Source organism: Scyliorhinus canicula, chromosome 9, assembly GCF_902713615.1.
Source record: "Scyliorhinus canicula chromosome 9, sScyCan1.1, whole genome shotgun sequence".
NCBI classification, from domain to species: Eukaryota; Metazoa; Chordata; class Chondrichthyes; order Carcharhiniformes; family Scyliorhinidae; genus Scyliorhinus; species Scyliorhinus canicula.
Window position 1 is genome coordinate 34,478,840 of NC_052154.1, and position 122,779 is coordinate 34,601,618.

The 122,779-nt window shown below is 46.6% G+C and overlaps 2 protein-coding genes across 3 annotated transcripts in view; both read left to right on the forward strand.

Annotated features, from left to right (window-relative positions):
* The first annotated feature begins 1,380 nt into the window (after window positions 1-1,380).
* Window positions 1,381-93,672, forward strand: spire2 (spire-type actin nucleation factor 2). 2 transcript variants are annotated; one of them, XM_038806503.1, is made up of 15 exons: window positions 1,381-1,787; window positions 8,662-8,705; window positions 28,971-29,324; window positions 53,969-54,052; window positions 59,642-59,806; window positions 64,109-64,195; window positions 68,560-68,686; window positions 74,686-74,861; window positions 77,087-77,300; window positions 81,095-81,231; window positions 83,256-83,393; window positions 84,484-84,551; window positions 85,191-85,218; window positions 87,614-87,729; window positions 93,078-93,672. In XM_038806503.1, exons 1-15 carry the CDS (start codon window positions 1,502-1,504, stop codon window positions 93,280-93,282), a joined length of 2,229 nt encoding a protein of 742 aa, XP_038662431.1. In that variant the 5' UTR covers window positions 1,381-1,501; the 3' UTR covers window positions 93,283-93,672. The 2 variants fall into 2 exon arrangements, with proteins under 2 accessions (XP_038662431.1, XP_038662432.1); XM_038806504.1 differs by having other exon boundaries at window positions 81,098-81,231.
* A 25,843-nt stretch (window positions 93,673-119,515) lies between these two features.
* Window positions 119,516-122,779, forward strand: part of tcf25 (transcription factor 25 (basic helix-loop-helix)) — a 59,806-nt gene continuing 56,542 nt past the window's right edge. Inside the window, 2 exon segments of the mRNA XM_038805986.1 lie at window positions 119,516-119,702; window positions 122,529-122,617. Coding sequence (XP_038661914.1) covers window positions 119,516-119,702; window positions 122,529-122,617 — 276 coding nt within the window.

The following is a 122,779-nucleotide window of genomic DNA, read 5'->3' on the forward strand; positions in this document are numbered from 1 at the left end:
CAGCCCAGCCCAGTGCACCCAGTCCAGTCCAGTCAAGTCCAGCCCAGCCCAGTGCACCCAGTCCAGTCCAGCCCAGTCTGCCCAGCCCAGCCCAGTGCACCCAGTCCAGTCCAGTCAAGTCCAGCCCAGCCCAGTGCACCCAGCTCAGCCCAGTCCACCCAGCCCAGCCCAGTCCACCCAGCCCAGCCCAGTGCACCCAGTCCAGCCCAGTCTGCCCAGCCAAGTCCAGCCCAGCCCAGTGCACCCAGCTCAGTCTAGTCCACCCAGCCAAGTCCAGCCCAGCCCAGTGCACCCAGTCCAGTCCAGTCTGCCCAGCCAAGTCCAGCCCAGCCCAGCCCGCCCAGCCCAGTGCACCCAGCTCAGCCCAGTCTGCCCAGCCAAGTCCAGCCCAGCCTAGTGCACCCAGCCCAGTCTAGTCCACCCAGCCAAGTCCAGTCCAGTCCGCCCAGCCAAGTCCAGCCCAGTGCACCCAGTCCAGTCCATCCAGCCCAGTCTGCCCAGCCTAGTCCAGCCCGCCCAGCCCAGTGCACCCAGCTCAGCCCAGTCTGCCCAGCCAAGTCCAGCCCAGCCTAGTGCACCCAGCCCAGTCTAGTCCACCCAGCCAAGTCCAGTCCAGTCCGCCCAGCCAAGTCCAGCCCAGCCTAGTGCACCCAGCCCAGTCTAGTCCACCCAGCCAAGTCCAGTCCAGTCTGCCCAGCCAAGTCCAGCCCAGCCTAGTGCACCCAGCCCAGTCTAGTCCACCCAGCCAAGTCCAGTCCAGTCTGCCCAGCCAAGTCCAGTCCAGCCTAGTGCACCCAGCCCAGTCTAGTCCACCCAGCCAAGTCCAGTCCAGTCCGCCCAGCCAAGTCCAGCCCAGTGATCCCAGTCCAGTCCATCCAGCCCAGTCAAGTCCAGTCCGCCCAGCCAGTGCACCCAGCCCAGTCTAGTCCAGCCCAGTCCGCCGAGTCCAGTGCACCCAGCCCAGTCCAGTCCGCCCAGCCAACTCCAGTCCAATCCACCCAGTCCACCCAGCCCAGTCCGCCCAGCCCAGTGCACCCAGCTCAGCCCAGTCTGTCCAGCCAAGTGCACCCAGCCCAGTCTAGTCCACCCAGCCAAGTCCAGTCTAGTGCACCCAGTCCAGTCCATCCAGCCCAGTCTGCCCAGCCAAGTCCAGTCCGCCCAGCCAGTGCACCCAGCCCAGTCTAGTCCAGCCCAGTCTAGTCCAGCCCAGTCCGCCGAGTCCAGTGCACCCAGCCCAGCACCAACACGGGGGGTTATGTTTTGAGGGGAGAGCTGCACTGTACTGAAAGCTGAGGCCCCTGCCCTGGCTTTTATGTGTTGTTAGTGCTTTGACCACCTCTCTCTCTGCTCCTGTTTGGCTGTGTGTTACAGGAGGCTGTCCTCAGGCAGGGTGATCACATGGTGCCGGCTGATTGACACAGCGAGCTGCAGGACTCGGGGATTCGCTGTTATGGAAACCTGGAGGAAGGTTGGGCAGTAAAATGAGAAAGCGGCGGGGGAGATGGCCAGGTCGGGCAGTGACGGGGAGCCGCAGCAGCCAGTAGCCGGCTCGGCCGATGGGCTGGAGCCGCAGGTTTTGTCCCTGGACGAGGTGCTGAGAGCCTACGAGCAGCCGATCAATGAGGAGCAAGCCTGGGCGGTGTGTTACCAATGCTGCCGCTCCTTACACCGAGACTGGCCCCGGGAGCAGCAGCGCATTGGCCGCGTCAGGGAGCTGGATGCCATCCGACTGCACCGGGATGGCACCGTGTCCCTGTGCGGCCAGGAGAAGAGGGCATCGCTGGCAGGTAAGGCAGAGGCAGTCCCCTCCCTCCCCCTACCACTTCCAGCACCAGGGCAAACATCACCCACAAGTTTCCAGTCTTATCACTTTCTTGTCGCCTTGCCCCCATTCCATACCATAATTATAGTTAGCCAACTCCCAGCAACACCGAGAAGGGGGTCACCTCAAGTTTCATTAGCCAGTTGTAATTGCTGACTTATACACACCACCACAATTGGATTAAAGTCAATGCAGCTACTATATAAACCCGACATTCTTCACCATCACAATGTATACTCGCCTTGAACACAATGCAATCCATGGATATACAAATAACTAAGAAAACTTTCAATTGTAAATCTCCCATATTTTTATAGACATCGATGCAAACCTCGAGTCATTAAAATATAACTGACTTCAGGATATCTCAATTCAAATAGACTTTCTAATATGTGCAGCCCACTTTTCTACCTGTTCAGATGTTGCTTGATTTAAAATGTTTCTGCTTTTGAAACTCTAGATTCTTTAAATTTCAGGCAGGGAACTGTTTATTTAAATTTAGAGTACCCGATTTTTTTTTTGCAATTGAGGGGTAATTTAGCATGGCTAATCCACCTACCCTGCACATTTTTGTGGTATGGGGGTGGGACCCACACAGACACTGGAAACTCCACATGGACAGTGACCCAGGACCGGATGGAACCAGGTCCTGGACGCCACGAATCAGCAGTGCTAGCCATTGTGCTACCCCAGGCAGGGAATTTAAAAAAAACATGAACCATTTCCTCAATTAGCCAGCAATAAAAAGTCAGAACCTGAATGTTTGAAATCAAATTGTTTTCCTCTCATCAGTTAATGTAACTTATTGCTTTCATGTTTTGAGTGATGCTTTTTAGAATATCCCTTTAGCCAGATGTGATCCAGACAATAACGTGCTACAAGAGGTGTCTTGCAGGGAAGTGTGAGGCAATTACCCAGTCATAGGGTCCTCGCAATATTTTTGAATGTAATTGGAGCTACTTCAATGTATTGCACTTACTTTCACTTACTCATTAATCTTGATTAAGCATAGCTTTGGACTCTAGGGTGAGCATGAACTAATGGGTCTTCCACTTACATGAATCCAGCTAGACTCTACATTTTAGCAGGAGAATTCGGTGCTGCCCAATGCAGTTTGTAAACTTAATTGTCAATAATAAAAATATAAAATACATCAGGTGCTGGAAATCTGAAGTAAAAACAGAAAATGCTGAAAAGTTAGCATGCAGGTGACCAAGCAATTAGAAAGGCAATTCCCTTCATTGCGAGAGGAGGTGGAGTACAAGAAAAAAGGTTTGCTACAATTTCTCAGGGTTTTGGTGAGACCACATTTGGAACATTATGTGCTGTTCTGGGCTCCATAATTAAGAAAGATACACTTGTGTTGGAGGTTGTCTAAATAGGACAATCTCCTCTTCCCAGGGATCAATGATGAGAGGCTAAATAAATTAGGTTTATATTCTCTGGCATATGGAAGAGTGCAAGGCGACCTCATTGAAACCTACCAAATTCTGAAGGTGAAGATAGGGTAGATGCTGAGAGATTGTTTCCCCACTGGCCGAGGAATCTAAAACATGGGATCCTGGTCTCAGGATAAGGGGTTGATCACTCATTCAAAGGGTTGTCAACCTTTGGATTTTGCTACCCCAGAGGAAGCTCCATCAGTGAATACATGGAAGGCAGGGATGAACAGATTTTTGGTGTCTCGTGGGATTAATGAATATGGGAGGTCACAGTGGTTAGCACTGCTGTTTCACAGCACTAGGGACCCGGTTTCAATTCCAGCCTTGGGTGACTGTGTGGAGTTTGCATTTTCTTCCCATGTCTGCAGTAGCGGCCCTAGGGTTGCTGGCACCCCGGGCAAGCTGAACTTCGGCGCCCTCACAAGTGCCAATTTTAAAGGCCTCCAGCGCTGCGCTCCATCACCTTTCCCCGCTGCGGATAGCCTTTTCCTGTTCCCCTCAGCGGCCCTCCTCCCGCCGAGGACCCTCCGTGCAGCCACTGCCTCACACAGACACTGAGCAGCTGCCAGCGGCTGAACCAGACCGGCAGGCGGCCGCACAGGGGGCGGGGCCGGGGCTGAAGGAGCACCCCACGTGACTCCGGGCTGCGCGTGGGCAGCTACTGAGCATGCGTAGCTGCCATCAAGCGGAAGCAACATGTTGCAAATGCGCAGATCTTCCTTAGAATCTTACAACCTTTCGGCCACTGAATGGCGCCCCCTAGCACATGGCGCCCCAGGCGACTGCCCGAGTTGCAGGTACCTTGAGCCGGCCCTGCATGTCTGTGTGGTGTCCTCCAGGTGCTCTGTTTTCCTGCCACAGTCCAAAACAGGCTATGTGGATTGGCCATGCTAAATTTCCCCTTTGTGTCCAGGGATATGCAGGTTAGGCTGGGTTACGGGGATAGGTCAGGGGAGTGGGCGTATGTAGGGTGCTCTTTCAGAAGGTCAGTGCAGACCCGATAGGCTGAATGGCCTCCCTCTGCCCAGTAGAGATTCTATAGGAGCAAGGCAGGGATGTGGAGTTGAAGCCCAAGATCAGTCACAATCATCTTGAATGGCTCAACGAGCCACATGGTCTACTCCTACTTCTATTTCTTACGTTCTTCTGTATACCCAGCAGGTCAAGCAGCACCTGATGAAAGGACATCCCTAAAATGTTAACTGTGCTTCTCACTGCTGGTGCTGTCTGACCTGATTATTTCCAGCATTTTCTTGCCTATCCGCTGAGTTCTTAATCTCCACTGTGCTGCCGGCCAACTAGAAACAACTCGGGGGTGTGAAGAAAATCCCTGGCACGCTGCCATTCTTGCAGCCAGTTCAGGTGTTAATGGCAGATAACTGTTGGGTTCTTGTTTACAATAGCTGGTGCATTAGTTTGAAGGTGTGGGAGGAAAATGAGTAATTTATAGCCTTGCAATTTTACAAATCAAAATGTAATTATATTGGCTAGAACTCTAAATCTAATTTATATAACACTCACCCTACCCTGACAAACCCTACCCTGAAAAATGCTGCATAGGTTTGCACCGTTAGGAGCACTTTTTGTTCCAATAGCCTCCTGATAATGACTTTAAAACAAAATAAACTTGTATCATTTATCAAGTGGTGCACAGCAAAATACTGATGCAACATCCATTACACGGGTGGGCTCCGTATTAGTTGGAATTAGCTTTACCATGGAGAGTTTAGTACTTAAAAGGATTCTCAAAATTCTGCCCAGTCATTTTTAGGGAGAAGAAGAGAAAGTTAATTTACAATGGAACAATGTTATGATGTGTGTGGTATATAATTTGTGTTTTATAAATTGGTATTTTCCTGTTAAAGTCAAATTTCGGACATGCAAAAAGGTTCTGTGAAATTATCAATATTGCAGTTTAAACATTGAAGGATTTTTTATGACACACGAGTGACCAAACTCGTTTACCCACAATTCTTTCATCTACATCCTCTTTCGAAACGGATACTGCAGCCAATCAGTTTCTTGTTTTTCTTCTCTCGGTCAGAGTTCACTGTCCACCCATAAATTCCCCATGAGGTGTTAATAATTAGGAGAAACTCTGAATTTATACACCACCTGTCACTGTCAATTGTTTGTAAATCACACAAAAATATCTGACATTGGTAGACACCCACCACCATAAAATTAAATAGGGTGCACAGTATTTTATATTGTATTAAAGTAATATTTGCATATTGAACAGAGCTGTCTATTAATTACATAAAAAGAACTATCTGCAAGCACGGGGTACTTTCACAGTACTTTATTGCAGTGTTAATGTACGTCTACTTGTGACACTAATAAAGATTATTATTATAAGAAATTAGTGGAGACGGAGAGGATGCTAAAATTTCATCTTAGTGTCCAACGGTGTGCAAGTTAGATGGGGATATGGGGATAGGGTGGGGGAGTGGACCAAGGTCAGGTGCTCTTTCAGCGGATTGGTGCAGACTCAATGGGCTGAATGGCCTTCTTCTGCACTGTAGGAATTCTCTGGACTATCAGGCTTTAAGCTATTTTGTCAGCATAAGCAGGGCTTAACTATTGTATGCAATTATGAAAATTTTGCTGGGAACAGAAAAATTACCTCAAGAAGGTCTCGAATACTGGCAGTCCACTGTATATGTGTAGATTCATTGACAATCGGCCAAATGTTTGCATTTGGATATCCACAGTAAGGTTAGAATTTTGGCATGCAGAATTAATAAACCAGCAGCAGTTGCTTAGCAACTGGGGCCTTGCAAAGTAGAGAAGCTTTTACGTTTTAGTTTGGCAAATTTGATTGCAGTTGAAGATAGGTAGTAAGAAGGAAGGCAGTTCTATTAGAAGCAGTTGGTTTAGAAGGCTAGAAAGGGAACACCCCTCTTCACTTTTCGAGAAGAAAAGCCATACCGTGGAGTAATGGTTAAGAAAACAAGTGCAGAGATCTGCAGAGCAGATTGTTAAGAAACTAGAGAAATGAAGAGAAGTTTCCAAGAAATCTGTGTTGAAGGTACTCGACCAGAGAACTGTTCAGTAAAGACAGACTGGGCTGAGACACCAGAAAGATATCAGAATAGATATTCAGGTTTGTACCATTTTACTGCGGCCCCTGGAGCGTGAGTTGAAATAACTGTGGAAATCGGTGGCTAGATGTAGGAGTTTGTGTAAAAGCAGGAAAGATAAAGGAAACCTGAAAGTAGAGGTGTAAAATCGAGGCCAAAAGAGAAAATGCTGGAAAATCTCAGCAGGTCTGGCAGCATCTGCAGGGAGAGAAAAGAGCTAACGTTTCGAGTACAGATTACCCTTTGTAAAATCGAGGATTGGATCCACTGTTAAACGTAGACCTGGTCAGTATTTCAGAATGAAAATGGCTGAGGGAAAACAGGAGAGCGGTTTGGAAACTCTCACGTGGCAATCATTTGGGGGGTGGGGATTCTGAGAAGACATCCACAAACATTCACTTGGGGTTCAGAGTGGAGAGTGTATTTGCCCACAGTCATCTTGTGTACTTAAAAGGGACTTTGTGTGAATGAGACCATTGTGGATTAAGATGTACTTTGTAATCCGTGTTAATCCTAAAATCAGTGTGTAATTGATTAGAGAGGAGTAAAGACATTGTTTAATAAATGTTTTTTTCCTGTTGTTGAAACTAGTTAGCAGTCCTGTGACTGTTCCTTCACATTTTATAAAGAAAGTAAAAGTTACAGTCTTTTGAGCACTGTTCCATTTTGGAATCTCACATATCACATATCCTTCTGAACAGTGGCTATCAGTTAATTTAGGAGCATCTATGATTCATGTGTGAAAGCAACAATGTTTGGACTTTAGAACAACTTTTAAAAGATGCTGAATTACTTTGTTGTACTTGTAATTTAAATTAACATTTAAAAAAAAATTATTTCGAACAAAATTATTAGGGCAATCCTTTTATAAAAATGACAAGAAAAGTTTATTCCATTTGTGTTACTCATTACTGTTACCCCCTCAGCCGAGATAGCTTTCTCATGTATAAACTCTGTCCCATGCTTGAATACTAGTTATGCTTCAGTTTAGGTTTGTTTATATGGACCTGCTGCAAACAGCAACTTTACATTCCATCCCAATATTGTGAAAACAAATCTTTGCTTGGACTAAGTTAGTAATCTTGGATTGATGAGCACTTTGAACAGTTAGTGTAATGTGAACCAGCAACTTTGCTTTTAGTTCCGGCAAAACCTGTTTTCTACAATACGTCACACGCTCCTAGGAACATTATTTTACACTAGGAAACATTGTGATGTTTATTCATTGAATAGTAACTATTGGTCCTGTGCCATTTGCAATATTTTGCAACCCCCCCCACCCCCCCCCCTCCAGACAATTTTTAAATCCTTAACTCAAATCTTGCATGTGATTGGGCGAATGTGCTGTGCTCAAAGTCGGCGAATATATGTCATTGTGCATTTTTGAGTTGGGACAATTAATAAGATACTCTGGGAATAAGCCCTTTTAACCAGCCTGATCCTCAACTATTTCTGCATAAGGAAAATATGAAGAGGGACTGCAAAACTTAATTTATATTCTCCAACCAGACTGCTCAGATGATAAGAAAGAAAAGTTCTCCATTTTGTATTATCAGAGTATGAAGTTAAATGCAAATCACATTCCATAGTCTTTATATGATCTTTATATTCATACTACAAAAGACTAAAAATTAAATGTTGATTGAAATTTAGGGGTCACATTGATAAGTTGAAAACTGTGCCTGTTGATTTAAATTGATTTTTAAAATTGCCACCTGTAAAACCTTGAAATATTTGATCTATTCCACCTGACGCATTGAGAAAGGCCCCAAGTGTAATCTGACTAAGAACTGATGTACACCGTTCTGGCTAGAATTTTGATAATTTGCTCCTAATCATTGCAAATGCAAGAGGTTTGCTTGAGCATTTGTATATATTTTGTGCTTTTAATGCTAATTTTTCACAAAGGCTTGTCATACAATTTTTAAAAAACTTTTACTTTATTACCACAGGTTCTTAATTAAAAGTTGGCATTTTCTGGCTTTTCTGCATAATTTGGACAAAAGCTTTCCTCAAATGCTCCTACTTGACCAGGACACATACTCTAAGCAGGGAATGCTTGACAGCATTAAGATGTTTTAAGAAAAGGAAGGCAATAGGCTAGAGAGAATATGATTGCCACGGATTTGAGAATGTTCTGTGTCCTAGAATTAAACAGGACACCTTGCCTGCTCAAGGTAAAGATATAGAACTAGCAAAGGTGGTAGTTGACAGAAAATTAATAAAAACATTAAAAGTATAATTTCATTTGACTTGTGGTTAAAACTATCCTCTGGAAATTGTCGGTCTTGGTAACTTTATTTTCTCATTTTAGACTCGAAGACAAAGATGCCCCCTCGACTATGTACAGAAGGACAGGTATGTGTCTGCCAATTAAAATAATTCAGATGATTCATATTGCATTTTTTTCATTTGATAAAAATTCAGTTTTATGGCTCAGTCATTTAGAACAGTGGTTACAAACGTGTGGTCCAGTCCATGAGTATCCTCCAGATGTCTGTGAGCTGGTCCAAAATGCAAGTAACCCCAAAGTTGGTATTCAATGAGATTGCCTAATTCAGTTGGTGAGAAACGTTTGACACAGACCTGTAGCTCCATGGATGGTCTGATAGTCCAAGTATTGTGGACTAATCGACTCAGCTCTGAAGCCGCTGCTAGCATCCCAACAACATAAACTGCAATTGGATTTTCAACGTTGTGTGGGGCTGGAAACAGAAGAGAAACCGGCTGAATGTGGAACCCAATATGACCACTGTCGTTCCCAGCCCCATTGAGGGATGTTTTCTGAGGGAGGGGGGTCATGTGACCTGCTCGACAAATCAGGGACGGGAGTCGGGAATTCACTGGGATGTTTTAGGACTTAACCCAGCAGTTGGATCCAAGAACTGAATAACCATTGAACAATATAGTTTGATAAAAGCAAAATAGTGTGGATGCTGGAAATCCGAAATAAAAACAGAGAATGTTGGATAAACCCAGCTGGTCTGGCTGCATCTGTGTGGTTTGATAACTGCTCCATTACTGATGATGATAACTGCTCTGTGACTGATGAGCAATTTAAGATATATTTATTAGATATGTCATTGCAAGTGGAATAGATGTCTTAAAAGTCTGTAGAGCCTTCAGCGGCTTGGGAAATCTCACTCTTGTATTTGTTTGCTCTATACTTATCCCCTGAAATTACTGACTCCACGTGAATACTGTGGACACTGGGCAGTCTCTAACAGCGTTCACGTGAGAGTCCAAATAATTAATTTTTAAACAATTATTCCTTTGTGTGGATGAAGGCATTGTGTCGCAGGCCGATTCTATATTCTCCTGATATCCACATAAATGCATTTTCATAGAAGCATAGAATTTACAGTGCAGAAGATGTTTTACAACATAGATTACTGGATAATGAATTGCGACACCCCTACTACCAATCTAGCTGAGATCACCTTATCAGAACCCCAAACCTAGTATATATGGATCAGAACTAGTTGCACTAATTTCTGTCTATTGATATAAGCCCGTTCAAGCTGTCGGCCTTGGTTCAACCCTCTTGCCTCTGAGTCAGTAGGTGTTGAGTTTAAGCCAGAGATTTAAACCCACTATTTAAATTGAGAGCGAACATGTCACTGTCAGTAATGACATCTTTTGGATAAGACACGAAAACAAGGGCCCAGCTGCCCTTTCAGTTTAGGATCCCATTCAAAGAAAAACGTGAGCATCCTACTTAGCCCGTGGGCTACACTCACCCCTTAATCAAAATGATCCTGAACAGCTCTCCAGTTCATTTATCTTATTGTGCGATCAGGCAGTGTGCAAACTGACCCCCATGTTTACCAACGTGACAGAAAGAGGTGTTTCTTGGCATAAAGTGCTTCGGAATGTCTTACAAATCAGGACATAAATTAATTCATTCTTTCAGTTGAAAACTGAAATAAAATCTTGCCGGTGCGGTAATGTGTCTCAGTTTCCATGGTTTGGCTCATTTGCATAAATATCCAATGCTGCAGGTGAAACTGAAAGGGATGTTGGAGAATAGGGAAACAATTCTTAACAACCATTGGAAAGATCCAGAATTATTCCATCCAACTTGCAGACTTTGTAAGGCTGCAGGGGAGAGAGGCCCAGAAGTGACGAGCAGCTATGAAGGGTGAGGGAATCCTAATGTGTAACCATGAGTCTGCAGACAATTGCATCATGATGGCTGCTGATGTGACTGTGATGCTGCTTGAGTTGGTAGAGAGGAGGGTGTCTCTTTTTTCTTCATTACCATCATGCTCCTTCCCTGATTGTGAGCCGCACTGATTTCTGCATTTGCGCAACATTTAAAATTCGTGACGTGTATGAAATCCGATAAAAGAAATCCGTGAAACAGCTGATAAATATCAGCCTCAGAACAGCCAAAACCCAACATCATTATACGATATCTGGAGAGAACAATACAAGTTAGCGTTGAAGTTTAAAAAGAGGCCAGTTATGAATAGCAAGCAGACAGCTTGCAAATCTTTTTGACAAAGTCCTTGTTTGCCCATTTGTTTTCTCAGCATTGGAGTTGGTATCTTGAACTGTGCCGAGCCACTGGGTTCTAACTGTTGGACAGTGCACTGGTTGAATATTCCACTGTGCTAAAGTCCCTAATGCTGGGAATTTAATACTGCACACTCTCCGATGCAGATCAGAAAAGCAGGAATGCTATTCAAAGATTTATACATTTTTGTTCTCTCCAGAAGTTCCCAGTTAGCTTAGGTACAGCATTAAGTTTGCAATAAACTCACTGTGTCATTTCAATTTCCAATGCCTGTTTCAGTGTTGTGAATACTGACATGGCATATTTAGACAAGGTGTGCCAAATTAACTCTTCATTTATAGTGCCCTAAAAACATTTATTGATAGGTGAAGTATAATTCAAGGTTATTCTGAAATAACAATTTGTCTCCACATAATAGTTGGAAAATAGTTCACAAATATATGAATGCTTGTAATCCTAGTAGTGCACAAATAATGATCGAGTCGCAATTGGAAGGCAATGGTTATGAGTAATAATCTCTTGATGATAATTGGCCAAAATGCTTCTCATGAAGTGACTTGCCATTATGGATTGGAATGATATTGCAGCATTGAGGAATTCTGCAACCTCCACACATGGCACATTGATCTGATTTCCTACATTGCTTGTTGGAGCAGAGAGCTTTGTACTTATTTTTGCTCTGATTATGAAGTACGCCCCATTACTGTTTGTTGTCACGCCTACTGTCCACACAAAGGGAACATAATTGATTGTTGAATTCCCCTCTCTCAGTCAACAGGCTTGGTTGTGAATGCACAAAATGAAACAGATTGTTTTTTTTATAAATGTTTTTTATTCAGTTTTCATGTTTTATATTGAACAAATTACAAATTGTTAGAGAGTGAAAAAAAAAAACACGCAAAAATTAACATATATATTTACAGGTGAGCATCTTCGTAGTAATAACTGTGGCCTCCCCCTCTTTGCCGGCATACATATTTTACATTCCCCAACATGTTTATTGGCATTTATTTAGTTTGGTTTTGGGCCTTAGCTAGCCATCAAACCCCCGTAACGAGCCCGTAGCCCCCCCCCCTCCCCGCCGGCTACCTTCCCCCGACTATTCTTCCTCTTGTACGTTGGCCACAAACAGGTCCCGGAACAATTGCATGAATTGCATGGCTCCCACGTTCTGTGGAAGCCGTCGTCCGACCCTCGGATGGCGAATTTGATTTTCTCCATTTGGAGAGAATCCGAGAGGTCGGACAGCCAGTCTGCAGCTCTGGGCGGTGCTGCTGACCGCCAGCCAAACAGGATTCTACGGCGGGCGATCAGGGAGGCAAAGGCAAGGGCGTCCGCCCTCCTGAAACAGATTGTTTACTCGTAATGTGTTAAGATGCTCAGCTTACAGGGATTTACTTTTTCCAAGAATATAAAAGTACATTAATGTTGACAAAGTACAAAACAACTCTATTTCTCCCAGTACTGTATGCTACTTATACATTTAAAATTATAGTCAATATTTAGAATTTTCATTACATGTCAGTATACAGATTAAGGGTTTTGTTCTGTTTCCAGCTCCTCTTGTACTGTGGCTGAGGGGTCTTAGACAGTGTTCCTTCCCCATTGTGCCCTTGTGGAGGCTGCCCAAGCCTTCGTGTATCCTTCAGCATGTAGTCCTGGACCTTGGAATGTGACAGTCTGCAACTCTTTCTACTGGAAGACCAACAAGTTCTGGACAGACCAAAGAGTGTATTTCCACAGAGTTGCTAGTTCTCCAGGATATTTGCCTTGGTGTGCATCCCTGGGAACAGTCCATTGCGCACAGAGTCCTGCATCTTGGAGCGGCTTGAGTTGGACCTCAACAAAAACCACTCCATCTTTTTCTAGACCTGCTTTGTAAAGGCACCTTCCAGAAGGAAGTGGACAGCAGTCCCTCCCCCATCACAGCCACTTCCAAGGTGTGGACGGATGAGACTCGTACAGAGAGAACCCTTCTCACAACCAGCCAAGCTACATCTTGGTGCTTGTTTGAAAGTTCTGGCGATGAAGCATTCTTTGACGGTCTGCTCTGAGAACTAGCTGACAGCATCCACAATCTTCTTTTCCCACAGGGCAGAGCCTTGAGGATATGCTGACCACTTCCCGATGATGGACTTTGTGGTCAAAAGTGTTTTTGTGCATAAATTTCACCATGAGGGGTTAGTGATACAGCACGGTCCAAGTGAATGGATCTTTCTGTGACAACTTGGCCAGGCCCATTCTTTGCAACACCAGCTAGTGTAACCACCATAGCCTGTCATATCTCAATGCTAAAGATATGATCAGTGGTGTTCGACCTTTTTGATCAGTAAAATACATTCTGATGATTCAAAGTACTGAGTGGGCCACATCAGATTAACTTTATTTTAATTCAGGCAGGAACATGATTTGAAAATTACATCCAACCCTGAAGATAGTTTGTGATTCTAGAATCCTTCGACCATGTCTTAATTTTTTTTTTGTCCCTCTCTCTGTTCCTTGATCTCATTGTTTGGATCAAAATGCTGGCACCAGTGACTGGCTGTTCCTGTCGCTTTCATGCAAAATATCTAAGGACATTGAAAAAGAAAGATTTTCTGTTTGAACCCTGTTGAGAAAATCATTGTTGTGTTGGTCTTGTGATAATCCGGTCTGGATTTGTTTCAAATTTTTCAAACGGCTCAGTTTAAAAAAAAAGATCCCCCCCTTCATGTCAAAAAGTTACTCTTTGCCCTTCCTTTTTTCAATTTTCTTATCTCTAATACTTAATGAACTGAGACAAGTAGCGTCCTCCAAGCCCATTGTTGCTTTGTAAACAGCTTGGAGAACTAGACAGGATTAGCTCTGGGTGATTTGCCTGACCTGTTGCCTTCCATAGAGATACACAGCCTTGCACTTGAACTTGTCACTTTGGAACAAACATAAACTCTGCTGCTATTTTCCATAGTATATTGATGGACCAAAATGTTATGCATGCAGACAGTCTCTTTCTAAATGACGAGCAACAATCAGAAGTGAGAGGATTTGAAAATTAAGAGAACAGTGAGCCAGATATAGATGCAGCTTTTGTTCTTTTGTCATGTAAATTGGTCAAGAACAGGGTATATTTTGACTGTGTACTGATTAAAGCTTCAGGAATTGTTCCATATTCCACTTAACAGTCTGGTCCTAAAGCCCTTGGATAGCCAATTAAACTCTCGGCTGGTCACCACATTTTGGGTGTGCTCGTAACATTGTCTTTCACTCTTTGAACCAGGATTTCTTTATCACTTGTCTTGTTATTGTTTTAGTATTCTGTGAACTATTTTCTAAAATTAGAGCAAGCCATTATACCTGACTAAAGTGTCAATCCAGCTGCCTTCCAGATTGCAGTGACTATTGATTTTTCTGAAAAATGAGCCCATTATTCCCATGGATCCTATTTTTCTGGAATGTTGGAAGGAAACGTTGCCTGTTGAGATTACTGCGATCATTTGTGACTGTTCCAGAATCGGATCAAAATGATTGCCTGTCACTGTGAGTGTTGAATACTTAACCAGATAAATTGATTGATAAATGTTTCCTGCACTTCATTCTTTAGTCAGGGAGAGGGTTTATAAATGGTGAGAGCAGCCATTGTGATATTAACCGGTTCTCTGGTCAGAATGTAAAGCCAGTCCAAGTAAGTAAAACCGCAATAAAGCATAATATTCCAAGTGGTCATTCCCATTCCTGCACAGAATTCATGGTTCAACTTAGTCATTGTCCAGAGCCAACCGCAGAAAACAAATTAATATTTGATCTAGAATTAAACACCACCGTCCTTTTTGAAGTGATCGCAATGAACAATATGACCATTCCAGAAAGGCATCGGCTTTTTGAAATTTACTTCATTTTAACCATTTTTAAGAGGCTAATAACAGTGGGTAGGTGAGTGGTTTGCAAATTCAGTACTCGCCCTGCTGACCAGTATGTGACCAGTCCTGTGTACTAATCCCAAAGCAGCACTTTGTGTGGCCATGTGCCAGAACTATGTATGACATGAATCGTAATGTAATCAGATGACTGATTATTTCCGTTGGTCTGGTCAAACTTTATTAAAAAGGTTTTAAGAATGCATTGCAAAAGTTTCTATTGGATAGCAAAGATTAACAGAAAAAATATTGAATGATAGAAAATCTGAAATAAAACCAAAAAATGTCAGAAAGGCAGCCGCTGCCTATGTCACCTGCCAAGAGAAAGTGGAGGCCATCATTTCCAGTGGGAATTAGTGAAAGGGGCTACCTATTTCCAGAGATTGACTGCCTATTGTGGACATGTTTTGTGATGATTGGTACTTAGACATCTTGTACAGCAGCTATCAAGATATGATAGAATGTGAGTTGCAGTTATACTGGAGACGCTCATCTGAGCTCAACCTCCGGTCTGTATAAGAGTGGCACGGTGGTGCAGTGGTCAGCACTGCTGCCTCAAGGCACCGAGGACCTGGGTTTGATCCAGGCCCCGAGTCACTGCCCGTGTGGAGTTTGCATATTCTCCCCGTGACTGCGTAGGTCTCACCCCCACAGCCCAAAAAGATGGACAGGTTAGATGAATTAGCCATGCTAAATTGCTATTTAATTGGGAACAAAGAAGAATTGGGTACTCTAAATTTATTTTTAAAAAAAGAAAAGAAACTACCAACTGGAGTTGTACTGTAAACTGACCAACGTCAAGACGCAATGACACTATTTCTGAAATTATAACTGTTTTAACGGGCAGTCAGTTTAAAATGTGAGGTGAGGTGGCGGACGATCATGTTCCAACACTAGAAACAATATAAAATATTTAACGTTCTGAGAACTGGGTGCATGGGCTGTCAAAGCATCTTAAAAATGTGGCTTTTAACCAAATTGAAGTTGTACTTCCATGTGGTGAAGACCTGTGGTGCTCTGAGGTACCCATTTGTCGGGAGATTTCATAGCACTTGAACCAAGAGCTCAACACCGACAATCAATGTTTGCATTAATTAGAATTCAGAATTGTCTCTTTCATTAACTCACATGTTGGGTAAAAACAGCACCCTCAAAACCTCATGAAAACTATCCAACTTAACATGCCTGGCAAACGTCTTTTTTTAAATGAGAACAGGTTTGTATTCTTAAGCCTGAAGAGAAAATCAGCCCCTTTTTTGTGTAATTTATTTTGTTGACCATTTTAACCATTTCTCTTCTCCTCTCTCTCTCTCTCTCTCTCTCTCTCTCTCTCTCTCTCTCTCTCTCTCTCTCTCTCTCTCTCTCTCTCTCTCTCTCTCTCTCTCTCTCTTCCCCCCCCCCACCCCCACCACCACCACCACCGCTTCCTATTAAACTGTGCAATCTTCGAAAGGAACAGAAGCTATGTGCTATTGATAAATAGAAAGCAGATCAAATACCACTCCATCAGCACTTGCACTGAAGGTTTCCTTTCAGTAAGTGGAGATAAACCCATCCCCCTTCATTTAGCTCTTTGCCTTTGCATATAGACAATCCTTTACAGGTTGCAAGGAACCAGAGAGTTGAATCAATGACGTTGGCACTAATAAAAGCTACTGCATGTTGTCCTATTTTTGTTATCAGAACATTGCTACAGTCTCCTGTAAGCAGCCTCACACAAGGTGCATAGTATTATCAACTCTAGATATTGATGAAAATTTGTAATATTTTAGCATTTTTCATCTGGGATCTTTGATGTGTGAAAGAAGTGAATAAAACATTCATTGTAAGGTTGAAAATATAACTAGAGGTGGAATTTAAAACCCTTTGTGCTGTTAACCTAGAGTGGTTGGCATTGGCCAATTCCTGAGGAGTAATAAAGGCACTGATCAACTGCTACAAGTACTGGTATTGTGAGCAGGTATGTCAGACCCAGACCTATATTATTTGTATTGGAGATCCTAGATGGAAGCACCAAAATCCAAAATAGTGAGACAGGAAAGAATAGGAGTCAATATAAACAGATGAGGAATCCCACGTTGATTTGAAGAACTTTTGTGGTGGTGTAATGACACCCTGGGCTAGTGTGTGGTCAATTCCAGCCCGACTTGACACCGAGTCACAACACAATTGAAATTAACAAATAATTCTTAGAAATTACCCAAAGACTGGTCTACGGCTGCCCAATAACTACAGTCACCAGGTCTGTAAATTTTAACACATTTTTATTAATGACAGTAACAAATTAAATATGCAGCAAATACAACTGGCTAACTATTGTCTAATTCCTAACTCGCTCTCTCTATCCCGCCCCACCCTCTATACACACACACAAGACAGGCAAACACAAAGAGGGGAAAGAGGGATGTAAAATAATGATGAAAGTAAAAGGATAAGAGTATTTGTTTCTGTTGTCTCCCAGTACACCTTTCTTCAGTCTCGACTTTCAGTTTGAGGTTTTTGCTTTCAGTGTGTAATAGTTTTCACTGTAGATTCAACCAGGTCTCAAAAACGTCTCAACAGGTTCAGAAATAGCAGACAGGCAGTATTTCTGGAGAGCCAGAGAGAAAGAAAGACGGACACTCACGGATGCCCCTCTCAGCAACCAGGATCCAACTGACACTTCCTGCGTCCTCTGAAAACCATCCCAATCACCGCCTGTCGCCAGGCGCAATATGACCTTTGGCCAATTGATTGGCCACCAGCCAGCCAATCAAACCGAATCCCTATGATCTCTTGGGTGCCAAAAAGTGTTTCTGTTCAGAAGCTAAACCTCCATAGCACAGAGGACCATTTTACCTCCTTTGAGTTCCTCACTTCCTCTGCTCGACTTAAAGATATATGTCCATTAAAGATCCATGGATCAAAATGACAACCAAAATGTAAAAGAAATGGGAAATACAGGAATCAACAGGAAGGGCTCTTCCTGTGGGGAACTGAGAGAGAAATGAAGCAGTTTGTTAATTCCATCTTCAATAGTAGTGTAGTGACTGGTGTAGAGAAATCTAGTACAGAACCAAGATTTGGGTCATCAGATTCTGACTAAAAGAGCACATTAATGGAAGGTGGCTTCAATTCTCATTTGGAAACTGTGAAATTTGTAAATCATTCTTTGGAATCATTTGTTGTATTTATTTTTTTGCCTACCCTACTGTCCGTTAGATCGTCAGTTTCCAGCAGAGAGGGAATCTCTGTCGAGTTCAAATCACTTGAGCGATAGGAAATTAAAGACACTTTTAAAACATTAGAGAATGGGAACCTTATTCAGTGTCCACTAATCATCTGGCCCACAAGACTTTTCCTAGATAAATGTGGTCTAAAATAATGCTAGTTGTGAGATTTGTTGCCCCATCTGAGAGAGAGTTGCCTTCAACAGAGTGTGGAAGGTGACACATCTTTCAGGGATTCCAGTTCCGTGAATTTTAACAATCTGATCCCATTCTCTGGTCTGAATCTACTATTAACTTTTCCTATTGTTTTATTGCTGGGGGTGTGAAGAATGTGATGGGGATGGAAATGTTTATTGTACCATGTTTATGTTGCTGTTATTGTTGTTATTATTATGAAAATTACAAATACCCTAATAAAAATATTTTTAAAACAAATTTTCTTCAAACTAATTTGTGTTAATTTTCATTTTTTTTGCTTCAAGTAATTGAAGCAAACTGTTTTTAAGCTGACATTTAAGAGCCATTGATGTGCTGTGTATTTGTGAAATATCCTTGTGTTTTAATTTACTTAAGTTTCAGCTAATGCCATGTCAGTACTCTTAATCGACCGTTGTACGGCAGACTCGCTTATCACATAGCAAGCACTGGGGCCTTGTCATGTCAATTACACAGCTCTTAACGAGTGAAATCGCAATCAGCTCCTATATAGTGTTCAGTTGAATTAAGATCTGTTGACATTGTCTTCTGAGGAGTGTGGAGTGGAGAGTTTAATAATTGCTCCAAATACCTCAGTCAAAATGTAATCTCATCACTTCACTGTTGCAACGTTATTAGTTGGCGCACATCTGACCTCCTGCCACTCAAATGACAATATTTCCTTTTTAAAGTCAGTATCAAACAGATCTGACTGATATTCCTATTTTAGTGCGGATAATTAAGAAGAAAAAGTCAGTTAGGAAGTGCATGATTCTAATACAGAACAGTCCATTGAAAGTCTCAGCCTCACGTCATTTAAGCTGGCTTGGCTGCGGTTCTGCTTAAGGATGCAGCAGAATTTCCTTGGGGATTTTTCAGCTCCGCCACTGCAACATTGGCCAAGGTTAAAACAAAAACAAATGGGGTTTCCACTGAAGTTACAGCAGCAAAGCAAGTAAAGCCCTGAGTGCAAAGCACAAGGCTAGTGTAATATATTGCTCAACTGAAAGCTGTCCCGTTAGGTAAGGTTCTGAGGTGCGGCCATGCAATCTGGTGGAAGAGTGCTCTGCACAAGAATGCTGTTTGATAGATGGTGTGTCTGTGCAGTAGTCGGCATCGCTGTGATGTCAGGTTGTGTGTCCAACAACACTGCGTCATCAAGCAGTATATTGCACCTTTTTCTTCTGCAGCTTTCTGCATGGAAATTTCCAGAGCCTGGCTGTGCTGTCTGCGAGAATACTGCGCAGCGAATGTTGAGGGCAAGCAAAGTCCTTTTCACCCACTCTCTTCTTCCACATTGCCACTGTATATATATATATATATATATGTGTGTGTGCCTCTCTTAGGGGATGTACAATAGTACCGGCTATTACAGGTTTGTCGGTAAGCCCCTGCATAGTTTGTCGGTAAGCCCCTGCCGGCTAGCTCCGCCCACAGGAGCAGTATAAATATCCATGAGGTATCCTGAGCTGCCATTTTACAGCTCCACTTGAGGGAATAACATCTCACGGTAATAAAGCCTCTTTTGTACCGTTTCGTGTTTCTGTGTGCAATTGTTAGCGCAACACACATCTCAAGTAGCTGGTTCTAAAGGGTTAACTGCTAACTGCAAGTGTTTGATTTATTCATAAAGAGCTAGGAACCACTTATTATGAAGGTGTACATCTGGGGTGCCACATTTACTGCTGTACTACAGTCAGGTCTCAAGCAACAATGTTTCCATTCACCAGCCATATGGAGAATTGCAAGAAATATACTTGCTGGAAATCCGGCAATTTGAGTCTGAAAGTGAAATTATTTCAAACATCTGTGAATTGGAAGACGTTTCAGTAAACAGGCCACATGCTGCCCTGTTTGCCAGATAATTGTGCACGGGTGGAACAGTGGTTAGCACTGCTGCCTCACAGAACCAGGGACCTGGGGTCGATTCTGGCTTTGGGTGACTGTCTGTGTGGACTTTGCACTTTCTCCCCATGGGTTTCCTCCAGGTGCTCTGGTTTCCTCCCACAGTCCGAAGATATGCAGGTTAGGTGGATTGACCATGATCCTCGGGCGGGTTATGGTTTCAGGGCGTGGTAGTGGGCCTAGATAAGGTGCTCTTTCGGAGGGTCGGTGCAGACCCGATGGGCCAATGGCCTCCTTGGGATTCTATGGATCTTTGCATGAAGAGGAGAAAATAAATCGACACAGAATACATTTTATTACAGAAGAAGATTGAATTAGGATGACGTGTTAAACTATTAGCTGAACTTTGAGTTTTGATAATGGCTCATAATTCAGTTTCACAATTATTGCCCATTGAAATGAGAAGCCACAGTAAACTATGAATTGAAGCAGGAGGGTAGACAGGGACATAGACAGATTAGGTAATTCAGGATAATTGTGGCAGGTGGGCTTCATTGTGCAAAAATCTGAGATTTTGGATAAAAGAGAGTCAAATATTTTCTTAATGGGAAGAATGGGAGGGGAGGCAGTGGGGTTGTGGTATTGTTGCTGGACTAGTAATCCAGAGACCCAGAGTAATGCTCTGGATTGATCCGGATTGATCCTTAAATCCCCTCCTGGAATGGGGTGGCAAGTCACTCCGTTCTATCACAATCGCTTTACTGATTCCAGAAGGCAGCTCACCACCAGCCTCTCTTTTTTAAATGTTTGCAATTAAGGGACAATTTAGCGTGGCCAATCCACCTACCCTGCACATCTTTGGGTTGTGGAGGGGAAAGCCACACAGACACTGGGAGAATGTGCAAACTCCACAAGTACAGTGACCCGGGATCAAACCCGGGTCCTCGGTGGCATGAGGCAGCAATGCTGACCACTCTGCCACCCCTACCACCACCTTCTTAAGGACAGTTGGGGATGGGCAATAAATTGTGGCTCAGCCACTGACACCCGTATCAAGCCAGAAACTGTGGAGGAGCTATGGGACTTGGGTCTTGCACAAGCATCGCAAAAAATTAGTACATCTATACAAAGGGCGGAATTCTCTAGCAATCCAATAATCCTGTCCACCACCTGCGGCGTGTTTTCCTGCAGCGGAGGAAGCTTGCCATCAACTGAAGTGGGATATTCAACTTTTGCCGAAGTTATTAGTGATTGATATTGCTTGCCGGTGCCGCCGTCGAGGAACCCACGGTGGGGGTCGTAATTGGTGAGACCGGAAGTTCCAGTTGATGTGAAGGGCTGGAGAATTCTGCCTGAAATGTAATTGTGGTGAATGTATTATACTAATAATCCACCAGTGTATTTGTATCTGTGCTGTCGCACTTGTATTTGTATATTTGTATCTGCTATACTGTTGCCCTTGTGGGTTTCGCCTATGGGCCATTGTATGGCATTATCCATAGGGGAACATGTTGGGGCCTGTAAGGGCTCCGCCTATGGCTCCTCCCCTTGAAGGGATGTATAAAGAGCAGTCGACCTGCAGGCAGTTATCGGCATTGGTTCAGTCGCAGGCAGGCACTATTCTAAGTTGATTAAAGTGACTGTTTACCTCTACTCATGTCTCGAGTGAATTGTTGGTCACATCAGTAATCAAAGCGGCTAATAGGGCTGGATTACAGTTGTATTCAGTGCATCAGTCGTACAGAGCCATGGCTGGGCCACATTTGATGTGCTTCATTCAACACCATATTGGCCTTGGAGGGGGTGCAGTCCAGATTCAACATAAATTTATCAAGAGTTAAATTTCATCATCAATTGAACAGGTTGCATTTTCTTGAGTGTAGAAAGCTGAGAGATGATCTCAGGTAGGTATATTTAAGAGCTGAGCATTTTGTTATACTGCCCCCTCTGTTGGGGAAGTGTAAATGAAGTTCACTAATGGCTACCTACAGTTGAACATGGTAGTCTTATTCAGTGCAATAAACAACAGAAAGATGATGTCCAGGATCAAATAGAATTTTATATTATTTTTAATTTGAGATATAAAGAACTGAAGAACATTGTGATACATTTTTGGAACTCTTGAAGTTGATTTTGAGGAAGTTGAGCAGTTTGAAGGTTTTCTCTGTGTGCACATTGTGCTCAGATACAGATCAGTGAATCAGCAGTTTGTCATTGAAAAATGGCACTGAAAATATACTTGGGGACAATGGGGAAATTAAATCCTAACAAAAACAATAAGGTACAATTATGAACAAAGGTTGCAGATTTGTCTGAAAGTGAATAAATTAGGAGGTAAAGTAGATGTTTTCCTCACCTTGATGGGGCCAGGTACTTTTTAGGTGGTGTCTCGTCAATGTTGCGCATGAGATACCAGTATTATGAAGCTGTTCTGAATTTAATCAGGGAGTCTGGCCTTTTATTCTGGCATGGCTAAGAATGAGATGGCACAGAGGCTCGTTTCCACAAAATGAAGCAGTTGCCAGATGAGACTGCTGCAGGTTACTTTCTAGAATTAAAGAAACTCTTTCATTACTGGGTTTGGCGTAAATGTAGAAATCGACCGTCGAGACAGGAGGCCTGAAGAACAATAAAATCAAGGCCAAGCTTTTGAGCAAAGCTGCCATGGAAGGAAGCTTTAGATGAAGCCACAGCTTGGAAATGGCAGTAAGAAATAGTTGTAAATTTCAAGGGCATTAATTTCTTGAGCTGGCAGTGATGGTCCACCGGGATTCCGGCCACGGCAGCCAAATTCACAGACTGAGTCTGAAATTTAGATTCTACCATTAACATGGTAGCCACTAACCATTTTTGCCCCCATTTCCAGTTAAAGTGCCATTCCTATAGGAAGGTCAGTTATATTCCAGCACATGCAAGAGTGAAGGAAATGTAAAGCTCCGGGCCGTGGTAGTTCTAAAGCTATTTATTGAGTCTTGAAATCCTTGAATGCGCACATGATAATGTAGAACAGAAGTTGATGTTATTGAGCAGCAAGATCAAGAGTCATAGAGCAAGAAAAACAGGACATGGAAGACGAGAGTAATACAGCTGAAAATATAATTCCAGCACCTACTGTAAAAATTAAAGTAGGAGATTCATAACTTACTTTCAACTTTGATACAACTTCAGTCATGTCTGTCATCACAGGAGGAGAGTACAAGAAGTCTCTAAGTCCCATTCCCTCATGCAAAACTGGTGTGAAACTGATGAGTTATTCCAATAACAGTACTCCAGTGTTAAATCAGGTTATTCCAGTGTTCGTCAGGTTACTGTTAGTGTGAAATATGATCATGCATCCTATTATTTGTCATTGGTAGATGTAGAAAGAAACAAAGTCCCCCTAATAGGAAAGAATTGTCTGAAGACACAATTAAACTGGTCCGAGTTATTTACAGTAGGGATCAGTAAGAGTACATTTGATATTTTGAAAAGCACTAAGAGAGTATAATATAATCTTTAAACAAGGAGGATCAATTGAAAAAAATAGGCATTACAAGGCTGAAGTCAAAAGAAAGGAAATTATACAGCTGATGTTTTGCTAGGCTAGGACGCTGCCATTTATACAGTTAGATGCATGACTGTAAAGAGCTGGATAGAGATATTGAAGAGTTGATTAAATTTTTTGAAGTGTGTCTCAGAATGAGAAATAATTCAGGTGCCATTTATTCCATGATCAAACACAAAAACCACGGGAACGAATACCTGTCACTTTCTTTCAAGTGAAAGGGGAACAGTACATTGTTTTGGTCAATATCTACCGTAGTATTTTTAAAGGATAGGTTTGCAGACCACGAAGGTACAAACAAGCTTTATTGGAAAGGTGTTTTCTCACAGGCTGCGAGGCTAGACTGCCTGTTAGCTCGCCCAAACTGTCGATGTCATTAGTATGCCAAACTCTGAAAGTGACCTTGTTCCAACTAGGAATAAACACTTTCCTCTTTTTACATCGAGGTTTCTGCAATAAAACACAGAATAATACAAACCATCAGAATTTACAATTTGAACAATTAACAAACACAACAGTCAATAAGTTAAACATTTCGGAGGACATCGATTCCTGGATGGTTTTCGGTGAACCTTGGTTGTCTGCTTTTTCATGTTGATTGCAACCTCTGGTGTTTTTGGTTGAGTTTGAGCGGTTTCTGTAGCTGCATCAACTGGAGTTGACATATGATTTGGAGGTTGACACGGTGTTGAAATGTCTTCCACAGTTGTTTCCAGTATTGTCAGGCTCTCAGGTATGTACAGATCTTCACTTGGCACAGTTTGCTGCAAACTGTCGGTTGACTGGACGCAATTTAATAGGGAAAAAAAACAGTCCTGTTTTGGCCATGTTTAGTGGGCTGTTTCTCGACACCTGCAGCGCTGAAAACAACCCCACAATTAAACGGGACTATTTTGAGGCCTTAGCAAGGAAAGTCGAAGCTTTGCTTACATTCAATTCCTGCACTGACGAGCTCAACTCAGTCAGTACAGGAAGAAATTGTGATGCCATTTTTAAATGCCACCCCGATCACTTGACCCTCCCCCACTGGGGCCGATGGAAACCCTCGGTGCCCAACTTACTGATTTAGGGGGTCCTCAAGCCTCCCTCATCCCACCTCAGAAGGGCAGGGGACCACTGAGCCTGGTCCCTGGCATGAGCAACCTGCCACCCGGGCACCTTGGCATTCCCAGCCTGCACCCTGATGATGCCCCTGCCAGGCTGGGAAGTGCCACCACCCTGGTGGAGCCACGGTCTTTGGTTAAGATAAATCAATCAATGTCAGCCCCAACCATAAATAGAGTTGATTGTCAGAGGTCAGATTTGACAGAGATGTTGAGAGCCCTAAGTCAAGCTAATGGAAGTGGGAGGCGATCCCCTGGCAGAATTGGGAGGCGATCCCCTGGCAGAAGTGGGAGGCGATCCCCTGGCAGAAGTGGGAGGCGATCCCCTGGCCGGAGTGGGAGGCGATCCCCCGGCAGAAGTGGGAGGCGATCCCCTGGCAGAAGTGGGAGGCGATCCCCTGGCCGGAGTGGGAGGCGATCCCCTGGCCGGAGTGGGAGGCGATCCCCCGGCCGAAATTGGAGGCGATCCCCCGGCCGAAATTGAAGGCGATACTCTGGCAGAAATGGGAGGCGATACCCTGGCAGAAATTGAAGGCGATCCCCTGGCAGAAGTGGGAGGCGATCCCCTGGCAGAAGTGGGAGGCGATCCCCTGGCAGAAGTGGGAGGCGATCCCCTGGCAGAAGTGGGAGGCGATCCCCTGGCAGAAATGGGGGGCGATTCCCCCGGCCGAAGTGGGGGGCGATCCCCCGGCCGAAGTGGGGGGCGATCCCCCGGCCGAAGTGGGAGGCGATCCCCCGGCCGAAGTGGGAGGCGATCCCCCGGCCGAAGTGGGAGGCGATCCCCCGGCCGAAGTGGGAGGCGATCCCCCGGCCGAAGTGGGAGGCGATCCCCCGGCCGAAGTGGGAGGCGATCCCCCGGCCGAAGTGGGAGGCGATCCCCCGGCCGAAGTGGGAGGCGATCCCCCGGCCGAAGTGGGAGGCGATCCCCCGGCCGAAGTGGGAGGCGATCCCCCGGCCGAAGTGGGAGGCGATCCCCCGGCCGAAGTGGGAGGCGATCCCCCGGCCGAAGTGGGAGGCGATCCCCCGGCCGAAGTGGGAGGCGATCCCCCGGCCGAAGTGGGAGGCGATCCCCCGGCCGAAGTGGGAGGCGATCCCCCGGCCGAAGTGGGAGGCGATCCCCCGGCCGAAGTGGGAGGCGATCCCCTGGCCGAAGTGGGAAGGAGCTTTAAGGGTGCAGAAAAGGCTCTTTACACTATTGTCAAATTATGATACTTTTTGTTAAACACATGTTGGTGTTTTAACACGTAAATTACTTTGACAGGATCAGTCATATATGTTTTTGGTTGTGATTACAGTAAAAACAAGTATGCAACACAACCTGTCAAGTTTTCAGGTGTATTTGATGCTGGTTTAATCTAGTGCAATGAGAGTGTGGTATTTTGTAAGTGGTGAGCATGTTATACTGTCCTCTCTGCTGCCTTCTCCACTGGGAGGGTGTAAATAAAGATGTTTAATAATGGCTGCCTGCAGTTGAGCATTCCAATTAAAGTGTTTTAAATGATAAAGGAGTTTAATAAGGTAGATGCAGTGGACCTATTACCTCTGGTGTAGAAATCCAATATAATAATGAAATGAAAATCGCTTATTGTCACGAGTAGGCTTCAATGAAGTTACTGTGAAAAGCCCCTCATCGCCACATTCCGGCGCCTGTCCGGGGAGGCTGGTACGGGAATCGAACCGTGCTGCTGGCCTGCTTGGTCTGCTTTAAAAGCCAGCGATTTAACCTGGTGAGCTAGAGCGAGAAGAATGAAATCAAGAGAAACATTACCTTTGCGTGAAAATGGTGGAAATCTGTATTTCTGTTCTCCAAAAGGCTATAGATTCTGGACCAATTGAAATTTCAGGACTAAGATCGATATTTTTGTTATTTAGGTACGGCTACCAAGAGATATTGGTGCAGAACTCCAAAGTCCAAAGTTGTGCAGGTTAGGTAGATTGGCCGTGCTAAATTACCCCTTAGTGTCCAAAGATGTGCAGGTTAGGTTGGGTTACGGGGTGACAGGGAATGGGGCGTAGGAGTGGGTCTAGGTAGGGTGCTCTTTCAGAGTGTCGGTGCAGACTTGATGGGCTGAATGGCCTCCTGCACTGTAGGAATTCTAGCTTTGATTATCCAGCGTCACATTTGGAAGGCCCAATGATGCACTGGGGAATCCCTCTCGGAAGCTCCCACAAAAGGGTTTGCCCGGCAATTGCCCAGACGCGCTAACTTCCTCTGGACAATTGCGCTGGGAACCATCCGACAGGAACGTTTGAATCGCTAACTTCAGGTGGTTCTGCTAGATTTACCCTGATAGTTACTCTGAAAGAGTTAGAGGAAAGAAAATCACTTCTAACTCTGGAGAACCTATTTAAACACCCAGACGCAGCCTTGGAGACCCCACCCCGGAGGTCCGACCCCTGTAAAAGGGGAGAGGGACTTGCTTCTGCACCCCAGTTACTCCATTATTATGCTGTTGGGGTGCGTGCTTCACTGCTCCTGTCTCACCTATCCTGAGTGAGGAAGATTGGGGGAGGTAGGGGCTTTGGAACCTCAACAAGAGTAAGTCCGTCCAATCGGACGAAGTTACAGGCCAAAGATCCACAAATGTTCCACATATTTATCTCATTTCAATTTACTGCAAGTGAGATGTCAGAAATTGGCAAAGATAGCAATGGGGCAAACACTGAACTTGCTCACTGTTACCTGCCCACCTGCCTACTTTCTGCCAGGTAGGCAGGGCTGATACCTGCAGGGCTCCCAGTTGCCTACATGGTAAATTCCCATTCTCAGCACTGCTGCTCTGAGAGGTGGGGAATGAGGAGATGAGATGAGTGACTACTGGACAAAGAGAGCAAAGCAGGATACGTTTTAAAGACCTAATGTCAGCCTGGACAGGTCCCATGCAGCTCCATGAGTGCTGCACAGTAACAGCAGACAGAGAGCAGCAAGGTAAGGGAAAGGTATGTCTAAGTGTGGAAAGCACTCTCACTTACAGCCTGTTTCAAAGTTCTCCCTGATTTTGTGCTGCTGTTTTAGGGTTATCTTTTCCTGTTGGTGATTGTTACCAGGAATATTTGCAAATGCTTTCCTGTCCATTGCATGCTGATTCCTGTGTTCTTGCATTTTGCTCTATTTCAGGTATGAAAGCAAAGTAACCTTTTCAAAGTGGTGATCTTTCTCTCTTTTATATATTTGTTATGGGTCTGACCTGAAATGTTGCTTTTTAAAAAAAAACGTTTCTATTGTCTGATTGTATTTAGAGCAGGCAGCTTCATGGCCATGTTACAAGCTAACCACCTCAGTAAAGTATTGTGTGTATCATCCAATCCCTACAGTGCAGAAGGAGGCCCATCGAGTGTGCTCTGACCCTTCGGAGGAACACCCCACCGAGGCCCAATCACCTGCCCTTTCCTGCAATCCTACCCTAAGGGGCAATTTAGCATGGCCAATCCACCTAACCTGCACATCTTTGGACTGTGAGAGGAAACCGGAGCACCCGGAGCAAACCCACGCAGACACGGACAATGTGCAAACTTCACACAGACAGTCACCTGAGGTTGGAATCGAACCTGGGCCCCTGGCGCTGTGAGGCAACGGTGCAAATATCTGTGTCACTGTGCCGCTCTAGTGATCCTGGCATTTGGGAACGTTTATAACTGTGAAATGGTCATAACTCTGAAATATCACTGTGTCAAAAACTGAGGGAAAATAAAACAGTGTGACTATAAATGTGATTCAGATACAATAAAGTTGACACCAAATGGAGAAAATAAAATCAGTGCGATGTAACAAACAGTAAAATAAATGACATTTCCCCAGTCAGTCAATCCTGACCAATTTGAAAGCACAATGCTGAGACACAATAACAACTCCCATCTGTTGCACGTCCCAAGATCCATCACAGCAGCATTATCGAACAACAAAGGCCCCAGATAATATTCTGGGGGACAACGTTTCGAAACCAGCCACCGGCAGCTGGTGGAATTCAAATTCGGTTGATAATCTGGAATTGAAAAGCTAATGTCGGTGATAGTGACCATGAAACCATTGTCAATTGTCGTAAAAACCCATCTGGTTCACGAATGTCCGTTACAGAAGGAAATCTGCTGTCCGCATCAGGTCTTGCCTAGATGTGACTCCAGAACCACAACAATGTGGTTGACTCTTAACTGCCCTTTGAATTGGTGTGGCAAGCCACTCTGTTCAAGGGCAGTAAATGCTGGCAATGCCCGTGATGCCCACATGCCATGAAAGAATAAAGAAAAAGTATATCTAGTATAAAATTGAATTCCATGCAGTAGTTTGACGAGTTTTTTTTGTTGTTCTTTCTTCCAGGTGGTGCAGTCCTTGGGATTTGCTATTTACCGAGCATTAGACTGGGGATTGGATGAGAATGAGGAACGGGAGTTGAGTCAGCAGTTGGAACAACTTATTGACCAGATGGCAAACAATGACTCTGAAGGTAGTAACGGCACAGCTGACGAGGGGTACAGTGGACAGGATGATGAGGAGGAGGGCGATGGGGTACCCCGTTCGGTGAAGACTTTCGAGCAAGTAATGAAGGCATGTGCTGCACATTTGTTGAACCGTAATGAAGCAGACGCACATTTTCAAGCAGTCTGTAGGGCATTGTTTGTGGAAACCTTGGAGTTGCAGACTTTCCTGATTAAAATCAAAGATGCTAAAGAGGTAAGCCCAAAGTTCTCTTAAGCTCTGGAGAATGCCATCTATTTTCGATAGTTTTTATTGTTTTAGGAGTCTGGACAGCTTCACATCGGAACAGAAGTGTCATTTCTTTCAGTGTGAAGGTATATTTTGTGGTTGGGTTCTGCAGTGAGGCATGAGCCAAGCGATGAGAGCTCTCTCTTGCAGATATTGATGGAGTCTGGCTGCTGGGTTTCTGGGACTTTGAATGGCACATGTGGCCCACTGCCCAAGCTCATTTGTCAATGGGTGAATCTGCTCCATTATTGGGTTGGACTACGCAGTAGAACTACGACACGTTCCCATTAGAAAATGTTCTCTTCTGTTAAATTTAGAAATGAAAACAAGTGCTTTGAGTCTGACACCTTAGAGGGTTCCGACTCACTTAGCTGGATACTTACCCAGGAAATGTTGGACTGGAAAAACCATAAGTAAGTCCTGGGTAACTATTATACTAAACCCTTCCACCCACCCCCTTCACTGACACCCTATAGAGCCCCTCTGACTAGCCCACACCCTCACCCACCGACTCGCCACAAACCCCCACCACCAATCCTCCGACTCCCCCTTTGAACTCTCCCACACCTCTCAAACACACACACTACTGCCACTCCCGGCCCACTGACCTCCCCTCCCCCAACCTTCAGACCTCCCTCCCTCTGAGTCTCCCCCACCACCCTCGGGATCCTCTGCTCTCGCTTTTACCCCGCGCTCTGGCTTTCCCTCCCGCGCTCTGGCTTTCCCTCCCGCGCTCTGGCTTTCCCTCCCGCGCTCTGGCTTTCCCTCCCGCGCTCTGGCTTTCCCTCCCGCGCTCTGGCTTTCCCTCCCGCGCTCTGGCTTTCCCTCCCGCGCTCTGGCTTTCCCTCCCGCGCTCTGGCTTTCCCTCCCGCGCTCTGGCTTTCCCTCCCGCGCTCTGGCTTTCCCTCCCGCGCTCTGGCTTTCCCTCCCGCGCTCTGGCTTTCCCTCCCGCGCTCTGGCTTTCCCTCCCGCGCTCTGGCTTTCCCTCCCGCGCTCTGGCTTTCCCTCCCGCGCTCTGGCTTTCCCTCCCGCGCTCTGGCTTTCCCTCCCGCGCTCTGGCTTTCCCTCCCGCGCTCTGGCTTTCCCTCCCGCGCTCTGGCTTTCCCTCCCGCGCTCTGGCTTTCCCTCCCGCGCTCTGGCTTTCCCTCCCGCGCTCTGGCTTTCCCTCCCGCGCTCTGGCTTTCCCTCCCGCGCTCTGGCTTTCCCTCCCGCGCTCTGGCTTTCCCTCCCGCGCTCTGGCTTTCCCTCCCGCGCTCTGGCTTTCCCTCCCGCGCTCTGGCTTTCCCTCCCGCGCTCTGGCTTTCCCTCCCGCGCTCTGGCTTGCTCCCCCTCCTGTGCTCTCGCTCCCCCCCGTTCTCACTTTACCCCCGCGCTCTCGCTCTTCCCAACCCCCGCGCTCTCGCTCTTCCCAACCCTCTCGCTCTTCCCAGCCCCCGCGCTCTCGCTCTTCCCAGCCCCCGCGCTCTCGCTCTTCCCAGCCCCCGCGCTCTCGCTCTTCCCAGCCCCCGCGCTCTCGCTCTTCCCAGCCCCCGCGCTCTCGCTCTTCCCAACCCCCGCGCTCTCGCTCTTCCCAACCCCCGCGCTCTCGCTCTTCCCAACCCCCGCGCTCTCGCTCTTCCCAACCCCCGCGCCCTCGCTCTTCCCAACCCCCGCGCCCTCGCTCTTCCCAACCCCCGCGCCCTCGCTCTTCCCAACCCCCGCGCCCTCGCTCTTCCCAGCCCCCGCGCCCTCGCTCTTCCCAGCCCCCGCGCCCTCGCTCTTCCCAGCCCCCGCGCCCTCGCTCTTCCCAGCCCCCGCGCTCTCGCTCTTCCCAACCCCCGCGCTCTCGCTCTTCCCAACCCCCGCGCTCTCGCTCTTCCCAACCCCCGCGCTCTCGCTCTTCCCAACCCCCGCGCTCTCGCTCTTCCCAACCCCCGCGCTCTCGCTCTTCCCAACCCCCGCGCTCTCGCTCTTCCCAACCCCCGCGCTCTCGCTCTTCCCAACCCCCGCGCTCTCGCTCTTCCCAACCCCCGCGCTCTCGCTCTTCCCAACCCCCGCGCTCTCGTTCTTCCCAACCCCCGCGCTCTCGCTCTTCCCAACCCCCCGCGCTCTCGCTCTTCCCAACCCCCGCGCTCTCGCTCTTCCCAACCCCCGCGCTCTCGCTCTTCCCAACCCCCGCGCTCTCGCTCTTCCCAACCCTCTCGCTCTTCCCAACCCCCGCGCTCTCGCTCTTCCCAACCCCCGCGCTCTCGCTCTTCACAACCCCCGCGCTCTCGCTCTTCTCAACCCCCGCGCTCTCGCTCTTCCCAACCCCCGCGCTCTCGCTCTTCCCAACCCCCGCGCTCTCGCTCTTCCCAACCCCCGCGCTCTCCCTCTTCCCAACCCCCGCGCTCTCGCTCTTCCCAACCCCGCGCTCTCGCTCTTCCCACCCCCCCGCGCTCTCGCTCTTCCCAACCCCCGCGCTCTCGCTCTTCCCAACCCCCGCGCTCTCGCTCTTCCCAACCCCCGCGCTCTCGCTCTTCCCAACCCCCGCGCTCTCGCTCTTCCCAACCCCCGCGCTCTCGCTCTTCCCAACCCCCGCGCTCTCGCTCTTCCCAACCCCCGCGCTCTCGCTCTTCCCAACCCCCGCGCTCTCGCTCTCCCCAACCCCCGCGCTCTCGCTCTTCCCAACCCCCGCGCTCTCGCTCTTCCCAACCCCCGCGCTCTCGCTCTTCCCAACCCCCGCGCTCTCGCTCTTCCCAACCCCCGCGCTCTCGCTCTTCCCAACCCTCTCGCTCTTCCCAACCCCCGCGCTCTCGCTCTTCCCAACGCTCTCGCTCTTCCCAACCCCCGCGCTCTCGCTCTTCCCAACCCCCGCGCTCTCGCTCTTCCCAACCCCCGCGCTCTCGCTCTTCCCAACCCCCGCGCTCTCGCTCTTCCCAACCCCCGCGCTCTCGCTCTTCCCAACCCCCCGCGCTCTCGCTCTTCCCAACCCCCGCGCTCTCGCTCTTCCCAACCCCCGCGCTCTCGCTCTTCCCAACCCCCGCGCTCTCGCTCTTCCCAACCCCCGCGCTCTCGCTCTTCCCAACCCCCGCGCTCTCGCTCTTCCCAACCCCCGCGCTCTCGCTCTTCCCAACCCCCGCGCTCTCGCTCTTCCCAACCCCCGCGCTCTCGCTCTTCCCAACCCCCGCGCTCTCGCTCTTCCCAACCCCCGCGCTCTCGCTCTTCCCAACCCCCGCGCTCTCGCTCTTCCCAACCCCCGCGCTCTCGCTCTTCCCAACCCCCGCGCTCTCGCTCTTCCCAACCCCCGCGCTCTCGCTCTTCCCAACCCCCGCGCTCTCGCTCTTCCCAACCCCCGCGCTCTCGCTCTTCCCAACCCCCGCGCTCTCGCTCTTCCCAACCCCCGCGCTCTCGCTCTTCCCAACCCCCGCGCTCTCGCTCTTCCCAACCCCCGCGCTCTTCCCAACCCATCGCTCTTCCCAACCCTTCGCTCTTCCCAACCCTTCGCTCTTCCCAACCCTTCGCTCTTCCCAACCCTTCGCTCTTCCCAACCCTTCGCTCTTCCCAACCCTTCGCTCTTCCCAACCCTTCGCTCTTCCCAACCCCCTCGCTCTTCCCAACCCCCTCGCTCTTCCCAACCCCCACGCTCTTCCCAACCCCCTCGCTCTTCCCAACCCCCTCGCTCTTCCCAACCCCCTCGCTCTTCCCAACCCCCGCGCTCTTCCCAACCCCCGCGCTCTTCCCAACCCCCGCGCTCTTCCCAACCCCCGCGCTCTTCCCAACCCCCGCGCTCTTCCCAACCCCCGCGCTCTTCCCAACCCCCGCGCTCTTCCCAACCCCCGCGCTCTTCCCAACCCCCGCGCTCTTCCCAACCCCCGCGCTCCTCCCAACCCCCGCGCTCTTCCCAACCCCCGCGCTCCTTCCCAACCCCCGCGCTCTTCCCAACCCCCGCGCTCTTCCCAACCCCCGCGCTCTTCCCCACCCCCGCGCTCTTCCCAACCCCCGCGCTCTTCCCAACCCCCGCGCTCTTCCCAACCCCCGCGCTCTTCCCAACCCCCGCGCTCTTCCCAACCCCCGCGCTCTTCCCAACCCCCTCGCTCTTCCCAACCCCCTCGCTCTTCCCAACCCCCGCGCTCTTCCCAACCCCCGCGCTCTTCCCAACCCCCGCGCTCTTCCCAACCCCCCGCGCTCTTCCCAACCCCCGCGCTCTTCCCAACCCCCCGCTCTTCCCAACCCCCGCGCTCTTCCCAACCCCCGCGCTCTTCCCAACCCCCGCGCTCTTCCCAACCCCCGCGCTCTTCCCAACCCCCGCGCTCTTCCCAACCCCCGCGCTCTTCCCAACCCCCGCGCTCCTCCCAACCCCGCGCTCCTCCCAACCCCCGCGCTCCTCCCAACCCCCGCGCTCTTCCCAACCCCCGCGCTCTTCCCAACCCCCGCGCTCTTCCCAACCCCCGCGCTCTTCCCAACCCCCGCGCTCTTCCCAACCCCCGCGCTCTTCCCAACCCCCGCGCTCTTCCCAACCCCCGCGCTCTTCCCAACCCCCGCGCTCTTCCCAACCCCCGCGCTCTTCCCAACCCCCGCGCTCTTCCCAACCCCCGCGCTCTTCCCAACCCCCGCGCTCTTCCCAACCCCCGCGCTCTTCCCAACCCCCCGCGCTCTTCCCAACCCCCGCGCTCTTCCCAACCCCCGCGCTCTTCCCAACCCCCGCGCTCTTCCCAACCCCCGCGCTCTTCCCAACCCCCGCGCTCTTCCCAACCCCCGCGCTCTTCCCAACCCCCGCGCTCTCGTTCTTCCCAACCCCCGCGCTCTCGCTCTTCCCAACCCCCGCGCTCTCGCTCTTCCCAACCCCTGCGCTCTTCCCAACCCCCGCGCTCTCGCTCTTCCCAACCCTCTGCGTCCGCCTGACCTGGACCTGGAACATTCCGTGTCTCCATCAGCCATCCTCACACTTATTTTCGAATGCACTCACGCACTCAAAACTTTCACTCTACTGGTGAATGGAGACTTGTAAAAATACAGCAGGCAGTGATGTAAAAAGGGGACATGGGTTGGCTTCCTCCAACAATCCTGCGCTCTGTAGAAGACCTCCAAGATCAGGTATGCTTGGCATTCCTGAAAAGACCCAGTTCAGAAGTCCCGGCCAGAAATGCAGAGTTCTGACGTGTGTAAAACAAAAACAAGGGGCGACACGGTGGCTCAGTGGTTAACACTGCTGCCTCACGGCGCCGAGGAACCAGGTTCAATCCCGGCTCTGGGTCACTGTCGGTGTGGAATTTGCACATTCTCCCCATATTTGCCTGGGTCTCACCCCTATAACCCAAAAAGATGAGCAGGGTAGGTGGAGTGGCCACACTAAATCGCCGTTCAACTGGAAAAAGAAAGAATTGGGTACTCTTAAATATATTTAAAAAGCATTAAAAGAAAAACAATTAGGAGTGATGTGACAGTGATTATTGCTCCTCAGGAGTTTGGCTACATGACTTCACCAGTAGTACTTTGGTACTGCAGATTTTCTGTACAGACTATAGACTCTGCTATTAGGATCCATGCTTCTGATAATCATAGGGGCAGCATGGTAGCATAGTGGTTACCACTGTCGCTTCACAGCTCCAGGGTCCCAGGTTCAATTCCCGGCTTGGGTCTGTCTGTGCGGAGTCTACACGTTCTCCCCATGTCTGCGTGGGTTTCCTCCGGGTGCTCCGGTTTCCTCCCATAGTCCAAAGATGTGCGGGTTAGGTGGATTGGCCATGATAAATCGCCCTTCGTGTCCAACAGGATTGTGCTGGGTTGCGGGGATGGGGTGGAGGTGTGGGCTTAGGTAGGGTGCTCTTTCCAAGGGCTGGTGCAGACCCGATGGGCTGACTGGCCTCCTTCTGCACTGTAAATTCTATGTTATCATCATTTATGACTAACAGAAAGAGTTGCATTTTATCAGTCAAATCCTCACGGTGAAGGAATGACTTTGGAATCAACTGGAGTAGAGCATTGTACCACCATCCGCTTAAAATAGGAAACTAATTAGCAGAGGTCCCTTTAAAAATAAGATGGCTAACAAGGAATTATAATTAAAAGTTTGTTTTGAAATTCCCTTTTCCCTGTTAAATACCAAGCGGTGATGAGACCTGTCTTGAAGAAGTTACTAAGGCTGGCTGGGAAGTGTATTACTACATTGTTTTTTAATTTTAATATTTTAAGGAAACAATTTTCCTTGCTAAAAGCATGGATATTGCATCAGGTCACATGGTACATGGATATGTGGTGTGTTGGAGGCAGGTTCAAATGGAGCAATCGAAAGAGAATTAGACTCATCTGCAACGGGAGAATGTGCCAGGTTATGGGGAGAAGATGGGAGAATGGCACCAAGTGAATTGCTCATTCAGAGAGCTTGTGCTGACATGACGGGCTGAATGGCCTCCTCTGTGCTGCAACAACTCTGTGTTTCATACATTGGAGTATGTTGAGAACAACGTGCCATTTGCGAATCAATAAGATTTGACAATAGTTTCCAGTATGTTGCTTGATAAAAGAGATTTGCATGTCCAGGTCAGGACAGGGAGGCTTCACTTTGCCTTTTATGAGGGTGATCAGTGGGCGCTGCCTTTGTTCAATGGGTCAACGGCAATGGTTCTGGATTGCCTGAGCACTTCCTGAGTTCTAGGCAAAGTCCATATGCGTGATCAACAGGTGACATACTCATTTGCCAGTTGCACTACTACTTGTAGTCTGTTTTTACTCGCCTGTCGATAACCCATGACCTACCCAATCATCCATTTCCACCCAGCTTAACCCAAGTATATGGCTTTCACTCAGTGTCACCCACTGAATGGACATCATGAAAAGGATCAGCTCAAGGTATGGGTTGAACACACATCTAGACACACCTTGTGCACCCCCAACCCTGTCCTGCCCCGTCATAACCACACACACTTAAAATCCCTCTCGGAAATGAATGTTTGGTGGCCATCCAAAGATGTCGCACTTGTTTTGTGGGAGAATTTAACTGAGAAAATAATTTGAACAGGTCGCCATCTTTCCTCTGATTTAGCCACACATGATTTTGGATGGGTATACTAGGAGCAGACGTGTAAAAATATTCACCATTGTGTTCATAGTTTATTAGAAAATTAACTGACCAAACCAGAACAGCAGGAACAAAGGAAATGTTCTGTGGAAATACCCTAGCAAATGCTCATGGGATGATTCAGCATTTCTAAATCTAATTTGAAGCTTGACTATTTGATTTTCTTTCTATTACTGATGATTATGTGGTGATGTATCAGCGCTGGTATTACACAAGAATGCAGCACGCCCATAAAACCCGATGTTAACTACCTGCATTCTTCTCATTTTTGTACCTATAAAAGGCACCTCACCGGGATTACTGCTTTTTATAAACCAATCAAAGCCGAATTTATTGTGTCCTGTTTGGATGGTGGCCATTCAGTCACCCATAACCAGCCTGGCTCCAAATGGCTTCACCATTTCTATTGCCTGCCCAACATTTCCCACATCTAGATTGTCTTTAACATAATGCCACACCTTCCACCATTCAGCCTTCTTTTGAGAGCATCAGTCTTCCGTGCACCTGCACTGATCACACAGTCTGTCTATAATAAGCTCATTAATGTACACAGGCCACACCTCTAAAAGGTGTTTATTTGTTGGGTGTGGGAAGAAGTGTACTGATTACGGAGCACATGCTAATGTGAATAGAGCTTCCAGAAACGCTGAAGCTTATGCAGATCAATAATGTCAACATACTGCTCGTTCAGTACCAATTGTCATACTGTTTTATTACTAATTTTATCTTCAGACCCACCCCACCTACTGCCATTTCCTGCTGGTTACCTGTGTGAGCTGTCGAGAAGTGTCTCATTGATAAATGGTGCACCGTCATTGACTTTTGAAAACCTACAATGCTCTGATCAATTAAACGTTAGGGCCGATTTTCAGCCCACAGTTAACAGTCAGTGAAAATGGCGCCATGGCTGGAAAATCCCGTGAGAATCGGGAAATGAAGCTCTTGCCAGCGAGGTCACACTTTCTGATTTTCCACGGCGCTCGCCGGTGACATAATGAGGTTCACACCTGGAAAAGGCACGAACCTGCTTCAAAAATGTTTTGATGTTAATATACTTATTGAGCGCCCCCTGTCACATGATCCGTCCCCCCCTCACTGAATATATCGTCACGTTGGTGAGGTTTACAACAGGTTCTGAAAAACGTGAATCAGTCGAGGGGATTCCCCCGGGAGCGCAAAGTTATAGCCCCTGGAGGGAGAGGAACATCCTTGGGCAGTGCCCTGGCACTACCAACCTGTGCCGGGGCGGAGCCTTTGGATTATATTTGTTGGGGGAGGGGGTAGACCCCCGATGCTGATGGTGGTGAGGGGGGGGAGAGCTCCTGTTGTGAGAGCGCCCAATGCAAATGGTGGAGGGGTCCAGGGGGATTAAAGGGGGGAATGGGGGAGGGGTTTGAGAGTGTCTGATGCCAATGGTGGTGTTGGGCATTGGGTGAGAGCCCCGATGCATACGAGGGAGGTTCCCCATGTCTTTGGTGGGGTGACGGGATGTTTGTTTTCTGAGCTGACCGGGGCACCATTTTTAAAGGACACCCTGATCTCTCTGGAGCCTGCTCAATCCGGCCCTGCCACAGTGTTGGCGTAACACTGGACCTTGGGTGAAATTCTCCCCTGGGGGGCTAGGAGTGGCGGCGCGTCAATCTCGCGCGCCGGGCCTTGATGCTTGCGTCAAAGCGGCGTGGCCTGAATGACGCGGCCGGCGGCGCCTAAATGACATTACCCGCACATGCACGGTTGCCGTCTTCCCCTCCGCTGCCCTGCAAGACATGGAGGATTGATCTTTCAGGGCGGTGGAGGGAAAAGAGTACATCTTTCAGAAACGCCGGCCCGACGATCGGTGGGCACCAATCGCAGGCCAGACCCCTCCTGAGCACGCACCTGGTGCTCGATCCTCCCTCCGCCCCCCACAGGCCGCACATGCAGCGGTCTCGCGATGTTCACGCCGGCAGTGACCAGGTGTGGTTGGCGCCGGCGTGAACCGGTCGGATTCGGCAGGCCGCTCAGGCCGGAGAGTGAGCGGCGATTCTCAGAGCGGCCTGTCGCAAAACGCAACACACCATTTGGGGGGGGGGGGGGGGGGGGGAGGTGGTGGGAGAATCACGTGGGGGTGCCGGGGCGGCGTGGCGTGATTCGCCCGGCACTCCCTCGATTCTCCCACCCGGTGTGGGGGTCGCAGAATCGAGCCCCTTATTTTTCAGAAATGCTCGAGATCTGGGCTAAAAACTGGGCTGTACAGCTGGAGAGCTACACGCAGGGTTTCAGTCGGAGTCTGACACTGAAAAAGTTTATTTCTGGGAAAGTTCTGCCTGTTATTTTCAATGTTCAATTTAAGTTTAGAAACAAGCCAGAGAGCAAGGTAGCAATGTAAAGGATAGCACAGTGAACATAATGAAAACTAACAGCTGCAACATGAAGGGATTACACTCCAATAAATGCTGCAGCATTGAGTCTACAGAAAGGAGTCATCTTTTTGTGCTATTTAACTTGCCACACATATAATGTTAGAAATGTTCTGAGGCACTTCACCGAGATGAAAACATGCTGAGCTGTGGTGGGAATGTGACTGTTCTCCTGTATGGTCAAAAAGAGGTTTCAAGGGGACCTTTTAAAAGAGGGACAGCAAGCAGAACTCTTATGGTGTCACTTCAAGAATTTGGGGCCACTTCAAGAATTTGGGGCCAAGACAGTTGAAGACTCTAAAGGCAAGAGGTGATCGAAACAGCTCAATAAAATTCCTGGATATCTCAATGTCAAAGTGTTATTTTCAACCTCCATCCCAGTCTGTGGATGGCAAAGTCCCACATAAGCTGCGTGGAATGTTTACTGATTTGATTACATTCCTGTCCACTAGGTCTTGCATGTTGTCCAACCCACTAATGTTCCAGGGCAGTTCAACATCACTGGAAACTAACAATGTGACCGACATTTGTTTTCTGACTAGTTGAACCAGATAAAACCAGATTGTTTTGACTAGTGCAAACAGTCGAAAGGTATTTTGGATCAACATAATAACATTTCAGAAATGTTTGTTTGCAAGTTTCTGTGAGATCACAAGGTATGGCATTAATCATGAGACACACCTTGAAGGCAGAAATGATGCTGGGTACCTGCCCGAGTTCCACCCTGCGCAAACCCGGACACACCCAGACTGTGAGAACCTGGATCCCATCCCATGTGTCCCGAGTGTCAGTTGTGGCTCAGTTGGCAGCACTCTGGTCTTTGAGTCACAAGGTTCTGAGATCAAGTCCCACTCCAGGGCTTGAGCACAAAGATCGAGGCTGACACTGACGTGCAATAGAAATATTGTAGTTGTGCAGTCTTTCCGGTGATACGTCAACGCAAGGCCCTGGCAGCCTGTCTGGTGGATGTAAATGATCCCATGGCAATATTTTGAAGAACTGCAGAGTTATCCCTGCCATCCTGGTGATATTCCCCCCCCCCCCCCCCCCCCCCCCCCCGTTATTTTGTCATTATCACATTGCTCTTTGTGGATTTTCTGTGTGCACACTGGCTACCGCGTTTCTGACATCACCATAGTGACTACACTTCATTGGCTGTCAAACTTTGTGACATCGGTGAAAGATCTGATAAAATGCAAAAAGCAAAGTTATCCAGCACCTCGCCAGCTTCCATTTATGCCTCATCCCAAAGCGATTGACTTTGGATTTTAGATTGCTCTGTCTTGTTTACAGATTCCTTCACTATCTTGCCAGACACTGTGCCATGCACGTCACCCAGGTTTTCCTCCACAAATTGGATGGAATTTTCCGAGCAATTGACTTTTGGCCGTTCTTCAAATTTTCCTGCCCCGTACGCGACGTGTTGGCAGAAACTGGAAAATCCCAGCTATTGCTTGCACCAAGCTAAGGGGTTTATCCACAGGAAAATAACCTGGTCCAGTGAAAGGTTCAAAGTAGCAGAAAGAATGGCCTGGATTCTGCTGTAGGAATAACAAGTGATGGCAATAGCGCTCAATGTTACTTAAGTGGTAATCAGACAGCAACTTCTGGTGACTGCATATGGACAGTTAAATGTGGAAAATCATAAGTTGTTATCCAAGTGGCCTTGCTCCTTCAAAAGCTGGAGGATAATCCCATCTCAGCAAGTGCCGCACTGTTCAAGTACATGAACAGTGTGAAATTTCAGCACTTCTTCAAGAAGGATTAAATCCGCTGGGAGATGTTGGGGTTTGTCCATTCCAGTGTTAGGGCCCTATTTAATGGTATGTTGAAGCTTAATTACTGCCAAACAACCTCTGTGGCACTGAAAATTACCAACGTTTATATTCCTTCAGGTATCAATTATTGTTGGAGATTTAAAGAAGTTAAAAAGCTGTAATTTTCCCCCTCATTTTTGTTTTCTTTCTCAATCCCACCTTTCTTTCCCTCTGCTTTCTGGCTCTGATTTGCATTAAATGTTCGAACTGACATTTCTAGGTTTAAGACTTTCTGTTTTCATTGACGATTCTGTGACCTGATTAGCCATGGCGTTACACAGTTCACACAGGTCCTCTCCCCTTCCCTATAAATGGCATTCTGCTGTTTTGGATTTGAAAATAACATTGTGTTGCGATGCAAATTCCCAGAGAGTCTGAGGGCAGCAGAATTGTAATGAACAGCTGGTGCTGTTTGTTCACTGTTGAGGCTAAAATCCCATAAATAAAACTTAAAACACAAAGTCTAAATTCACAAAATCATTAATTGTAAATAAGCAATCCATCTATATTAACTTCGGTCTGACGTTACAGTTCTACTCGGTTCTTACACTATTGATTCAGTCGATTTCCCTCCAGACGTTACCCAGCCTGTGATTCTGCTATATCTTCGTTTGCAGCCTGTGATATTGAGAAGGTCGCTGTTTCTCTACTGAGCAAAATCTGATCTTCTGCTGTCGAAATATAAATAAACAGAGTCGGGAGTTTGCAGCCCTGTTTTTTAAAATGATATTTATTGAGGTTTTATATTTTAACAAACAACGCAAACAAACCACAGGAATGGTGCAGCACCGTAAGAAACAGTAAAGGCTCAACATGAATACGGAGGGAAATAGGAGAATAGCAACACAACTGGGTCAATACAGTCATTCAGCATAACTTGATACCTCTGCAAGCCCCACCAGAGAAGAAGGGCGGCGATTGCTCGTATTTATCACGAGAGTTCGGGCTAGATTTTCTTTGTGCCATGTTCAGCCGTGCACCAATACACATGCCCCTTAACTCCAGCAGCACCATCATCTCCTTCCCTCAGATACCAGGCCGTCGGTGCTTCTGCTGGATTCAGTCACAGATTATCCCCCACCTACAATAAAAAAAACAAAGACAATTTGCTAAAACCCCAGTTTTAAAGGGACGATACATACATACCACACAGTGCAACATAACCCCAGTCTCAGGTCCAATACAGAAGCAACATCATTCCATGCAGTTATACAGAGAGCAGCTACAGATTCGGAGTATGATCAGTGCCATCTTCACCTCCCCAACAAAGATACGGGGAACTACTAGGAGTGAATCACAGGATAACAAAGGGTCAGGACGCAACCGTGGGCCCTGTTATGGGAGCGGTGTTTTCAGAACCCCAAAATGTATCATGGAGTTCACCCAACCTCTCCCTTTAATGTATTGTTGCTTTTGAAGCACACGGCTTGTTCTCCAGGTGTGGTACTACAATTATGGACACATCGGTTTTTAAACACAAAACAATGTTTATTTCATGAATTCAACGTAACCTTTTTAAATAAACATTGAATCCCTTAACACCCCTTACTTCAAAGATAACCCCGAAAATAATACAACACTAAATAATCCCTCAAAATGTTCCTTCAAACCTCCAAAAGACTTAACACCTTTAAACAGAAACACATCAGGTTAAAGACATTACTATTATGAGTTTAAATCGCCCAAATGATTCCGAGATAGTCTTTCCTGGAAGAGATCACAGCAGATCCAGCTCACTGCAAACATAGACACACTCTTTTCCTCAAAACATGAAACTAAAAGCAGAAGTGAGCTCAGCTCAGCTACCCCTACCCTCTGACATCACTTCAGTAATATGAGCTGCTTCATTTCTTAAAGGTACATTGCTTAAACATCCATTTCTTAAAGGTACTCTCACATGACAGCCCATATTACCTTGGCGCACGCTCACCGTCGTTGATGAGAAAGAGAAAAAAAGGGACTGTTCAATCAAATAAATAAGCATCTCGACCATGATTGGGGGGGGGGGGGGGTGCAAGAGGGCATCAACTAAAGTACGGAACTTGCCTCATCCCCGGGCCCCTGTGCACAGAGGAGTCTTCTCAGGATGTCCCCAGTAAGTTCAAGAAAGGACATCCAAAGCTCCAGGGGGGCAACAGAACATCAACAACAGTACCAGATCTGGCCTAGCCCAGTGCACTCCCAACACAAAAAAGCCAGCACCTAAGGCCTCCAGCACACCCTAAAACCTCAGCCGGTCAAGCACGTCCTCAACCACACCCAGAGCAGCGCACCTCCCCCATGGCTAGCAAAAAAACTTTTGATTGCCCTAACTGGGAAGACCCCATCAGCAAAGAGAAGCAGAATTGTCCAGGCACCCAACAACGCTACAGCTTCCTGCAGTAAAGAATTCCACAGATTCGCTACCATCGAAGAGAAGAAATTCCTCTCTGTCTTAAATGGGCAACCGCTTACTCTGGTCCTAGAACCTCCCACAAGGGAAACAACCTCTCCGCATATACCCTGGCAATCCTCAGAGAACCCTATATGTCTCAATAAGGTCACCTCATTCTTCTAAACTCCAATATGTATAAACCCAATCTACTCAGTCTCTCTTCATAAGAAAATCCCTCTATACCAGCGATCAACTGAGAGAACCTTCCCTGGACTGCCTCCAATGCCTGTATATCTTTACTCGGATAGGGGGACCAAACTATTCACAGTATGGTGGCACATTTGTTAGCACTGCTGCCTCACCACGCCAGTCACCCGGGTTCATTTCCAGCCTTGGCTGACTGACTGTGAGGAGTTTGCACATTCTCCCCATGTCTGCGTGGGTTTCCTCCAGGTGCTCCGGTTTCCTCCCACAGTCCAAAGATGTGCAGGTTAGTGCATTGGCCACACAAAATTACCCCTTAGTATCCAAAAGGTTTGGTGGGGCTACGGGGATAGGGCAGGGGAGTGGGCCTAAGTAGGGTGCTCTTTAGGAGTGCCGGTGCAGATCCAATGGGCCGAATGGCCTCCTTCCGCACTGTATGGTTTCTATGATTCTATTCCAGATGTAGTTTAACTAGTGCCTTGTATGGTTTTAGCAGGATTTCTCTCTATTTTTATACTCCATTGCCTTTGAAACAAAGGCGAACATTCCATTTGATTTCCCAATTACGTTCTGAACCTGCAAGCTAGCTTTTCGTGATTTATGCATGAGTTCCCCCAAATCCCTCTGAACTGAAGCTTTCTGCAGTCTGTCTCCATTTTAAATAATATTCAGCTCCTTTACTCTTCCTACTAAAGTGCATAACTTCATATTTTCCTACATCTGCCAAGTTTTACCCACTCACCTAACCTGTGTATATCCCTCTGTAGACTATTTGTGTCATCCCACCACTTACCTTACCATACACGGCACTAGTTAAACTACATCTGGGATAGAATCATAGAAACCCTACAGTGCGGAAGGAGGCCATTCAGCCTAGCTATTTTTGTGTCATCCGCAAACTGGGCAATAGTGGAATCACTTCCCTCGTCCAAGACTTGATATATAATGTGAATAATTGTGGCCACAGCACAAATCCCTGTGGCACCCCACTAGTTACAGGTTACCATCCTGAAAATGTTCCTCTTATCCCAGCTCTCTGTCTTCTATCAGTTAGCCAATCCTCTATCCATGATAATATACTACCCCCAACACCATGGGCTCTCATCTTATTAAGTAGCCTATTGTGTGGCACCTTATCAAACCCAGATGAAGAGAAGAAGAACAAACCGCTCGAGTGAAAAATGAAGAAGAAAAATCTGCTCAATCAAAACAAAAATGAGAAAGCGTCCTGATCATAAGGGGTGGGGGGCAGGGTATCAACCAAAGTGCAGGACTCGGCTCAACCCAAGCCCCCATGCACAGAAGAGACCCCTCAGAGTGTCCCTAATAAGTGCTTTCGAGAAAGGACAACCTAAGCTCCAGGGGGCAGCAGGATAACAACCACAGCACCGGACCTGGCCTAACTTGACACCCTCTGGCAAATATTAGCTGCCCCAGGACCCACAGCACACCTCAGAACCTATACCCCAGCCGGCCCTGCACCTCTTCAACCACACCCAGGGCAGTGCACCTCCCCCACTGAATAGCACGCTGCTCACACGGATGAAGGGAAGAACAAACTCATTTTAGGGAAAAACACCCGTGTTCGTCTAGGAACAATCAACAAATCAATCAAGAGTCAACCGAGTTCATTTCAGCATTCCTGAAAAAAAGACGTCCTCAATGAAAAGTCAGATGGTACCCCTGTCCTCCCCAGGGTGAATAATCTGCCCGGGCCATCGCTGGTGATAGGCACGGATTCTGACATTTAAAATAACAAAAAGCTAAGCAAAAACCTGATACAGTCAGCCCGAACCGGGGGACTATCCTCCACCTAAGCGGGGGCTTAACTATCCCGAACATCCAACTCCGCACCAACCATTCACCCATCACCCTGCCATGGCTCCACTCAGCTTCACCATCAACAAGATCAGGAGTGTCCAAATATACTCTCTTCCCATAACCGCACAGATAACCGGACATAAAAAGAAAGGAGTAAAATTCTGCACAGCCCACATATATCTCAGAATCAATTTAATATGGTTTTTTGCTAAAACAGGATTACGCCCTCGTGTTCACATCTCACATGTCCTTGCAGGCGAAAAGACAACAGATAATCAACAGCATAATTATAAGAGAGTAACATCCAGGATTGTTGAAGAACCCACAGGATAATAACACCATCAGTGTTGCTTGAAAAGGCCAAGGCCATGACAGGATTATCGCACACTTTCTCAGGATTTCTCGAGGATTCCAACGAATGAGGCTCCTTGACAGGATAATATAAGGCCTGTGGTCGCAGGAACCCAACTATCCACAAGCCTCAAAGACTGGATACATCGTGCTCCGTCGAACCCGATATGCCCAAATTGGGATTACTAAAGCATGGTAGCCATTCTTCAAACCCTGCCCGGAACTCGCCTCTCACCTCGCATCAGAAACAGAACATACGGACACTTCTTGCTCAGCCCCTGCCTCCTGAATTGGTCAGGATACGGAACAGGTCATGCAGCCAGGATCTCACTGAACAGAAGACGGGCCCTCACCAGAGAAAGGGCTCTATAAAATGCACGGATTCTCTCCTGCGCCTCCACCATTCTCTCAAGGATACTTCGCAGTTCCTCGAGGTGCGCACCAAAGACCTGTGACACTGGGCCGAGATCATGGACCAGATCAACACTCTCAGAGGCGGTCATCATCCCGATGCCCACTGCACCAGCGAGGTGCAGACCTCATCAGCAACAATGCCACGGCAAGCTGGGCCCCGCCACTGCCAACTTCGACTGCCTCAATCACACGAGGATTCTTTGCGATTTAACTCTGCTCCTCATGGCAAAACTCCATCAGGATCATGCAGGGACATATTCCCAAGCATATGTCCCGAAAAAAGGCAATTATAAAATGTGCACAAGGATAAAGTAACGGGTAAAAAGACGGGCGGAGCCAGAGCTTGCGAAAACGCAGCCACTCCCACGCTCACATCACTCGATCCCCCTGCAGCCCAGATTTACAGTCCCTACCAGCTAAATGAACTGTCCGTCAGTCAGTCCACTAACTAGCAGTTGTTTCTGATCTGTCAGGCACAGCAGAGCCATCCAATCCTTGGAGGTGGTGCTGAGAAAGGTCACCAGCTCCAATGTTAGCGAGCCTTACTGTGGAAACACCTTTCAACCCTTTTTGTGCACATTCATCGCATGACTAAAATTGCAGCTAGATTGTACGTGCATTATGTAAAGGAATTGCACTGATTGTACAGATTAACGGCATTTATTGCTCCCTTTCCGCACCTTAAATATTGGATGGAGAAAATGAGGTAAAGGTTTTAAATAATAAATTTTGGGGTTGGAGATTGTGAAAGCCACATTTACACTCATTGTGGAGGGTAAATCCGGGTCAGATTCCTAGATGTTTGAATTCCAGCCAGCAGTGAGGTCGTGGGGAGTGGGGCAGGTGCTCTGTGAGCTGAGCTGTGTCAAGGAAGTGTCTTCAGAGGCATTTCCACCAGAGGAAATTCCCCCCACTACATCTTTGAACTACCTCAGCAGAACTCGCTTCAAATGAGAGATGATGTGGGTCCCTGGAGCCTTTTTAAAGACCCCAAACTTCATTCGATTAGGGTATTCTATGGGTAAGAGTGGGGATTGGAGGTAGGGATGGATGATGTTGAATATCTTCTCTAATTCAAATCACATCAGTGCCCACAGAAGGGGTTGACACAGTGGTTGGCACTGCTTCCTCACAGTGCCAGGGACCCGGGTCCAATTCCGGCCTTGGGTGACTGTGTGGAGTTTGCACATTCTCCCCATATCTGCATGGGTTTCCACTGGGTGATCCAGTTTCCTCCCACAGTCCAAAGATGTGGGAGTTAGATGGATTGACCATGATTAATGCATGGGATTAAGGTGATAGGGCGGAGAAGACTTCAGGCAGTGAAGTGTTGTACACACCCCTGTCTGCATCAACGGGGCCGAGGTGGAGATGGTTGACAGCTTCATATTCTTAGGTGTGCAGTCCCCAAGTGAGCAGGTTTAGCCGCCTGTTTCCCGGCACTCTCAGTGCCGAGAAACACATGATTATTCAACGCAACTCGCTTTGAATAAGGGGCCTGAACGAGCGACCGAGGCGGCACAGAGCCCCGTTTTTTGCAACGGGAAGCTCCGCTTGCTGGAGCTCCTCGTTGTAGAGAGAGATTGGGACGCCATTTAATAATGGCACCCCAATCTCCAAGGCCCACAAAAAAATCCTCCCCCTCCCCAGCCCATTTGCAACATGGGAGGGTCGCCCCACCTCTCAACACCCACGCCAGGCAACTGCGGCCCTATTACACATACGCACAAAATGCCAGCTTGGCACCTTGGCAGTGCCAGGGTGGCACTTCTTGAGTGTCACACTCACACTGCCAGGATATCCAGTGGCACCAGCAGTGCCAGGGCACCACCTTGCCGAAAGGGCATGCAGCTGGGGATCTCCAATCCCCTTGGAGACCCCCATAAGTGCTGTTCTGTCTGGTCCCCGTTTGTGGTGACCAATACCAAACGGCGCTCGCACAAGCTCCCCAAGGCAAAGGGATTGAATCTCAAAGCCTCAGGTACCTCAGGAATCTTCACATTAGAGTAAGGCTTACTGCCTCACTCTATCATGCAGATTTGGCATAAACTGATCCTGCCCATTGTGGGTGGGATTCCCCTTGCACCGTTTCGCGAGATTGCTTTGAATCCCGCATGGCGTTGGGAGCCGAAGAGATCCCAGGAGCAGGGTCTCCCGGCTTTCAGCTGCAACGCTGCGCTGCAGCGAGCCACTTTCTGGCGCAGCATGGCCGGATGATCGCGCCCTAGGTATTTACATTGTGTATTTATCGTATGCATGGAACGATTTGTCAGGACTGTATGCAGAACAATACTTTTAACTGTACCTCTGTACACCCAACAATAAATCTAAATCTAGGTAGAGTGATCTTTTAGAGGGTTGGTGCAGACGATGGGCCGAATGGAATTCTGCACTGTAGGAATTCTATGGATTCTAAGCACTGCACCGTAGAAATGTGGATTGGCTGAGGCAAGGGTGGCCACTGATGATGCACACTTTCAAAAGCTTTGTGCCCACCTGTATTGTAGAAGTTGCTGTTCCCAGAATTTTGGGTCATGCCCCACTCCTCCTGCTTCACAGAAATGTGACTGTGGGCATTTTTAGAGCGACTTCAGTATCTGTTTGAGGACCCTAGGTATTCCTCCTCGAGACCTGGTAAAACTGGACACAAAGGGCGGCACGCTAGCAATTGGTTATCACTGTTGCTTCACAGCGCCAGGGATTTGGGTTCGAATCCCGGCTTGGGTCACTATCTGTGCCGAATCTGCACGTAATTCCTGTGTCTGCGTGGATTTCCTCTGGGTTGCTCCGGTTTCCTCCCACAAGTCCCGAAAGACGTGCTTGTCAGGTGAATTGGGCATTCTGAATTCTCCCTCGGTGTACCCGAACATGCACCGCAGTGTGGCGACTAGGGTCTTTTCACAGTAACTTGCAGTGTTAATGTAAGCCTATTTGTGACACTAATAAAGATTATTATAATTAGATGCAATGGTCAAATCGCCATCCATTTATACTCGAGTTCCGCATTGTGACCCTTCAACTGGCTTTAGGAGCACAGGGTGCCCATAAAAGGTTCCTGACACTTTTTACAGACACCCTGGGTACTTGAAAACACACATGCTCCCACTGGCAACCCGTGACCCTATTGTGCAAATCAGGCAGAAGAGTTTCTGACCCGTAATTCAACCCCACCCTTCAATTTTGTGTCTGTCCATGTATGTGTGTGTGTGTGTGTGTCCCACAAAACTCTGCAGAACAAAGGTTACATTTCATTCCCACGTGCACTGAAATAACCTCAGGAGAACACCTATTTATTTCAGTGTGTATCTATTAACAATGATTTAAGTGAGCTGCACATGAAAAGCACTTGTCATTGAGAAGGCTGTTTTTGGGAGTCATTGAAAAAAGGTTGAGTGTTTCACATGAATCTGCAATAATGCGAGATTCATAAAAATGTGCCAACTCTTGAAGAGTCTGCTGAAATTAATTTCAGGTTTATGAATGAAATCCTCAGTTCTGCATCTCGTCATTGAATGAAATTGTAAAAAGGAACAGAAGAGTTTTCAAACATCCTGCCATGATGCCGATTTGCTTAAGAAAAGCACAGACTCTCTGACTCCCATGTTGCAGATTCACAGAAACCATTTAAAACAGAACAATAATCCAGTGCATTTTACAGAGTACAGCAGGCATTGGACTTGGACCAGGAGTTTCATCATTTTCTCACCTTTCGGATTGCCAATAAACTGTCCATTCGCTATGGCACTTTAGATCTTTAGGGCGGCATGGTGGCACAGGGGTCAGCACAGCTCTAGGATCCCAGGTTCAATTCTGGCCTCAGGTGACTGTCTATGTGGAGTTTGCACTTTCTCCCCATGTCTGCATGGGTTTCCTCCGTGTGCCCCGGTTTCCTCCTACAGCCCAAAGATGTGCGGGTTAGGTGGATTGGCCATGCTAAATGGCCCCTTAGTGTCCAAAAGGTTTGGTGGGGTTACTGGGTTACGGGGATAGGGTGGAGCTGTGGGCTAAAGTAGGGTGCTCTTTCCCATGGCCGGTGCAGACTCAATGGGCTGACTGGCCTCCTTCTGCACTGTAAATTCTATAACGATTCTATGATCCTGCGATTTTTGTATTTGCTAGTTATTTATGGCATTTTGTTCATGGTCATCTCAAGTGTTTTATCAGATTAATTATTCCATGATCAGGACTGTTAACTCTTCTGGGGGAGCACTTGCATTGCAATCAGATGTTATATTTATTGAATAATGTAGGTAATAAAATATCTAATAGTGCAGGAAAATGACATTACCCAAGCAGAAAATCAAAATGAGTTATGAACAGATGATATTTCAATAATTCAACAATGATCACATTGCTCTTTTTGCGTGAACGTGCTTGCAAATTGCAGCATGGCACACATCAGAAGTCAATCCACATGCACACAACAGAAAAATTGTAATTGTAATACAATTGTAATTGTAATTACAGATTTAAGCCCTGTTTAGCACAGGGCTAAATCGCTGGCTTTGAAAGCAGGCCCAGCAGGCCAGCAGCACGGTTCGATTCCCGTAACAGCCTCCCCGAACAGGCGCCGGAATGTGGCGACTAGGGGCTTTTCACAGTAGCTTCATTTGAAGCCTACTCGTGACAATAAGCGATTTACATTTACAAGAGGGATTTAAATCTGTAATTAAATTAGGATTATTCTGCCACATCACCTTGAACCACTCCGTTTCAATTTAAAATACTCATCAAGAAGTGACAAATATATATTTTTACCCACAAATTCACTTCCATTGCTGTTAAACACTGTCTGTTGCTGACCATTCAACAAACAGGAGAACAAAGAGACACATGATGATGCCTGAGAAGCTTTTTCTTTGATTATTAATTACTTATAATGATTCCCAGGCATCTGCTATCTTGTATGACAGCACAAGCATCTTTAGATGAGCTTGGACTAAAAAACAAGATCTTAGAATTGCCAATGAGCTGCAGATCTTTGGTGTCAACTTGGCATCAACAACTTGGCTGCCACTATCTCATGACACGACCACAATTGTAGAAGGCAAACTGTCTTTTTTTCATTTAACAATTCCTACATCTGGCAAAGAGTGAGAAGTTTTGTGAAAATTATCTTGAACTTAAAAGTTCAGAATAGTGACAAGCTGTTTTCTGCACATGCCACATTTGTACACAGTCAAGTCCATAATTTGAAATGTGTATCTCATTTAGAATTTACTTGGATTCAAGCACAGAGCTTTGGATGGGGACCATGATCAGGGTACTCCTAATGGACAGATATGCTACTTTGCACAAAGTCTATTATTGGTCTAATGTTAGGAAAATCCTTGCATGGGTTTTTTGAACAAGGCCAAAGCAGACAATGTTCCTTCTGATTTCTTTTTTTAATATAAATTTAGAGTACCAATTAATTTTTTCAATGAAGGGGCAATTTAGCATGGCCAATACACCTACCTGCACATATTTTTGGGTTGTAGGAGTAGAACCCACGCAGACACAGGGAGAATGTGACCTGGGGCTGGGATCGAACCCTGTGGTGTTCTTTATGTTGCTAAACTCAGGATGGGTTGTCGTAGTGTTCACAAAGACCACATGAAATGAATGAAAATGAAAATGGCTTATTGTCACGAGTAGGCTTCAATGAAGTTACTGTGAAAAGCCCCTAGTCGCCACATTCCGGTGCCTGTCCGGGGAGGCTGGTACGGGAATCGAACCATGCTGCTGGCCTGCTTGGTCTGCTTTAAAAGCCAGCGATTTAGCCAAGTGAGCTAAACCAGCCCCATAATAGCATTTATAAACACTACTAATTTGGATTCAATGCTTACTCCTAGATATTACACAGTTGATAATAAACATATAATCTGCACTCACCTATTACTAATCTCTACACTATAACATTAACTATGATCTGCTCTCACTCATACTATCTTTCCTTTATTCTGCTCTCTAGCCTTCTCAAACTCTCACCCATGAGGCTCAGCATCAATGTCTTACATACTTGTACATCTAGCTCCCTCTAGTGATTGAGTTATACATTTCATTAACCCCTGCAGTTCTTACATTTATAATAATACCACAGGTGCCGTGAGGCTGCAGTGGTAACCAATGTGCCACCGTGCTGCCCTCTGTGCTGTACTGCTCTATGTTCTATTCCTTCGCATTTCTAGTGCAAAGATCAAAATTGTGGGATAAATGTAAAGAGTAAAGTAAGGATCTGCTCATGGTCTTCACTGAAAATTGAATGTTAAACATCTATCCAAAATATTTTTAAGAAGCTGGTTTAAAGAATTACAGTATGCAATCATGCGGTATTGGGTTTTTGGGGTGTTCATCATTACAATGGATGTTGAAAGTGTTGTGTGTCTATACAGTGAGCACTAGAATATTAGAAAACTTAGGTAAACTAAAATCAAATGGCAAAAGATTTCCAACTCTTCCAAATTAGCCTAACACTGACATTTTTAGACTGAGGAGAAAGATTTGTATGCCAAAATGCGTTCTATTAATTTAAATCTCTTAATATTTAGACAAAGCAGCCTGTTTGATTGACAGCCCTTCAACAAACATTCACTCCCTCCACCACCGACAAACAGTGGCAGCAGTGTGTACCATCTACAAGATGCACTGCAAAAACTCACCAGCAGTCCTTCGGCAGCACCTTTCAAACCCACAGCCACTACGATCTAGAACAGGGATGGGCAAACTTTTCCGTGCAAGGGCCACATTCAGAAATTCACAATTTTAAAGGGCCGCATAGTATATTAAGTAAAATAATTAATATTTAAAATAGCCAAAATAAAAGGTTTTTAAAGAAAAAAAAGCAATTAATTTTTATTAATTAATATTTTAAAGTAGAAACTTTACATGAAACACATTTATTTGAAAAACAAAGTCCCCCCCCCCCCCCATTAACCTTATTTTATTTTTTTATGACTTGATCTTGGTGGGCCGCATAAAGACCTTTGGCAGGCCGCATGTGGCCCGCGGGCCGTAGTTTGCCACCCCTGATCTAGAAGGATAAGGGCAGCAGACACATGGGAATACCTGCAGGTTCCCCTTCAAGCCACACACCGTCCTGACTTGGAAATACATTGCCGCTCCTTCACTGTCGCTGGGTCAAAATCTTGGAACTCCCTAACAGCACTGTGGGTGTACCTACACCATATGGACTGCAGCGGTTCAAGAAGGCAGCTCAACACCACCTTCTCAAAGGCAACTAGCGATGGGCAATAAATGCTGGCCTAGCCAGCGATGTCCACATCCCGTAAATGAACACAAAAATAAATTAATTTCTGAAGTCGTCAAGAAAGCACGTGCAATTAAATGTTCACTTTTAAACTCTTTCAGTCAGCCTTGTTCAGAGAAAAAGCAAAAAGCCCTTCTAGGCTATTTCTTCCAGTTAACAGCTTTTGAAAATGAAATGAAATGAAAATCGTTTATTGTCACAAGTAGGCTTCAATGAAGTTACTGTGAAAAGCCCCTAGTCGCCACATTCCGGCGCCTGTCCGGGGAGGCTGGTATGGCAATCGAACCGTGCTGCTGGCCTGCTTGGTCTGCTTTAAAAGCCAGCGATTTAGCCCAGTGAGCTAAACCAGCCCCTTTTGTCTGTGTGTATACCCTGGTGTGCATTATCTCACTGAAGAATGATATGTATCAGGTAAACAGGGACACTGACAATAATTCCCAGCCTTTTTTTACTGTGATTAATCAAACCTGTGATTAGAAGAAGTGATTCTGTGATTCTTTAGAGGTAGGAATATAATCTAACCTGGAGATTACATCAGTAAATGGCACTAGTTTTTGTTTAACAGCTTTATTTATCCTGTCACATTTGGTGTAATGGAGGACCTTCCAATAATACTACATTTGTTACATGTCATCTTTGCAGGCTTTCTTCACATTATTTAAATTAAGATTTGATAATCTCCCCATTCTTTTCTTTGTGGAAATGTGAATGCTGACGATGGACCTGCCATATGGTGTTTTTGTTTATATCTTGAGGAGAAACTCTGGGAAGCTTGCTGAATTATTTTTAATTTTCGACATACAGAAAATGCCCTGCTCCTCGGAGGAATGGAAGTGAACAAATCACAGGAATAGAGCCGAGAATATAGAACATGTGCTGCAATGTCATTCTGAATCTCAGCCGTCTATCATACTACTGTGTTTACATTCCTGTTATGTTTCAGATGCTGAAGAAGATGCAGGTTGGAGATTCACAGACATCGCAGATGCCACTGGTAGAATTGGACAACCTGAACCATACAGACTGGGTGAGGAGTATATATTTATGACTATTTGATGATACGTGCATTCATAAAAGAATCTCCAGAGGCTGATTTTCATCTCATTTGGTCCGAGTATGATGTACTTTCACATGAGACATTGTCCTCTTGGAGGATTTTACTTTGTGAAATTTCCCTGATAGGTCGGTATCAAAAGGTTCCTGAAAGTTTTTATTAGAAATAATAGTTCTATATTGCTAAATGTTCTCCTCATCCTTGGCAAATCGAGACTGGAGTTACGGTGAACAAAGCTGCTTTAACTCACCAGGCTGCCTTCTGAAATTTTGCCATGTTGAAGTAGCATGTACCGCCCTGGGTTATGAAATCTTGTCAGAAAAGCAGCACGGTAGCATGGTGGTTAGCATAAATGCTTCACAGCTCCAGGGTCCCAGGTTCGATTCCCGGCTGGGTCACTGTCTGTGTGGAGTCTGCACGTCCTCCCCGTGTGTGCGTGGGTTTCCTCCGGGTGCTCCGGTTTCCTCTCACAGTCCAAAGATGTGCGGGTTAGGTGGATTGGCCATGCTAAATTGCCCGTAGTGTCCTAAAAAGTAAGGTTAAGGGGGGGGGGGGGTTGTTTGGTTACGGATATCGGGTGGATACGTGGGTTTGAGTAGGGTGATCATTGCTCGGCACAACATTGAGGGCCGAAGGGCCTGTTCTGTGCTGTACTGTTCTAAAGGGAGAGACGTTTAATTGCACAAACATACAAAAAAACTTATTGATAAAGTAACAAAACTGGAATAGTGCATAGTCCATAATATATTTTTGAAAGTTAACCCTGTGATGCCCTGAATTCTGAAACTTGATCAGAGATTAAATTGCCATCCAGCAGATGTAAAAACAGATCACATGCACAAACATTACTGCAATCTCGAATAAACTCTGAATTTACCACTGTGTTTAACCAGAATTTGCACTAAACACTTACACCATTAGGAGTGAAGTTATCTAAGGGTTTTCCCAACCCAATGTACTCCCATTCCCATTCTCTTCCCGTACCTAGCGGTGCGCTAAGGCAGATTTTGGTCCATTTCCATAGCTAGTCATTCCTGGGACAAATCGCTAGCCAGTCACCAGACACTTAGAACTTCAGGGACGCCGCTTCACATCAAATATGGCTGATCAGGAGACTCTCTTGTTCTTACCACCAGCTATTGGCATATTGGAAGGATTTGCGTGTTGACACACTCGACCTGTTTGACCACATTATGACTGCACCTTCCTTGGTCATTGAGTCCTGGGGTGGGACTCAAACCAGGAGCTTGTGGCTCAGAGACAGGGATGCTCCCCAGTGCATCACAAGAACTCCTAACACAATGTGCTACATGTACAAAATCCTGTTAGTGCATTTTTGTGACTTGAATTCTTACTATTTTGTAAATGAAAACATTGTTTATAAATGCATAAATTTAAATTGGTGACGTGACTTGATTTGTAAATGCTTTTGTAACTTTGACACCCAGCCATCAAGAAACTGATTAGATCAGCTGTGTGCTGATTTAATGTCCCACCCAGTGAAGTCAGGCATTGTAGAAAACCAGCAATGCACCAAACCTTTTGGATTCCTCAGGTGCCAAGATAAAAAAAATCGCCCACCCCCGCACCCCATCCCCAAAATTGATGCAAATGGGAATTATGGCTAACATCAGGGAAGTGGGTACTATTCACAATTCCTCAGATACAGAAGAAGACCGTGTCAATATGCATCAAGACCGGGACAAAATTCAAGCTTGAACTGATAAGTGGCAAGCAACACTCACGTCACACAAGTGCCAGGCAATGACCACCTTCAGCAAAAGAGAATCTAATCATTTCCCCTTGAGATTCAATGGCATTACCATCACTGGATCCCACACCAACATCCTGGATTAGATCAGCCATATAAATGCTGTGGCTACAAGACAGATTAAAAAGAAATCTATGGCAGGTAACTCACCTCCTGACTCCCCAAAACCAGGCACCGTCTACAAGGGGTGTGATGGAATACACTCAATTTGCCTGGATGAGTAAAATTCCACAACACTCAAGAGGCTCAACAGGATAAAGCAGCCCACATGATAGGTACTCCCTCCGCCACTGGTGCACACTGGCAGCAGTGCATACCCTCAATTAGATACACTGCGACAACTCACCAAGCCTCCTTTGACAGCACCTTCCAACCTGCAACCTCAATCCCCTAGATGGACAAAGCCAGCAGACCCACGGAGATGCCACTGCCTCCGGGTTCCTATCCAAGCCACTCACCACCCCAGTGGAGCTGTATCACTATTCATTCACTGTCACTGGGTCAAAACATGTGGAAATATATCCCTATCAGCAATGTGGGTGTACCTGCACAATGTGGACTGCTATGGTTCAAAAAGGCAGGCAATTCAACAACATCTTCCCAAGTGCATTTAGGGATGGGAAACAAATGCTGGCCTTGCCTGCAACATTCATATCACATGGATGAATTTTTTAAAAACAGTATTTTATCCCTTACTATAAGAGCAGACAAAATAGGAGTAGGCCATGCAGCCTATTGTGTCTACTCCAACATTCAGTAAGGTCACGACTGATCTATTCCAGTCGATTTTCACACATCCCACGATTCCCTACGTTTCCAAAAAACGCTTGATCCCAGTCTTGAATATGTTCAGTGACTGATCCTGTAAAGCTCCATGAAGTAGAGAATTTACGTGTTTTTAACCTGCTGAGTGAAATTTCTCCTCATCCTAACCCTAAATGTCTGGCCTGTTATCCTGAGACAGTGTCCTGTAATTCTAGACTCTCCAGCCAGCCAAGCGACACACACTCACCATCCACCTTGTCACTTCCTCTTAAAAAATTGTGTTTATATTTCAATGAGATCATCTTTCATTCATTAATTATTTAACTAAATGGGAAGTCCCACAGCGAGCCCATTTAACCACGTGTTTCCCGGCGCTCGCAGCACTGAGTAACACAGGCTTTTAAATGCGACTCGAGTTTGATAGGGGCCTGAATGGGGAACACGCGGCCAAGGCCATACGTAGCCCCGTTTTATACACTGAGGAGCTCCGTTAGCTGGAACTCCTCAGTGTTACCCGCACCCTCCCAACACACAGGCAGGGCACCCCGGGCCTGATCGCACCCACGCAAAAAATGCCAGCTTAGCACCATGGCAATGCTAACCTGGCACCCTGGCAGTGCTCCTGCCAGCTGGCAGTGCCACCTGGGCACCTTGGCAGTGCCAAGCTGGCTCCCAGGTGGCACTGCCCAGGTGGCACCAGCCATGCCAGGGCACCACCATGCTCAAGGGGCATGCATCGGAGGTCCCTGATCCCCTTGGGAGAGCCCCATGGGTGCCGTTCCGTCTGGTTCCAGTTTCATAGAACCCCTACAGTGCAGAAGGGCAAGTCTGCGCCAACCGGTGAAATGTTCAATCCCCACTCTAGCCCTGTATTTTCACCCAACCTTTGGACACTAAAGGGCAACTTAGCATGGCCAATCTACCTAACCTGCATATTGTTGGACTGTGGGAGGAAACCAGAGCACCCGGAGGAAACCCACACAGACACAGGGAGAAAGTGCAAATTCCACATACACAGTCACCTGAGGTCAGAATCAAACCTGGTTCCCTGGCACTGTGAGGCAGCAGTGCTAAACACTGTACCATCTTGCCGCCCGTTTGTGCAGATCAGTACTGAACAGCGCTCGCCCAAGGTCTCCGAGGCAAAGGAGATAGATCCCACGCCTCGGATTACTCCGGAATCTGCACATCAAAGTGAAACTAGCTGTCTCACTTTAATATGCAGATTTGATAAAAAGTGATTCGGTCCACAATGGGTGGGATTTACATCGCAACGTCTAGCGCATTAGATCTCACAAGGCGTTGCGAGCTGGCTAGATCCTGGGAGTGTGGTCTCCTGGCTTTTATCGGCCATGCTGCGCAGCGGCAAGCTGCCTTTTGGGCACAGTGTGCCCATTAAATCGTGCCCTATATCTCATTCTTCTGAATCTCTCCTCATAGGACACCCTTTCCAGGAATCAATTTAGTGAATCCTTGTTGCACCCCTCTAAGGCAAGTATATACTTCCTCAGGTAAGGAGAACGGTACTCCAGGTGTGATCTGCTGTTAGTAGAATACATCTGGATTAATGAGATTTCATCCTGGGGGTATGTCTGTGACTGACTTAGACTAGGACGAGATTCTTGAGTCTTCCCGTGGCATGTTTCTCAGTGGTGGGATCTTCTGATCCATTCGCTATCAATGGGATTTCCCATTAAATCCATCCCACGCCGCTGGGAAATCTTGGCAGGGGTGCGCCATCGGCAGGTCCAGATGATCCCTCTGGCAAGAACAGCCAGGAGATCTGAAGAAACAAAAGCAAGAGGTCTGATTAAGTTAAGAAATTAGTACGTATATTTAAATATGAGCTGACTCGCTAATTAATTTGGACTAGGTGTATGTAGGGTACTTTGAACACACCTTACATTAAAACATATTCTGAGTGTGCCAGCCACATCCAGGAGTAAAAGATGGCTTCAACAGCAACATAGGCTTTCTCCATTACATTGTCACCAAGGGCAATTAGGGATGGGCAATAAACGTTGGCCTAGCCAGCGACTCCCAAGTCCCATAAATTCATTTTTAAAAAGCATTCATGCTGCCATTGAAGGTGGGCGGAGGTACTGTTTTCATTCCCGTTCATGAGCCTGTTCGTCACCATCGGTCAACAATATATCTTAAAAAATAACCACTGGACAGATTTCAAAGAACCTTCGCCCAAGGAAGAAATGAAATGAAATGAATGAAAATCGCTTATTGTCACGAGTAGGCTTCAATGAAGTTACTGTGAAAAGCCCCTAGTCGCCACATTCCGGCGCCTGTGCGGGAAGGCTGGTACGGGTGATTCATGTTTGCCGAAGATGCAGATTCAAATCCTGGAATTCTTTAAAGAATCTATTAACAATGGGAGAAAGGGCAAATCGACTTTTTATTTGAAATGTTGTAGGTCTTTTATTGATAGACTTCCTACTGTGCAGGAGGAGGCCATTCGGCCCATCAAGTCTACACCGATCCTCCAAAAGAGCAAGCCACCTAGGCCCACTCCCCCGTGCCATCCCCGCAACCCCACCTAACCTGCACAACTTTGGACTGTGGGAGAAAACTGCAGCACCCGGTGGAATTCCACACAGACATGGGGAGAACATTTGGAATGTTATAGGTTGTTTCATTTAGAATGTTGTTGATTGCGTTAGGATTTGTGATTGTCTCAGCTGCAGTTGGGCAATTTGTCACAGCTGTCAGAATGTGAGCAGAGTTTTCAGAGCAGCTTTTTGGATATGGATTGATCTGAAACCATGTGAGATGGAAGCTCTTAATAAAAATATTTTGTTTTTTCAACCTTGTAGTTATAGCTCCTCAAGGAAGAGCTGTGCAACAGTAACAATGTTGAGGCAACATGGTGTGGCAGAGGTATTTGTCCCACTGAGTGCCCTTTTTGTGCCCACTCAATAGATTTTATTCAACCCCATTATAACTTTTGTGTTGCTCTGATTTGGCATATTCCAGAGTTGCAATATGTTGGTAAGTGGTTTCCTTTGTGCTTGCAGGCTCGTCTATGGGTGCAGCTAATGCGAGACCTCCGCCATGGTGTAAAACTAAAAAAGGTTCAGGAGAAGCAATACAACCCTCTGCCAACAGAATACCACCTGACTCCATTCGAGATGTTAATGCAGGACATTAAATCACGCAAATATAAACTGCGCAAAGTCATGGTAAGTATGTTGCTTTTATCCCTATCGAGATCTATTCATGCTCTGTCCTGTCACATGATTGTTCACACGTTGGGAAGCATCAAATCTTAGGAACTTGAGAGTCAAGATCCAGCACATTGAAGCTCATCCATCTACCATCCAGGCTCTCCTATTATTGTGTCCAGCTGCATTTTGAAGGCCTCAAAACCTTTTTTGATTTCACTAACCCACTTGTCAGAACAGTTAAAATTATTCAAGCAAAAATATTGATGTATTGCAAGTTTATCTCGTGCACAACATTTAATATTTTAAATGTATTGGTGGCTTCATTGGAAAGTACAAGGCCACAAAGATTCTGCAATCCTTTTAGTTGGGCCTTAAAGCTAATACCTTTAAATATTTATTCAATTTTCTCCTAAGTGATTGCACACTGGCTATCTATGCTGCAGCCTTGAGCAGCCCATTGCAATCATTTGCCATCCTCTGTGTAAAGTCGCTCAATCTGAATTGTTTGTTGAAGCTTCCTTTTTTGAAGCTTGATTCGTGGGTTTGTGGCAGTCTCGAGCACAGTATCAGGGTTCAAATTACCTTTCCCTTAAAAATCTTGAATAGCAACTCCTGGAGTCGTCTCACAGTCCTGTGGCTTTTAATCTCACCGCATAGCTCGGGTAACACAAGTGCTCATCTGAATTGCTTATTTACAGATTTCTGAGCTTCAGTTCTCATCTATCCTCATGTTTAACTCCCTCCCTACTTTTTACTTGGGATCATTCTTGCTGTTCTTGCTGCAGACTAATGCACGCACCTATTTCCTATAGTATGAGATCCTAAATCCAACACCGTTCCGACCAGTGCTTTTTAATGCCTCAGATTCGTACCCTATTATTCTAGCAAGACACACCTCATTATGTTGATTTATTAAAAACATCTAGGTTCTTGTGTTATCTGGATTCTGAAGGCGCTGAGTGAACCTCATTAAAGTTCCAATTTCGTTCTACTTCTTGATTTAATTCCACAATGCCTGCTTGGTTCACTTAGTCTTGTCTTTGAGTCAGAAGCCCATGGTTTCAAGCCTCAATCTAGGCTGACATCCCAGTGTATTATCAAGGGAAAGATCTACATTGTTGGAGATGTGGGCCTTTGAAAGAGAGGTCAAACCAAGGCTCAGCTTACCTGCTTCATTATGAAGAAGAACATTGAGCTTGCTTTGTGTCCTGGCCAACGTTCATTGTCAATGTCCTCAGCTAACACTAGCAAAGGTGAGAATTCCCACTCATTGCTGCTTGTGTAATCTGCTGTGTACAGTAATGGCTATTATGGTTAGCTCCACAACAGTCACCACATTTCAAAGGATTTAACTGCACATAAGAACATAAGAACTAGGAGCAGGAGTAGGCCATCTGGCCCCTCGAGCCTGCTCCGCCATTCAATTAGATCATGGCTGATCTTTTGTGGACTCAGCTACACTTTCCGGCCCAAACACCATAACCCTTAATCCCTTTATTCTTCAAAAAACTATCTATCTTTACCTTAAAAACATGTAATGAAGGAGCCTCAACTGCTTCACTGGGCAAGGAATTCTATAAATTCACAACCCTTTGGGTGAAGAAGTTCCTCCTAAACTCAGTCCTAAATCTACTTCCCCTTATTTTGAGGCTATGTCCCCTAGTTCTGCTTTCACCCGCCAGTGGAAACAACCTGCCCGCATCTATCCTATCTATTTTCTTCATAATTTTAAATGTTTCTATAAGATCCCCCCTCATCCTTCTAAATTCCAACGAGTACAGTCCCAGTCTACTCAACCTCTCCTCATAATCCAACCCCTTCAGCTCTGGGATTAACCTAGTGAATCTCCTCTGCACACCCTCCAGTGCCAGTATGTCCTTTCTCAAGTAAGGAGACCAAAACTGAACACAATACTCCAGGTGTGGCCTCACTAACACCTTATACAATTGCAACATAACCTCCCTAGTCTTAAACTCCATCCCTCTAGCAATGAAGGACAAAATTCCATTTGCCTTCTTAATCACCTGTTGCACCTGTAAACCAACTTTCTGTGACTCATGCACTAGCATTCCCAGGTCTCTCTGGGAAGGGCTCAACTTCTGAGCTTGTTTTCACTCATTTTATACATGGGATGCAAATTCCTTGGGCAGTACAACTTCTTCTGGAGATGTTTGATGTCAGTTCCCATCCCTATTTTCAGATAGTGACATTTGACAGTTGCAATAGATTATGCTGTCCAGGTAAATAATGTAGATTAGATACACCAAGATTTCATACACTGATCCTCATGGTTCTCTGCACCCCTGCCATCTGATCTTACACCTCTCCATAACTTATTTTTTGTATTCGGTGCTGTTTTCCTTGAATTCCTAAGGCTTTAAAGTTTGTTTTGAAACTGCATAGGCGGCATGTTGGCACAGTGGTTAGCACTGCTGTCTCGCAGCGCCTGGGGCCTGGGATCAATTTCGACCTTGGGTAACTGACAGTGTGGAGTTTGTTCATTCTCCCCATACCTATGTGGGTTTCCTCCCATAGTCCAAAGATGAGCCAGTTAGGTGGGGTTAGGGAGGTTGGGCAGGGGATTGGGCCTAGGTAGGGTGCTCTTTTGGAGTGGCGGTGCCGACCTGAGGCCGAATGGCCTCTTTCTGCACTGTAGGGATTCTATGATTGCCTGTAGAATTTTAAGAGTTTGTGTTTTCAGACAAAATCCCAGTTAGTATTAAGAAATCAACATGAAGGCCATTTTTATTTTATTCCAACGGAGGGGAATGCTGAGGAGTTTGTTGAGCCCTTCCCACATATATTTGACCACTTCTTCTGTCCTGACACTTTCAGTTAGTGCTGGCATTAAAAATGCCTTGTTCAAATACCATCCCATCCGTTACAGGATTTCACTTTGTAACTGTTTTTCTAAAAGTAGACATCCATATCTGCTATAAAATTGGTGCTACACGTATCATTACATTTCAGTTTCTCAACAACAAAGTGAAAGGATATACTGCTCCTTCGGTTAACCTTTATTTTTTCTTCATCTTTGGGAGCTATTTCTGTGTGTGTTTACATTTCCTCTGCGTAGCTGAGTTGGACAGACTTCAAGTTGCCTCCGTTAAGCAAAGTATCTGAGAGGGAATTTGATATGCATGGACAGATGAATTTACTTCAGATTATCACCAATGCGGATATTTTATAACTATCATTTGGAGAAACCAGAATAAAAGATGGGTACACATTTAACTAGTCAAGGTTGTGGTCTTCCTTCAATTTATTTTGTTCCACAATATTTCTCGACATTTGCAAGTTTTTTTTCTGACCGAGGAAATAGAAACTGATATGATTCTTTTCGAGATGTATTGGACATTAATTCTGCAGACTCACGATTATATTGTGGTTCAACTCAAAAAAAACATCCAGGAAGGTTTGTTTTCATGTAATACAATATGAGATTCTGTGCATACTCGTAATCGATTTACTCTCTCCACTGAGACTCAAATTTGAAAAATGCATACGCCGGTTGAGGATATACAGTAATGGTGCAATACTTCCCTCATTTTTCCATGCTGCAGTCTATTTAAGGCTTTTTGGTGAAATATCTGTTAAGTGTATATCAGCTATGCTTATTTATGGGCAGGTGGAAGGCATTAATTGAAATTTCACTTGAGCAGGTACAGTACGATCCTCTGAAATTGGGATGTAATTGAGTTAGGAGACATAGGCTTGTCATATTTCACTCTGTAAATAAATGTTAGACTGAGTAAAGATTGGCTTTTACCAACTGACTTCTGGAATATGACAGTATAGATTCACGCTTCAGAGTACAACCAGAGCCAGATACAATGTTAAACTAAATGACTCCCCTTTTCTCTCACCTCCTCCTGAAGTGGTTGGATGCTGGGGCCTTGTGCTTACTGTTGCAAACATTTTCTTGTTTCTTCTTTTTTTAAAATAAATTTAGAGTACCCAATTCATTTTTTCCAATTAAGGGGCAATTTAGTGTGGCCAATCCACCTACCCTGCACATCTTTGGGTTGTGGGGGCGAAACCCACGCAAACACGGGGAGAATGTGCAAACTCCACACGGACAGTGACCCAGAGCCGGGATCGAACCTGGGACCTCGGCGCTGTGAGGCAGCAGGGCTAACCCACTGTGCCACCGTGCTGCCCAGTACTGAGAAAAATTGAGCAGCTGTAGAAGATTGCTAAAGAATAGCCAACGTTGCCCTTTGCTTCATTGTACCTATTTATGCAATTTTTACATTAGTGCTAATTTGTAAGTCAGGTCTTTGATTAACACGAGGGGGATTGCATTTCTCTTTGCAGATTGATGGTGACATCCCGCCTTGTGTGAAGAAAAATGCTCATGAGCTCATTCTTGACTTTATAAGATCACGGCCACCTTTAAAACCGGTAAGAACTTCTCTTAGTCCCGAATTTTGCTATTTCCATCAGACATTTCCATTTGTGTTTTTTTTCTTCCATGGATTATGTTTCTTCCTTATATTTCTTTTCTCATTCCCTCTGATTGCTGTTAGCGAGGAACTCTGAGCTGGCTCTCCCACATCACTTTCAGTTTCCACCTGTTTTCTCTAGTTCACTGCTTCCTCTGTTGTTACCAGGGGATTGGCAAGGCCTTCTCATGGCATCGTAAGTTTAGGTAAGAGTTTTCTGATTTCAATTGTCAATCATCCCAATCTAAATATTATCTGTGTATTTATTAACTTTTATCCCCACTGCTACGATCTCTGACCAGACCCCCAAGTTTTTGGTATGATCCAATGAAGGACGCAGCGTTTTGGTTAAAGTCGACAAGGTTTCAGATTCAAGACACTTGCTCAGAGAGTCAAGCCACAAGATTCCACCAGTTTTTGAACAAACAAAAATAAACCTTCCTATACAAGGTCAAAATGATAAAGCAATTTACACTAGTGAGAACAAAATATTGAAATGCTGGAAATCTGAAATAAAAGCACAAGGTTCTAGAAAACCCCAGCAGGAATGGCATATTAGTGGAGAGAGGAACAGAGTTAATGTTTATGACTCTTGGTGGTTAGCATAAATGCTTCACAGCTCCAGGGTCCCAGGTTCGATTCCCGGCTGGGTCACTGTCTGTGCGGAGTCTGCACGTCCTCCCCGTGTGTGCGTGGGTTTCCTCCGGGTGCTCCGGTTTCCTCCCACAGTCCAAAGATGTGCGGGTTAGGTGGATTGGCCATGCTAAATTGCCCGTAGTGTCCTAAAATGTAAGGTTAAGGAGGGGTTGTTGGGTTACGGGTATAGGGTGGATACGTGGGTTTGAGTAGGGTGATCATTGCTCGGCACAACATCGAGGGCCGAAGGGCCTGTTCTGTGCTGTACTGTTCTATGTTCTATGTTCTTTGGAACTCATTTTACAACACAAAGAAATTTGCAATATTTATCTTGTACTCTAACATTCAGGGTTAATATGAATCAACAAGCAAACTGATTGAACACCCCACGTAGCATAATAAATAACAAATGAGACCAAGATAGAACACACTGATTTCACTGTAACCCACCCAAACATCACTAAACACTGTGAGTTAACCAATCTCTTTGAAACTCTGTTTCCCTTGCGAGGTCTCCAAACCTTTGACTCTTGAAGATGAAACTTCTGAATTCCTTCAAAGCTGCTCCAACTCGGACTGTCTCAGTGACTGCGCAGCCTCCTAGGGTTTCAATCTCGTCTACTGAGACTTCATTCCACTAGACTTTCAAATCTACAATCCAACCACCACTTGCACAATTTGCCTCTTTTTTAGCTGCTAGTTACATTAGGCTGGTACTGCACTAAGCTCCAATCTCCCCAACTACACCAAACTATAAGTGGCTCACGGGGCTTCTTCTGAGCCTTAACCCTTTCCAGCACAGAACCAGTGACCTTCTGCCACTATCTCAACTCCCCAAGACTTCTCCTGAGCCCTAACTGCACAGAGCTATTAAATACAAACACATTTTCTGCCTGGAACCTGCTAACAGCAGCACCCTTTTCAATATGGCCTTTTTCCCTAGCTAAGAATACTCACTCGACCAGCAAACACAAATAAATTGAAACCATAGAACTTTGTTAAGCTCCACCCATCTCTATGATCACGTGGTCTTCCAAGACTCACTGAATGCTTTTCGATGAATTGTAGCTTCAACGCCCAAAACAATACAACTCTCTGGACAACGTTTCTTTGCAGTTAAGTAAGCCAACCTGTTATTTTATGATCTTGCTTTTCCAGATGTTAACCCCTAGGACAACAAACCATTCATCAGTGCATCCATCCTGCCTACCATTTTCTTCAAAAAGTGTAATAGTCTTCGAGCTGCTTTAGTTGCATTTATCCCATTTTCTACAATTAAACTTTAATTTTCCCAGAACTAAAAATTCCAAAAAATATGTTTAAAATATTACTATGAACCATCAAGTTGAAGAATCCTCACTGAGACATGGAGTAGTAATCTTGGATACAATACCAAATCTTATCTAAAAGGTGACATTAAGAGAGGGAAAGAAATATGGGATTCAGAGAGCGATGAAAGAGATATAAAGAAGAAGTATTCTTTTTAATTCTCTAGCAATAATTAAAACTTGAAGGAATGCAATTCCACACTTGTAAAATAAAACAAGATTATGTGCCAGAGAGGATGTCAGCAGTGTTTAAGATTTTCCATAATAATAATATTCTTTATTGTCACAAGTAGGCTTACAATAACACTGCAAGATGCTTATACTTGAACGGATGAGCTGTAGGTTTTCTGGCAACTTTAGTTGGAATCTAAAGGGACAGTGTTGCAATTCGGTGATATTGTTATAGTGAAGCTTCTGATGGAGCAGTTCCTGGAGAAGAAGTGTGACTTAGACAGCAAGTTCTGGAATTCCATGTCTGTGCATTAGCCAGAAGTTGCTGTTTGATTTGCTAATACCCTCACTGTTATTTTTTACTGTGAGAATCTATCTGCCAATGTTAGTTTTTTTAAAGGGGATACTGCTCTGAGGGGAAGCAAACTCAACTTAAAGCACTTGTTTCTCTCATCTCCCCATTAAAGTGCCACGTAGAAAACATCCTTTGGAATATCTTCTCCCTGAAAACATCAATTAAAGCTAGTCCAAAACCTGCCCACTACTTGCCATACTTAAACGAGACTTGCTTAGGTGCCTTGTCCAAGTTGGTCAGCGGATGTCAGGCACCACGAGCATCAATCAGTACTTGTACAGATTCTGAATACTGATCCTTGTTCATTCTTTATTTATCCAATTCCTGCAGTTAATTTTCTCTGCTGCACAGTATATAATTCTAAAATCATGTTCCTCGCAGCACAATATCTATATAAACATTAGTAATTCCACCTGTCCAATATCCACTCTTTCATGAAGTCCGCCATCCTCCTCATGTTTGTACTAATATATGCAGTGTCCACTAATTCAATATTCGTACAAATACAAATAAGGTTAAATCTGTCAAGCTGTATATCTGTGTACATTGGGTTTTCTGATGGCTTTATTTTTCCTGCAAAAACAAATTTGAGATGCAATATCTTTCGCGGCATCTGTTTATCAAAATGAATCCAACTTTTTTGCCCTGGTAAGTTTCTGCTGATAAGTAGATGCTTGGTGAGATTAGGCAGATTCTTCACACTGCTGCAGTTTCTTTCAGAGATCCAGTGTGCAACTGAGTGTGTAGAGGCATTGCACGGGATACAGCCCACACTTACTGTGTGGGACACAAATCAATAAAAAGACTACAGGGGGGATTTTCCAGGCCCCTTCGGCATGGGTGAAAATCCCGTTATGGCCGCTAACTCTGGCGAGAGGTTGTGCCAGGGAGTTCTCAGAATGAGAGATTCTCTGCTTCTCTACCCCCCCACTAGCGATGTAATCAGGTTCACGCCAAGTGAGGGCATGGACCTGATTACCATCAATTTGGAAGGATTTAAATATGCCTAACATAACGCCGCATCTTCCAGGGGCATCAGATGCTCCCCCTTGGGAATCATTACTGCTTTCCAGCAGTCGTGGTGACCACACCGGGGGACGCGGAGGCCAACGTAGCCCCTGGGTAGTCAGGGACATGACTGCACACCGGCACCCAAGCAGTGCCAACCTGGCACATGTCACTGGGTGAAAATCCTGGAACTCCCTCCCAAACAACACTGTGGGTGTAACTACACCTTGGAGACTCCAAGAAGACAACACACCTCCAGCTTCTGAAGAGCAACTAAGGATGGGCAATAACTGATGGCCTAACCAGCGACACCCACATATACCCGTAAAGGAACAAAAAGAAAATTGGGGGGCCTCCATGGAATCCCATCGGAGTTGGGGGGGGGGGGGGGGGGGCGAGGTGTGGGGATCCCACAATGTGTGAATGCCGACAGGTGTGGGAACTGATGCTGGTGATGACAGGGGAATACTGAAACCCTGATACCAGTGGGCCTTCCTTTCACTTTGAGATCAGGGCGTGCTTTAAAAAGGGAACTCTCTTCCCTGTCGAGCCGAGCTTGCTGCTCTATGAAGCCCTACCCACCGAAGTGACGGTGCAAAACATGCCCACCTGCTTTTTTTTGACAAACTGTCAGAAGATCTGGAGAGCGAACCTGGCAGCACGCCCGTTTTCAGTCAGAACCTGACACTTTGCCAGTTTTTGGGAAGATTTCGTCCGATGAAAATTACGGATGAATCATAGATTACAATCTTTTTCTTGTACTTACTGTACTTTAGCCAGTGTTCCTTCCGCGTGAAGTAAAACCTTCTGACTAATTGTTCTCAGGCCTCTGAAAGGAACCTTGGACCAAAGCCTCAGAAGCCACGCAGTCTGCATGAGCGAATTCTGGAAGAAATCAAGTCGGAGAGGAAACTTCGACCGGTGCAGACAGCCGGTCGAATTAAGAACACTGGTGAGTTATAGTTGTTATCTTCAACTCTACAGGAACAAGCTCCGAGGTCCCTTGGGCCTGTTTCACCATTTAGTTAGATCATGGTTGACCTGTACCTCAACTTCACTTGCAATCTTTGAAACATATCCATGCTAACTCGCAGAATCATAATCACAAAACTCTTAGCTAACAAAAACCATCAATCTCAAAATTCAACTGACCCAGTGTTACTGGTTTGAGGTGGAGAATTACAAATTCTGACTATATTTGTGTGGAAAAGGTACATTCTGATTTCACTCCTGCTAGCCACAAAATTAAGATTGCTTTCAAAGCCCTCTCTACATTCTCTATGCCAATGGAAGGTTATCAAAGGAAATGCGAAGAAGGTGAAATGTTCCCAGAGATGGCGAACCCTCGCCAACAGTTATACCATCATAATTACCTGGTAATGATGGAGGTTAACAGTCTTCACAAGACTTGTATTAGCTCTGTAGCCACAACCCTGCTGAACATCTGCTACAAGGAATCTTAGCATAAATATTGCACCACCAGCTTCCTCCTCAACAATCTCAATTCCATTCTCTTGCAGGTCAATTTGGGTTCATCAGCCATTTTCGTAGTCAAGGCTGTATTTTAAAAACGACTCGCGTGTTGTTGAACTGCCAGAATTTATACATCTTTCCTACTCACAAATGTCAGATAGTTAAGGAAACGTGAAGTCAGAGCCTATCCCCAGCAGGGAAACCGTGTACCCTGCTGTTCCACAAGGCAACAGCTTTGATTATAGTATTGGATTTCTTGGTAGCTGACATAGAAATATACTGGTCCCGGACCATTCCCTCCGGACCAGCACTGTCCCATTCCCTCCGGACCAGCACTGTCCCATTCCCTCCGGACCAGCACTGTCCCATTCCCTCCGGACCAGCACTGTCCCATTCCCTCCGGACCAGCACTGTCCCATTCCCTCCGGACCAGCACTGTCCCATTCCCTCCGGACCAGCACTGCCCCATTCCCTCCGGACCAGCACTGCCCCATTCCCTCCGGACCAGCACTGTCCCATTCCCTCCGGACCAGCACTGTCCCATTCCCTCCGGACCAGCACTGTCCCATTCCCTCCGGACCAGCACTGTCCCATTCCCTCCGGACCAGCACTGTCCCATTCCCTCAGGACCAGCACTGTCCCATTCCCTCCGGACCAGCACTGTCCCATTCCCTCAGGACCAGCACTGTCCCATTCCCTCCGGACCAGCACTGTCCCATTCCCTCCGGACCAGCACTGTCCCATTCCCTCCGGACCAGCACTGTCCCATTCCCTCCGGACCAGCACTGTCCCATTCCCTGTCCCATTCCCTCCGGACCAGCACTGTCCCATTCCCTCCGGACCAGCACTGTCCCATTCCCTCCGGACCAGCACTGTCCCATTCCCTCCGGACCAGCACTGTCCCATTCCCTCCGGACCAGCACTGTCCCATTCCCTCCGGACCAGCACTGTCCCATTCCCTCCGGACCAGCACTGTCCCATTCCCTCCGGACCAGCACTGTCCCATTCCCTCCGGACCAGCACTGTCCCATTCCCTCCGGACCAGCACTGTCCCATTCCCTCCGGACCAGCACTGCCCCATTCCCTCCGGACCTGCACTGCCCCATTCCCTCCGGACCAGCACTGTCCCATTCCCTCCGGACCAGCACTGTCCCATTCCCTCCGGACCAGCACTGTCCCATTCCCTCCGGACCAGCACTGTCCCATTCCCTCCGGACCTGCACTGTCCCATTCCCTCCGGACCAGCACCATCCCGTTCCCTCCGGACCAGCACCATCCCGTTCCCTCAGGACCAGCACCATCCCGTTCCCTCCGGACCAGCACCATCCCGTTCCCTCAGGACCAGCACCATCCCGTTCCCTCCGGACCAGCAGCATCCCGTTCCTTCCGGACCAGCAGCATCCCGTTCCCTCCGGGCCAGCACCATCCCGTTCCCTCCGGACCAGCACCACCCCGTTCCTTCCGGGCCAGCACCATCCCGTTCCCTCCGGACCAGCAGCATCCCGTTCCCTCCGGACCAGCAGCATCCCGTTCCTTCCGGGCCAGCACCATCCCGTTCCCTCCGGACCAGCACCACCCCGTTCCTTCCGGGCCAGCACCATCCCGTTCCCTCCGGACCAGCAGCATCCCGTTCCCTCCGGACCAGCAGCATCCCGTTCCCTCCGGACCAGCAGCATCCCGTTCCCTCCGGACCAGCACCACCCCGTTCCTTCCGGACCAGCACCATCCCGTTCCCTCCGGACCAGCACCATCCCGTTCCTTCCGGACCAGCACCATCCCGTTCCCTCCGGACCAGCACCATCCCGTTCCCTCCGGACCAGCACCATCCCGTTCCCGCCGGACCAGCACCATCCCGTTCCCTCCGGACCAGCACCATCCCGTTCCCTCCGGACCAGCACCATCCCGTTCCCGCCGGACCAGCACCATCCCGTTCCCTCCGGACCAACACCATCCCGTTCCCTCCGGACCAACACCATCCCGTTCCCTCCGGACCAACACCATCCCGTTCCCTCCGGACCAGCACCATCCCGTTCCCTTCGGGCCAGCACCATCCCGTTCCTTCCGGACCAGCACCATCCCGTTCCCTTCGGGCCAGCACCATCCCGTTCCTTCCGGACCAGCACCATCCCGTTCCCTCCGGACCAGCACCATCCCGTTCCCTCCGGACCAGCACCATCCCGTTCCCTCCGGACCAGCACCATCCCGTTCCCTCCGGACCAGCACCACCCCGTTCCCTTCGGGCCAGCACCATCCCGTTCCCTCCGGACCAGCACCATCCCGTTCCCTCCGGACCAGCACCACCCCGTTCCCTTCGGGCCAGCACCGTCACTCTTTCCTCCCACCTCTTGCTGGGGACCAGCATTGTCTCATTCTTATGTTCTTGTTCTCTTTCACACTCACTGGGACACTGAGACGTTGCTGATCTTAAGCGAGCAGGATGGAGCTGGTCTAGAGTGAGCAGGATGGTGCTGGTCTAGAGCGAGCAGGATGGTGCTGGTCTAGACCGAGCAGGATGGTGCTGGTCTAGAGCGAGCAGGATGGTGCTGGTCTAGACCGAGCAGGATGGTGCTGGTCTAGAGCGAGCAGGAGATGCTGGTCTAGACCGAGCAGGATGGTGCTGGTCTAGAGCGAGCAGGATGGTGCTGGTCTAGACCGAGCAGGATGGTGCTGGTCTAGAGCGAGCAGGAGATGCTGGTCTAGACCGAGCAGGATGGTGCTGGTCTAGAGCGAGCAGGATGGTGCTGGTGTAGAACGAGCGGGATGGAGCTGGTCTAGACCGAGCAGGATGGTGCTGGTCTAGACCGAGCAGGATGGTGCTGGTCCACAGCGAGCAGGATGTTGCTGGTCTAGAGCGAGCAGGATGGTACTGGTCTAGACTGAGCAGGATGGTGCTGGTCCAAACCGAGCAGGATGGTGCTTGCCTAGATCGAGCAAGATGGTGCTGGTCTAGAGCGAGCAGGATGGTGCTGGTCTAGAGCGAGCGGGATGGTGCTGGTCTAGAGCGAGCAGGATGGTGCTGGTCTAGACCGAGCGAGATGGTGCTGGTCTAGAGTGAGCAGGATGGTGCGGGCTCAGACCGAGCAGGATGGTGCAGGTTCAGAGCGAGCGGCATGGTGCTGGTCTAGAGCGAGCAGGATGATGCCGGTCTGGAGCGAGCAGGATGGTGCCAGTCTGGAGCGAGCAGGATGGTGCGGGACTAGAGCGAGCAGGATGGTGCTGGTCTAGACCGAGCAGGATGGTGCCGGTCTAGATCGAGCATGATGGTACTGGTCTAGATCGAGCATGATGGTACTGGTCTAGATCGAGCAGGATAGTGCTGGTCTAGATCGAGCAAGATGGTGCTGGTCTAGAGCGAGCAGGATGGTGCTGGTCTAGAGCGAGCGGGATGGTGCTGGTCTAGAGCGAGCAGGATGGTGCTGGTCTAGACCGAGCGAGATGGTGCTGGTCTAGAGTGAGCAGGATGGTGCGGGCTCAGACCGAGCAGGATGGTGCAGGTTCAGAGCGAGCGGCATGGTGCTGGTCTAGAGCGAGCAGGATGATGCCGGTCTGGAGCGAGCAGGATGGTGCCAGTCTGGAGCGAGCAGGATGGTGCGGGACTAGAGCGAGCAGGATGGAGCTGGTCTAGACCGAGCAGGATGGTGCCGGTCTAGATCGAGCATGATGGTACTGGTCTAGATCGAGCAGGATAGTGCTGATCTAGACCGAGCAGGATGGTGCTGGTCTAGAGCGAGCGGGGTGGTGCTGGTCTGGAGCGAGGGGGTGATGCTGGTCTAGACCGAGCAGGATGGTGCTGGTCTAGAGCGAGCAGGTGGTGCTGGTCTAGACCGAGCAGGATGGTGCTTGTCTAGACCGAGCAGGATGGTGCTGGTCTAGACCGAGCAGGATGGTGCTTGTCTAGAGTGAGCGGGGTGGTGCTGGTCTAGAGCAAGCAGGGTGGTGCTGGTCTAGAGCGAGCAGGGTGGTCCTGGTCTAGAGCGAACAGGTGGTGCTGGTCTAGAGCAAGCAGGGTGGTGCTGGTCTAGAGCGAGCAGGTGGTGCTGGTCTAGAGCAAGCAGGGTGGTGCTGGTCTAGAGCGAGCAGGTGGTGCTGGTCTAGAGCGAGCAGGACGGTGCTGGTCTGGAGCGAGCAGGGTGGTGCTGGTCTAGAGCGAGCAGGGTGGTGCTGGTCTAGAGCGAGCAGGACGGTGCTGGTCTGGAGCGAGCAGGGTGGTGCTGGTCTAGAGCGAGCAGGGTGGTGCTGGTCTAGACCGAGCAGGACGGTGCTGGTCTGGAGCGAGCGGGATGGTGCTGGTGCTCTGCCTGCTGGACTGTATCTGATGTCAGATGCCATGAAATCCAATAGTATAAAGAAAAATTGTAGAATTACAGGGAACTTGGTTAATGCTTCAGGGGTAAATTCAATCAGCTTGAAATGCATTTCCTATATCCAGCCCTGGCTTGTGCCAAAGCAATTACTTCAGCCTCTAAGCAAATTGTGAAATGAGTACGGTGTCTGAATTAAATCAGAATTTGGAGGATTTGAGCAAGTAGCCAAATCCAGAAGACACAGAACCAGTATCTCTAATCTGCTGAATCATTGTAAATATAAACAAGAATTCAAAATTGCATTTAATACAATGCACATGTTCAATTATTTTCTCTCGTGCAAATTAAGTGGTACAAAGAACAAAGAAAAGTACAGCACAGGAACAGGTCCTTCGGCCCTCTAAGCCTGTGCGACCATGCTGCCCGTCTAAACTAAAATCTTCTACACTTCCTGGGTCTGTATCCCCCTATGGCAGGGGTGGGCAAACTACAGCCCGCGGGCCGCATGCGGCCCGACAAAGGTTTTTATGCGGCCCGCCAATGAGGTGCCCGGAATCATAACCGGCATTTTTGAAAAGCCGCTGAAGTAAATGCGCTTATTGAATTGGTCGGTTTAGTTGGAACATAGACTGCATCAATGTCTGAGGAGTCATGAGTGGTGCTGAAAATAGGAGTCCAGGTTACAAACAATAAGCCTTATTATTGTTTGTAACCTGGACTCCTATTGGTCGCACACCCAACTAAACCGACCAATAAGGCAGCCCCACTCATCCACCCCACTACGCGCGTTTTTATCGTTGACTCGGCTAGGCTGTGCTTCTGTCAGTGTTAAGGATCAGCACAAGCAACTTGACACCTGATTTCAACAAACTGGTAAATGACTGCAGTCAGATGCATCATTCTCATTGACATTGTTCTGTTACTTACTGAGTTACTTTGTTTTTCAAATAAATGTGCTTTTTTTTCTTAAAGACCTTTTATTTTGGCTATTTAAAATATTAATTATTTTACTTAATATAGTATGCGGCCCTTTAAAATTGTGAATTTCTGAATGTGGCCCTTGCACGGAAAAGTTTGCCCACCCCTGCCCTATGGTGTAAGAACATTCCTACGCTTGCATACTTAAGCTAACTAGTTTGTTTATCCTCATGTTGTAAATTAATTGCCTTTACAGAAGTGACCTTTGGATCACTGCCATGCATTGTGCATGCCTGCTCTGATGAACTAAAGTCTACTTCATGCATGGATCTCTCCAACCCCGAGTCCATGGGAAGCACACAGCGGCCTAGACCCAGGGTCCTCCTTAAAGCCCCAACACTGGCTGAAATGGATGAGATGAACATATCAGAGGTAGGAATATAATCTAACCTACTTCAAATCCATGTGAACTGAAATGTTTCTCACCAATTTGAAAACAGGTAGATCTTTGGAGAAAGTTAAAGCCTGTACTACAACAAGGTATATGATGGCATAAACTACAGGAGCAAAACTTGACTTTCCCTTGAACATTAAGATTCATCAGCTGTGCACTCTGTAGCTCAGTAATATAGACTATAAGATAGACCATCTCATTCTCAGGAAATGGACATCACTGACAAGGTTACCATTACTGTCCATCCATAATTTCCCAAGTGGCTGATTGGTCCACTGCAGAATGCAATTAAGATTTAATCACATTGTTGTGGGACTAGAATCACACATAGTGCAGATCAGGTAAGGATATTGTCATTGAAAAGACATTAGTGAACCAGCTTGGTTTACCAACAGTCTGGCAGCCTCATGTTCACTTTTACTGATCTTTTTTATCTCCAAAAGTTTAAAACTGAATTCCCATCCTCAAACTACCATGGATTAGTCACCCGTGTCTCTGGATTGCTAACTCAGTAACATAATCACTAATTGATTGTATTCCTAAAAGTCCTTGTTTGACTTCACAGGTTAGGCTGAGTTAACAAATTTCACCTGTGGAGTGCAAGTACCTGACAGCAGATAATTAATGACTTTGAGAGTGCTATGGTACTGCAGCAATAACAATTACTATTACCTTTTATTTTGCACCAGATTACTGAGAAATCATCATATATTCAGTGTAGATAAGTTACTCTTATAATGGTGGGAATTTTCATTATTCGCAATAGGGAGCATTTGGGACTGATTCATAGGAATTAAGGTTAAGTTGTACTAAATTGCTTTATTATTTTTAATTAACACCAGTTGCTGGTCAATTAGCCACAATGTGAATTCAAATCCCAGTATGGCAGCCTAGAGAATTGGAACTCAGCTTAATAGTTCTAGAAATAATGAATTTCTAGCTACTGAATTATTGAAAAAAAAAACAACTGGTTCACTAATGTCTTTTGGGGATTGACATCTTTACCTGGTCTGCCCTAAAGGTAACTCTAGTCCAACAGCAACAGTTAACTCTTAACCGCCCTCTGCAGTGCACTAGAAAGCCACTCTGATGACGATGGATGAGTGTTAATGACAGCCTCGCCGGTTATGTTCAAATGTTAATTTCCTGACCATTTATGAAAGTTCTGAGTGTTAAATAAAAGTCCCACTGGTCTATAATATTGTACATACAAAGCCTTAGAAATGCTTTCTCCATATCTAATCTTTTTAAACAATAGCTTAATCCTACTTGTGATTATGAGCAAGCTGAAGAGGTATTGATTATTTTAGTCAAATCAAATGTACATGAGAGCAAAGCTGCTGATGTCCGAGATCACAAATAGATCCACCAATACTCTAGATGCTAGGATGTTAACACCTGTTGTGACTTTTTCTCATAATAGGCCATTAATTTCCATTATAACTTTGTAATACTTTCTAACTTTTTGGTGCAGCACGGTTCCACAGTGGTTAGCACTGTCGCTTCACAGTGCCAGGGTCCCATGTTCGATACCCGGCTTGGGTCACTGTGTGGAGTCAGCATGGTCTCCCTGTGTCTGTGTGGGTTTCCTCCGGGTGCTCCGGTTTCCTCCCACACAAGTCCCGAAAGACGTGCTGATTGGTGAATTGGACATTCTGAATTCTCCCTCTGTGTACTCGGACAGGCGCCGGAATGTGGCGACTAGGGGCTTTTCACAGTAACTTCATTGCAATGTTAATGTCGGCCTACTTGTGACAATAAAGATTATATATCTTTATATATAAGGGGCAGCACGGTAGCATGGTGGTTAGCATAAATGCTTCACTGCTCCAGGGTCCCAGGTTCGATTCCCGGCTGGGTCACTGTCTGTGCGGAGTCTGCACGTCCTCCCCGTGTGTGCGTGGGTTTCCTCCCGGGTGCTCCGGATTCCTCCCACAGTCCAAAGATGTGCGGGTTAGGTGGATTGGCCATGCTAAATTGCCCGTAGTGTCCTAAAAAGTAAGGTTAAGGGGGGGGTTGTTTGGTTACGGGTATAGGGTGGATACGTGGGTTTGAGTAGGGTGATCATTGCTCGGCACAACATCGAGGGTCAAAGGGCCTGTTCTGTGCTGTACTGTTCTATGTATATCAAAAAAAATAAGTGGGGGTAATCAGAAGCAATTCCTGAACAGATTTGAGCAGTTGCATTATTTATTTTTAAAAGGAGGAAGAGTCACCGAGTGGAGAGATGCGTAGGGTTGCCAGCTCCCCAGTTCCTTTAAAACGTGATCGCTCATTCTCAGAACATGATCTCATCCAGTTACAGACTGAGTTGGCTCTGTCACAATCCGAATCTGCTTCTCTCTCGTCAAAAAGCTCAGATGCAAGACTGTATTCAGAGGCCGTGATGCTAACTGGAGCTATGTCCCTGCACAAAGGTAAATTAATGTGATTACTACCGTTTTCCCATGGAGAAACTGCTCATTCATGATGCAATGTTTCCTTTAGCTTAGAGAGCTTGTAATCAGTATTGAGGCCTTTGCGTGACTGCTGATCTGTGACTACTGATAAAAGAATAACGTCTGAAACCTTCCCCACCCCAATATTCAGTGAAGTGTCCTAGCTAATGCTTCTCGGCGATCACTCACTAACAGGTATGGTTGTCCACCTAAGAAACTCTGTGTTACTGGTTATGGATCCTGTAGGTTCTTGCATGGCTGCTGAGCCACATACTTGGCAGGTATTTCCGGGAGGTGGGATCGATCGGCCCGTGGACTCTAGATTGCTGTGTGTGGGGGGTGCTGGTTTCCTCTAGGTAGACGCCTGGTGCGGGACATCTTTTAAAGTGCGTATGCCGTTGCACATCAGCAGACACAATGTCCTTTACAGAGAGTTGATCCATTTCCAGTGGCAAGGAAACCTCGATGACTGGGGATCTCCTTATTGCTGCAGCCTTCATCCGCCATCGCAGCCGTTGATACCATGCGAGTATCTTCCCCCTGTTCCGCGTTGAGGACTGGCTTTGGGTTGAGCTTTGTCTGGTCCCCCCCTCTGACCGTACCATTATGGGTGACCCTGCCAGGAACAGATTCCCGTCAGCTTTGCTCTCCGGGATCGGAACATTCAAGCCTCCCCACCACATCAAAGTGGCAATCCGAGGAAAGGCTAATATCCAAGACTCCAAAGTTGTTGACAATCAGCTTGAGTCTCAAAGTTATGACATTCTGATAAAAGTGAGCAGCTGAGTGAGACTGATAGAACCAGGAGATAGTAGGGGTTTGGGGTTTTAATCATTTTTTGCCGATGAACTAATGAAGCACCACCTTTCTTTTTCAGATTTGACACTAATGCATTTTTAACACCTGTAGACCCCATATTCTGTCAATTGGCTGCCCTTAAAATAAAAATTATAAAAGCAAAATACTGCAGACAAAATTCTGGAAATCTCCCAACTGGTCAGGCAGCATCTGTGAAGAGAGAAACCTTTAATCAGAACTGGACAAGATAGAGATGTAAAAGGTTTTAAGAAATCAGTGAGATGGAGAAAGGAGGAGTGTGGTTCAGGGCCAAGAACCAAAGGGAAGGTCTGTGATAGGGTGAAGGACAGGAGAGAATACATGGCAAAATGGAGTAGGAATGGAACAATAGAAGAAGCAAATGCTGCATGGAGAGTTGCTGGACATGACGATAGCAAGCAGAATCATTGCTGGCAATGGCTATCTGAAAGAAATAGCAGCAGCTATGATCCAAAATGTTGAACTCTGTGTTGAGTTCAGAAGGCGGTAAAAAGTGTCTAATGGAAAGATTTGCAGTTCATCGAGCTTCCAGTGAGCTTCATCAGAGCAGTGTCAGTGGTCAACGGCAGAGGTCTAAGTGGGGAATGAAAATGATAAATAGCCAGAAGCATAAACTGAATAGAGGTGTTTGCTCAAAGCAGTCAGCCAGTCTGCGTTTGGTGGTTAGCACTGCTGCCTCAAAGCGTCAGGAACCCGGGTTCAATTCCAGCCTCGAATGAATGTCTGTGTGGAGTTTGCACTTTCTCCCCCTATCAACGTGGGTGTCCTCTGGGTGCTCCGGTTTCCTCCCACAGCCCAAAGATGTGCAGGTTAGGTAGATTGGCCATGCTAAATTGCCCCTTAGTGTCCAGAAAAGGTTAGGTGGGGTTGCTGGGTTACGGAGATGGGGTCGGGGCGTGGGCCCAGGTAAGGTGCTCTGTCCAAGGGTCGGTGCAGACTCAATGGGCCGAATGGCCTCCTTCTGCACCATAGAGTTTCTATGATTCTATGAATGTAGTGGAGTCCATGTTGTGAGCAGCCAATCCAGTTTGGAGGGAAGGGGTTTAAAGGGCAGATATTGCATGTCCTGTACTTGCAGTAGAAATTGCCGTGGAATAGGGAGGGTACGTTGGGGCATAGGTTTATCCAGATTCTCGGGTAATGCAAGCATGTAACAGTTCTCTGACTTCAGTACCCTGGTTTTGTTTTCAAAGCTTTTATAGCCCTTAAACAGTAACAGTAGCAATTGATAAAGTGCTTTATGTTCGTGGACAGTGTTGTTACAAAGAAAGTAAAACTGAAGTGACGAGGACTTGAGCTGATCATTTTAGGTGCATTTTCTTTCTTTATCACCATCTTGCCTTTAAACATTTTATTATTCATTGTATGTTCATGAAAATATAGCTTGTGTATGTTTTCAAGAAGCTTTTGTGATACGGTGAGTATCCTGTTTTGGTATATAGAGGACTTATCCTTCTTGAATTTCAACAATGACAACTCATGTGTACATTGGACGTTTGACTGAGTAAAGTGTCCTATCGCTGTTCAGTGGAGCATTAACAAACAAAATTTGGCATGAATCCTAATGGAAATATTAGGACAGGTGGCTAAACTTGACCAAAGAAACTGATTTTAAGGGGTTTCTTTAAATGAGGAACAGGGGTGAAGAGGTTCAGGAAGGGTATTCCAGAACTTAGGGCCTTGGCAATTGAAGGCGCTGCAAATTTTCTTCTGTTTAAATCATAAGCTCATATCAAGAAGAAGAGATTTGCATTTATTTAATTAGTGCCTTTCACACCTCAGTATGTAGCCAAGCACCTTACAGATAATGAAGACATTTTAAAGTGGCGTTATTGTTAGAATGCAGGAGGTTCCCGTCACTGGGTCACTGTCCTTGTGGAGTTGCACATTCTCCCCATGTCTGCCTGGGTCTCACCCCTACAACCCAAAGATGTGTAGGGCAGCACAGTGGTTAGCGCTGCTGCCTCACAGCGTCAGAGACCCGGGTTCAATTCCAGCCACGGGTGACTGTTTGTGTGAAGTCTGCACTTTCTCCCCGTGTCTGCGTGGGTTTCCTCCGGGTGCTCCGGTTTCCTCCCACAGTCCAAAGATGTGCAGGTTAGGTAGATTAGCCATGATAAATTGCCCCTTGGTGTCCAAAAGGTTAGGTGGGGTTACTGGGCTATGGGGATAGGGTGGGGGCATGGGCTAGAGTGCCGGTGCAGACTCAATGGGCCGAATGGCCCCATTCCTCACTATAAATTCTATAATCTAGGTGGATTGGCCACACTAAATTGCCCCTTAATTGGAAAAAACAATGAATTGGGTACTTAAAAAAATTTTTAAATGGAGAAGGTAAAGTTCAAGGAGCTAAATCTCTTTTATTCTGAATAAGAAAAATAACCTTTTGTGAACGATGAGAGAACTTTTACTTTTGAAAAAAATGTTTGACCAGAAAGTTGAGCTCACAGGCTCCAGTGTGGTTTAGGTGTGGGGTCCATATATTAGTACCTAAAATCATGTATAAACTGCACAGGTTGTTAAATTCTGTGAGGTGCATATTTTTCTTGCCTATTGCTTCTTTCTCTCCTTGGTTGCCCATCTGGTTAATGGGTTGAGTAGCTCAGCCATAGAGCTCGAGAATATTCTCAGTTTTCACCTTCTCATCCAAACTCCGGAACCCACGTTAGGAAGGAGAAAATCAGCCATGCAAACTGGTAGTGTGGATGTTGGATGAGGGCGGAATTGGACTTGGCTGGTGGTCCTTTGTGATTGAATTGTCGTCTGATTCTGGGTGTGAATGTGAAGAATGGCCATGTACAATCAGAGGCCATTCACAAAGATGTTAACACATTCAGAGGAGGAAGGGACAGGAGAGAATTGCTAAAAACAATACAGCTTTGATTTTGCTTTTCCACTGTCGCAAATTCCTACAAACACTTGTTTATACATTTCAGTAGGTGAGAATACAGCGATGAAGCCTATGGATACCCAGGCAGCTCGAAGCACCGATTCTTGTTCAGTAATAGACAACCGTCAGTCTATGGAGGGTATTCCAGAGACTGGTTTAACCTTTTCCAAACGTCAGTGGCTGGTGAGTGCCTGTTCTATTAGGCAAGCTTTGTGCCTATTTTCACAGCAGTCTACTGCTGTTTCACTGTAAGAACAGTTTGTACATTTGAGATCTGTCTGTGCTGATTGATTATTAATTGTGGTGTTTGATTTGTAGTGGACTCATTTTAACTTTGCTGATGTTGTAAATGGGGCAATCTTAGATCAGCTGCCAGTTGCACACCTCTTCCAATTTTAATTTCTATTGAGGCCAAATATTGGGATCTTGAAGCATTGTTACATGCATGGGCATATTAGGAGGCATTTGCAATACCAACCTACTGGGGGTCTTCAAGATCACTGTGTCCAATGTGCTATATAACTTTGTTATTTGAAGAGGTTAACCAGAGAGGAGGTCCATCCACAAACAAGGCTAGATCAGTGCACTAACAATGGCTTAAGAGGATGTTCTTGCTGAAAGATCTTAACAACATGCAAGAGTAGTGTGCAAAGCTGTCATAGAGAAGATATTCAACTAAATACCTGACCCATCCATTTAGCTAACAATGTGGAATATACACTTTCACCAATATTATCTTCCGCATTACTCCAACGACTATGAATCTCTTGATCTCTCGGTACCTGATTCTCCACCATTAGATGTAAATTCTGGACAAACATGAAAGAAGTGAAATCAATATATTGTCCTATAAGTGGTCAATCGAAACGCGTATTATGTTTAACTCCAGTGCCTTCTCTTAATGACAGTATGTCTTCCTAAGCCTATCCAGGCATTTCTGACTGACTATTGCTTGGTCTGGACTATTGCTGTCCTGTACTGCTATAAACTGGATTAGGAAATGCTCCTGAAGCTGCTACTGCAATGCCTAGTGCTTTGATGGTTGATAGGGTCTGCCTTGCCCACATCTGTCACCGAGTAGAGTGGGCAAGCTTAAGCTATGCCCACTCAAGCCACGCTGTAGTTGTTGGGCAGGACATGTCTGTGAAGGTCCACCCCTCTGGCACAATGAGACTTGTGAAATGTTCTGTTAATTCAGCCCAGGAGAGCCTGCTGTAAACCTGAACCTGGGGCCACAGTTGCGGAACAAAAGATATTACAGAGAGCGGAGAGCTAGCAAGACTTTGACACAATGTGGCCTCAATGCAACAGATTCACACTGTTGGCAAAATTAGTGAAAAGAACTGATTGCTCAAAAGAGACCAGAATCCTGTGAAGAGCACTGAATGAGGTTGAGGATGTGAAATGGAGAGGTTTGTACATTATTACAAGGAGTTTAAAGCTGAGGCATAGAGAAAAGTGGGTAGTGGGCACAAGGGTCACAGAGGATAAAGGCTTTGTTTGAATACGATGCAGATCAAAGATTTTCATAGAGTTGCAATTTTTAAAAGACAAGATTTAGTATACTGGTATACCCCAAAAGCAGACTGAATATCTGTGAATTATTTCTGAAAATTCTTTTTTTTTTCTTCACACAATTATCATGAGGCATACCTGAAGAATTAAATAATCTGCAGCAGTTTCAATTTTCCGTTATTATAGGGTTGATCTTTCTTTTCCCGTCCTGTATCAGTGCAGTACAGACTGCCATCGGTCTCTTCAGATACAAGATCACCAACTGTTTGTTGCACTTGCAGATACACGTCCGAATGCTCTGCCTTTTCCCACCATTTCCCGCTGTGTAGCTATTTAAGTGTCTCCACAAGGTCCATTTCTGTTTATTTTTAATTTCATATTGAACTGGCCCACTGCTACGTCACTGCCTCGGAGTGTGACAAGTGTGCATTGAGAGTACACGGCTGTCGCATGCAATTCCAGATCTTGTCAGAATAAAGCTATTATTTTTCTCAAAAAACAAGAGAACCAGTTGTGGCACAAGGTTCAATTTAAAAAGTAATCCTTTGGGTGACGTGGCCCCGATAGATTTCAAAATGCTTCAGCCTTGGGAGCTGTGCATCTGTTGTGCTTTCTGTTGTCACCATGGTAAACCCTCGTCATAAATTTGAGTCAGCTTGGTGCAGGAAGTATGGAATATTTTTCTTTTGCAGGAAGAATTCAGTCACCCAGTCGAGACCCTGGCGCTAACTGTGGAGGAAATTATCAACGTTCGGAAGGTCTTGGTCAAAGCTGAAATGGAAAAGTTCCTGCAACGCAAAGATCTCTACAACAACCTGAAAAAGGGAAAGGCATGTGTTTTGTGCGCTTTTCTCACTTCTCTGATGATATCACTAATTGTTCAATTTCTACTTCTTTTCTCTCTCTCATTTCTGTCAAACCGTTCATTCAGCACCATGTCAACTCCAGTGGTTTGAGAGCATAGGCAGGTGGCCTTGAGCTTCACACATCAATTCTATCTTGTCCTAATCAAACGGCGATGCACATCTCAATCACAAGTGAGACGGGCAGCATGCCAGTATTTTCTAAGGTTGTGAGTGCAGTACTAGTTGGAAACCCAGCTAACACGTACACCGGATCAGCATCCATTGCTGAGGTTGAAACTGCAGCTGTTACTGAACAAAAGGAGAGGGAATCTTAAACTGACTTCAGACCCTTTGTTCTTTGTCACTTTCCAATCTGCAAACAGTAATCTTGTGCTGGGCCTTTACCTTTGATAGCAAACCAGATTAATACTCCCACTCAGCCACATCAGAAAATATATCCATTACAAATGCTGAGGATTATATTCCTTTGGATGTAAATTTGAAACTTTTCTTCTCATTATCCTCGATTATGTGTTTTTGGCTTGTTTAACTTTTAAAACGCGGTCCTGATTGGCATATTTGAACAAGATGCAAAACATCGTTGTTTACCATGCAGCCACTTCCAAGCTTGGTCCACTGTTGACGTAACCGATACACATCTGGGAACATATTTCACTCTTTGTTTAAAATTATTTTGCTGGATAAACGTATGATAATTTTGTCACTCCAATACAATAGAATTTGTCTTTACCTACAGTGCGAAGTATATCCCCAGCTCAAATATTCCTAAGCAGTCATTTGGTATGAGTCTATAGCTAGCAATAGGAAAACATGAAGAAATAAATGCTTTGCACTCTGTTCTCAATCTTCCCTTTGCCTCCTCTGGCTCTCCTGCAGTGCTAGTTTATCTGCTAATACGCTTTAGGGTCACAAGTGAAAATGGTCAACAATGCTGAAATGAATTCCTGTTTCCTACATTGCATTTCATGGATATATTTTGTAAAATCGAATTTTATGTTCCATCCTTTTGATTTTAGGGGTTCTATCATCTTACCTTTGCTCTTTGCCAATGCAGGTGTGCTGCTGCTGTAAGGTGAAGTTCCCCTTGTTCTCATGGCCCTCAGCATGTTTATTTTGTAAAAGGTAACTTGATTAACAGTTCATCTATTTATTTTTTTTACTGCAAACGTGCTAGTTAAGAATTCCATAAAAATGTCTAAATATTCTATCAGTGTTCCAGTTAATCCACTAGTTCAGTCATGACCATGGCTATCCTGGAAAGAACAGGGTATTGTAAAGATATAAGGGAACAGACAAGACTCTCATTCCCTCCCCTCCTTTATATGTGGAAATACACTGGGCAGTGTATTTTAATGACAACCTGGCTGGGTTACACAAAGCAAGTGCACAATCACGCCCCAGAAAGATTTTTGATTTCATCAAGACACCTTAGAAACATATTTCAAACCTCAAATGCTAGATGGATGTAGGTAACAGCACCTCGAGCACAAATCTGATGTTCTTGGGAATCGGGGGCTATGGGGAGAAGGCAGGAGAATGGGGCTGAGGAACATATCAGCCATGATCGAATGGCAGAGCAGACTTGATGGGCTGAATGGCCTAATTCTGCTCCTATATCTTATGGTCTTAAAATAAATGAAAATTAGTCTCAAGGTCTATGCCTTATTTATTAAATGTTGTTAGTTTAGATCATTTACTTTCTTGTATTACTAACACACTTTCCTGTGATTTTAAAAACACGTTTATTTTCCTTCTCTTTAGATCGGTTTGTGCTTCTTGTAATATAAAGGTAAGAGCTATTGCAAAAGTTACTTGATAAAGAAGTCCATAAGCACTTCACCACAGAAATCTGATCCATTAAATCTTGATCCACATATTTTCCAAAGAAAAACTTCTGGCTCAAATGTGTGACTCTTTGCATATTGGTTATTAACACTGCAATACAGAATAAAAAGGCCTAAAACTATTGGCAAAAGAGACTAAACGGGTGCACCCTCAAAATAGGAGCAGTATGTCCCCTGATTCAATCATTGCATGATTATCTGATCATCATTGTGCAAATTCAGGGGCAGTGAATACTCAAATACTGTGTGTTGCAAACATCCACTTCCCTGTACAACCGACATGATTAGGAAGTAAATGATCATTTATGAATTTTCAGCGGTGAGAGTGTCCAGGCACCAGGCATGTCAATTTCAATGGAACATGGGCAGAGACATGATTAAAGGCTGATAATGATTCAGGTTGATTTCTCACATCTAAGATGGTATTATTCCAGATATATTAGAGCTAAGATTGTAGCAGTAAACAAGATCCTTGAATAGACTAGAATAATCGCTTATTATCACAAGTAGATCATAGATCATAGAATTTTACAGTGCAGAAGGAGGCCATCCGGCCAATCGAGCCCGCACCAGCCCCCAGAAAGAGCACCCTACTGAAGCCCATGTATCCACCCTAACCCCACAACCCAGTAACCCCCACTTAACATTTTTTGGACACTAAGGGCAATTTAGCATGGCCAATCCACCTAACCCGCACATCATTGAAAGTAGGCTTCAATTAAGTTACTGTGAAAAGCCCGTAGTCGCCACATTCCGGCGCCTGTTCGGGGAGGCCAGTACGGGAATTGAACCCGCACTGCTAGCCTTGTTCTGCATTACAGTCCAGCTGTTTAGCCCACTGTACTAAACCAGCCCCTGGAAGCAGACTGGCTGATTGTATGGTGCTTATGTAATTCCCTTTCCTACGAAAGGACATGCTTATGAAACTGGCAGTAACAGGAGGGTGGTCAGATTCCTGACACCCCTCAACATATTGACACTCCTAAATATTACATTTGATTGGTTGGAAGTGGTACACTGATTTGCAATCAATAATTACCATTAGAAAGTTCAGGCTTGATATTTTGGACATTTATAAAATGTTTTCAAATGCATTTACCATAAAGGAAGGTCACTGTTGAGAAAATGCAATAAAAGTGCAGGCGGCCTTGTTAATGTTTTGGTTTATGCTTGTTTGAATTGAAATAAATTTCTAGTTTGGAGAGGATTTTTCTTATAATGTCCTTACAAAAAAGAACTAGCATTTATAAATGCAAAATTATTTATGGTAGTATGAAGTACGCTAGGGTTATTGGTCCAATTCCAATTGTGCTAAGTCAGACATTTGTCTTGCTTCCATAGCTAGTAATTCCTGCATAAAGTCACCAGGGACTTGAAGCTTGAGGGGAACCACTCTATGTCAAGTGTGGTTAATCAGCAGTCCCTCCTGCTCTTACCACCATTAGCATGTTTGGAAGGATTTGCAGGTTGACACTCAAAACTGTTTGACCGCATTATAAATGGACCTTCCCTGGCTATCCAGTCCAGGGGTGGGACTTGAACTTGGAGCTTCTGGCTCAGAGACAGGGACGCTACCCACTGCACAACAAGACCTCCGAGGATTATTGTTGCAGCACGCTAACAATTTTTTAATATGAGGTGCCTTTTAAAGGGCATGTCGCCATAATCAGAAGAACTAAATTAGAATCAATCCTTGAACAGTGCACCATTAATTGGCTTATTCTAATATATGAAACGTCTTGCCATTCCCCATATACAGTCCTTACACAGAAAGTGCTTGTGCAGCTTTGGTTGTAGATCATAGAATCTCCAAAGTGCAGAAGGCGGCCATTCGGCTAATTGAGTCTACACCGACCCTCTGAAAGACCATTCCCCCCCGACTTATCCCTGTAATCCCACCTAACCTGTACATCCCTGGACGCTAAAGGGCAATTTTTTTATCATGGCCAATCCACATAACCTGCACATCTTTAGACTGTGGGAGGAAACCCACGCAGGCACTAGGAGAAAGGATAAACTCCACACAGTCACCCAAAGCCGGAATTGAACCCGGGTCCCTGGCGCTGTGAGGCAGCAGTGCTAACCATTGTGCCACCGTGCTGCCCAGACAAATATGAAACGATAGAACTGATTCAGGCAACTTTTTTCTTCCTAACTTATTACTCAAGACTGCACTTTATACTTTTTTTTTGATTTTCATATAAATTACTCTTGCATGAAGAACCAAGATCTTGGCTGAGCATTTTTCTTCCCGTGAGCAGAAACGCTAAGTACATGGAGGTAAACATGTGGCATGTCTATGATAGAACTACAAAAAAAATAACTCTATATTTACTGCAGATCAAGATTCCTTCCAAGAAACTTGCACATATACCAGTTTACACTGTGGGTTTCGAGATTATTCAGGGAACCAGCCAGACACAAGCAACTCAGACCAATGAATGCTTCCAATCTCAGTAAGTATCTGGACTATTGCTGAACTAGATGTTGAATTTTTCTTTCGATTGGACTTCATTTTAGTGAATTATTAAGAATTATATAATTGTCAGATGCACCAGAAAGTAGCAGACCAGGTTAGGTTAAGGAAGGGCTGGGTCAGTCAGGTCTTTCATTCGGGGCTTGATTCTAAGACGAGGGGGGTTGCGATCCTGATTAATAAAAGGGTACAATTTGAGGCGGAGGCACAGTCGTGGATGGGGGTGGCAGTTTCGTTATGGTGAGGGGTAAGCTCGAAGAGGTGAGAGTAGTCCTGGTCAGTGTGTATGCCCCTAATTGGGACGATGTGGATTTTATTAGGAGGATGCGAGGGAAATCCCCGACTTGGACTCACATAAGCTGATCATGGGCAGGGACTTTAATACAGTCCTGGACCCGAGCCTGGACCGGTCATGTTCAAGAACGGGCAGGTTGCCAGCGATGGCAAAGGAACTTCGAGGGTTCATGGAGCAAATGGGGGGAGCAGATCCGTGGAGATTTAGCCGGCCGACGGCAAGGGAGTTCTCGCAGTCCAGAAGGTGTATTCCCGAATTGACTACTTTGTGGTGAGTAGGGACCTGCTGGCCGGAATTGTGGGGGCAGTATACTCGGCAATTGCCATATCGGACCATGCTCCGCACTGGGTAGACCTGCAGTTTTGTAAGGACAGCTTTCAGCGCACACCATGGAGGCTGGAAGTTGGATTACTCACGGACAAGGCGGTGTGTGAGAGGCTGAGGAAATGCATGCAGAATTACCTGCAGGTGAACGATACTGGAGAAGTCTCGGCAGCGGTGCTCTGGGAGGTGCTGAAGGCAGTGGTGAGAGGGGAGCTGATTTAAATCCGGGCGTACAGGGACAGGACAGACAGGGCAGAGACTGATTAAGGAAATTCCATGGACGGACAGGAGTTACGCGGAATCCCCGAGGCCAGTTACTCAGGAAACGACAGAGGCTGTAGGCCGAATTTGGGGTGCTAACTACAGGCAAGGCTGGAGAGCAGCTTAGAAAGGTAAAAGGACGTGATTTATGAGCATGGGGAGAAGGCCAGTAGAATGCTTGTGCAACAACTAAGGAAGAGGGAAGTGGCTAGGGAAATAGGGTAGTGGATGGGGAGGGTAATCCAGTGGGTGACCCGGCAGGGCTGAACAAGGTCTTTAGGGACTTTTATAGGAAGCTGTACACTTCGGAACCCCCCCGTGGGACCGGGGCGGATGAGGCAATTCCTAGACGGACTGACCTTCCCAAGAGTGGGGAGGGGGTGGTGGACGGACTGGTGGCCCTGGTCAGGATCGAAGAGGTATTGGGGGGCCTGAAGGTCATGCAGTCGGGTAATGCCCCGGGGCCGGATGGGTATCCAGTGGAGTTTTACAAAAAAATTTGCCGGGTTAGTGGTGCCGGTGCTGGTCAGGGTCTTCAATGAGGCAAGAGACAGAGGGAGTTTACCCCCGACGATGTCGCAGGCCACCATCTTGCTTATTCTGAAACGGGATAAGGACCCGAAGGCTTGTGGGTCATACAGGCCGATCTCTTTGATCAACGTAGACGCCAAGTTACTGGCCAAGATCTTGGCGACGAGAATTGAGGACTGTGTACCAGATGTAATTGTGGAAGACTAAACCGGGTTTGTAAAGGGGAGGCAGCTGGTAGCCAACCTAAGAAGGCTGCTCAATGTGATTATGATGCCCCTGGGGAGGAGGGAGGTAGAGATGGTGGTTGCCATGGATGCTGAAAAGGCTTTTGATCGTGTTGAGTGGGATTATCTGTGGGAGGTACTAGGACGGTTCGGGTTCGGGACAGGGTTCATCGACTGAGTTAGGCTATTATATCAGGCCCCGGAGGCGAGTGTAAGGGCGAACAGGACGGCATCGGACTACGTTAGACTGCACCGTGGGACAAGACAGGGCTGCCCTCTCTCCCCTCTGTTGTTTGCGCTGGCCATAGAGCCGCTGGCAATTGCACTGAGAGCTACTAGGGGCTGGAAAGGGCTGGTCCGTGGGGGAAATGGAACATAGAGTCTCGTTATGCACAGATGATCTGCTGTTATATATATTGGACCCAATGGTGGGGATGGATGGTATTATGGAAATCCTGAGGGAATTTGGCCGGTTCTCAGGATATAAATTGAACATGGCTCAGAGCGAGTTGTTTGTAATTCAGGCGAGTGGGCAGGAGAGTAAGCTGAAGGGGTTGTCGTTCCGGCTAGTGGGGGAGAGTTTCTGTTATTTGGGGATTCAGGTGGCACGGGACTGGGGCAGGTTGCATAAGCTCAACCTGTCCCGACTGGTGGAACGAGTGAGGGAGGAGGTCCGGAAGTGGGATGCGTTCCCACTGTCATTGGCGTGGAGGGTGCAGGGCGGGGATTGTGAGGATGGGGGATCTGTTCCTGGAAGGGAGCTTTCCGAGCAAGAGGCCGCTGGAGGAGAAGTTTGGACTGGTGAGAGGGAACAACTTTAGGTACTTACAGGTGCAGGATTTTGTACGCAGACTGGTGCTGTCCTTCCCACGTCTCCCGCCGAAGAGGGGGGGGGGGGGGGGGGGGTTGGGTGGGTGGGGGGAGTTTGGTGGGGGGGGTTTGGGGGGTGGGGGGGGGGAGATGGAGGACGATATTTGGGCAGAAACCCTGGACTCAAAGCCCCCGAGGGCTGAGGTATGGCTATCGGACATGGCGAGCTTTCTTGGCCTAGAGAAAGTCAAGTTCGCCTTGAGAGGTTCGCTATTAGGGTTCGCCTGAACTTCTTCGCAGAGGAGTAAGCGCCAGCAGGGGGGTGGGGGTGTAGAGTAGAGTAGGGGGATATGGGGGATATTGAGGTTGGTCCATGCGTGAACAGAGCCGTGATTTGCACTATGTTTAATTTGTGTCGTCTTTTTTTTGTACTGTACAATGTCACTTTTTCGATATGCCTGAAATAGCTCAATAAAATTGTTTGTTTATAAAAAAGAATTATATAATTGTCGCAAACCAAGGAGCTGAAGCGTAAGTGGGAGGAGGAGTTTGGTGGTGAGATGGAGGATGGCCTATGGGCAGATGCGTTGAGCAGAGTCAATGCGACCGCAACATGTGCCAGACTCAGCTTGATCCAATTCAAGGTGGTCCACCGGGCCCACATGACAGTGGCCCGGATGAGTAGATTCTTTGGGGTGGAAGACAGGCGTGTAAAATGTGCGGGGGGACCCGCAAACCAGGTTCACATGTTCTGGGCGTGTCCAAAACTTGGGGGATATTGGCAGGGGTTTGGGAACGTCATGTCCAGAGTATTGAAAACAAGGGTCGCAATGAGTCCAGAGGCGGCGATTTTCGGGGTGTCAGAAGACCCGGGAATCCAGGAGAAAGAGGCAGATGTTCTGGCCTTTGCTTCCCTGGTAGCCCAGAGATGGATACTATTAGCCTGGAGGGACTCAAAGCCCCCGAAGTCGGAGACCTGGCTAACTGACTTGGCGAGCTTTCTCGGACTAGAGAAGATTAAGTTCGCCTTGAGAGGGTCACTGTTCATCGTCTTCTTCGCGGAGAACAAATCGTCAGCAGGGAGGGGGCGGGGGGGGCGGTTAGGATAGCGCAGAATAGGGGATCAAAAAGGCAGGTCTTGGAGGGATGGGAGTCGGTGATTGCACTATGTTTGTTGCTCTTTGTACATTTTTTTAATACTGTTGCTGTTTGTAATGCCAAAAATACCTCATTAAAATTGTTCGTTTAAAAAAAATTATATAATTGCAACAACAATGCATTACATTTATATAGCAGCCTTGTCAGCACTCAGACAGGTGGTGCTGTGTCGGTGGAAGTATATGGGATTTGAAATTGAGCTCGGAGTCACAGAGGACGAAGAGGCTTCAATTAGGCTGAATAAGCAATTTATGTAGCTGGATTTTCTTGCCACTGTGTAATGTTATATCAGACAATGTTGGTATTTTTCGTGCCATTCAGAACTGTGCTGCTGGATCTGTGGTTGCGATGCAGCTTTTATGGTGTTCTAAGCCACAATTTGTGAATGGAAATTAACCGCTCTGTAAGAATCTGCATAATCCTTGGAAAATGCAGGCTGTTACAGGAACTGCTGGATGTAGAATTTTAATTATTTTGGGTTCTATTTTGATAAGTGCACGTGATCTATTGTTCCAGCAGTTTTGTCAGTGGACCTCTGGGTGAAACTGTCTGCCACTGGGAAAATTGAAACTAGGACAAACTGTGTGAAATTGGTTTGTAAAAGCTTGCCCCACGGAAGTGGAGCATCTGCAGTGCTTACCAATGAAGCTTCTTCTTCACTGAAAGAGTCTTGGAACTGGGTGTTTTCCAACAGGACAATGTGAAGAAAGGCTACTAAACTAAACAGTTAACAACTTCAAAATGTTCTACAATACTTCTCCAGAAAGCAAATAGAAAATATCGATTGAGCCAGCAAAGAATTTGAAGAGGCCTGACAAAAGTCCTGGTAGTTTTTTTAAAGGAGGAGTACTTTTGTAGAGAGAGGGAGAGTTTTAAAGAAAGGAGCTGGATCCAGGCAATTGAAAATGCTGTAACCAATAATGTGGCAAAGAGGGTAGAGCCAACGGGATGAAAGGTTCAAGGAAAGGGGCTGGTTTAGCTCACTCAGCTAAATCGCTGGCTTTTAAAGCAGACCAAGCAGGCCAGCAGCACGGTTCGATTCCCGTACCAGCCTCCCCGGACAGGCGCCGGAATGTGGCGACTAGGGGCTTTTCACAGTAACTTCATTGAAGCCTACTCGTGACAAGCGATTTTCATTTCATGGAGGAGTGAATATAAGATTAAAGGAGAATGCAAAGATAAATGGGGCAATTTATCATGGCCAATCCACCTAACCTGCACGTCTTTGGACTGTGGGAGGAAACCGGAGCACCCAGAGGAAACCCACGCAGACACGGGGAGAACGTGCAGACTCCGCACAGATAGTGACCCAGCGGGGAATCGAACCTGGGACCCTGGCGCTGTGAAGCCACAGTGCTATCCACTTGTGCTACCGTGCTGCCCAGGTGGATTGGCCATGCTAAATTGCACCTTAATTGGAAAAAATGAATTGGGTACTCTTTTTAAAAAAAAAAGAAAAAAAAAAATTTTTAATTAAAATTTTTTAAAATATTAAATGTATAGGTTGCTAGATACTATTCTTCATTTAAATCACTGTTAGTGCTGTAATTAACCCAAAAAGTTTCTGACTAAAATGAAATACGTAAAGTTTGAGTTGGTACTAAAGTATTCTGATAGCTAGGTATAGCAAGGTTACCAAGAGTTGTAAAAGAACCTAGTATTTTGACATGTGTATATATATACACCTTTCACCACTTGGTTCTTCAAGTCCTGTTTTTGTTTCAGGTCTCTGAGGAGTCTCAGTCATCGGTCAGTCGAACAGGAATTTCCGCATCTTTACACACATGGCTGTAGCTTCAAAGATGTTTGCGCTGAGTGCGCAAAATTTGTTGCCGACGTCATCAATTCAAGCCGTAAAAGTGTGGACCTTCTGAACAATACCCCCATGAGGAAAGCCCAGTCTATGTATGCACGCTCAACAAGATCCTGAAGAAAGACAGAACAAGAACATATCGTATTCTGATCACCAGAGGATGCCAGCCAAAGCTGTCGGCAGTCATGCCACATTTGCTGATGTTAGTTCCCAAAAGAACAATATGCAATGCTTCAAAGAAGTGCCCATGTCATCTGATCTCATGTAGGCGTGACAAATGTGAGGGTTGAGGACACAAATGAGTCGGGTGTTTACGGTGGTCACAATGTAAGGATGAACATTTTCTTGTTAAAACGCTTGCTCGTTGATGCATGGCTCTCAGTTACTGCAGCAGCCAGGCAAAATGAGGAAGCTTCAAACGAGTCCCTGGGCTTGGAGACATTGAAACGTGGGTGAAATCTGAAAGGTTCATCCATTGCTTGTAAGCAGCTCTGAATTCTGAGATGGTGGGGGGGGGGGGGGGGGGGGGGAGAGAGAGAGAGAGAGAGAGAGAGATGAGAGAGAGAGAGAGAGAGAGAGAGAGAGAGAGAGAGAGAGAGGGGGGGGGGGAGAGGGGGATCGCCAGTGAAGTACTGATTTTGAGAGTTTGAAACTCGGCTATCTTGACTGGGGCAAGAGGCTAAGTCAGCTTAGAAATGCAAAAAAAAGTTATTTTTTTGTTCATTTTATTTTGAATGATTTCATTAATATTTATTTTTCTTTTATTTGCTTGATACAATCTCCTGCAGGCTTCACTGTGCCATTTTTTCAATGCTTTCTTGCTCCTGAAGCACCTCCTGATAATCTTTCAATTCTATTGCACTGGAGGTTATTCATGAAGGCCCACATTCTCAACCTTGCCCCTCGCCTGAGATGTGGTGATCCTCAGGTTAAATCACCACCAGTCAGATCTCCCCCCTCAAAGGGGAAAGCAGCCAATGGTCACCTGGGACTATGGCGACTTTACCTTTATTACACTGGATACTTCATTATGCTCTATACTCAGTGCAAGCTTTAAGATTGTCTCGATGTTACACATCTTAAACTAACCTAGCATCTTCTTAAGTGCTATGGGTTCAACCACAGGTGTTACTTCAAGCGGATTTTGTTGTAATTCTTTGAATAGATGTCCCTGTCTTAATCATCTTTACCTGTGAACCTAGACACTGGGGATCATGTTTGTGTCCTGTGCCATGGTTTTGCATCAGGCTCCTTACAATTTAAAAAGCATTGAGAATTAATTCTGTTTTAGTGTAGCCTAGGATGATTTGTTATTCCCTAGCTGCGTTACATCTGTGAGATCGCACTGTAAATCAAATAGCTTTGAATCTGAAGCCTGGAAAGAGATCAAGCAAGGCCAGTTGGAACTCAAAATTAGATATTATATTTGGGCCTTTTACTTGATTTACCAGAGTTAACAGCCTGAGCAAATGGCAGCAAAAATATACTTTTCCTTTGGCTGCAGTTATCTGACTGGCTGCTGCAATGCCCATATATTACTTTTGGCACATTCGCTCCACTTGATGGACGTTGTCACAGTACGCTAGTAAGGAATCTTACAAAAAAACACTGTTTTTGAGTGTTAGTAATTGCCTCATCGATCTACAGATATATTTGGACAAGTGTGTATATCTGTTGTTAAAAGTTAGATAAACCAGTGCTTACATGATATAGTAATTATAGAAAAGTAGCATAACTGCTTTGAACATCATATCAGTACTCAGCTGGATCTTTTGTATTGGTATTCCGGAACTTCACAGTAATTTGGGATGGACACTTAACACTGACAATGCTAGAAAATATTTAGCTCGCAGAGCATCACAAAATTAAAACCCAAGTGATTCAACTAATATCGCAAACCTAAAGTTCTTGTGTGTTTCTAAAAATCACAGCTCCAGTGTAATTATTACTTGTCCAAGCGATTGGGGTTTAGTTGTTTTTCTCAGATAATGGAAAGCAATGTTTGCAACGTTCTGCCAATATAGTCACCAACTGCAATGATGTAAGTAAACAACTAATGAAGCTTGGAAACTCGGACTTTAGGGAAAAAAATTTAACATTAAAATTATCGGCGTATCTGTTCCTAAGCAAACCTGGAATTGTTTTAATGCTGTCCCATCTCGTGATTTGACCTTTTTATTGACAGGTACAAAAACAAATAGTGAATGGGCTGCAGACTCATTGATTTGAAACTTCAGTGATTAAGACATGAAAAAGCAAGTGTCAGGAAATGTGGAACATTGGATGCGGGATTCTCCGCCGGCGGGATTCTCCATTGCGCCGGCAGAGCACCCACGTCTGCGGGTTTCCCGGCGGCATGGGGTGGCCACAATGGGATATCCCATTGGCAGGTGGCGGGTATGGAGAAACCTGCTGCCCGTGAGGGTGCGCCACCCAGGAATATACAGCTGGTGGACCAGAGAATCCCAGCCATATGGTTCACAGTTTATAAAGCTGAATATTGCTTCAGCTTTTTAGAGATCAGATAATTGAATATGGATTGTAAGAGTGCTTTTGATTGTGACAAAATCTGTTCAGGAACACTAGTACAGCTGCTATATATACTGTTAAATGTATAAGCATATCAATATGGGCAGCTAGTATTTCCGTGGTTTATCCTACTCTGGCATAATGTTTCTTATTAGCATTTGTGCATGTTTAAAATTTTTAACCAAGGTGACCTAATAAGGGAAGTGCATGATGGTAATGTTTAATGGGCTTGAAGGCTTCCTGATTGCTTACATTACCAAGGTTTACTGTGGCCACCCTCCTGGATGCAATGCATGCTACAGGGCAGCCATCAGGAATACAAGAGCAACTCAATGGAACATCACACCTTTACGGATGCCCCTCCACAGTATAGGGCCCACAGGCATGCACTGCATCATCAGTGAAGCTCCTCAGTTAGATTCAAAGACCTGCCATATCTAGGAGTAAAATAGTTTCAAACTAAGTCATCAGACATGCATATGTGTGTGATGAGCCCATCCAGCTGTCCATTCAAAGCAATACTCTTGCAGTCACAGAAATCATGCAGGCTGTGGGGCAAAGTTGTTAGCTTCTGGTTAAGCCATTGCACTGCAATGAAAATCTTCACCTCACCAAAGGAACTTATGAAGAAGAAAACTTCAGTGCTAGAAGTTTTCAATATAAGAAAATAATATGTTTAATTATCAATACAGCTTCCCTGGACTAATGGGATGTGTGTTGTGTATAATGACTGGATTTCAGTCAAATGGCATGCTAAAAATAATATGTAGGGCCTGCTGGCCAACACATAATGTAAAATTTATTTGGTATGTATGTATTTTTCCCTGTAAATATAAGTTCTATTTACTGCAGAATTAAATAAAACTGTTCAAACTGTCCAGCCACTTATTTATCAAAATACTTAATAATTTAAAGTTGTACGTTAATATTTGGAGGTTCCATTGATGTCTGTTTCTGTTAACAATCAAGGTGCTACAGAACATTAGAGATTGCAAGTGAAGTATGCAAATTTACATTAACATATTGTTTTTAAAAGATGCAGAAATGTAAACATTTAAAAAAATTTATCATGCATTGTAAGATATGAAGATTATTGATGAGTACGCAAAACACTTAACATCAAATAAAGGGGCTGTTTTGAAATTTTCCGTTTGGGAGACTGTTCTCCCGCCAGAGCTGAAGCGATTCCCAATCTTCACCTTGCAAATTTATGCATGGCGAGGATTGCAAGGGAATCCCGCTATTGAGATGTCATTCCATTTTGAGCGGGCGGCACAATAGCGAAGTCCCGTGGCTGGGCACTACCCCCCTGCGCAATTCAACTCCTCACCCTCAGATTTACAGACTTGGGTCTATTGGGGGGCTTCCTGACAGGGGGCTCTCTTCTTTGAGGGGGTGGGGAGGGCTAACAAGGGGCTCTCTTCTGGGTGGCCTCCTGACAGGGTCTTCTAGGCAGCTTCCTGACAGGAGTCTCTCTTTGGGGGGGGGGGGCTTCCTTGATGGGTGTAACTCTCTTCTGTGGGGGGTGTTGCTAAGTGTGCTTTACACTTAATTTCTCTGTTTTATAACCTTTGCTCTAGAGTTGCCAGGTATCTTTATACCACCACGAGGTTCAAGTTCAAGTGCTGATCAATAACTCAATACACCAGTTAGTAAGGTTCAAATCAAAACACATTTATTATATACACAGTCAATCGCTACTCATGCATAAAATACTACTCAATAGACTATCACTAACGCTAATAGGCCAATACTTAGCTTTGGAAACTGGCCCACCAGGTCAGGGGAACAAATGGCCTTTTGTTCGCTTCTGAGTCTGCAGGCTTCCAGCTGGGATGGACTAAGGGTTAGGAGCACCTATCTCGTAGCGTGCGTTGACTGGACACTTACTTGGTTGGTGCAGCTGCTAGGCAGGTCACGGTCAAGGATTGTTTCGAGCTGCTGAGAGACCCTGCCAAGAAGGACGAATTGAACTTGGGGACTCTACTTTATAGTCCCCAGGGGCTTCGCGCCCTTTTGGGCGGACCCCGTACCTGGTTCCAAGTGATTGGACTGAGTTCTGATCACTTGGATCGATTTCTCCAATACTGGAGCTGTTGCCTGATCGCTGGGCGGTTCCTAAGTGTCCGTTGGCCTCCCTTTGTTTTGGCTCACGCTGGCGCCGAGGAGTCTGGCTTGGCCTCGATTATCTTAACTGTTTCAATTGTTCCCGGGGATCGCTCATCAATATGTAGATGGTCGTCAGTTTCAGTGCTGTCTGGGTTTCTGCAAGTTCTAATAGACAGGAGATTTTGCACCTGCTTGTTTTCCTGCGTTTGGCCATTTCTCCCTGCATTCTTAGCGGATCTCCATTTTAAAGTCGGGAAGTGGCCAACCCAGGTGGCTACAGGGGGAGTGCATCTCCTTATTTGGCAAGTGTCTAGGGGGGTTGTTTATTTAGGGGGTCTCGGCTGGGGGGTGTCCTGGTGGAGCTGGAATGGACAGCTCTTGCATTTTGGTGGGGGTGGGTGGCCGTTGGATGGACTTTGGGAGAACTCTCTTAAAGAGTTACCCTCTTGGTCCATCGCATCAGGGCCATGCTTGTCAGGACCAGAGAATCATGTGGGCTCTGAGAATATGGTGCTCGGCCCACTAGGTGGTGCGGTGCGCGAACCTCGATCCTGACGCCAGCACGGGGACAGAGCATCGGAAATGGGCGCCAATCCTTCATGCTGGATTCTCCGCCTCATTGGTAACTTCACTATCGCGGAGGTGGAGACTTTTGCCCACTAAGTGGACAGAGGCTTGACGGTCAGTGTTTAATGCTGTTCACTGACATTCCATATATAGCTGTCAGCGTTTCACACTGACAGCAGTTTGACGCCTCAATGTACAAGTCACTGCTCATTAAAGTCAACATGGTCAGGACATGTCCCCTTAATGCCATTCCTTATTTTTACTAGAATTGATCCTGGTAACTGTACACAGAAATTTTCATAAAGAAAGTAATTCTCATTTACTAGTGTACAACAGTTTGAATCACTTCAGTTAGCAGCATGTGTCTGATAGGGGTGAAATAGAATCACAGAATACTGGACATACTCAGCAGGTCAGGCAGCATCTATGGAGCGAGGAATAGAATGAACATTTCCGGTCAAATGTGATTTTCATTAAAACAGCCCATAACTTCCTGGTACCCCAGTGTTGCATTCAGGGGTACCCCAATGATGCACTGGGGAATCCCTCTTGCAAGTTGCCCACGTAGGGATTTACTCAGCAATTGCCCAGAAGCGCTAACTTCCTCTGGACAATTGCACTGGACTGGGAACCATCTGGCAGGAACGTTTGAATCGCTAACTTCAGATGGTTCTGCCAGATTTACCCTGATAGTTACTCTGAAAGAGTTAGGAGGGAAAAAATCACTTCCAACTCCAGAGTAACTATTTCAACGCCCAGATCAAACCTTGCACGGGACAGCCCCCATACAGATGACCACCCCTCCGGTCTGACACCCCTAATCTCCCTCCCGGTCTACCCCTGATGGATCCATTTACCTTTGAAACTTACCATCTCTCTTTAAATTACCCCATTAAACACCTCCTTTACGGCAGCTAGTGCTGTAAAAAGCTGGCGTTCCTTTCTTCCCTGCGCCCCAGTTACTCCATGCTGATGCAGCCGGGGGCATGCTTCACTGCTCCTGTCTCACTCAGTCTGAGAGAGGAAGGTTGGGTGAGACATGGACTGCGGTATTTCAGTGAGGGTAAGCCCTTCCAGCATGGCAATTCGCCGGAGATGCTCACTCAGGAAGTTGCAGGCCAAGATCACCACCCTGACACATTGGGCCATAACTGCAATCAGCATCATCACTCTGCACCCACTTATCTAGGCCAGATTTCTTCCATATCCGTCTCCCCCAACCTTCTGACTTAGGCCAGGTGAGATCCAGTGTAGTTGAGGGAGGGCAACACCCCACCTCTTTTATTGTAGCACTAGGTGCGGTAAAGCAGGTACATTTAAAGGTTCATTTGCAAGAGGCCAGGGAGAAGGTAACTGTAAGGTAAGTGGATGGGATGTGGGGGAAGGGGAGTCTGACATCTGATGGTGGGATGGGACCTTAGGTTGGGGGGCTCGGATTGAGACTGCAGGGTGAAGGGGGGTCTGTCAGGTCACATCTCGTTTGGAGGGTGTTGGTGGTCATGGGGGCTCCAATCAGGTTGGGGGGTGGGTGAGATGTCCCATGCAGGTGGGGGTATCCCATGATGGGTTGGGGAGTAGTGTGGGGGTTGATTAGTTGAGGGCTGGTAGAGTGCCCTGAGAGACAAGATTGTAGGGGTGACCCCCAGGGGTGGGGGAGTTCATTGGGGTGTTAGTCAGAGTCTTTACAATAGTTACTCAGAAGTTAGATGGGGTTTTATTTCTTCTAACATTTTTGGAATAATTATTAGTGTAACACTGTTGGAACAATTTGAAGTTTGTAATTTAAATTGCATTTCCAATGGTTCCCATCACAGGGCAATTGCCCAGAGGATGTTTGCACTTCTGGGCAACCACCATACTTACCTGTGAAGTTCCGAGAGGCATTCCAAAGTATATATTTAGGATATCCACCCCAGTCAGACACTGGGGAGCTCGGAAACTACGAACCAACAACTGTTTCTTTCTCCACCGATGGTGCCAGACGTGCTGACTATTTCCAGCATCTACAGCATTTTTTTCTAATTCCTATTTAGGGTGTTGCTGATTGGAAATGGAAAGGTAGCAATGGATGGCAGTGAGGGAAGGAGGAAGGTGAACGGGAGGACGGAAAGGATTGGGAGTAAAATAGGGGTGATGGAGAAGGGAAAGAGGAGAGAGCCAGTAGCAGTGTGTTGAAGAGGAAAATAAATGAGTTCCATCATTAACTGAGAGGGAGTGCAGGGTAGTGTGCTGGGGCAGTGATAAATACAGAGTGAGGCTTGGGGCCTCCACTCACCATCCGGGAGCAGAGACAGCCAGACCTCTGAGGGACACCTCTACTGAGGCAGGGGACTGTGTTTGAAAAACGATCCCAGAGTGGCAACACAGGAAACCGGTAAATTCATTGGGTGGTGAGAAGCTGCAATTAGGAATTGTGTTTAAATAGTTTAACTAGAAAAATTGATTATTTATAAATTAGAGCTCCTTGAATTTCAGTAAGAAAGGAAAGTTAAATCAAGTCAAAGTGAAATAAGATAATTTAGTAATCAAAGTACAATGAGGAGCGCAACTCAGTCAGCGCGTTGCATCTGGGCGCAACAGGTGAACCTCGAGAGACCCCAAATCGGGCTTGGTGCCAGGCCGATCGCGAGTCACCTGACGTGCTACATGTGGCATGATCTGGATCGCGATCATCTCAAACTGTGAAGGAAACATCAGCTAGAAGACCAGGAGACACCAAGACTCGTTCAACGAGAACCACCACACCATACAAGACGTCATCGACAAAACGAGGAAAGCTCCCCACGCCAGGCAAAATTACATAGCCAGCAAATCAAAGAGGAGAGCTCATCAATTAGCCAAAGCAGGCCTACAAAGAAGAACCGGGGAAATCAAGAACCAATGGTGGGCTGAGAAAGCTAAGGAGTTGCAACTCCTCGCTGCCAAGCATGACACCCAGGGCTTCTTCAGTGCCACCAAGGCAATATATGGACCCAACACCCTAGGCCTCAATGTGGAGTAAGGACGGAACCCTCTTTTTAAAATATAATTATCTTTATTATTGTCATGAGTAGGCTTACATTAACATTGCAATTGGGTTACTGTGAAAAACCCCTAGTCACCACATTCTGACATCTGTTCGGGGAGAACTCAGAATGTCCAAATTGCCTAACAGCACGTCTTTCGGGACTTGTGGGAGGAAACCAGAGGAAACCCACACAGACACAGGGAGAACAAGGACAGAACCCTTTTTGAGAGACAGAGAAAACATTGCACTTCAAAGAATCTCTAAATCGTAATACTACCATAGACGAGGAGATACTTGAGGAAATCCCTCAACCCCAAGATGATCTTGGACTCCCATCAAATTGGACAAAGTCGAAGCCGCCATTAAACGCGTGAAGAACGGAAAAGTCGCAGGTGTGAATGGGATTCCGTGAAGATTTTCAAACTTGGAAGAGAAGCGATCACCCATCATCTCCATCAGCTGTTGCTGAACCGTTGGGAGAGAGAAGACATTCCTGCTGACCTCAGGGATGCCGCCATCGCCAACATCTTCAAGAAAGGACACAAAGCGAACAATGGGAACTACCGCGGAATCTCCCTGATCTCCATCACTGATAAGAGCATCGCCCAAATCCTCGCGGACAACCTTCTCCCAATATCTGAAGAATTCCTTCTGGAAAGTCTGTGTGGCTTCCGAGCAAACCGTGGAACGGCAGATATGACTTTCACTGCTTGGCAACTTCAAGAGAAATGTCAGGAGCAACATCAACCACTCTACATGACCTTTATCAATCTGGCCAAGGTTTTAACTTGGTCAATCGGGAAGTGTTACGGAAGACCCTGTCAAAGGCCAGCTGTCCAGAGAAATTCATCCGACTCCTGCACAAGATATCGATGACAGTCCTCACCAATTGAAATAAGACAGAAAGCTTTGAGGTTGAGACTGGAGTCAAGCAGGGATTTGTCATCGCCCCCTTTTCTCCATCTTTATCACCACCATCCTTTACCTTGTCAAGAGCAAGCAGTGGAGAGGACTGTCTACAGGATGCACAGAAAACCTTTCAACATAAACCCGTTGAAATCCAAGAAGGAAACAACACTGGACTTGGTCATGGAACTTCAGTATGCAGATCATATCGCCATCTCCACTCTCAGAGTTGAATCTCCAGGACATGCTTGACACCTTCGCAGAAACATACCAAGAATTGGTCTCAGCCTCAACCTCAAGAAGATTCAACTCCTTTACAAACCCAACCCAGGTCAAGATCTGGTCACTCCCTCCATCAAGTTTAACAAAGAAACTCTACCAAACATGGCACATTTCCCATTCCTTGGGAGCTGCCTCTCCTCTAAGGCTGAAATCGATGCAAAGATCCAACATCATACCAATCCGCAAGCGCCTCCTTCAGACACCAAAGGACGAGAGTCTTTGATGACCACGATATCTGTGCTGACACCAAGATCCTCGTGTACAAGATTGTCAGTCCTCCCAACTCTTCTATATGGCTCATATATACAGACACCTCAACGCCCTGGAGAGGAACCATCAACACTGTCTGAGACGGATTCTCCACATCAGCTGGGAGGACGGCAATACTGACATCAGTGTCCTTGAAGGAGCCACGAGCACCAGCATCAAGGCCATGATCATCCGAAAACACCTCCGCTGGGCGGGCCATGTGCTTAGGATGTCAGAGCCCTGAATGCCAAAGCAAATCTTCTTGGGTCAGCACAAGGAAGTCTTTGAAACTAGAGGAGGACAAAGGAAGTGCTCCAAAGACACCCTAAAGGCTTAGCTCAAGGAAAGTACATCAATGTCAATGCCTGGGAGACCCTTGCTCAGAAGAGACCTAATTGGTGATACCTCCTGATTGAAGGGACACCAGTCTTCGAAGACACCCCACAGCAAGAGGAGGCCCACAAAAACAGCCTTTAGGTGGGCAATCAGACTTATTAGCGAGCGAATGCTGAAGAAGAAGATTCTGTAGTAACAGGGACCAAGGAAGAAGGGCTCAAGAGTGATTGATATTATTTGATGTTAAGTATCTTTCATTTACAGGGGTAAGTTATGGCAGGAGAACTCAACGCTATGATGTCCTCCTCCTGCTCTATTCGGGAAGGCGGGATCATTTCCCGTTCATGGGCCCAGCATGTGTGCAGGAAGTGACTCCAGCTGCAGCTCCAGGAAGCTAAGGTAATGGAGCTGGAGCGACAGCTGGGGACACTGTGCAGCATCCGTGAGGTGGAGAGTATGGTGGATAGCTGTCACACGGCCAGCTAACACTCCACTGCCAGGAAAGGAATAGGTGACCACCAGGCAGAGTAAGAGGACCAGGCAGACAGTGCAGGAATCTCCTGTGGTCATTCCCCTACAAAACAGCGATACAACTTTGGATACTATTGGAGGGAATAGCCTCTCAAGGGAAAGCAGCAACAGCCAAATTCATTGCCCGCCAATTGCCGTTCATGCATGGGAGACTGCAATAGTTATAGTGGATTCAATTGTAAGAGTAATAGATAGGTGTTTCTGTGGTTGTGAGACTCTTTGGTGCTGAGGTCAAGGATGTCTCGGAACGGTTACAGGACATTCTGGAGGTCAAGTGTGAGCAGCCAGTGGTTGTGATACACATTGGTGTAAACTACTTAGGTTTAAAAAAGGGATTTGGTCCTAAAAGCAGTTAGGAAGTAAGTTGAAAAGTAGAATCTCAAAGGTAATGATCGCAGGATTACTACCACTGCCACATGCTAGTCAGAGCAGAAATAGCAGGATATAGAGGATGAATATATGTCTGAAGAGATGGTGTGAGGGGGAGAGTTTCAAATTCCTGGAACAGGGGAGCCACTTCTGGGGGAGTTGGGACCAGTACAAACTGGATGGGTTACACACCTGTGCAGGACTGCTGATGTTCTCGGGGGAGTATTTGGCAGAGTAGTTCGGGAGAATTTATACAAAAATGGCAGGGGGATGGGAACCTACGTAAGGTGTCAGAGGAGGGGAAACATGGGTAAAACCAAAAGATAGAAAGGGGAATAAGAAAAGTGATTGGCAGAAATCGAGTGCCAGAATCAAACAGAGCCACAGTGAAAAATAATGAGAACGGGACGAGGAATGTTAAAAAGAGCAGAAGCAAGAAAATGGGAAAAATACTGATATCAAAAAACACTGTCAATGGCAGAATTGATTCTACACTTCAAAGCAGAGTTTTGCATTTTGTTCACCAATTCTAAACAATGACGTTCCGTACCACTTGATAAATTCATTGACATTTCTAATGTGTCCCATTTTCCTCACCTAGGTTCACTCTGTAGAATAAGAAAATAAAAGACTTTGTTTGACAAGAACTCAATATAATAATTCACTAAATTATTACAGCACAGCTGAAGACCATTCGCCCCATCATACCTGTGCTGTGTTTCTGAATGAGCATTGCATCCAAGTGAAATTCCCACACGTCCTCTTGGTAATCCTGCACGTACTTCTTTTCCAGATATAGTTCCGTCTGGAATGATCCAATTGAACTGCCTCCACCACACTTTCAGGCAGCACATTCCATATCGTAATCACTCGCTGCGTGAAAACGTTTCTAGTTCTAAGTCCGGGAATTGGAGAATTGTGGTGTTCGAACTCCCTCCAGTTCCCCAGTAGATCAGACAAGGCTCCCCCACAATCAACATCCTGGACTTTGCCATTGATCAGAAACTGAGCTGGACTAGTCACATTAGTACTGTGGCTGCCAGGGCAGGTCAAAGGCTAGGAATCCACCTCACCACACAACCCGTCACAGCCATGTCGGCCATCGACAAGGCACAAGTCAGGAGTGTAATGGAATACTCCACTTGCCTAGATGAGTGCAGCTCCAACAACACTTAAGAAACTCAACACCATCCAGGACAAAGCAGCCCGCTTGATTACTCCTCCTTCCACAAACATTGAAACCCTCCACCACCGACGAACAGTGGCAAGATGCATTGCAGAACCAAGGTTCCTTAGACAACACCTTCCAAACCCATGCCCACTACCATCTAGAAGGACAAGAACAGCAGACACCTGGAAACCCACCACCTGGCGGTTCCTCTCCAAGTCACTCACCAGCCTGATTTGGAAATATATTGCTGCTCCTTGACTTGTCGCTGGAACAACATCCTGGAACTCCCTGCCTAACAGCACAGTGGGTGTACCTACAGCTCAAGGACTGCAGCAATTCAAGAAGGCAGCTAACCACCACCTTCTGAAGGGCAACTAGGGATGGGCAATAAATGCTGGCCGAACCAGCGACATAGCCTGTAAATTAATTTTTAAAAGTTCCTTTCATAGAATAGAACAGTACAGCACAGAACAGGCCCTTCGGCCCTCGATGTTGTGCCGAGCCATGATCACCCTACTCAAACCCACGTATCCACCCTATACCCGTAACCCAACAACCCCCCCCCCCTAACCTTTACTTTTTAGGACACTACGGGCAATTTAGCATGGCCAATCCACCTAACCCGCACATCTTTGGACTGTGGGAGGAAACCGGAGCACCCGGAGGAAACCCACGCACACACGGGGAGGACGTGCAGACTCCGCACAGACAGTGACCCAGCCGGGAATCGAACCTGGGACCCTGGAGCTGTGAAGCATTTATGCTAACCACCATGCTACCGTGCGGCCCATTATTCTGTTTATTCGTGCATGTGCAAGGGAGACCGGGCTTCAGTCCACCTGAGGAATCGATCCTACATATTGTGCACATTCTATTACAGACATTTACATAAACCAATCATTGACAGCCCACATCAACAATTGGCCAATCACAGTGCTGCACACGCTGCCCTGATTATACCCAGCTCCCTGTATGGTCAGTGTCAAGTTCCTTTGCTTTTCATTTAAATGGCTTTCTTTAAACTCGCTAAGTATACAGTGTGCCGGAAACACAGAGAGCATGTGCTGGCTCTGCGTAAACACAGTGTGCAGGAAGCACACACCGAGCATGTGCTGGCTCTGCGTATACACAGTCTGCAGAAAGCACACACCGAGTATGCGCTGGCTCTGCCTGTACAGTCTGCAGAAAGCACACACCAAGCGTGGGTTATCTCTGCGTGTACACAGTGTACAGAAAGCACACACCGAGCATGCGTAGGCTCTGCATATATACGGTATGCAGAAAACACACACTGAGCATGCATTGGTTCTGCGTACAACACGTCTGTAGAAAGCACACGCTGTGCATGTGCTGGATCTGCATTTACACAAGTGTGCAGAAAGCACACACCGAGCATATGCTGGTTCTGCACATACACAGTGTGCAGAACACACGAAGTATGCACTGGCTCTGCATATACACAGTATGCAGAAAGCATATATTGGGCATGTGCTGACTTTGTGTATGTACAGCACACACCGAACATGCACTGGCTCTGCAAATACACAGTCTGCAGAAAACACACACCGAGCATGTGCTGGCTCTGCATAGCACAGTGTGCAGAAAGCACACACCAAGTATGGAGTGGCTCTGCATATACACAGAATGCAGAAAGCACACACTGAGCATGCGCTGGCTCTGCGTATACACAACGTGCAGAAAGCACACACCAAGCATGCATTGGCTCTGCGTATACACAGTGTGCTGAAAGCCCACACCAAGCATCTGTTGGCTCTGCGTACACACAGTGTGCAGTAGACACACACCAATCATGTGCTGGCTCTGCATGTGCACCACATACTGAAAATGTACTGGCACTTTGCATGTACAGTGTGCAGAAAGCACACACCAAACATATGCCAGCTCTGCGTATATAGAGTGTGCAGAAAGCACATAGTGAACATGCTCTGCCTCTGTGTATACACAGTATTCAGAAAGAATACACCAAGCATATGCTGGCTCTGTGCATCCACAGCGTGAAGAAAGCAGACACTGAGCATGCATTGGCTCTGTGTATATGTAGTATACAGAAAACACACACCGAGCATGCACCTGCTCTGCATATAGTCAGTATGCAGAAAGCACACACCGAGCATTTGTTGGCTCTACGTATACACAGTATGCAGAAAGCACACACCAAGCATGCACTGGCTCTACATATAGACAGTATGCAGAAAGCACACACCGAGCATTTGTTGGTTCTGCATATACACGCTGTGCAGAACACACCGAGCATGCACTGGTTCTCCATATGCACAGTGTGCAGAAAGCACACACTCAGCATGTACTGGCTCTGCGATAACAGAGTGCACAGCATACACCAAGCACTCGCTGGCTCTGCGCATACACAGTGCGCAGCACACACCAAGCATGTACTGGCTCTGCATATACATAGTGTGCAACACACACTGAGCATGCGTTGCCTCTGCAGATACACACTAAGCATGCACTGGCTCTGCGTATACCCAGTGTGCAACACACACCAAGCATACACTGAGTGTATAGAGAGTGCAGAAAGCACATAACAAGCATGCACTTGCTCTGCGTATACACGGGGTTCAGGAAGTGCCGTACGCATTGCATCAGAAGGTTGAATCAGAGCTAAAGAGATTGGAAGAGCCATTCAGTTATCATTGGACATTCTTAATTCTCCCTCTGTGTACCAGAACAGGCACCTGAGTGTGGCGACTTGGGGATTTACACAGTAACTTCATTGCGGGGGTAATGCAAGCCTGCTTGTGACAATAATAACGATTATTATTATTAACCAGTGTGCCGCCGTATCAACTATGTTTCTGCTTTGTTTACTTCAATTATCGTATTCATTTATAAATATCTCAATTAAATGTTGTGTTCTGATGTTTCAGTAAGACATTTGTAGAAGCTTGTAAAGTTTAATGTAAAACATTTATTAATTAAATACCTTGTAATGTGTTGCCGTGATTTCTGTTTATTTTTCAATGCCTACCGATTTTCCTACCAAAGGCTTTTTTCAGGGAGATTGCAGGAAGGATCATCTCGTTTATATGGGGAGGGAAGGTGGTCAGAGTGAGAAAGGTGCTGCTACAGAGGGAAAGGCAGGCAGGAGGTTGGGTCTTCCGAACCTGATGTACTACTACTGGGCGGCGAATGTGGAGAAGGTGCGGAGCTGGGTCAGAGGGGTTGATTCCCAGTGGGTCAGAATGGAGGAGAGTTTGTGCAGGGGGTCGAGACTGAAAGCACTAGCAACAGCGCCGCTCCCGATAGCTCCGGGGAAATACTCAGGGAGTCCGGTAATAATAGCTTCATTGAAAATCTGGAGGTAGTTTCGCCAACACTTCGGGTTGGGGGCAGGGTCAAGGAAAATGCCGATTCGGGGGAACCACAGATTTGAGCCAAGGAGGTGGGATGGAAATTTCTGGAAATGGGAAGAGAAGGGGATTAAGATGCTGAACGATTTGTTTCTTAGGGGTCGGTTTGCAGGATTGAAGGAGCTGGAAGCGAAGTATGGGCGGGAGCAGGGAGAAATGTTTAGATACATGCAGGTTCGAGATTTTACCAGAAAGGAGATACAGAGCTTCCCAGAGGAACCGGCCTCCACATTGCTGGAGGAGGTGCTGACGACAAGAGGACTGAAGTATTGTCAGCGGTATACGGAGCTATTTTGGAAGAGGATAAGGCACCACTGGAAGGGATCAAAGCAAAGTGGGAGGAAGAGTTGGAAGAGGTTATAGAGGAGGGGATCTGGCGTGAGGTGCTCTGGAGAGCAAATGCCTCCACCTCATGTGCGGGGTTGGGGCTGATACAGCTGAAGGTGGTATATGGAGTGCACCTCATGAGGGCGAGGATGAGCCGATTCCTTGAAGGAGTAGAAGATGTGAGTGAGCGTTGCGGGGGGGGGGGGGGGGGGGGGGGGGGGGGATCACGTGATGAGACCATCAATTCACACGAGACGGAGAGTTGAAGTGAACTGTGGCTTTAATCAGCTAGAACTGTGCCTGCCTGCGACTGCTCTGCACTGAGAGCCGCCTACAGGGCAGCAGCTCTATATACCTCCTCTCAAGGGGGCGGAGACAGGGCAGAGCCCACAAGGTCACCAACATGATACAAGCGGTGTAATACAATACAATGGTCCATAGGTGGAGCCCACAAGGGCAACAACATAGTACAATGCAATTCAGTGGTGAATGGCTGCCATAATACATTCACCACATGACGTTCATATGTTTTGGTCCTGTCCGAAGCTAGAGGAGTAGTGGAAGGAGGTTTTTAGGGTAATTTCCAAGGTGGTGCACGTGAAACTGAACCCGGGTCCCCCGGAGGCCATATTCGGGGTGTCGGACCAGCCAGGGTTGGAAATGGGTGTGGAGGCAGATATCATAGCCTTCGCCTCGTTGATTGCCCGAAGGCGGATCCTGCTGGGATGGAGAGCAGCCTCTCCATCCTGTGCCCTGGCGTGGCTGGGGGTCCTGTTGGAATGCTTGACTCTTGAGAAGGTTAAGTTTGAACTGAGGGGAAGGACGGAGGGGTTCTACAATTCATGGGCATTATTCATTATGCACTTTCAAGAACTGGATAACATAACATAGCATCAAACATTAGTTGGGGGGGCTGGGTGGGGGGGGGAGGGGGGCTGTGTGTATCAAGGATGACTATGGGTAATGCCTGATTCCTCTTTGTCATTTGTTTATTTAAATCTGCGGGCTAATGTTTGGGGGTTGGTGGGAGGATGGGATCGTTGGCATTGTTATGGGCATTGACATATTTGTTGCTGATTATTGTTTATTGTTGGTGGGTGTAAATTTGGGAGAAAATGTGAAAAAGGAGAATAAAAAAATATATTTTTTAAAAACTAAATAACTTGTAAACCAGTTAACACTTAATGTTTAACTTTATCAGCTGAACAATGACATAAAACTGCCTCAACATTTATAACTTTCTTGCAATAAAATATATTTTCTCACTTAAACACAACGGTACACAACGGTCCCGTCTATTTATAAAGTGGGGTGAGGGAGGGAGGGAAGCCGGGGGGAGTGCGGAAAGTGGATAGTTTTGACAATCGTTAATTGACATCTCAACATTCAAAAGCAGCAGCTGAAGCACAGTGTCCTTGCACACATCTCCTGTGACATCACTGCGGAATGTCCTTTGGCACTACATTCTTAAGGGTGGGTGATTGATCGCTGGAATACCTGACAGACAGATAGTTCAAATTAGCTCACAGGAGGCTTGCATATATCAACTAAAGCATTAAACTTTGTTAAAGCATTTGAAGTACTCACTGAGTCTTCTAAGGATGAACATTCTATAAGGGAGACTCGGAAACAACACAGCTTAAAATGCATTGCAAAATCCAAATGTATTTTAGCTCTGAATTAGCTGGGAGCACAGGCGTGCTAACATTAGTGTCCTTGAAGGAGTCAATAGCACCAGAATTGAGGCCATGATCATGCAAAACCAAATCCGTTGGACTGCCCATATGGGGATATCAGAATCTCTACTGCCAAAGCAAATCTTCTTCACCGAGCTCAAGGAAGGATCCCGAACTAGAGGAGGCCAATACAGATCTTCAAAGGCACCTCAAAGGCTTACCTCGAGAAATGGAACAAAGATGTCAATACTGGTAGACCTTTGCTCAGAAGAGACCTACTTGGAGGAACTTCCTGATTGAAGGATCACAATTTTTCTATATTTCTTCCTTTCATTTTATTTGCATTTTAGCATTTTTATAAATGCTAGACACTAATAATATAAAACATTATAAAACATATAAAACATTAACCTACCAAAAATGTCGGCAGATCTCTCCTGCCTCTGCTAGAGTGACAGATTTCCGTGTAAATAAAAAGGTGTTAAATCTCTCCAAATATTGGGTAAGTGGCCCAAGTTAGCACTGTGGCTGGACTTTTTCGCTGCAGAGCTCCAAGCTGTCAGAACAGACATGGCCAGGAGATTAAATGCCAACACTTTTAGCGCGCATGCCTGAATGCCTGCACTTCCGGGTCATCACACCGTGCATGTGCGGCGCACCAGCGACTTAGAGTCGTGAACTTCTAGGAAGTTACGGGCCAATATTTAGAAGCATAAAACCAATGATAATGTTTCTAACTGAAAAGCCATGAACCTATTTTCATATAAGAACTCCATCTGCTGATTGATCCAGGTATAGACACTATCATGATGCTCAGTTATGCTGCTGGCTACTAGCACATATATGAACATAAGAACTAGGGGTCAGGAGTAGACAATTCAGCCCCTCGAGCTCGCTTCGCTATTCAATACGATCATGGCTGATTTCCTCTCGGCCTCAACTCCACTTTACTGCCCTTTCTCCAGTGCCCTTCAACCCATTACTAATTAAAGATCTGTCTCCTCCTTAAATTAATAAAAGTTCGGGCATCCACTACACTCAGGGATAGTGAATTCCACAGATGCACTACCCTTCGAGAGAAGTAGTTTCTCCTCACCTCCGTTTTAAATCTGCTACCCCCTATTCAAATACTATGACCCCTTGTTTTAGATTGCTCCACAAGCGGAAGCATCCGCTCTACATCTAGGCGGGACTTTTCTACCAACCCGCTGCGTGATATTTGGCAGCGGAGGTGGCCCACCAGCGGGACCCACCGGTCCCACCATTGTCAACATCCCTCCCCGCCGGGAAACCCTGTGTCGGCGTGGGCCAGAGTTTCCCACCGGCTTGATAAGCCGGCAAATCCGGCCGCTAATTTGTCAATACCTTTTATCATCTTATATACCTCAATTAGATCTCTTCTCATTCTTCTAAACTCGAGAGAGTATAGGCCTAAACTACTCAATCTCTCTTCATACGACAAACCCCTCATCTCTGGAATCAATCTATGTAAGGATTATAATTTTGCCTGCTTCTCCGTGAGGAACCGGACCCAACCATGTTTCCACTTTCAAGGTAGGAAAGTGAATAAGCAGAATATTTACACATGTAAGCCTGAGGCCTGGCTTCTCCTTTTTGTCTGTCTTTCCTAAATACTGAATATCCCATGGATGGTCAATTCACATCTCTGGTCAGGCTACAGCCATGTCTTTGTAATCCTGACTATATTATAGCCATTTACATCTATTTGCGTGATTAATTCATTCACTTTATTGCAAATGTTCCATGCATTAGACATTCTTTGTTCCGTTCCCATTATTCTTGTCACAAACCCCTGAGTTAATGCGTGGTCAATTCCAGCCCCACTTGAGCCAAGTACTCAAACAATAAATCATATATCTCTGCTTTCTTAGCTTTGGCCGGAATCTCTATTTTTAATTCACTTGCCAATTCAATTCAGTTGGCTTTTTGAAGCCCTTTAAATACACCACAGACTTGTCCTCCATCTGAAGAGAGGGGTAAGCAACTTCTAGAGCCATCCTGTTATACTATTACTAACCTGGTGCCTCTTTAATATACACTATACCCCAAGCGCCGCTGTCTACTATTCCAAAGATACTCGGACGATGACCCCAAATTATGTCACGGCACCTTGGGCTAGTGCGCCATCGATTACAAGCCCACTTGTCCCTGAGTCACAGCACAAGTGAAACTAGATGTTCTGTAGGGGAGGCAGTGGCGTAGTGGTATTGTCAATGGACTAGTAACCAGAGACTGTGAGTAATGCTCTGGGGATCCAGGTTCAAAACCCACCACTGCAGATGGTGAAATTTGGATTCAATAAAAATCTGGAATTTTAAAAAGTCAAATGATGACCGTGAATCGATTGTCGTAAAGACCCATCTGGTTCACTAATGTCCTTTAGGGAAGGAAATCTGCCATCTTTACCTGGTCTGGCCTACATGTGACTCCAAACCCACAGCAATGTAGGTGACTCATAACTGCCCCTCAAGGGCAATTAGGGATGGACAATAAATGCTTGCACAGGCTGCGATACCCACGTTCCATTATTTAAAAAAATATTCATGGACCTTGGCTGAAAAAAGGGATGATTTCCAAAAAGCAGGGAGCCAGGAAGCAAGATGAAAAGTAGGACCTCAAAGGTAGTGATCTCAGAATTACTACCAGTGCCATGTGCTAATCAGAACAGAAATAGCAGGATATATCGGATGAATACATGGCTGAAGACATGGGCCGGGATTCTCCGAAATCCCAGTCAATTGTTGACGCTGGCGTCAAAACCGGAGCGAGCGACCCCGGCGTCAAGGGGCCACCAGGCCCAGGCTTTCACCCCTTCCTAGGGGGCTAGTACGGCGCCGGAGTGCTGTCCGCTGCTCCGGCGCCCGAAAGCCAGCACACCACGGTCGGAGTGGGTCCGCGCATGTGTGCCATGGAATGCTCCGCCATATTGCCCAGGGGCCGGCGCGGAGACGGCAACCCAAGGGCATGCGCGGACCCGCGCCGGCCCTGGAGCAATATGACGGAGCCCTACAGGGGCCCGGCGCAGAGGAACATAGTCCCCCCCCCCCCCCCCCCGGAATGAGCCTGCCTGCCGATTGGTAGGCCCCAATCGCAGGCCTGGCCACCGTGGAGGACCCCCCTGGAGTCAGATACCCCTGCCCCCCCCACCAGGACGGCCCCCACAGCCAGAGCTCCGAGGTCCCACCGGGTAGGACCATACGTAACCCACGCCGGTGGGACTCAGCTGAACTCGGCGGACACTTGACCCGTCGAGGTGCGGAGAATTACCGGGGGGCCACTTTCAACGGCCCTCGACTGGCACGGCGGCGCCCCGTGAGCACGATTGACGCTGATTTTCTGGTCGCCGGAGAATTGCTGGCCCGGCGTCGGAGCGGCGTGGTGTGATTCTAGCGCCCTCGGCGATTCACCGACCCGGCGCGGGATCGGAGAATCCCAGCCATGGTGTGAGAGATAGAGTTTCAGATTCTTGGGACATTGGGACCAGTTCTCGGGGATGTGGGACCTGTACAAACTGTACGGGTTACACCTGGGTAGGGCTGGGACTGATGTCCTTGGGGGAGTAATTGCTAAAGTGGTTGGGGAGGGTTTAAATTGAAATGGCAGGGGGATAGGAACCTATGTGAGGAGTCAGAGGAGGGGGAAACAATGATAAGAAGAAAAGACAGAAAGGGGAATAGGAAAATTGATAGGCGTTATGTTCTGTGTTGTGGCTGTGGTAAAGATGCAAACACAACATCTAGTTCTTTGACTAATAAGATAGTTTATTAACAAAATGAGCACGTGGAAAGATAGCTAACAAACTATAATATAAATGGTAACAAATCAGTGAATTCTCCTGGAGCTATCCTCTAATCCGACTTACTACCAACTGCCGATCTGTGGAGCCACATGGTGGATCACCGCCCCATCTGCTGGTTGGAGGTCATACATCCAACTATATACATTGCTATGCATATGCATATCACCACATCCCCCTTTACTTTGGAAATGTGAATGTTCAACAAATATAACTGTGCTTTATAAAACATCATATGCATAACAATTTCAAACATGTCCCTTGTACACAGTTCATTACATGTTCAGTCTTTCAGGTTAATGACATCTTCTTGTTGGTCTCCTGAACCTTAACCGAAACTTCTTGTTTCATCTTGCGAAAGACTGGTTTTCTGGCTGGTATTTGAAGCGATGCTTGCTGCTCCATGTGTGTTCTTGTATATTAGCCTTATTGCCGATGCTTGTGTCTTCACTGTTGCGGCTGCTACCCAGTTGACAGGTTATGTCCTTGACTCTTCTCTTACCCTTCCTTCTTTATTGAAGAATCAGCTGTTTCCTTCTCCTTTTTTCCTTATCTTTAATACCGTCATCCGTGAAGTTGGCACGGTCGACACTCACATCAACCTGTGCAACTGGAGCATCATTCTTGCTCATGATCTCGGCCAAGGGATTAGCTGTTTCTGGCTCTTTTGCTGTAATAGCTGTTTATAGTGTCATAATATCCATTCATGTATATCATGAGATGCAGACAGGCAATGATTGACACACAGGATAACCAATGAACACACACGACCCAGAACAACCAATCACCAGACAGGACACCACCACTATAAAGCCCACAGGGCATTAAGGCTCTCTATCTCTCACAGGACACGGCTAGGGAGATAGTAGCAGTGCACAGGCCAATGAACATCATCACCATGTGATAGAGAGCTAGTCTGGTCAAGCCAGTAGGAGGTTATCAGTTAGGTTAATAGAGTGTCAACCCACAGCAGATTATGTACAGCAATCGACAGGTTCAATAAAACAGTGTTGGACCATCTCCTGGTTGGAAGCCTGTTTCTCGTTTTACTACATCCAGTTGCAGTCGATGTTAGACCAACACAGATAACACATCCTATAGATCTTTTGCTACAATAGCTGTTTCTGGATCTTCTGCTGTAATGGCTGTTTCTGGATCTTCTGCTGTAACAGCTGTTTCTGGATCTTCTACTGTAACAGCTGTTTCTGGATCTTCTGCTGTAACAGCTGTTTCTGGATCTTCTGCTGTAATGGCTGTTTCTGGATCTTCTGCTGTAACAGCTGTTTCTGGATCTTCTGCTGTAACACCTGTTTCTGGATCTTCTGCTGTAACACCTGTTTCTGGATCTTCTGCTGTAACACCTGTTTCTGGATCTTCTGCTGTAATTGCTGTTTCTGGATCTTCTGCTGTAATACCTGTTTCTGGATCTTCTGCTGTAATACCTGTTTCTGGATCTGCAGTTGTGATCCATTTTCACACATTTCCCTATCTGTTAGATGTTGGCCGGATTCAGCCACGTGTCTCTCGGTGGGAGCGGCATGCCTTTCGCTGGCGGTGGGATTCTCTGCTACTGGTGTAATGATATGTATAATCTAAGGAGAGTAAAGGGTTAATAAGATGATGTTCATGTATATCAACACTAGATGGCATCACTGAGTAGTCATAAAAGGCTGTGTCTCCAGGCATTCTGGGAGAAGCTGTGGGAGAAGCTGTTGGAGAAGGATAGTGTGAATATGTGATATGTGATCTTAGTGATGATGTGGATGTGGTTAAATCTAACACTAAGGTTGTGAATGTCTGGTTTAGCCTCAGCCATTTGCCAGAGAGGCAGATGGAGTCGGTGACTAGAAAAGAGGTCAGTTGGGGATTGAAAACAATGGTTTTGGTCTTCCCAATAGTTGGTTGGAGAAAATCTTTGCTCATTCTGCACTGGATGTCAGATAATTAATCTGACAATATTGGAGGCAGAGTCTGTGAAAGAGAAGATAATCTCTTTCAGAAAGTTGGTGTAATACAGAACAAGGATGGGCAGCATGGTAGCACAAGTGGGAAGCATGGTAGCACAAGTGGATAGCACTGTAGCTTCACAGCACCAGGGTCCCAGGTTCGATTCCCCACTGGGTCACTGTCTGTGCGGAGTCTGCACATTCTCCCCGTGTTTGCATGGGTTTCCTCCGGGTGCTCCGGCTTCCTCCCACAGTCCAAAGACATGCAGGTTAGGTGGACTGGCCATGATAAATTGCCCTTAGTGACCAAAAAAAAAAAGGTTGGGGGGGTGAATTATTGGGTTCCGGGGATAGGGTGGAAGTGAGGGTTTAATTGGGTCGGTGCAGACTCGATAGGCCGAATGGCCTCCTTCTGCACTGTATGTTCTATGTTCAATGAAGTTGAGTTAGAGTGTAGGTTACATATTCAAGAGATAATTAATTATTGTATCATAGATTCAATACTATTATTTTGTTAACTGTTACTCAGTAGAATGTGCAAACAAATTTAAGTAGTGTAAAATAAACTAGTTTTGATTTAAACATATAGGTTTATGTTCTTTGTAAACAATACGACTTTGGCTATCTTGGAGAACAATAAAAGAAACATAACACACACAACTGTGAATGGGAATTCCCATTAAAACCATCCCACACCACTGGAAAACCCATTGGTAGGGGTGCGCTGCCAGTGGCTGTTGTCTTTCATGTTTATTTTAACCAGACGGTCAGTGTTCTTTTGTCATGCTGAGTGGCATCTCTCTGCCCTATCGCATAAATCCTTGTTTTGCATTTGTGGGATGTTTATCAGGTCTACACGGATTGTGCTGTGTATTTTAACAATCAGTTTCGTCATTCTGGATTCCACTGCCTTTAAAAGAATGCACCATCCAATAATTCTTCCAGAACCTTCTCAAAAATCATCTCAAGATCTTTATTTATTTCCCCCGTACAGTTCTAATGTATCAGGTGATGGCCAGATTATCAAACTGAGTTCTCTTAAAAATTCAAAGACACAGCTATCCCCAAGAGAAGTATGTCATCTAATCTAGCTCAACAATAATTTCCTTTCGTTGGAATGTTTATAAATACCCAAAGTTATGCATTAACTTCTTATTTCTTTAAGACATCATTTCTTTAAGACAGAAATCAAACATTCCTATTTGATTCCAAGCATTAACATATTAGTTTTTTGCCGCCTTTTCCTGAAGCAATGTTTTCATTTTGAAGGGTAATCACTAAATTATGTGTCTGACTTTTTCAATTTTAAAATTGTCTCAATGTTTTTGAGTTGCCTTCTTTAACTGCCAATATATATATTTCAAATCAAATCTAATCTAATATTTTTAAAGCACAGGGGTCCGTTGTGCCTCGGGTGGAAATGATTAATTCCTTAGGCTAAAAGTTTAAGCTGCTACCAAAAAGAGTTAACTCCACTTTGTGCTGTGGGCAAGTCTGGCTCAAATGTAACTGTCCCCTTTGCAGCCCTACTTGGATTTCCCTGACTGACACATAGCAAGGAAACATTTACACAGGGTGGAATTTGCCAGGGTGGCAGTGCCAAGGTGCAAGCTGGGCAGTGCCAAGGTGCCTGAGTTCCAGGGGAGGGCAAGGGAGCCACCCTGCACTATCCCTGGCCACCCAGAGGCCTCCGATCATCTGGGAGACCCCCCGGGTGCTGCTCCCCTGTTCCATGTTTGTGTGGATCAGTACTGAACGGCACCTGGCTGCAGCCTCCCTAGGGGGGCCCGTAGATCTTGGGAGGCCAATAGATTCTGGATAAGCTTTGTGGACCCTGTCCTGATTCTGCCAATGGGGTCTACTGAGGGTCTCCTTACTGGGTGAGCCTTATGCTATCCTGATGGCAAGTGGTTGTGTGGTGGAGACGGTCACACTGTGGAGCCAATCATCTCCATGCTAAGATCCTGGTGTGCGGGCAGGTCCTACAGACAGGGGTAAGCGAGGGATGTGTGCAATCGCTGGGAGCTTAGCTACAGTCTTATTTGGAGCCTGGGTTTACCACACAGGTTGTGACTGGGATCTGAGCAGATTTCCTGGCCGGAGGCAGGATGAATGGGCATGGTGGACAGGCAGTGTTTGGAGACATCTGGTGATCATCAAGGGTGGTCTAACTGGTAGTGTCACTGATGAGGCTTTTACTTCGAGGGGGGCTGTCTGCCAGGGTGGGTTCCAACGTCAATGGTGCATGTGTCCTTTGGGGTGCGCTGTGCTAATCCCCTGCTTCCTCTGCTGTGAGGCTGCGCTTCTAAGGAGTGCACTGAGCAGTGCCAAAACCTGCTGGGCTGGCGATTGAGCATGGTCATGCCCATACCTTTGATGATACTGCTGGGGTGTGGGGTTTCCAAATGGACAGGATGGGTAGGTTAGGTGGGTTTCCACATGACCAAAGGCCCTCAGCATTTGCTACTGTCACCAGTTAGCAGTCTCAACAGCCTGAAGCTGTACATTGCAGCTGGGGGGTGAGTTGAAACGAATTTATGCAGCAATTGTGGCCTCAGGCAGGCCACCCTGATCCCAAGGGAGGGCCCCGTGTCCATGCATGTGCCACAAAGTCATTCCCCACTACTCCCTGAGGTCCAGGATCACCTTCTTGCTCCCCATCAACAGCCATGGCGCCTGAGCTCCAATTGCAAATATTTGCACCAAAGGACTTCTGGTGGCGGTAATGGTCTGGTCAGTTGCACACGAGGTGGCTCCTTGTTGGAAGTGTTGGTTTTGGTCTTTTTTACCCAATTAATGGGGAATCTTGATGGATAAAGTGTAGGAGAGTGGAAGGTAATGGTTCCTTCCTCGATTGGAATGTCTAAGGGGTATCAAACCCGGTTAAAGTCGGTGACAGCCCTGGCCCAAACGTTGGAGGAGACTTGTGGCGCAGCACAAAGTGGGAAGATGGCGGAGGGGCAAGGGTCGTTGTCAATGGTTAAACTGCCAATAGAGCAATTGATGAGGTTTATTAAGGAGGAACTGCGGCAGCAACGTAGGAAGATGCAGGGAGACTGATTGATTGTGATTTCGGGGGCAGTAGCACCTCTTTGCACCCTTGGTTCAGGTGGACAAGTGCCTGGAGGCGCAAAGAACAATGATCCAAGAGGTGGAAAAGGTGGTGTCCGACCAGAGTGACCAGATGGAGGCGGAGATGGCAATCCTGTGTGAAGTCTGTAAGATGCTGCGTGAGAGGATTGATGACCAAGAGAATCAGTCTCAGTGGCAAATTCTTCGTATTGTGGACATGCCGGAGGGAGTGGATTATGAGTGCCACTGGCAAAGTAGTGAAGATTTGCAAAATTGCTGGAGGAGTGGTCTTTGACAAGGACCAGAGGTGGACCGTTCCTACAGGTCCTTGAGGCAGACGTCGAGGTCTGGGGAGCCCACGCAGGCGGTGATTGTGTGTATGCACAAGTTTTGGGACAAAGAAAAGATCTTAATAATAATTCCTTATTGTCACATTTAGCCCACTGTGCTAAACCAGCCCCTAAATCTTTAGGTGGGCCAGGGCGAGTCGGGACTGCAGCTGGGAAGACAGTCAGATTCGGATCTACTGGGACATTGGTACCGACCTGGCCAAATGATCGGTGAGGTTCAATAAGGCTAAGGCAGGGCTTTTATGGCGCAAGGTTTGGTTTGTGGTGCTGTACCCAGCCAAATTTTGAGTAACTTTTGAGGGCCTCGAAAATTATTTTTGACACTGGAGGAGGCGAATGACTTTGTTAAGGAGCACGGGTTGGGGGACGGCTGAGTACGAGTAATTATCTGAATCTTACTTGTGACTTGGTGGGATTTAGATTGTGGGAAACAGATTGTTTTACATTTTGTTCAGGCAGACAAGCAGCTGGTGCATCATTTTGTTGGCATCTCACCTCCTGTAACTTTCACTATTGACACTGCTGTTTTCCCCTCCTTTTACTTTACAATAACTTAAATTATTTTTATTCCATTTAAGCCAATATCCAATACCTGATTTGATAGGCATCACCTATTTTTTGTTGATTCAAAATCTCAAACGCATTCTTATGCAAACAAGTTATCACCTGCAAAATGTTTGTTCTTTATCCGGGAGTGGGATGATGTGTCAATGCAAAATTCTCACACTTATTCCAAAGTCCCCCGGACTATGCTTAAAATTTCCACATTTAATCGGTGTCGTTAAGTTCCCGCAAATCCACAATTAAACTTTTTTTAAAAATTACCCAATTATTTTTTCCAAATAAAGGGCAATTTAGCGTGGCCAATCCACCTACTCTGCACATTTTTGGGTTGTGGGGGCGAAACCCACGCAGACACGGGGAGAATGTGCAAACTCCACACGGACAGTGACCCAGAGCAGGGATCGAACCTGGGACCTCAGCGCCGTGAGGCAGCTGTGCTAACCACTAGGACACCGTGCTGCCCCCGCAATTAAACCTTTTATCAATTAACACAGACACGTACATAATCATAGACACGCAAGGCGATTTCAAACAAACCAACTGTCTTCTGAAATTAGTTAACCTTTTTATAGAACATGTGCAGGAAATGAGCAGCCAAAACTCAACACTTTACATAATTAAAAAGTTCTCTAATCTTAGAATCCCTACAGTGCAGGCCATTCAGCCCATCGAGTCTGCCCCAGCCCTTGGAAAGAGCACACTAATTAAGCCCACACCGCCACCCTATCTATCTCAGTATACCAGCTCTAATTCCATGCGCTTTAATTTTACACATTAATCTCTTATGCGGGACTTTATGCAGGCAGCATGGGAGCACAGTGGTTAGCACTGTGGCTTCACAGCGTCAGGGTCCCAGGTTCAATTACTGGCTTGGGTCACCATCTTTGTGTAGTCTGCATGTTCTCCCCGTGTCTGCATGGGTTTCCTCCGGGTGCTCCAGTTTCCTCACACAAGTCCCGAAAGACGTGCTGTTTAGTGGATTGGACATCCCGAATTCTCCCTGTGTACTCAAACAGGTGCCGGAATGCGGCGACTAGGGGCTTTTCACAGTAACTTCATTGCAGTGTTAATGTAAGTGTACTTGTGACAATAAAGATTATTATTATCCCCACCTAACCCTGTTCTATTTGCTCCAATTTCATTTATTTTCCCTCTATCCTTTTTCGTCTTTCAAACCAATTTCATTTTCCAATATTTGCTAGTCAGCCTATTTTGATAGAAATACTTTGTGAAATGTGTCGGAAACAGAGAATTTACAGTGCAGAAGGAGGCCATCCGGCCTCAGAGGAAACCCAGGCAGACATGAGGAGAAAGTGCAAACTCCACACAGTGACCCAAGGCTGGAATTGAAGCCTGGACCCTGGGCCTGTGAGGCAGTAGAGCTAACACCTGTGCTACCGTGCCGCCCACGTGAGGAGAGGAGCGGGCAGAGGGAGGGGCCGAATCTCAACAATTTTAAAGAATTCAAATGTTTTGGAAAATCCAAATTGGATTGCTGCCAAACTGCCGTCTTATCTTTGTTTTCAAAACAAGCTCAACGCGCCCCTCCCCCTTCTCGCCCCTCCCTCTACTCGCCCCGCCCCATTCTCGCACCTCCCCCTCCTGGCCGGTTCCCTCACTTCTCGCTCCGCCCCTCACTGGTCCCTCCCCTCACTCGCCCCACCCCCTGCGCGCCCCGCCCCCTCCTGGCCCGTTCCCTCAGTCGCCCCGCCCCTCTCTTGCCCTTTGCCCCGCCTTCTCACTCGCCCTGCGCCTCTCTCTCCCCCTCACCACCGCCTGCCCAACACCCCCGCGTGCCTCGGCCCCTTCACCACCGCCTGCCCCGCCCCCCTCACCACCGCCTGCCCCGCCCCCCTCACCACCGCCTGCCCCGCCCCCCTCGCCACCGCCTGCCCCGCCCCCCTCGCCACCGCCTGCCCCGCCCCCCCTCGTTCGTCCCGCTCCCTCCTCCCTTCCCTGACTTCCGGCTACCTCGCGCGAGTACTGGAGCCGGTTTCCGGTGAGAGTGGCGCAGACTCAGAGCTCCGCTCCCGGTAGGGGGGACTGATCCCGATCTTGACCCTGCTTCCGCGCGACGCCATGTCAACCCGGGGCCTGCGGAAACTCCGCGGGGAGCGGGTTCAGGAGCCGCTCGGTCACTGTGCCGCCGCCGGGGAGGAGGATGAGGAGGAGGAGCGGCCGCTCGAACCCGCGCCGACCCGAAGACAGCGGAGGAACAAGAAAATAAAGCAGCAGCTGGAAACCTGTACCAGCTGGTGAGAGAGGAGGGGACCGGGAGAGTTGGGGGAGGGGTAGAGCGAAGAGGGACGGGGAGAGGAGGGGTGGGGGAGAGGAGGGGAGGGGTGGGGGAGAGGAGGGGGGGGGAGAAGGGTCGGGGAGAGGAGGGGGGGGGAGAGGGTCGGGGAGAGGAGGGGTCG

Excerpts from the sequence above, each read along its gene's own strand:
- spire2 (XM_038806503.1), top strand. The coding sequence starts at position 1,502 with ATGGCCAGGTCGGGCAGTGACGGGGAGCCGCAGCAGCCAGTAGCCGGC. Across the intron at positions 8,706-28,970 it reads GACTATGTACAGAAGGACAG|GTGGTGCAGTCCTTGGGATT; the intron begins GTATGTGTCTGC and ends TCTTTCTTCCAG. Across the intron at positions 81,232-83,255 it reads TTTCCAAACGTCAGTGGCTG|GAAGAATTCAGTCACCCAGT; the intron begins GTGAGTGCCTGT and ends TTTCTTTTGCAG.